The 110,127-nt window shown below is 39.9% G+C and overlaps 4 protein-coding genes across 5 annotated transcripts; all 4 read right to left on the bottom strand.

Moving 5' to 3' along the window:
- Positions 1–4,744: 4,744 nt before the first annotated feature.
- Positions 4,745–10,131, bottom strand: TAAR2 (trace amine associated receptor 2). Its single transcript, XM_058173521.1, has 2 exons — positions 9,217–10,131; positions 4,745–5,326 (listed from the first exon to the last, which is right to left on the bottom strand). Exons 1-2 carry the CDS (start codon positions 10,129–10,131, stop codon positions 5,123–5,125), a joined length of 1,119 nt encoding a protein of 372 aa, XP_058029504.1. The 3' UTR covers positions 4,745–5,122.
- Positions 10,132–25,892: 15,761 nt separating this feature from the next.
- On the bottom strand, positions 25,893–27,251 carry TAAR1 (trace amine associated receptor 1). The gene has a single exon (XM_058171642.1). It carries the CDS (start codon positions 27,249–27,251, stop codon positions 26,211–26,213), a length of 1,041 nt encoding a protein of 346 aa, XP_058027625.1. The 3' UTR covers positions 25,893–26,210.
- On the bottom strand, positions 27,224–66,684 carry LOC131192455 (pantetheinase-like). Of its 2 annotated transcripts, XM_058171630.1 has the most exons (10): positions 66,453–66,684; positions 65,567–65,799; positions 65,032–65,162; positions 59,757–59,949; positions 57,368–57,659; positions 54,899–55,269; positions 51,311–51,481; positions 49,184–49,294; positions 28,465–28,604; positions 27,224–27,361 (listed from the first exon to the last, which is right to left on the bottom strand). In XM_058171630.1, exons 2-9 carry the CDS (start codon positions 65,786–65,788, stop codon positions 28,584–28,586), a joined length of 1,512 nt encoding a protein of 503 aa, XP_058027613.1. In that variant the 5' UTR covers positions 65,789–65,799; positions 66,453–66,684; the 3' UTR covers positions 27,224–27,361; positions 28,465–28,583. The 2 variants fall into 2 exon arrangements, with proteins under 2 accessions (XP_058027613.1, XP_058027604.1); XM_058171621.1 differs by lacking the exons at positions 27,224–27,361; positions 28,465–28,604 and having other exon boundaries at positions 45,142–49,294; positions 66,453–66,682.
- A 4,797-nt stretch (positions 66,685–71,481) lies between these two features.
- LOC131192449 (pantetheinase-like) lies at positions 71,482–99,018 on the bottom strand. Its single transcript, XM_058171609.1, has 7 exons — positions 98,748–99,018; positions 98,518–98,648; positions 82,950–83,142; positions 82,161–82,455; positions 77,596–77,969; positions 75,979–76,149; positions 71,482–73,354 (listed from the first exon to the last, which is right to left on the bottom strand). Exons 1-7 carry the CDS (start codon positions 98,958–98,960, stop codon positions 73,235–73,237), a joined length of 1,497 nt encoding a protein of 498 aa, XP_058027592.1. The 5' UTR covers positions 98,961–99,018; the 3' UTR covers positions 71,482–73,234.
- Positions 99,019–110,127: the final 11,109 nt, after the last annotated feature.

The raw sequence follows: 110,127 nt of genomic DNA, 5'->3' as shown, positions 1-110,127 counted from the left end.
CATGAGTGTGGGTCTGGTGTCATTCCTCGTGTTAATATATATTTTATATATATATATATGAATGAATGAAAAGGTTTGTATATTTGTCCCATTTCTGTGATTATTGAGTCAGTGAAATTTAAAGATGAATTCAGTTTTGCTAGCTAGATGAGAGAGCCTTGGTGGCACAGTGCTTACAATGCAGTGTTGCAGGCTAACTCCTGCCAGGAGTTCGACCTTGACCGGCTCAAGATTGACTCAGCCTTCCATCCTTTTGAGATGGGTAAAATGAGGACCTAGATTGTTGGGGGCAATATTCTGACATTGTAAACTGCTCAGAGAGTGCTGTAAAGCACTATGGAGCTATATATAAGTCTAAGTGCTATTGCTTTGGCAGTTGGAGGTTGTACACAAGTTTACCTATTCAGCTTTTGAGACAAGGTCTGAATAAAAGTAACTAAGGATTTCCCCCCTCCCCATTTAATTTGTAACAGAGCTTTGGAACAACTGGATGTATCAGTATTGAAGGGTTCTATCCAGTAAGAGAAAGAGAAGGGAGAATTTAGATGCATTTTGGGGATTCCTATACAAGGGAATACTGCAGGAGGCAATTGGAGAGGATTATCAGAGCTCCTTGTTATAAAATGAATTTGATATTCTTTTTATTTTTATAGAGGGTTATGTGACAATGTGCACAGGAATGCCAAATAAGGATTTGTTCAGAGTGGTTTGGTCAAATCTTTGGAGATGAAGGAACAGAGGCAGATGCTACAGGAGTTACAACTTGATTCCATATGAGGAATGTAAGGCAGGAGGGTATTTGTGGCAGATCTCAGAGAAGGTGGACTCACTCACTGTTACCTGAATTACTCCTGTATCTCTCAATCCAGCCCCAGATTAACAGCAGAAAGAGAAAGGAAATAGGATGTCTTTGTTTGTCCAGACCACCAAGTAAAATATTTTTGTTTTCCCAAAAATGAGACCCTGTCTTATATTTTTTTGAACCCTGAAATAAGTGCTTGGCCTTATTGCCATGAGCTCAAAAGCCCGATTGGGTTTATTAATCAGGGGGTGTCTTATTTTGAGGAAAACAGGGTACATTTTTGCCACCCTTCCCTATGAAATCTGTGACTGAAGAGCCCTTCACTAGCAAGTTACCCACCCTGAATGGTATATATTTCTGGGTATTCTAATGATTTCTACCATCCCCAGGTTTCCTACCTACAACTTTTTCTTTTCGTCTTCTCTTCCGCCAAGTATATATTTGCATGATTCTCTCTTCATTGTTCTCTTCCCAACCTTACCAAATTGCTTGCCAGGATGGGTGAGTGGGTGGAGGGCATCTGCTTTTTCCTTTCCTGTAGCTTAAACAAGATTTCTGGGAGGCTGCATAAATCCATCCATGCCCAATATCTTTGTTTCTCTAGTTGGACAAATAAGATATTTTTTAAAAACCGCACAAGAAAATGGAGATAGACAGAAGAGAGCGGCTCTGTTTTTCAGAAGAAATAAGTCATATTGAAATTAGAGCCTCTCTGAGCCAGCACATGGAATGCTGTGCACATATGTATGATTAGCACATGACTGCACATTTGCTAAATGATATTTTTTTTTGCTTAATCTTGTATTTTTTTTCCTGCATTGCTGGAAACTGGGCTCTTTTTCTAAATGAAAGATAATAATCAATTATAATATGAATGAAAAAACAAAGAGTTGTTAAAATAAATAGATTTTATCTATCTAAAATAAATAGATACATGTGTGGGGATGAGATCCTGGTCGTCTCCCTGATTAAAAGGATATTTTAAATATTTCTTCCTCTTTCTCTCCCTCTTTTTTCCCTTTCAAGCAAACTTTCCTTCATTTTCATCAAAAATATAAATAGAAACCCAGCTTGCAGGGAACAATTACAATGCAATTATTCTTTAGCTGATGTATTGATGTACTGTTTAATAATTAAACTTCTACTTTACAAAACAAATAAGCTGGGATAAAGAATTCTGCAATATAAATAGTGTCTATACCGATTTGGAAATGTGGAAAGGCGGAAATAAAGCCGAATAATGTGAATACACAATTGATAGGTATATTAGGAGACATCTGTTTTCAAATCAAACATCTTTTTAGTTTCAAGGCAGTTATAGGGTAAACAATATACGTTTGCATTAAAATGAGCTCAGTGTATTATTCAAATAAACCTAAAGGCTTTTTTTAAAATTACAACTACAACAAAAGAAAAAACGTGTGCTTTCTTGGCTTGGAATTGAAATATGTAAATAACATAGGGGAAAAAAACTTACCTTGTAGAATCCACTGCATTAATTTTCAAAGTCTGTCTTCATTGTGTATCTGAGGAATAGGAAATCAAGTAAGGCCTTATATAAGCAAGTTGGAATAATAGGCCTCTCTAGTGAATATTATATTGGAAGGTGTGGTCTCCAACATGTTCATTTAGCAGCAATGTGCACGCAAGTGCCTGGAGGACCAGCATATTCCTTGCTGTTTAACAAATGATAGCATAATCCTACAAAATAAGTATTGTAATGACTTGTTCCATTAAAGATTGGAGAGCTGCTACATAATAGAATAGAATAGAATAGAACAGAATAGAATAGAATAGAATAGAATAGAATTTTTTTATTGGCCATGTGTGATTGGACACACAAGGAATTTGTCTTGGGGCATAAGAGACAAATGGCGTATAAAATCTACCATAAAAGTGGCACCTACCTCTGAATTGTTCTGGACTGCAACTCCAAATTTCAACCAGCAAATGCTCAGTCTTACATATAGGAAAAAAGAACCCTAAAACTAAGTACATACTAGATGGACATTACCTTACAGACGACCCCCATCCCGTTAAAGACCTTGGAGTTTTCATGTCAAATGATCTAAGTGCCAAAGCCCACTGCAACTACATAGCAAAAAAAGCTCTAAGAGTTGTAAACCTAATTTTGCGTAACTTCTTTTCCAAAAACACCACACTACTAACCAGAGCATATAAAACATTTGCTAGACCAATTCTAGAATACAGCTCACCTGTTTGGAACCCTCACCACATCTCTGACATCAATACAATTGAACGTGTCCAGAAATATTTTACAAGAAGAGTTCTCCATTCCTCTGAAAACAACAAAATACCTTATCCCACCAGACTTGAAATCCTAGGCTTAGAAAACTTGGAACTCCGTCGCCTTCGACAAGACCTAAGTTTAACTCACAGAATCATCTATTGTAATGTCCTTCCTGTCAAAGACTACTTCAGCTTTAATTGCAATAATACAAGGGCAACCAATAGATTTAAACTTAATGTAAACCGCTTTAATCTAGATTGCAGAAAATATGACTTCTGCAACAGAATCATCAGTGCTTGGAATACTTTACCTGACTCTGTGGTCTCTTCCCATAATCCTAAAAGCTTTAACCAAAAACTTTCTACTATTGACCTCACCCCATTCCTAAGAGGACCATAAGGGGCGTGCATAAGCGCACAAACGTGCCTACCGTTCCTGTCCTATTGTTTTTCTTTTCTTCTTCCTATATATGTTTATATGTGTATATACTATATAATCTTTTTGTATGATGTTGTGACAAAATAAATAAATAAATAAAATAAAATAAATAAATAGTACCTCCTCATTATGATTGCTGTTTGTTAAGCCCAGTAGTTGCTGCCCAAAGTAGCTGCATCAGTTAGATGGATGACATCAAAATCCAATACATAAGTAAATTAGAGGTAGTAGGCTAATATTAGCAGTTGTTGGAATAAGACTAAAGAAACTTAAATAGACAAATATTTATTTATTGTTTTAAGTTTATATCCTCTCTTTCAAATGGGAACTCAAGGAGGTCCAGTATACACAATGGTCCTTCTTGTTTTTACCTAAAACAACAAACTGACATATGTTCTTCTGAGAGACAATGGCTGGCCCAAAGTCACCAATTGTGCTTCCATGTCTGAGGTGGACTAAAACCTGGGGTTTTCTTCTCCTAGTCCAACACATGAATCCTTATTCATTGTACAAATATATCTATCTTCTGCTAGTAGAATTCCCATTGGTTGGTAATCATCACAGTTTTATATTTTTTTTAAAGTCCAGTTTTTTATTTCTACATAAGTATTTTGAAGACGGTGTATTGTGCAGGCATTTTGTTTTACAAAAGGAAAAAATAACAGATATGCTGATAGTGATAATGATAACACATGTAACAATTATAGCAATATTTATAATTATATTAGCTTATTTATAATCATATTAATTATACTAACATACTTATAATTATAGACAACATTCATATTTTACTTACACATAACAATAATCTTTCTTCATCTATTTATTTATTTATTTATTTAATTAAACTTTTATACCGCCCTTCTCCCGAAGGACTCAGGGCGGTGTACAGCCTTCATTTAAAACAATTAATATACACACTAAAATAACAATTAAAAAACTTATTCAATAAAAGGCCGAAATTAAAACCGTCCAATTAACCGTATAAAATACCCAATAAAATTACAATTAAAAATTTAAAATTTAAAATTTAGAGTTTAAAAAATCAGGCCAGTCCTGCTTGGATAAATAAATAAGTTTTCAGTTCCCGGCGAAAGGTCCGAAGGTCAGGCAATTGGCGCAAACCGGGGGGAAGTTCGTTCCAGAGGGTAGGTGCTCCCACAGAGAAGGACCTTCCCCTGGGGGCCGCCAGACGACACTGTTTGGCGGACGGCACCCTGAGAAGACCCTCTCTGTGAGAGCGTACGGGTCGGTGGGAGGCATATGGAAACAGCAGGCGGTCCCGTAAGTACCCGGGCCCTAAGCCATGGAGCGCTTTGAAGGTGGTAACCAAAACCTTGAAGCGCACCCGGAAGACCACAGGTAGCCAGTGCAGACTGCGCAGGAGTGGTGTTACCTGGGAGCAACGTGGTGCTCCCTCAATCACCCGCGCAGCTGCATTCTGGACTAGCTGAAGTCTCCGAGTGCACTTCAGGGGTAGCCCCATGTAGAGAGCATTGCAATAATCCAGGCGAGAAGTGACGAGAGCATGAGTGACCGTGCATAAGGCATCCCGGTCAAGAAAGGGGCGCAACTGGCGGACCAGGCGAACCTGGTAAAAAGCTCTCCTGGAGACAGCCGTCAAGTGATCTTCAAACGACAGCCGTCCATCCAGGAGAACGCCCAAGTTGCGCACCCTTTCCGTTGGGGCCAGTGACTCGCCCCCAACAGTCAGCCGCGGTTGCAGCTGACTGTACTGGGATGCCGGCATCCACAGCCACTCCGTCTTGGATGGATTGAGTCTGAGTCTGTTTCTCCCCATCCAGACCCGTACGGCCTCCAAACAACGGGACAGCACTTCGACAGCTTCACTGGGGTGGCCTGGGGTGGAGAAGTACAGTTGGGTATCATCAGCGTACAGATGATAACTCACCCCAAAGCCACTGATGACCTCGCCCAATGGCTTCATGTAGAGGTTGAACAGGAGAGGCGAGAGAATCGACCCCTGCGGCAGCCCACAAGTGAGGCGCCTCGCGGCCGATCTCTGCCCCCCTGTCAACACCGTCTGCGACCGGTCGGAGAGGTAGGAGGAGAACCACTGATAAACGGTGCCTCCTACTCCCAACCCCTCCAACCGGCGCAGCAGGATACCATGGTCGATTGTATCAAAAGCCGATGAGAGATCCAACAGGACCAGGGCAGAGGAGCAACCCCTATCCCTGGCCCTCCAGAGGTCATCCACCAACGCGACCAAAGCTGTCTCCGTGCTATACCCGGGCCGGAAGCCGGACTGGAACAAGTCTAGATAGACAGCTTCATCCAGGTACTGAGGGAACTGCCGTGCCACCACACTCTCTACAACCTTCGCCACAAAGCGAAGGTTGGAGACTGGACGATAGTTACCCAAAATAGCTGGGTCCAGGGAAGGCTTCTTGAGGAGGGGTCTCACCACCGCCTCTTTCAAGGCGGCGGGAAAGATCCCCTCCAACAAAGAAGCATTTATAATACCCCGGAGCCAGCCTCGTGTCACCTCCTGAGTGGCCAGCACCAGCCAGGAGGGGCACGGGTCCAGTAAACATGTAGTGGCATGCAGCCTCCCCAGCAACCTGTCCACGTCCTCGAGAGCCACAGCATCAAACTCATCCCAAACAACATCAACAAGACGCGCCTCAGTCATCTCATCCGGATCATCGCAATCTTGGTCCAAGCTATCCTGGAGCTGAACTGTTTTATCGTATAGATAACCACTAAACTCCTCGGCACGTCCCTGTAAGGGGTCATCCCGTCCCCCCTGGTGAAGGAGGGAACGGGTCACCCGAAACAGGGCATCCGGGTGGTTATCTGCCGACGCAATGAGGGAGGAAGTGTAGGAACGCCTCGCCACCCTCAGTGCCACTAGATAGGTCTTTGAAAAAAGACCTAACTAGTGTCCGATCAGCTTCGGAACAGCTGGACCTCCAGACACTTCTACCTAACTTTAACCATTGATGAAACCTATTCTGCGTTGAATAGTACTCTGTATCACCTTTATTTTTTGTTTTCAATGTCAATCTATTCATCTCTACACAGTCCAATATTTTCTGGATTATGTTTTCATCTGGTGAGGTGTTCTCATTTTTCCAATATTGTGCAAATACCAATTCTCACTGCTGTCAATACATGTAGCATTAAGTATATAGTCCCTTAATCATAACTTTCTGGTATTATACCTAACAAAAATATTTTACATTCTTAATGGACGTCAATCAATATTATCACCACCTTATTTATTTATGTTTATGTTAAGAAGTGACATTTGCACCTTTGGAGGCACTTTTTAAAATTTTCTAAAAAAATAAAAGAAAAAATCAGTTTTAGAAGGTTAACATAATTGAAGTATCTATGGTTACATATTGTCATACATATATTGGAAATATCTAAAGTACATAAGGGGGATGCGGTGGCTTAGTGGGTAAGACGCTGAGCTTGTCAATCGAAAGGTTGGCAGTTCAGCAGTTCGAATCCCTAGTGCCACGTAATGGGGTTAGCTCCCATTACTTGTCCCAGCTTCTGCCAACCTAGCAGTTCGAAAGCACGTAAAAAATGCAAGTAGAAAAATAGGGACCACCTTTGGTGGGAAGGTAACAGCGTTCCCGCGCCTTTGGCATTGAGTCATGCTGGCCACATAACCACGGAGACATCTTTGGACAGCACTGGCTCTTCAGCTTTGAAATGGAGATGAGCATGGGAGTCGGGATCGACTAGCACGTATGTGCAAAGGGAACTTTTACCTTTACTTTTAAGGTACGTAAGTATTTAAAGTATTGTTGTGGTCCACCGGCGGCCTGCTCAGCTGTCTGCAGAATCAGGGCAGTGAGGAGGCTGGGGAGGAACATGGGCCAGTCCTGGAGTCTGGGGAAGACTCGGACAAGGGCTCTGCGTCGGAGGCAGACAGGAAGCCAGGGCTATCTGGGAGTTAAGTGCTGCCTTCGGAGCCTCCAGAGTCCAACATCAGTGAGGCAGAGGAACAGGGGGAGCCTGTTCCCAGTGCGCGCATGCGCAGAGCTGCCAGAAGGCAAGAACAGTTAAGACAAAAGGAACGACTCGGGAATAGGGCTTGGAGATGAGTGGCCCCTCCCATAAGACATAAAAAAGGAGAAAGGCACATGAGCCTTTGCAAGAAGCAACTTTGTTCATTCTGGTCAGTTTAAATTGTGAAGCTCTGTTTTGACTCTGTGCTCCGTGTGGCCTTGCAAAGCTAATTGCCAATTAGGTCTTTGGAAGCATGTCAAGGGAGATAAAGGTGGGTGCTTATCAGCCTTATCCGAAGGACTGTGGCAGACTTCTCTCGGACTCTTTACAAACTATTTGTGACTCATTATGGGCTGTGGATGAACATAATTCACAGGTGTTGAAATAAAAAGAGGGTTTTTGGGACTACTCTTGTGCTTTTTACTGTCTCAGGAAGCCTAGGTCAGAACAGATATTTAAATTTCTAAGATACTTAAAATAAGATGGTTTCTCAACAGATTCATGGTTGAGCTTCCTTGTTTTTCAATTGTTATTGTCATTAAGCATATTATATACACCTTAGCTCTTCATTTTAAGCATCCAGTAAGTTTGTGTGTGTAGCATTGCATTATGCCATGTAAAAGATTATTGAAGACTGAACCAGTTTACTTCACATTGCTGCAAATGACTCTATTACTATTAATTCTTGCTTGTTACGAAGAAACAAGTATAAACTCCTTTTATAATTCTTAAAATAAAAATTAAAAATACTGTTTTTAAAAGTTTGCAAAGATTTTGATTAACAAAGATTAAAGAATTTTTAAACAAAAGAGCATTGTTCCTTATTAATCATGTACACAAGTATGTTTTTAAATATTTTTGGCATATAGAGGGATTAAAATTTATGATTTTATTTCAGAACCTTGTGGGAAAATAGCCTCTTGTTAGAAATTACTGCTTCCAGTTTAAATAACATGGATTCTGGAAGTTTCCTGCATATCCTGCTGAAATGCATGTAAGACCGAAGTGTTCTTGATACTTATTTATGGAAGATAACTGGAAGGTGATTTGGAGGAGATTCTCATATCTGTTATCATAAATTCTCTTTGAAATGTCCCTTGCAACTTTTTATTCTGTTGCTGGGATGGAAGAAGTTGTCATCTGAAGGCTGACCCTCTTGTGAAACGTACACCATCTTTCAGGGAAAAATGTCATCTTCTTTTATGCCAGATATGGCCCACCTCATCATTTCACAAAAACTGCCCTTTTCAGTTTTCTCTTGATACTGTGGATCCAACCCATTAATATAAAGCCTCTAACACTACCAGCCTTAGAGAAAAGATACGATTTTTTTTAACAGACTTATATTTTAAACCAGTTATTAAATATAGGATTGCAGGACAGTGTGGATGAAATTGCATGTGTAGTATCTTCCTAATTTATATAGTTTCACTTCCAAGAGTATATATAGACTGTAGAATGTTCAGTGCTTCCTGAAGTACCAGCTGGACCATTGCCAAAGCTTCCTGCAAAAACACTTCTCACCACCATCACTTCTCTTTCATTGATGACACAACTCTGGCTTCTACCACATTTCTTCCATCCATATGACATTTAAGAAGCTGGGTCTTGGGTTTATAGACCGTTTTCTGTCCTTGCGCAAAGGCTACCATTTTAAGTTAAGAAACAAAACAAAACACTGATTGCCTTAGTTTGATGAATAAAATATTTATTTATTTATTCATTCATTCATTCATTTATTTTCAGGAAAAAGATTAGCAGTGGAGAAATGTTGGAATATCTTTCCTGAGAGGACGTATCTAAGTGCTTTTCGAAACCATGGGTAAAAAAAGCCATATATTAATGGGTTACAGCTGGAGTTGAAGTAACCAAGCCAATTGAGGCCATCAAACAGCACAGCGGGAGTTGAAAAATCTAAAAAAGGGTCAATTAAAATTGTGATAAGACATGGAAACCAACAGAAGAAGTAAACCCCTATCACAATACTTAAGGTCTTAGCAGCTTTTCTGTCTGTGCTTTTAGAAAGCTGGTTAGAATTTTTGTTGCCTGAACTTTTCATGATCCTCAGATGTTTTTTAGACACAGCAAAGATTTTTATATAAATTCCAATTATGACAGAGGCAGGAATGAAAAAACCAAATGAAAACAGAACAGTTCCCCAAAGTTTATTGAATATTATTGGACAAGAACTAGAACACGCAACCAAAATCTCATAAATATCAATGCCAGAAGCATATGCTTCAGAAAAACCCAACCCGAAAGCAAAAGAAGATGGCACTGACCAGCAAACGAGAATTAATTGCCTGATTCTAGGGACTGTAATTTTGTGTGAATAATGAAGGGGATAGCAGATGGCGTAGAATCGATCTACTGCAATTGAGCAAAGGTGAAAAATAGACACCAAGCAGAGCATCAAGTCAAAACTGTAGTGGATCTTGCAGAAGGTCATTCCAAAACGCCAACAGCGTTCCACTGATCTAACCATGCTGTAGGGCATAATGAAGAAGCCAAGGAGGAAATCGGTGATGGCCATGGAAAGGATGAGGAAGTTAGTTGGGGAATGCAGCTGTCTGAAATAGGTGATTGAGATGATGATAGCCATATTGCCGAAGACTGTGGTGATGATAATTCCACTTAGAGATAGATACATGGCCCCTTGGATACCTGCAGGCCATGGATTTTCAGGACAGGATTCATTTCCAAATTCAGAACAATCAATGACATGCTTGGAGGCATTAAGAAAAACCATAGTATTTTATCTGAAATTGAGACAAGTATTAGATGCAGAAATGTATAACTACTGCCTGTAGTTGCCACTTAACTGAATCCCCAGAATGTATCTTGTAATCATAGGAAGTTATTCATTCCTCCAAGAATCAAAATCTTTAACAATTTATTTATTTTAAACATTTATATAACCTTCTATCTTATACCAAACCCTGGACAGCTCAAAATCAAGAATTTATACAGAACAAATGGTAGAATCATAAAACGAATGGTCTAGGGTCTCCTGCTTAAGCAGTGGATTAGACTAGAAGACTTCCAAGGTTTCTCCCAACCCTATTATTCTATTTATTTCTATTTATATTATTTATTTTGTCACACAGTATATATAAGCATAAGCATGAAACAACTATACAACACATAAGCATATATATGAGTATGAGTATGTAATAACTATATTAATTGGATATAACGAAGGAAAACAATAGGACAGGAACGGTAGGCACGTTTTTGCTCTTATGCACGCCTCTTACAGACCGCTTAGGAATGGGGTGAGGTCAATAGTAGACAGTTTTTGGTTGAAGATTTGGGGATTTTGAGAAGAGACCACAGAGTCAGGTAGTGTGTTCCAAGCGTTAACAACTCTGTTACAGAAGTCATATTTTCTGCAATCAAGATTGGAGTGGTTAACATTAAGCTTAAATCTATTGTGTGCTCGTGTATTGTTGCAATTGAAGCTGAAGTAGTCTTCAACAGGAAGGACATTGCAATAGATGATTCTATGAGTTAAACTCAAGTCATGTTGAAGGCGGCGGAGTTCCAAATTTTCTAAACCCAGGATTTCAAGTCTGGTGGCATAAGGTATTTTGTTGTATTTGGAGGCGTGGAGAATTCTAAGCCAGGGGTGTCAAACTCATGGCGTTACATGATGCATTGAGATTTTTCCTTCTTCGCTAAACCAGGTGAAGCATGGCGAGCACATGATGCATCCGGCCCATGGGCTGGGAGTTTGACAGCCCTGTTCTAAGTGGAAGGCAGTAATCAAGTCTCTTCTATCACCGAAGACGCAGTATGATGTAGAGGTCACCTTGAAAAAAAAAATCCTGATCAAGGTAACCCTCCATACTCTCTATGAGTTCCTTCATCTAATAAAAAGTAACTTCCCTGTGCTTTAAGAAAAAAAAAATGTGCCACAAACTATATGATGATATTAAAATCAATAATAAAAATAATTTTCTACTATGACTAACTATAGCAGCAAATCTCATCATTTTCTATTTCTGATGTTTCTGAACAGGACTATGTAAAAGAAGTATGGCTCATTTTCTTTTCCTTATTGTAAAATAATTTAAATAATTTCCACTGGTAGGTTGAACTTAGCATAAAGCGCTATGTAAAGTAAGATAGCTGCTAATTTTCAGCCCCCTCTTACTTATTGCAGTTTTCTGTTATCCCCTTTCCATTCCAGAAGATCTCCAGGATTGTTTAAGGTAGGAAAGGATTAATGAAAAAGATGGATCATATTTCACCTATCCTTTTCTCTTTCAATACCCCTCCATACTAGCTCTAATTGACCCAGAAACTAGCTCTTTCTTATAACGACTTTTTTTTAGGATACCCACTTACTATTTCAGAGTAATATCCTAACTGAAAGAAAGGCCTTTATCTTAGCACCTCTGGCTGGAAAATACAAAGAGACACCATATTCATTACAAATATGTCCTTGTAACTCAGAACAGGTAGAAATTATTGAACAAGTGTTGCCAGTTTTATACAAAAAATCAAAATGCTCTAATTACCTGTTTTCCTGACCAACAAAACAAGATACAACAATTAACAGTATAAGCAGTTTCTACTTTCCTACAATAACTCTGAAACAACACAAAAGGTTGCCAGGGTTTACTTAGTGGCATGCAGAATCAGGCAAAGAATAATTAAGAGGAATTCAAGTTTTCTGAGAATGAATAGCTCAGAAATAGCTCAGGCTACACATTAACCAGTGGCTTCTCTTTTAATTTATTTCATGCTTTGGTGAGTACTGTATATGTCATGTCAATTATTATTTATATATTGTTCTCAGATTTCACAGGAGTCTGTAAGAGAAATTTATAATCCTTAGATTCATTCTGGATAATATTATTGTTTTATGTGTGTGAGAGAGAGAGAGAAAGAGAGAGAATGAGAATATTTATTTTCTATCGCTATTTCCAAGTTTATATTACACAGACTGCTAATTTTAATCTCTTTTTTGCTTTTTGCATAAACCTGAGTCAGTCCCTTAACCAGCCAGAATGCAGTAGGCTTTTCTTTCTACCTTCCTTTCTTTCAGGCCTTCTTCCTTTTTGTAGATACTGCCCTCTTCCAAAAAATGCTTCTGGATTCACATGGATAGGAGTTGTAATGCTCTTGTTTTGAAACATTCCAGATCAAATGTACAATTGGAATCAAATAAAAAAAAATCAGTCATAAGTCTCAGCAAGAATTTCATGATTGCACTGAACAGAACCTGCCACCACAGTGGTGCTGATCAGTTCCACAATATTTACTCCTGCTAAATATATTCTCAAATATTAGTAAGCTTCACAGAAATATATTACTAGAATCCACCCCACTGCTAGCAACACACAGTGCACTGCAGCTTCTTCCTTCTTTCATCTCTTACCTGAAGGCCGTTTGCATGGACTTACTGAAATTATCAATGTTCTGTTAGATATCCAGAAGATCTCATTCCTTTTCAAAAACAAATAGGGGTAAAATCATGATGTGCTTTTATAACACAGCAGCTCCCCAGAGACTATTGGACACAAGAAAAATTGCTCAGAATGTTAGGGAGAAGCGTTGAGGTTGATTGCTACCAATGAGACTGAAGCTCAACTCTCCTGGAGAAATTATTCCTTTCAACTCCACGATAATGTCAGCTATGAAACAGCATCTACCAGGTTTTGTGACCTACGCAAAACTTTTAGATAATAGTGCAATCAGAAAATGAGATTTCTTTCAGTCAAGCCTTTGTTAAAAATTTTCGCTGTGGGCCAAATGAGACTGTGTAAAGTTAAGTTTTAAATTATGTCAGTAGGAGAAGGAGAAGGGCAAGAATCAAAGTCAGTATATGGTAGGTGTAATGTATCTTTAAATATTTTGGCGGGAAACAAGCACGTTGCTGATTGGTTGAAGCCGCCGGTTAAACTGTATATAAGGAGAGGTTTTTCCCCAGCCCGGTTGCTGGGTTCACCATATAGTAAAGAGCTGTTGTCACTACCCTGGTCTCCTGCCTCGTTATTGCCCGAATTTAACACTGGCGACGAAGGTGGGATTTCGAGGTTAAGAGCACCAGGAGCAGGCTGAGCACGAAGAACCGAACCCAGCAAAGCTCAGGGCAGAATCGCAGCGATGGCCAGCTACACTCCGCCCGCGCGTTTGACCCATCCAGGGAGAAATGGGGGCGTACATGACCCGTTTGAGAGCTTCCTGGAGGCAAATGAGCTGCAAGGAGTTCAGACAACCGCAAAGGGCATATTTCCTGAGCCACTGCGGTCCGAGGTCATCGACATCGCGGAAGCCCTGGCAGAGCCAACGCCGGTACAATCGGTATCGTGGCAAACTCTGCAAAATCTATTGAAGAACCATTTCGCCAACACCGTCCAAATCGTCGGCGTTTTGAATTTGGAGGCGCAGACAGCAAGAGGCGAATCCATCAGCGATTACATGGCCGCCCTGAGGAAAGCCTCCAAAGACTGTGGGTACCGAGACTTGGATGAGGAGCTGTTAGAGCAACTCATCCGTGGGGTCAGAGACATGCGTTTGCGGGCGGCTGCTATCAAAAAGCAATCTAACGCTGGCAAGCGCTCTGGGCGAAGCCAGAGCTCATGAGATGTCCACCCAAGCGGCGGAAACCCTACAAAGCCACTCACGCCAGCGGTGCAAATCAACCCGGTGCACCAGAAGAAATCCAGACCGAATCAGGCGGCGAGGATGAGGAAGGAGTTTGCCTCACCGAGAGAAGGGGCAAAGAAGACCGGGATGAATCACGGAAGTTGCGGAGGGCAACACCAGCGTCAACGATGCAAGTTCAAGGGCGCTACATGTCGGTGCGAGAAGAAGGGCACCTGGCTCAAGTCTGTCGAGCACCCCAACCTTCCGCCGAAAATTCAAATCGACCAATCAGGCGCAGGATCGGCAAGGCGACCCGCGATTGGTCAAAACAAAAAGGCGCGAATTCAAATCAAGCGACCATTGTAATAGGCCGTGCAGCAACCCGTCGAGAAGAAAATCTTCACCAGACCGAAGATCGAAGGAGTGCCGTGCCGACTAGAAGTGGACACAGGGTCAGCGATCACAATCATGTCCTGGGACACTTTTGCAAAAGCTTTGCCGAAATCGCCAAACTGCAAACACAAGCGGCTACGAGTGCCACGACTACCAAGGGAATCGCATCCCTGTTCGAGGACCACCTCCGTCCGCGTCGATACGGACCACACAAGAAGACCCTGCCCATCACGATAGTCGAAGGGACCCTGCCAAGTCTGTTGGGACTAGACTGGTTCCGTGCATTGGGCATGGGAGTGACTGGCATCTACAGAAGTGACTGTAACCTAAAGACACACTCATGAGCGAGTTCGAAGATGTCTTCAAGGACTGCCTGGGCAAGTACAAGGGACCCCTATTTCCTTCAACTTAGACCCCAGGTAGCCCCATTAGGTTAAAGGCAAGGAGAGTCCTTTGCCCTTAAACCTAAGATTGACAAGGAGATAGACAAGCTCATAAATCAGGGATTCTGGTGCCAGTCGATCACGCAAAGTGGGAGGCAATCGTCACCCAGTGAAACCAGATGGGTCAGTTAGAATCTGCGCTGACTACAAGGCAACGTTAAACAAAGCCTTACAGAAAAGCGCTTACCGGTTCCGTGGTGCAACACTTGCTGCACTCGCTGGGGCAAGGGCAAGTCTTTGCAAAGTTAGACTTGGCTCAAGCCTATCAACAACTGCCCGTGAGCGCCAACACAGCGAAGCCCAAGCGATTGTGACTCACAGAGGTGCTTTCAAGTGTACCCGATTACAATTTGGGGTGAGTGTGGCACCTGGCTATTCAAAATTTAATGGGCGACTTCTGCAAGGGCTCCCAGGGTAGTCCCTATTTGATGATGTATTGATATCAGCGAAAATTTAGAAGAATTGGGGGCGTTTGAGAAAAGTTCTGGGCATTTTCGGTCAGCGGTCTAAAGGTTAAAGTGAACAAATGCCAGATAGGGGTAGAATCCGTAGAGTTCTTGGGCTACAGAATAGACAAGAAGGAATTCACCCACTGAAAGCAAGGTCAAGGCAATAAGAAAGGCTCCAGCGCCCAAAAACAAAACAGAGCTACAGGCATTCCTGGGGCTAGTGAATTTTCTGTGGTCTTTTTAAAAAACAAGGCAACCGTTGCTGAGCCGCTGCATAAGCTTCTGGGAAAGAATACTGTTTGGTCTTGGGGAAAGTCGGAAGCTAGGGCTTTGAGCAGTAAAAACCTACTCTCGGCGATAGCTTACTGATCCAGTATCATAGCTCATTGCCATTATTATTGGTTTGCGATGCCTCCCTTACGGGGTGGGGGCTGTGCTCAGCCACAGACTTCCAAATGGCACAGAAGCCCCAATAGCCTTCTACTCCAGAGCGATGTCCTCGACAGAGAGGAACTATAGCCAGTTGGATAAGGAAGCGCTAGCCATTGTGTCAGGGGTAAAAAGTTTCACGAATCGTTTTGGTAGAGACTTTGAAATTGTTACAGACCATAGACCTCTGTTAGGGATACTGGCTGGCGACCAACGCCTGTGGCACTTTCGCCACGATTGACCCGATGGACTATCTTCTTAGCCGCTTATTCCTACAAGCTGCAGCATCGACCGGAAAAGAGTTGGGGCATGCGGACGCCTTAAGCAGATGCCCACTACCAGGGGCGATCGAGACCCCACTCCGGGGCGCCCATCCTGCTAATTGACTCTCTGGACTCTGGCCCAGTCACGTCTAAGGAGGTGGCTCGGGCATCATACCGGGACATTATTTTGAGGACTGTACTCGGTTGGGTACAAGAGGGTGGCCCGCTGCGGGCGGCGTTTTAAAGAATTTGTAAAAGCGTGGGAACTTTCGGCTCAAGGGGTGCCTGCTATGGGGGATAGAGTGGTGATCCCAGAGAAATTGAGGAAAAGGTGTTGGATCTCCTCCACGAGGTCACCCAGGGATCGTTAGGATGAAGGGTCTAGCGAGAAGCTATGTGTGGTGGCCCTTAATGGACTCAGAAATTGCTGAAAGGGTAGGGAAATGCCAGGCCTGCCAGAGTCCAGACCTCTACCCCAACGGCCCCGGTTCGGGAATGGGAAAGACCCCAAGGGCCCTGGTCGAGAATCCACATTGATTTTGCGGCCCTTCCACGGCCAAACCTTCCTGGTAGTAGTCGATGCCTACTCCAAATGGCTGGAAATCATTCTCATGAGATCCATGACAGCCGAGGCCGTGATCTCAGTCCTCGGCACCTATTTGCAACACATGGGTTGCCCGACACACTGGTTTCCGATAACGCCCGCAATTCACGGCAACACAGTTTGAGGAATACTTGGCAGAAGAGGGCATCCGGCATGCCCTCTCGGCGCCTTTCCACCCTGCGACGAATGGCCTTGCAGGCGTTTCGTCCGAGCGCAAAGAGGCATTGTCAGACTCAAGCCAGGCGACTGGCAATCAAAATAGATATTTTCCTGGCCGTCCAACACAGAACCCCTGTGCCACCACCGGCAGAAGCCCTGCCGAATTACTAATGGGCGAAAACTCAGGTGCCCACTAGACCGTTTAAATCCCAACTATACACCAGAGGGTTACAAGGGGACTTGAAAAGACAAGAGGAATGGATATAGGCGACAGGGTATGGGCACACAACTATGGTGAGGGCCCGACCTGGGTAGCAGGAAAAATTCTAAACATAACAGGTCCCAAATCATACTTGGTAGAGTTAACGGATGGCCGAGTATGGAGGCGACATATAGACCAATTGAGGAAGCAGTTGGCGGACAACCCGAGTCAGGCGAAACAGGCCCTGACTATTCCATGTTTGAACCAACAGCTGACTCAAACCCGGAAAATCGCAGGACTTAACTGAATTCCGGAGGTCCAGCGGCGCCCACAGGTTCCTGTAGAAAACAGCAGGGGCGACTCGGCAAATAATCCAGGGCGGATGGCCTAGAGGAGGAGCTGAGAGGAGCAAACAGCCCCTCCGGTCAACTCAACCCGCTCCCAGAGACTGTACTGCGCAGGTCCGAAAGAGTCAGGAGGCGCCCAGTCTATTTACGTGATTACGTTGAAAAGTAATATGTAAATATAATGTAAATATAATGTAAATATAATGTAAATATAATGTAAATATAATGTAAATATAATGTAAATATAATGTAAATATAATGTAAATATAATGTAAATATAATGTAAATATAATGTAAATATAATGTAAATATAATGTAAATATAATGTAAATATAATGTAAATATAATGTAAATATAATGTAAATATAATGTAAATATAATGTAAATATAATGTAAATATAATGTAAATATAATGTAAATATAATGTAAATATAATGTAAATATAATGTAAATATAATGTAAATATAATGTAAATATAATGTAAATATAATGTAAATATAATGTAAATATAATGTAAATATAATGTAAATATAATGTAAATATAATGTAAATATAATGTAAATATAATGTAAATATAATGTAAATATAATGTAAATATAATGTAAATATAATGTAAATATAATGTAAATATAATGTAAATATAATGTAAATATAATGTAAATATAATGTAAATATAATGTAAATATAATGTAAATATAATGTAAATATAATGTAAATATAATGTAAATATAATGTAAATATAATGTAAATATAATGTAAATATAATGTAAATATAATGTAAATATAATGTAAATATAATGTAAATATAATGTAAATATAATGTAAATATAATGTAAATATAATGTAAATATAATGTAAATATAATGTAAATATAATGTAAATATAATGTAAATATAATGTAAATATAATGTAAATATAATGTAAATATAATGTAAATATAATGTAAATATAATGTAAATATAATGTAAATATAATGTAAATATAATGTAAATATAATGTAAATATAATGTAAATATAATGTAAATATAATGTAAATATAATGTAAATATAATGTAAATATAATGTAAATATAATGTAAATATAATGTAAATATAATGTAAATATAATGTAAATATAATGTAAATATAATGTAAATATAATGTAAATATAATGTAAATATAATGTAAATATAATGTAAATATAATGTAAATATAATGTAAATATAATGTAAATATAATGTAAATATAATGTAAATATAATGTAAATATAATGTAAATATAATGTAAATATAATGTAAATATAATGTAAATATAATGTAAATATATAGGTAAAGTGTTTTCTGGGAGGGAAGGAGTGTAATGTATCTTTAAATATTTTGGCGGGAAACAAGCACGTTGCTGATTGGTTGAAGCCGCCGGTTAAACTGTATATAAGGAGAGGTTTTTCCCCAGCCCGGTTGCTGGGTTCACCATATAGTAAAGAGCTGTTGTCACTACCCTGGTCTCCTGCCTCGTTATTGCCCGAATTTAACAGTAGGAGAGGTTGAATTTAGAGTCATAGAACTGGAAAAGGCCATTTAGGCCCCCTCAGTCAATTTGCCGATCCATACAGATGAAAGCAAGGAATTTGCTAATCAGTGCAGATGAAAGTAGCATCACTTTGTAACTTTTTAAAAGACAATCTTTTTTAAAAAAACCTTTTGTTTCAGCTTGGAAACTGCTTCTGGACTTTGTGCTTGAGGTGAGAAGAAAACGAAACTTCGATTTTGAGTTTTGCCAATTAGATAGGTTTGTTGTTATAGAAACAGTTAGTTTATATTATTATATAAAAGTAAAAAGTTGAAGTTTGATTTTATTATCTTATTATACTGCACCAAAAGGAGTTGGAGGTTAATATTTTTTCTTTCTTTTTCCTTCTTGCTGTATACTTTTCCTCTTTTCCTCTTATTTTCTCATTATTGGGGTTTTTTTGTACTTTGTATATATATTAAATCTTGATAAACTAATAAAAAAATTGAACAAGGCAATGACTAAAAGGAATTCAATCTTCTATCTGTTTGATTTATGGGGATATCAGTACAATTGCTGATATATAGCCAGTCCTGATAAAGACTTAAGGAGGTTCACAAACAAGGAAAATATAGAATTGGGCTGCCTTGGCAGATGGTCTGATGTTTTGATTATAACTAACATCAGACCCTCACCAAGGCAGCTCAACTCTCTGTGCATATAAAAGGGTCATCTGAATGGTAGTTTTTAAAGGTATAAAATAAAGCAAACTGGTGCTCAGAAAGCAAGGGTGTTCCATAATGTGGGACCACCAGTGAGAAAGTAGACTTCTGGCCCTTATTCTTCACTTTATAAAGAACGAGGACTCAAAGTTTGCATGAAGATGCTGAGTGAAATCACAAAGGAAGAAACCATCAGATTGCACCCCGTGTAATTCTTTATAGATGATAACCAGCACTTTGAATTGAACCTTGGCAGAGGATCTGATGTTAGTTATAATTTATTTGATTATAATTAATATCAGACCCTCTGCCAAGGAAGTCGAACTCTCTGTGCATATAAAATCAGAATGGTAGTTTTTAAAAGTATAAAAGAAAACAAAATGGAGTTCAAAAGCAAAGATAGCTCTATCTATCTATCTATCTATCTATCTATCTATCTATCTATCTATCCATCCATCCATCCATCCATCCATCCATCCACATATACATATTATTCATACTAAATCATATGATATATGAAAAGAAAGTGATAGTGAGTGAACAGCAATGATAATTCAGATTCAGTGCCCAGACACATCTCAAACATTTCACATTCTCTTCTGGTGCCATCCTAAGTAGAGAAGGAAACTTTGACTTCCTCTTATCTCTAGTTCTCATAGTGACAAATGTTTGTTTACATTCTTGGCATTCCTACTTTTCCTCTTCTCGTAAAGCTATCCTGTTAGGCTCTCTCAGTGATTTTATGAGCCTACAAATACTGCTACCGGACCAGTTAGCTCCATCCTAGGCTTTGCTATTTCAATTCTTTTTCTTAAATGAAGGACTCTGCATTTGTCTGTGCATTCCTTGTGCTATTTTCAGCTCATTGCTCTTTCGAATCAGCTCATTCAATCTCTTTCTCTCAGCTGAATCTACTTCACAAGAATATTATTGTGCAGATAAAGTAAATAGGGATCCTGGGTAGGTGACCTTGAACTCTGAAGAATATAAGACCGAATATAAAACTACCATAATAAACAACCCCTTTTGGAGCTCCAGGGATAAGCACAAAAGGCAGTTAACTTTTCTGTAGCAGCAATAGGGAACTGAATAAGACAAAACTTTTGCATTCTAATTCTTATAATCAAAGTGCTGTAGAGGTAGAGTTATTGAACTATCAGTAGGGGATCTACATTCACCCAGCTGTAGCCGTATAAACTTATGGGATAGTGCAGGAATAGAGTTGTTGCTGTGGGGAAAGTTGGAGGACAGACTGTTGTGTTCCAGTTTGACCTTCTGGAGGAAAGTGTTGTGGTCTGCCAGCAGCCTAAGGAACTGCCAACTGAGTCAGACAGTGATGAGGCTGAGGAAGAGTGTGGTCCAGTCCTGGAGGCTGGGGAAGGCCCGGATGAGGGCTCTGCATCGGAGGCTGAGGTGGGGCCGGGATCATCGGGGAGTGAGGTGCGGACTCCAGAGCCTCCAGAGATTGACAGTAGTGAGGCAGAGGAACAGGAGGAGCCTGTTCCTAATGCACGCATGAGAAGAGCTGCCAGAAGGCAAGAGCAGCTCAAGCAAAGAGGACAACTCAGGAGTAGGGCCAAGAGATGATTGGCCCCTCCCATAAGGCTTAAAAGACCAGCAACGGCATTTGTGCTCTTTGCTGGAAAACAACGTTGACAGCTTTGTCTTATTGCATTTATATCGGTGTCTTCTGAACATTTGCCAAGAAAGGCCTTTGGCAGTTTGCCTAATTAGACCAAGGTTGGTGATAGGACTGAGAAATTGTGTTGGGAGGAATTTGCTTTTAATTTAGTTGAACTACGCTGAGAATGAAGTAATTCTGAATAAAGTTTGTTTTTACACTGACTGAGTTTCCTACTACCTACTTGGGCCTGGGTCACAACAGAAAGTGAAATCAAATGATGGGCCATGATTTATATCCCAGTGCAAATTATCTATGGGAATCGGGTTGAACCAATGAGCTTGCTTTGAAATGAGAATGATGAAAAGGAGTGGAATTCTGCTTTTGGAAGATAAGAGCTGTTTTTTTAATGAGCATAACAGACACAACAAAGCAGGGCTATCCAATCTTGGCAACTTTAAGACTTGTAGACTTCAACTCCCAGAATTCCTCAGCCAGCTCTTCATTCTGGGAGTTGAAATCCACAAGTCTTAAAGTTGCCAAAGTTGGAGACTATTCTGGGAGTCTCCCAGGACACTTAAAAAAAAAAGGAAATGAAAGATTTAACTCTTTTCTTCCCATGCTGCATTCAACTCAGAAAGTATGGAATTTGGGGAACATTAATATCATGTCTACTTAGACCCTGGAAAAGTAGTCCATAGAGATGGAGAGCAAGCCATATAGCAGAATCAAGAAGAAAAGCTGAAGGAAAGACAAAAGCGACAGGGGAAAAACAAACAAACATATTTGCTGATAAACAGTGGAAGAATTATTGGGCTGAGTCCACAGGCACATGATCTCTAGATGGCTAGTGAGAATCCATCCTTATTGCTGTTGTCACTGCTCTCAATGACCTGTTCAAAAGTTTTCAGGAAAGTTAAGTATATGATGCCATCTAATGAAAACCCATTGGAAGCAGGTGAGGAATGCTCTTTGGGGACTGACCAATGAGTGTAGCAATTAGAGATGTTGTTAGCAAATGTCACAGGCTTAATAGGGCAAATGATGCTCTGAAGGCCAAAGTTTGCATCCTGGCAAACATGAGTATAGTGGGGTTGGACAAAAAAAAAAAAAGCAAAACATATTTCTCACGAGCTTCAGATTTGCTGTTCTGCTGGGTTTCAGTAGAAACCAGAGACCTCGTTAATGCATCTCTGTGATACTTCTGGGCTATAATAAGCGAGATCTACACAACAGAGGCAATTAAGGTGCTAATGAAGTTAAGTATTGCTGGACTTCTGCAAAATGTTGCTCTCCCAAATGAGGCCTTCTGTTTTGAAAACAGATGGCAAGAAGGTTCTCTGGGAATCTGCAGTGTTTGTCTCTAATCGGACACAAGAGGCCAAAGGTTTTTTTTTCCAAGTTCAAGTATACACTTAAGTGGTGGTAAGCTTTACATAAACTTTCTTTGGAAGGAATGTAATATATAATAAAGACATAAATATTCAATCCAAAATTCAGAGGACTGTTTTCAAAACTAATCAAGGAAACTTAAATTGAAGTGCTGCATGCATATCAGTGGGTGATTGTCTAATCCAAGAGAAATGGTTGCTTATCCTGAAGTCATGTTCCCAGTATCAACTACTGACACCAGGTCCTCATTTTCAGAATCCACTAATCCAAGCAGACATCCTGATAAACTAGATTAAAATGATGTCTCATTGCCTTCTTCCAATGTTGCGTCCATCAGTTTAAAAACTGCAAAACTAAGTGGCTTCCTGGAATCTCACTTGTTTAATCTTCAAAATGCTTAGCACCCATTTCCAGTTAAATTCGTTTCTTTGCAGAATAGAATACCCTCAAAAAACTCTTACTAAACCTTGCTGGAAAGATTACCACAATTACTTTGGTTTTTACCATGTGGTGGTTCAATATATTGCACATGATTGCAAAGTTTGTAAAGCTGGAGATAAACACCATGGTGATAATGGACAAACATTAATGTTTTTGTATAGAAACTGAGTCACATTGCAATTACATCTCTTTTCACTCCAAATTTTGAAATCCAAACTGATTGCTCAGCTTCATGTACAATCACTGATCAAATTATTACCGATATTTCATCTCCAGATTACAAACTCATGGATATTTATCCTCTGCCTATTCTTAGTATGATCCTGATGACTAGTAGCTTCAGGAATGGTTGTCAAATTAAATATTTGTCCTGTTTTGAGCCATAGTCTCTTATGCAAAGTTTTGAAGTTTTGTAGACCTTAATTGTGGAAAGTTTAATGAACAGTTGACTGTTCCAGGAACCTTTAAAATGAAACACAGAGATCACAAGGCCCAATCCCTTCAGATGTAGCAGCAGGATTGCATATTGTGAGGAAAGCAGCAAACCAGGTTGTGCTGTGTTTTCCTTGATCTGCTAATGGCAGTCAATTAGGCAGAAGTGAAGAGGGAGAAGAAACAGCACACTGGGGTGACATCATGACATTGATAAATGTTGCTACGTATTGCAAGAGCAAAAATAGACCCATAAGTGACATAATAGCTATATTTTATCTGTAATCATGTGTCACACTCAGTTTGCACAAAGGAAGCTGGATGCTGAATTCGTACTGAATTCATTCTGAAGATAGAGTAACAGAATAACAGTTGGGCGGGACCTTGGAGGTCTTCTAGTCACTTAAAGAAGAAAAAACAAAAGTACACGTAGAGACTGGGTGAAACCAGGCTTAATAGCAGTGACTGTGAGAGGGATCTTGGAGTCTTAGTGGACAATCAGCGAAATATGAGCCAGCAGTGTGCAGTGGCAGCTAAAAAAGGCAATGCAATCTTAAATTGCATTAACAGAGGGATACACTCAAGATCAAGTGAGGTACTAATACCACTCTATAAAGCCTTAGTAAGACCACACTTAGAGTACTGCATCCAGTTTTGCTCACCATACTATAAAAAAGATGTTGAGACTCTAGAAAAAGTCCAGAGAAGGGCAACTAGGATGATTAGTGGACTGGAAACTAAAACATATGAAAAACGGTTACAGGAACTGGGCATGGCTAGTCTAGTAAAGAGAAAGACCAGGGGAGACATGATAGCAGTGTTCCAATATTTGAGGGCCTGCCACAGAGAGGAGGGGGTCAAGCTATTTTCCAAGGGACCTGAAGGCCAGACAAGGAATAATGGATGGAAACTAACCAAGGAGAAATTCAACATAAAAATAAGGAGGAACTTTCTGACAGTGAGAACAATCAACCAAGGGAACAACTTGCATTCGGAAGTTGTGGGAGCTTCATCACTGGAGGCTTTCAGGACAAGATTTGACTGCCATTTGTCAGAAATGATGTAGGGTCTCCTGCTTGGGCAGGGTGGGTAGAGGGTGGACTAGATGACCTACAAGGTCCCTTCCAACTCTATTAATTTAATCCAGTGGTGGGATTCAAATAATTTAGCAACCGGTTCTCTGCCCTAATGATTTCTTCCAACAACCAGTTCACCAAACGGCTCAGAATATTAACAACCGGTTCTCCTGAAGTGCTGCGAACTGGCTGAATCCCACCACTGATTTAATCTAATCTAGCCCAACCCCCTGCACAAGCAGTAGACCCTCTTGTCACTGCTGCACTACAAGCAGATTGATTCCCTAGGATGGGGGGCAGTTTAATTTGCCCCCCATATTCCATTTCCACTGGCATTTCTCAACTGTTTATCATACCCTGCTTTTTGATGGGGAAAACAGAAGGAGCTTCACTGACTAAATAAGTGAGAGAAATGTAGCCTTTAACATGCCATTCAAAAGCAAAATGCAACATTCATTCTCCCTGGGAGGAGCATATAGCTATATAGTGGGTTCTCAGCTACAAGTACAATTAGTTCTCACATAGCATGTATCTATAGAACATGAATTCATTCATACACGACCGATAAATAGAGGAACGGTATTTATGTAGCATGAAGTGTATTTGTCTACGCATGACTTTCCTGAGTCTCAATTTTGTTTTTATAAGAAATGGGAAGTGAACGTTACCAGCGCTAGTCAACTGAACACTTACAACTTTCTTTGTCCATCCAAGTCACTTACTACATGTACACTACTTTATGGTATCTGTTGTGCCCCTCTCCCCATTGTTGATATCATTTCTTCCTAAGTGTACTGCCTTCCCACCAACTAAGTAAACTAAAGCGGGACAAAGAATGTATTTATTTATTTAGCATATGGCCATACCACAGAAGTATGTTTGTGTTGAAATCTCCAGTAGAGAAAGGGAGGAAAAAGCTTCCTCAGCTGAGGAAAACTTTGAAATTCTTGATTGTTTTGAAAGAAATGACGGAACGTGTGACATCAGGTATGCTGTTTACCTAAAGGAGGTGATATTATGGACCATCCGAAGATATCTTGGGACAATATTAGGATTATTTTAAAAAGTATGTAAACAAATATCTCTGGAGCACTCAGCTTAAAGGAATTGAAACAGCAAAGATAGATCAGCCACCAAAGTCTAATGTGGCACTTTTTTATCCCACCCTGGTCTCCTTGCAGTATGGAGGCCTTTCCTTCATAGTTCTATCTCAAAGTCCATGTTGTTGCTGGAAAGAAAATTAGCTGCACATATTATTTAGTTATTCTCATTTTTAATGTCTCATTTCTGTTAAACTTACAAGTTTACACTTTAAACTTACAAAGTTACACTAAATTCTCCTTTACCCTCACCTCTGAGGAGAAAGAAATATTGAGGAACTGTGTCTCCCTTTCAGTATGGTTTATTCAAAGGGTGAAATGCTACCGGTTCGGCCGAAATGGTAGCGATGGTGGCGGGTGGTTTGGAAAACCGGTAGCGACAGCAGCGTGAGGCTCCGCCCACCTGCCCGGTCATCATTACTTCCTGGTTTTAACAAGGAAGTAACCTGTTTTTTACTCTCTGCGCATGTGCAGAAGGGTTTGCGCATGCACAGAGGGTCTGCACATGCACATGATGCGTGGCGCATACACTTCTGAACTGGTAGGGAAGGTAAGTAGATTTCACCCCTGGTTTATTCCAAAAATAATTGAGTTCTGGATGAATCCTGCTGAAAAACCCTCCCCAATAAAATCAGCTTCAGGGCCCTTCGAAACCATAAATAAAAGTATGCATAAACAATTGGGTTCAGTGTTGAATTCAAATAACCAAACCAAACCATTGCATCAATAAGGAGAGGTGGGATTGTATAATTCATAAATGGGCTCAAGAGGGTGCAGAAGAAGAATGGGGACCAGCATATGAGGAAAACCCCAACCACTATACCTAATGTTTTTGCAGCTTTTCGTTCTCTGTTTTGGGAGATATGACGCTGTAGTTCAAACCTTATCTGTATTTGGCTCATAGCAGCTGTAATGGATCTGGCTTGCCTTTGGGCTATTATGTATATCTTCCCATAGACAACTAGCATGACAAACCCAGGGATGTAAAAGGAAAACATGGAGGCCACTACACCCGAAGTTTCATTGAAAAAGACGAAGCATCCTCCCACACAATAAATAAACTCGTGGAACTTTTCTTCTGCTCCCAATACGTTGAGTTTCAAAAAGACCAGTCCAAAAGCGAACAAGGCAGGAAATATCCAACTGATAAAAATCATGATTAATATGACAGAAGTGTTTATCTTAGTTTTGTATCGCAGCGGGTCACAGACTGCATAGTAACGGTCAATTGAGATAAAGGAAAGATGGAAAATGGAAGCCGTGCTCAGCATGATATCCACACTGGTGTGGATTTTGCAGAAGAACTCTCCAAAGTACCAGCAGTTCTCAACGGATCTTATCATGCTGTAAGGCATGACACAGAAGCCAAGAAGGAAATCCACCGTGGCCATTGAGAGTATAAGGAAATTTGTAGGCGTCTGGAGCTGCTTGAAATGTGATACGGAGATGATAACAGCCAGATTGCCAGCCACAGTAGCCAGGATCACACACAGCATGAAGATGTACATGGAAAATCGGATGCTCATTGACCAGCTGTTCTTTATGCAGGAGCCATTGATGGATTCACAGCACAACTGCATCCCTTCAAAAGGTTCAGATAAATGCAAGCCCATCTCAGGCGCAGTCCTATCGATATCACATGCGCAATCCTACGGATAATCTTCTTTTAGTTGCAAGAACCAGGAATTCCTTAGTCTTGTGTCTTCCTGCAGAGGAGTGTCATCTGTCAAGAAGGATAGGTAGGAAGGACAATATTAATATTTAGAGTTGAGATAAAATTCTTCTCCCACAAATTCAAAGCACATTAATCCTTATCCTATGGCGTGTGTATCATATCTGTGTGTGTGTGTGTTCAGGAAATTATATACATGTAGAAAAGGGCTAGTCCCTAGGCAGCCCCCTAGGTGGCTCAGTGGCTAAGACGCTGAGCTTGTCGATCAGAAAGGTCGACGGTTCGAATCCTTAGTATAGGTCTCCTGCGTGAGCAGGGGGTTGGACTAGATGACCTCCAAAGTCCCTCCCAACTCTGTTACTATTACTACCTAGTCCCCTCTCCGGTAATAACAGGGCATCTACTTATTTCCAAAACTTCTCCTGGATTGTCACTCTAATCTTTTGACTCACAAGACAGCAAATTAAGGGCAGAAAGAAATTCCCTGGTTTTGATTGGGCTTCTGGGATTATCAGAATGCCAAGTCAGAGAGAGAAAGGGAACAGGAAGCACTCCTATGGATAGATAAGGCATGATGTTAAGAAAAAAAAGGGGGGGAGGCTAATGATCATTTGCTTGTGACCATGACTTTACTGTAAAGAGGAGAAGCATTGTATTACACCACTGGCCAGTATTTATTGTACATTGTTTCAACTTTTTCATTAATAAAAAGGTAAAGGTTCCTCTCACACATATGTGCTAGTTGTTCCTGACTCTAGGGGGTGGTGCTCATCTCCGTTTCAAAGCCAAAGAGCCAGCGCTGTCCTAAGACATCTCTATGGTCATGTGGCTGGCATGACTCAACACCAAAGGTGCAGGGAATGCTGTTACCTTCCCACCAAAGGTGGTCCCTATTTTTCTACTTGCTTTTTTAAGTGCTTTTGAACTGCTAGGTTGGCAGAAGATGGGACAAGTAACGGGATCTTACCCTGTTACGTGGCACTAGGGATTCAAACTGCTGAACTGCCGACCTTTCGATCAACAAGCTCAGCGTCTTAGCCACTGAGCCACCGCAACCCTTACTATTTACTTACCTACTATACAGTATTTTCATCAATACGGTAGGACTAATCAGGCTTATTCAGCTATATCTACTCCAAAACCCGAATACTGACCTTCAGTTCTGCATAACAACCTGCTAGGGGATCCAGCGTCCTCTGTTGTGTATTTTCCAGCCCAATAGATTTAAGCAATTTCATATGCCGGACATCTTTGCTCAGACACAGTCAATGATTTATGGCCTGGTCCTGTATAACTAACAGACAAAACGGTAAAATAATGAGTCTTGAGACAATTGCAGCTTTATGAATGGCATCTTTCTTTCCTCTGGAAGCAATGCATTTTGATACTTTATTGCCCTGTTTTAACAGTAATCTTATTTTAGCAATTTGATATGCTGTGAACCTGAAATAAAAGCAAGCCCCTGAAATAGTTTTATGGCTTCTCAAAGGGAAAAGAACAACCCATTCCTCCTCCTCAACCCTCACAGTTTTAGAATCTACATAGGTTTGTCCCAGTGGTGGGTTTCAATTTTTTTTACTACCGGTTCTGTGGATGTGGCTTGGTGGGTGTGGCATAGCTTGGTGGGTGTGGTGTGGTGGGAGTGGCAGGGGAAGGATACTGTAAAATCTCCATTCCCACCCCACTCCAGGGGAAGGATACTGCAAAATCCCCATTACTTCCCGATCAGCTGAGACTCGGGAGGCAGAGAATACATGGGGGTGGGGCCAGTCAGAATTTTTACCACCAGTTCTCTGAACTACTCAAAATTTACTGGTCAGAACCTGCTGAAACCCATCTCTGGTTTGTCCTATTTATTGTAATGCAATGAATAGCTTTGTTGGAAGGTATTGATCTCATACTGTAAATCTGCTAGATTAATAGATTAACAGAATTGGAAGGAACCTTGTAGGTCATCTAGTCCAACCCGCTGCCCAAGCAGGAGACCCTACACCATTTGTTTACACCCTACCGCCCTGTTTATTTAACACCCAAGGATTTTATCAGACCTGGATATGATGTAGCTAGCCTTTATTAGTTTATTAATTGATTAGTCTTATGACCCTATCATGTAGCTAGCCATCTTCTAGGCCAGTGTTGGCAAACTTTTTCGGCACCGTGTGCCAAAACAAGAGTGCGCGCGGTGTGCTGGGAAGCTGAGCTTCCAGTTTCTGGTGTGCATATGAGCACCGGTCACCTGGTCGTCCGGTTCCTTGTGCACATCCATGTGCAAAGACCAGTTGGTGTGTGTGCATGTTCACACCGGAAACCAGAAGCTCCTGCACATGCAAAGTCCTGCACCAGAACCTGAAAGAGCAACAGGCGATAGCTGTTGTGCCTAGAAAGATGGCTTTACCTATCCTTATAATGTTTTTACTTTAAACAATTATCCTTTTTATAGTTATAAACTTGTTTAATTGATTAATCACTATTCAATCAAATTCCTAGTCAGGAATGCCTATAAGTATACACAGAATCCTTTAAACTCCAAGAATATGAGTGTTGATCTGAGTCCCTTGTAATAATTATTTTAGGAAATAGCACAAGCTCCTGGGACACAAATAATGGAGAGAAGGAATATTATTTTGCTGATAGAGAATTCTTTCTGTAATCCTGGCCCTGGAACTAAAACGTATTGTCCCCTCCATGGAAGCACAGTGTGGGTAACATTGAGAGCTTTTGTCTAAATAGGAGGATGTTTTTGTAAAGTAGATGAGAGCAGCAGAAAAGTCAGTGTTTTTCAGCAAATGGGATTGCTATGATTAAGGAGCCGGGATAGCCCAATGTTGGTGTTGCAGGATACTGTAATTCTGCCGACTGCTAGCAGTTCGATTCTCACCGGCTCAAGGTTGACTCAGCTTTCCATCCTTCCAAGGTTGATAAAATGAGGACCCAGATTGTTGGGGGCAATAAGCTGACTCTGTAAACTGCTTAGAGAGGGCTGCAAAGCACTATGAAATGGTGTATAAGTCTGCACTGGCTGCCTGTTGTCTTCCAGGTGCACTTCAAGGTGTTAGTTGCTACCTTTAAAGCGCTTCATGGCTTAGGACCGGGATACCTACGGGACCGTCTACTGCCAACGTCTATCTCCCAACGACCGGTGCGCTCTCACAGAGAGGGGCTCCTCAGGGTGCCGTCAGCCAAGCAATGTCGGCTGGCGGCCCCCAGGGGGAGGACCTTCTCTGTGGAGGCTCCTACCCTATGGAACGAGCTTCCCCCTGGACTCCGACAAATACCTGACCTTAGGACCTTCTGCCGCGAACTTAAAACCTACTTATTTCGTCTTGCTGGACTCGCTTAAATTTTAAATTATCAAATTGATTTTATGGGTTTTAAATTTTTTGTAAATTTTAGAGGGTAATATTTTATCTGTAAGTAGCCATATCAAATAGGTTTTTTTAAGGGTTGTTCTTAGTTTTGTATTGTTGTTTTTCCTGTATTTTATTCTTGGCTGTACACCACCCTGAGTCCTTCGGGAGAAGGGCGGTCTATAAATAAAAATATTCTATCCTATTCTATTCTAAGTGCTATTGCTGTGTTGCAATAAAGGAAGTAAAATAAAAGGCAAAAATTGTAGAGTACATTTTGCCAAGTAAAGGGAGAGATATAAGGTGAAGGAAAGATAGATTGGAATAAGGGAAAAAAGAGAAAGTAAGAAGATAATTGGTATATTTATTATGATTTTCTTTTTATTTATGGCTGGCCAGAAGGACATCAGGCAAGATCCACATTGGAAACTTAATCCAAAGCAAGAATGAACACTGGCACTTAGGTCACCATGACTAGGCAGTATTGTAATGGATTCAAAATTAAGAATGCAAATCACATCAAATACTAGCTGAGACTAGAATAAATATCTTTTCCTCAGTCTCGGCTCATATCCCTTCTTGCTCCACAGCATTTGCCCAGTAATGGATGATTGTGCTTTATATTGCTATATGTTCTAGAAAAACCCTCAATATTCAAAGTCTGGACAGCAGGAATTACACAGTATCATCAGACTCCAGGGGTTTTTTTGTTTTGTTTTGTTAGAATAGACTGCTTGCTTGGAACTCTCCAAGGTGCTGCTATCAGAATATTAGAATAACAGAGGTTGAAGGGACCTTAGAGGTCTTCTAGTCCAACCCCTGCTCAAGCAACCCTACACAATTTCAGACACAAGGCTGCCCAATCTCTTTAAAACCTCAAGTGTTGGAGCACCCACAACTTCTGGGTGGAGGAGGGGGGGCAAGTCGTTGCACTGATTGATTGCTCTCTCAGGAAATTTCTTCTTTCTTGATCCCGGGATATGGTATTTGAGGCTTTTGACTTAGCCTAAGATAAGAGTAAAGGAGTTCTCTTGGCTAAAACAATACCAGATGGTGACTTACTCTATAAATTCACCCAATTCTGGCTTGCCAGACCTAAACCAGTCAATTTCGAGAAGACTGAGATATAAGTTGATTTTGCAGGGGTAAAATTGAGATGAACTGGTGTTCTTTGGTAACCTAATGAAGATTATTGCTAAGGAAATGAGGGACAGAGCTGATAATTGGAAGTTTCATCTTATGCAAGTAGAAGCAACCTTCACTAACATCATTAACAAAAGTAAAAGTTTGCATTTTTTTTAGCAGAAACAAAGGCTAGGAAGAGAGTTAGTTTGGTCTAGCACAGGGGTGTCAAACTCAAGACCCAGGGGCCAGATCTGGCCTGTGAAGTGCTTAGATTTGGCTCATGGGGCTGCCCTGTAAACAGCAAAGGACTGCCCCATGGTGCCTTTGCCAGTGAAAATGGAGCCTCGGGAGGGCTGCGTGCGGCCCTCCTGAGCTCTGTTTCTGCTGGAAGAGAGTTGAAGGAGGCCATCGCAACTGAAAATAGAGCTCATGAGTGCCAAGGGCAGCAGTCCCAAACTCTATTTTCACTGGCAGAGGGTTGCAGGAGGCTGTCACAGCTGAAAACGGAGCTCCAGAGCCAGTTTTTTCTGTCAGAGTGCTTGGGCCACCACAGGAGCTCCCGACACAAGTGATGTCGAGCTGGCCATACCCCCCTGGCTATGCCCACCCCGACCCCCAAGGTCAAACAACACTCTGATGCAGCCTTCAATGAAATTCAGTTTGACACCCCTGATCTAGCACTTAAGGCATCAGGCTAAAAACTGGGAAACAGGAGTTCTAGTCCTATTTTAGGCATAAAGCAATCTGGGTGACATTGAGCCAGTTACAGTCACACTCTCTCTTTCTCTTAGCTCCATGAAGGAGACCATGGCAAACCATTTCTTTAAAAATTTGCCAAGGAAACTGCAGGAACTTCTCCAGACAGCTGCCAGGAATCAAAACTGACTTGGAGTCACACACAGAAAGAAGTTAGGGAACATGGAATACCATGCCATGCTATGGAATTCCAATCCTGGAGCTATCTTCTCGGCTTACAGGGGTGCCTTTTATTTTTTTCACAGTGGGTGTGCTGAGCTTGACAGTGGATGTCTTGAGTTTAGTAGCTTAATTGGCTTGACCATAATAAGTAAGGTATTTTGTGAATAGGCAGGTCCCCCTTTGACATGAACATCCTCCCAGGATCCTACATGTTACTATCTGAAAGGTTTTCTGTTTCTCATTTAAAAAGACCACATAAATATTTTTAAAAAAAAAAACCATATAGTAAAAATGCAAAAGATTAAAAAGCATGGTGGGTATCAAGATGTTCAGTGTCCCTTTTTGGTGAAGTTATTTCAGAACTGATTGATGAACTATTTTAAAAGGGGTTTAAAAGTTCTGAGGATTTAAAATGAGAACCTATCCAATTTTGCTGAAGACACTTCATTTTTTCTAAGACTGATTTCCGATGAAATGGCCATGGCAATTTGTTGGGGAAAGTATGAATGAAATAAATAAGAGAAAAGACTGATATAAAGAAGTTACTTCGAACCTTCATCATAGCAAACATAAACCAGTTTGGTGGCTCTTCACCCCCTTGTAATGTTACAGATATTTATCTCTTCATCCCAAATCCCATCTCTTATCCATAAACAAATCCATTAAAAATCATCTTTTCAGTTCTGATGTCAGTGGAGGGGGGGGTGTCCTTAAAGGGTTGCCAGAATTTTTTGTTTTAACCTTGATCAAATAAATCAACTTTAACTTTGTTTCACTTCTAACAAACTAAATCTTTAGTTCATTCAAATATAGCCATAAGGTTTGATTTCTTTCCCCTTCTTTCTTTTTTTTCTTTCTTATTCCAATGCATAGAATTCCTCAAGCCTCTTTGGTAAATCCAATAGGAAAAAAAAATTCATATTACTCTCTGCTCCCAGCTATTACTTAAGCCAGTTCAGAAAATCAGTCTGGATTGCAAGACTTCTACTCAGCCCAGAGTCTAGCCTTGATCCCTCTTCCCCTGCTTCTGGTCAGTCTTATCCATGCAAGGATGGTTCCTACACGAACTGCTTTTTCTTTTCTTTTTCTTTTTAGGAATTGTTTTTCCTTGCTTGCTAGTCCCTGTGCCTTTCCTTTTGTTCCCCAGATGTTTGCACTTACGGATACTTCCATATCCCCTTCCCATATTATACAACAAAGAACCTTTGTTTTCTTCTTTTCTTCCATTATGATGCCTTCACTACTCTGATGAATCAAAACAGATTGTTGTTTCGTTCCTACCTTCCTCTGTAGGTCCATGGAAATTTATGGTAAGGAAACAAACCAGGGGTGAAATGCTCCCGGTTCGGACTGGATCGCTGATCCGGTAGCGATGGTGGCAGGTGGTTTGAAGAACTGGTAGCAAAAATCCCTGTCCCCGCCACCACCACCACCCATGCCCACCCAATCGCCCAGTCATCCGCTTGGCTGCTTGCCACTTCTTTCCGGCTACCTCGCTTTTCCCGCCCAAATGGTAAGAATAGGTTGTAAAAAAAAAACTTTTAAAAGGTTAAAAAAAGGCTCTGATGATCACAGCTGAGCTGCGTGATCGTCAGAGCCTTTTTTTTTTACTTTTAAAAGCATGTTTTTACAACCTATTCGGCCGAATAGGTTGTTAAAAACGCTTTTAAAAGTAAAAAAAAAGATCGGGCGCCACAGCTGATCGCAACACCCCACCTCCACGCGCTGTTCTACTTACCCCATGCCTCCTTTTAGCATGCACTGTGCATGTGTGTATGCACCTTGCATTTGGTGCCTGGTGCGCACTGCACATGTGTAGTGCACGTTCGGCACGCAGCACGCATGCACAGCCAGTGAACCGGCAGTAAACTGGTTCCGATTTCACCACTGAAACAAATTTGATAGTCAGCTTTATAGAAACAAAGTAGCACTATTTCTACTTTGCTATTTAAATACGTTCTTTTAAAAGGACGAGGAAGGAAAGCTTTGCTGTGCTGTGAGCTGGAGATATGAAAGTTAGGAGAACATGCTTGGTCAACCTGGACAGAAACCCTGGGAGACGTAAGGGTTCATGAAGCATGTATGACTAGGGTTGAAGATGATTCATTGACTTAATGGGCCATCAGCTTCAAGATTATTAAAACAGCAACCACTGATCAGCAAAGAACATAGCAACCTGGCAGCCGAGGATAAAATTGTCGCTTAAGGCAATAACTAGCCACAGAGGGGAAGGGACAATGACAGGCACTGCAACAAATCAGATTTGGGTGGTATAATATCTAGGACAACTGTAGTTGAAAATTAAATCTGATATAAAATTCAACTCAAACATTCCCAAACTGCAACTTCATTCGTGGACTTGTACTGTAGTCAACATTTAGGTTTCTTTACATATGCAGCCTATATTTCAGTTTTAGAGGATATTTAAATCCAAACAGATTTTTCATTATGTGGGTTGAATTTATTGTAATTGACAATTAACTCAATTATTTAAAATTTGTTGGTCATAGTTCTTGATATTCCTTCTCAGCTTAGAACATTTGTGCGATTTTTAATATTTTTAAAGTAAATACTCAGTTATTTACAGCTAATTAATGGTATAGTGGAAAGCTATAACTTTTGGAACATTTAGGTATCCCTTATTTATTCATCTGCATTTTATTTTTTTAATCCCTTCTTTCAGTCTCTGTTTTGAATGGTTGTTTATACCTGACATGAGTTCCTGACCTCTGGCTTTGCCAATCTGAACAACCTAGTCAGAGGTGGGTTTCAGCAGGTTCTGACCAGTTCTGGAGAACTGATAGTGGAAATTTTGAGTAATTCAGAGAACTGGTAGTAAAAATTCTGACTGGCCCCAACCCAGTCTATTCTCTGCCTCCCAAATCCCAGCTGATTGGGAAGAAATGGGGATTTTGCAGTAACCTTTCCCTGGATTGGGGAGGGAATGGAGATTTTACAGTATCCTTCCCCTGGAGTGGGGAGGGAATGGAGATTTTACAGTATCCTTCTCCTGCCATGCCCACCAAACCACGCCCACAGAACCAGTAGTAAAAAAATTTGAAACCCACCACTGAGCCTAGTCATATAGATATAGAATGCAAAAGCATGAATTAATAAGACATAAAGATGTATGTTCTGGACAATACTAATAAAGTGAAGTATGGTGACATGTACTAATCATCACTGCAATTACAAAAATGGAGCCATTTTAAATAAATGAAGGTGTCATATGGATGAAACTGACACTGAGGTGATTAGTTAATCAAAGACCTGAACAGATCTGAAATAACTATTCCATATTTTCTCAGTTTCTATTCACCTTTTCTCCCAGAAATTATTTTATTAGTGAGAATGACAAATGTGTAAACATGTAGATATACTACTGTTTTTTCCTGAAAATAAGACCTAGCCTGATTTTCATATGTGCGTCCAATATAAGCTCTACCCCCAAAATAAACCCACCACTCTGTTGCACCTGATTGCATGAGGTGGGATGAGGCGCATAAGTAAAAAATCAAGGTAAGGTGGGAGGGAAGCCCTTTGATGGTGAAATGGAGGCCGGGGGTGCCGCGCAGCATCACATGATGTATTAGGACCTTTTTCCCCTTCGTTAAACTGGGCAGGGGCAGGACCAGCATGTGACGCATCCAGCCCATGGGCCGCGAGTTTGACACTCCTGCTCTAGATTATCCTGAGAGATTCTAGGGTGTGGCTACCCTGAACATCTTTCTCCCTCCCCCATCCAGCTCAGGACTATGCAGTCGCTTAATCGGGGCCTCTCTTTTGGGAAAATATGTTGCTAAAACTTTCCCATTGCTCCTACAGGTGCACATTCCATCATATATGAGTGCAGGATACTGCAACCAGGGATAAAGATTTAGATTGTCATGTGGTCATGCGACCAGAAGGAGCTGGCATCACGTTTTACAATGTTTTATGAACTATAAAGCACTCGTGTGGGCTCATTGTAATTTTGAATGGTTGTTAAGCAACCAATCCTAAATCTTGTAAAACTATTGTTGATCTAAATAACTATTTATTTATGTGCCAACTCAGGAAGCTCAAACTGCCCAAGGAGCTGCTGATTCAGTTCTACAGAGGAATTATTGAGTCTGTCATCTGCACCTCTATAACTGTCTGGTTTGGTTCTGCAACCCAACAAGAAAGACACAGACTTCAGAGGATAATTAGAACTGCAGAAAAAACAATTGCTACCAACCTGCCCTCCATTGAGGACCTGTATACTGCACAAATCAAAAAGAGGGCTGTGAAAATATTTACAGACCCCTCGCATCCTGGACATAAACTGTTTCAACTCCTACCCTCAAAAAGAAGCTATAGAGCACTGCACACCAGAACAACTAGACACAAGAACAGTTTCTTCCCGAACGCCATCACTCTGCTAAACAAATAATTCCTTCAACACTGTCAAACTATTTACTAAATCTGCACTACTATTAATCTTCTCATCGTTCCCATCACCCATCTCCTTCCACTTATGACTGTATGACTGTAACTTTGTTGCTTGTATCCTTACGATTTATATTGATATTGATTGTTTCCTGATTGCTTAATTGTAACCTATGACTATCATTAAGTGTTGTAAGTGTTGTACCTTGATGAAGGTATCTTTTCTTTTATGTACACTGAGAGCATATGCACCAAGACAAATTCCTTGTGTGTCCAATCACGCTTGGCCAATAAAAAATTCTATTCTATTCTATTCTATTCTATTCTATTCTATTCTATTCTATTCTATTCTATTCTATTCTATTCTATTCTATTCTATTCTATTATTTGTTATCTCTTCTAAGTTATGCTTCAGAAGTATAGACATTTATATGAAAGAGGGTTAATTTCAGATAAGGTTAATTCATTATTGTCACAAAATAGCTTGTACAGATAGTGCTTGACTTATGACCACAATTGATCCCACAATTTTTGTTGATAAGAGAGACATTTGTTGAGTTTTGCCCCATTTTATGACCCTTCTTGCCATAGTTGTTAAGTGAATCACTGCAGGTGATAAGTTAGTAACCTGGTTGTTAAGTGAATCTGGCTTCCCCATTGACTTTGCTTGTCAGAAGGTTGTGAAAGGTGATCACATGACCTTGGGACACAGTAATGGTCATAAGTATGATCCAATTGCCAAGCATCTGAATTTTGATCACATGATCATAGGGATGCTACAAAGACTGAAAGTGTGAAAAATGGTCGTAAGCAGGGGTGGAATTCAGCCGGTTCGGACCGGTTCGGGCAAACCAGATGTTAATTTTAATCTGGTTCGCCGAATCGGGAATTGCAAGGACTGGCTGACCCCGCCCACCCCACCCTGCCCCTCCCAGGAGTCGCCATGTGGCCCACTGTAAGAAAGAAATAGTAGGAGGTAGTAATTTGTGAGGTGAAAAGCCCAAAGAGGATGGGCTTTCTCACTGAACCTTGCTTTTTTGCAGATGAAAACAGGACCTAAGATTTCCTTGCTCATTACTGTTCTCAGCTAAGGCATATCCTGTTGCTATATTGCTACTTTCCCATTTTAAGATTAGCAAAGCTTTTCAGCCTCCATCTAAATATTTACATTAATTCTGAACTTTCCATAATTCATTTAGTGGTTTGCTGTACTGCCAAAATTCAGAAATGTTTAATTCTAGATATTTTTAAAACAATTATTTTCTCAGGATTTGATAAAATAAAGGAGGAAATAATCCCTATCGTTCTCTATCTAACTTTCATCTGCAAATGTTCAGCCTCCCCTCCCCCATCTTTATCTGGCTGATACAAGAGCCTCAATAGAAGCTTGTGCTAATTTGACTGGGGTGCACATGGTAGCAAAAAAACAAGCAAGTTTAAACACTTTTTTTTAAAAAAAATCTCCTTTATCAGCTATGGTTGGCAATAAATCATTAAGGGAAGGGATAAGAAAAAAAGAAGTTTCATCCAACTACCCACTTAAGTTGGCAGGCCACAATATTAAACAAGCTTTAGAATATCTTTGCCTACAAGTGGCATAGAAGGAGGCAAGGAAGTCAGCCAAATTAAGACAAATCTGGGCGGCCATAACAAATAACAATAACATGCTTTCAGCAAGACCAAATCAGAAAGTTCTTGCCTTTACAAGCAAGTGAAGTTGGTGAATTTACGCACCAGAGGTGGGTTTCAGCAGGTTCGGACCAGTTCTGGAGAACCGGTAGCAAAAATTCTGACTGCCCCCGCCCCCATCTATTCTCTGCCTCCCAAGTCCCAGCCGATGAGGAGGAAATGGAGATTTTACAGTATCCTTCCCCTGCCACGCCCACCAAGACACACCCACAGAACCCGTAGTAAAAAAATTTGAAACCCACCACTGTTACGCACCATAGAAAACCATGAATTGCTAAGTGACAAATATTTGGTTTTGTGTAGTACATTAGGCCATCAGATATTTGTAAGTCAGCTAGTGCCACAAATGGGAGTGCAACCTCTGCTTTTAACAGAATAACAGAGTTGGAAGGGACCTTGGAGGTCTTCTAGTTCAACCCCCTGATCATGCTGGAGACCCTATATAATTTCAGATAAATGGTTGTCCAATCTCTTCTTAAAAACCTTCAGTGTTGTAACACACACAAATGCAAGTCATCCCACTGATTAATTGTTCCAACTGTCAGGAATGCTCTCTATCCATTGCTTCTTGTCCTGTCTTGACTCTCTGTTCTTTGGGGCAGCCACTTAGATATTGGAACACTGCTATCATGTCATGAACCTTGATGAAGGTATCTTTTCTTTTATGTACACTGAGAGCATACGCACCAAGACAAATTCCTTGTGTGTCCAATCACACTTGGCCAATAAAATATTCTATTCTATTCTGTTCTAGTCTAGTCTAGTCTGCTATCATGTCACGTAGAGTTTAGGCAGTGTAACTAGTATTATGAGATAAACCCAGGAGCAAAATTCAGCACACACAGCCTTTAGATAATTAACAGTGATTTATATACAGCTATTTACAGACTTATACATGGTTAAATACCTCATCATACAGCTACTGACACAAGGAGCGTAAAGAGATACACAACGAGAGAGAACATGAAGAGAAGGGAGATGCCCTCTAATGGCTTTCCTTTATAGGCAGCTTCTGCCCAGCTTCTTAAAGTGGCAGTAACCCTGCTGCCTCATTCCCATTGCATCAGCTTACAGTTGCTTCTGCTTACAACTTTCCATCAGTGTACAGCTATTAAATCTACATACACTGACATGTCACCTCTTTCATGTCACTTCTTTTCATTAAAATAGACATACCCAATTCCTGCAATTGTTCTTCATGTTTCAGCCCCCAGTACTCTATCATCTTTGTTGCTCTTCTCTTAACTTTTGGTCCAATGGAGTGAGTCCTTCTCAGTGGTGAAATTCAAATCTTTTTACTACCGGTTCTGTGGGCATGGCTTGGTGGACGTGGTGTGGCTTGGTGGGCTTGGTTTGGTGGGCATGGCAGGGGAAGGATATTGCAAAATATCCATTCCCACCCCACTCTGGGGCCAGCCAGAGGTGGTATTTGCCGGTTCTCCAAACTACTCAAAATTTCCGCTACCGGTTCTCCAAACTACTCAAAATTTCCACTACCAGTTCTCTAGAACCTGTCAGAACCTGTTAGATTTTACCCCGGCTCCTTCCTAAATTGTTTTTTTGACCATTAAGTGGGCTCCTGTCACTTTTGTCTGATTGTTTCCTAGACAGCATCTCTTTTTCCCCTTTCTCCCAAGGTAGTCCATACTTTCCATTACATCTGCAGACCCATGTGTGCCAATTGTGTGACATAACCTTAGGTAGTTTTAGAAACAATATGCTACCTGGTGTGATTTGTCCATTTTACATTTATTTATTTTTGTAGAATCTGGCTGCTTTCTAAGCTTGATAGTTTGCTTTGGGTCTCTATATAGCAATGGGAAAATAGTGTAGAATTTCCAGCTAGCTAGCTAGAAGTATCATCTTCCCACTTTCTGGGTTCAAAGGATGTTCCCTCCCCCTTCCCCATTACATCCCCGTAGCCCCTTTTTTCTTGCCTTGCCTTCCTTTCTTTCACAAAACTTATTGCAAAGATAAAATAATTCATGCCTTCTCTGCCGCACTGACAGGAAATGGAAAACACACTTCTGAAGTATATACACTATTGCATGTCATAATTATTTTTAAGGCCTCCAGTAGTCAGAACCAAGCACATTGATGGTCAACATGACTAGAAAACAACAGGTAACAGGAACTGAAAGTCAGGCAAGCATCTGTGTAAAAATCTTTTCTCTCTACCAGAAAGACAAATCTTAACTCCTGTTTAATTAAACGTTATAGGTACATTATGAACAAAAGGAGCCACATGTCATCCACCTTGCGCAAGCATTGCAAAGGGAAGGAAATATAGCCCTTTTGTGTTTCCTTTCAAAATGGTTGATGTGTACCGAGAGTGATCCCGAATGGCCTAGTGTAGCTTGCGCTATTGAGCAAACAGGCCAGATAAAACAGGCCGGATCAGTTAATATGGAACTACTAGATGCTTGATTAACGTGCACGGTGTTTGCACATTACACAAATTATGAAAAGCTATTGATGAGCACTACTAATTACTCTCTCTATAGAAATGACAATCCTTCACTTTTTTTTGAAAAAAAAAAAGAATCCTTCTGCCTCTAGAATATGGCTGAGGTTTTAAAACAGATCCTGCAAGCTTATAGTGACCAGACGTCCCACTTTTGGCGGGACAGTCCCGCTTTTTAATAATTTGTCCCGCGTCCCACAGCAATTCCAAAAAGTCCCAATTTTTTTTTTGTTTCACTCCCATTCTGAAAATGGGAGGCGGCAACGCAAGAGGAGGAGGTGGAGAAGGGGGAGTGGCGGAGAAGGGGGCGCGAGAGGGAGGAGAGACGCCGCTTGACTTCACCTGAGAGGAAGAGAAGAGCCGAGAGGAGAGCTGAGGAGAGCCGAGCCTGCCTGGAAGAGCTGAGAGGAGAGCCGAGGCTGCCTGGAAGAGCGGAGAAGCAGCAGCCGCTCCTCCTCCTTCAGGCGGGTGGCAAGACTCAGCGCACATGCGCAGCTCCCCCCCACCCCGGTCAATGGTGTCCCGCTTTGCCATCACTGAAATCTGGTCACTTTATGCAAGCTGGTTTTTTTAAAAAAATCTTTGCATTTCTAAAGATCACATGAAATTGTGCCCAATGGTTAGTCATTTTACCCCCCAGCAGAATTAGCTAATTATTTCCTAGCTTTTATTCTCAAATAGCTGTTAAATAAAATCCTCATAAGAACAGACACTGTGCATCAGTGCTTGTAAGTCACTATTTTCAGTGCCATCATTAATTCAAACAATCACTAAACCAGTGGTGGGATTCAAATAATTTAACAACTGGTTCTCTGCTCTAATGACCAGCTGGGTGTGGCCATGGTGGGCATGTCCAGGGGTGTGTGACAGTCAGCACTCGGCCTCCTGCACCCCCATGGGAGCAAAAACGGGCCCTGGGGGGGACAGACCACCCCCTATGCCCTGTTTTGGGTCTAGGAGGCCTCTCTGAAGACTCCTGGGAGTGAAAATGGGCTGCGGGGGTGTGTACACCCCCACATACCTGGGAGCCAAAATGGGGTGCATGGGGATTCCTAGAAGGGGTGGAGAGAGGAGGGGTGGAGCCAGCCAGCAATTTGACTACCAGTTTTCCCAAACCAGCCTGAACCAGCTGAATCCTGCTACTGCACTAAACAAATAATTGTATGTTATGCACTATCTGTATACCTACTTTTCTTATTGGGGATTTAATAGTTTTTTGCAATTCTGTGATGAATTTTTTAAAATTAACTGATTAACTGGTGATTTTCATACTGTTTTATCATTTGTTTTTATTTTTAACAACATGCTCTAATTCCTGACAAACAGACAAGTTCTTGCTGATCGGGTTTGAAGTCCAACAAAGATTGTCAATTCCATGTGGAATTGATAGCCTATAAATATTCTAATCAATACGTATATGTACATTGTCTTGAACTACGTGGGATGGATTGATGAAATGTAACAAAGCAATTGCCTCTCTTATTTATACAAAATAACAGCACTGCCATTTTTTAAATGCTGATGTCAGCTTTGGAAGCTATATTTACACCAGAGGCTTCCACACTGCCACCTTCTTGCTTGGGAAAGTAGGAGGGGAGATTTAGTAGAGAGATTGTAGTTAGACATAATAGCATTCTTCTTTTAGGTCAGGGTCCTGGTGTTCCTGCATCTGGAGGAGGAGTGGTTGCAGTGGTGGCTCAAGTTGGGATGGATGGTGATTGGGCCATGTGATGGACTGATGGGTACAGCGAATGGATTTGGGATTTTGATTTATTGAAGGAAAACCTGGAACTCTCAGATTCGAGTTTTCCCAGATGTGCCAGTATGCCTACTCTAATAAATGGAAGTTTTGAGATGATGCTTGTCTCAGAGTGTTTGATTGGAGTTGGGTTGTTCTGGAACGCTGACAGCTGATGCACTTCATATCCTTCAAAGAATGCTCATTTATATTAACTTTGGCATGGGGAAGAGATGGGGCTTGTAAAGCTTGTGTGCATTATTGGAAAGCAAAAGGTTGGAGAAGAAAAATAATGAGAGAAATTCTATAAATATCTCTAGTACTGTAGTTTGAGTTTCATGGTTAGGAAAATCTGTTCCTTCTTCCTTCTTTATGGAAAGAAAGACCAATGAATAAAATATAACATTGTTTTTAGAAAAATGAATGAATGAATGAACGGACGAAAATGCTTAAATAATCACAGATAATTGGAAATGAACTACATAGAAATCCGTTAAAATTGAAGGGAGATAAAAAGAAAGAGCTGTGTGACAAAAATCCCCCTAGAAGATAATATGTTGATTTATTTCTCAGTTTAGAGGAGCTCTGCCATTCTACAAAAATGCACAATTTACTGAGTATGTACCAAAAACAAAAATACCAAAGGCAAAACAGTGGACTCAACCGCACAGAACAAGAGAGAATAAACTGAATGCATAATTACAAATGAGACCTATTACTGATTGCTTAGGATGGATGGTTCTGAAGCTAAAGTTCTCCACTTGCTCTCTTAGAATTTTGTTCCATCTTTCTGTAGATTTTTCTAGTAATTGGAGAATAGGACTTCTTTTCTTTTCCTAACCCCAGTATCCAACTTCTCTGAAATTCAATTACTTTTGGTTCTGAAAAGGGCAAACGTTTTATTTCCATTATGGGGAGGAGTTGAGATTATTTCCACAAGTCTGTGTGACAGCAAAACTGATCAGTGAAAATGTGTATTCAGATTTAGACATTGGCTGGCTGCTCTCTGACTGTCACTAAATTTGGGTATTGGGGCTGGCCTATCAATTACAGATACAGTGATTACAGGTTACCCTTATGATGCTGGGCCACAATAAGGTTTTGTGGTTTGGGGCTAGTAAGGATATGTGAATCCTAGTATTGTGATTTGTAAATATTATAACTGACTTCAATTTGAGGACTGGTAAGCTAGTGTAAAGGAGTGGAATTAGAAATCTTGCCTTATCAAGTATGACCTTCCAGAGCTTCAGCTTCAAGTAAAGTGTTTTCATCTTAATAAAATGTAATTTTAAAACAATTGAATGTTTGTGCCTTGTATACATGGAAATACTATACATAAAGTAGAACTCTCTCTTAAGGAATGGAAGCTTTTGAAATATTACCATTTTCATGGCAAATAAACAATAAAATACTTTAAAAAAAACCCTGGATTGAAAATGTATGTACAATAGTGGATTCCAACAATGTATTTAGCGCATTCCCCATCTCCCACAAATATTTTCTGTGCTATCCAACATGGCAAATTATATGTCTTTATATAACTTATATATCTATATTCATATCAATATTATGCCAACTTAGCAATAAATTTTGTTGTTGTTAATTGCAAAGTTGTGTCCGACCCATCATGACCCCATGGACAACGTTCCCCCAGGCCTTCCTGTTCTCTACCATCCTCTGGAGTCCATTTAAACTCATGCCTACTGCTTCAGTGACTCCATCCAGCCACCTCGTTCTCTGTCGTCCCCTTCTTCTTTTTCCCTTAATCGTTCCCAGCATTAGGCTCTTCTCCAGGGAGTCCTTCCTTCTCATTAGGTAGCCAAAGTATTTCAGTTTCATCTTCAGGATCTGGCCTTCTAAAGAGCAGACAGGGTTGATCTCCTCTAGGACTGACTTGTTTGTTCGCCTTGCAGTCCAAGGAAGCTATGAGCTATGCCATGCAGGGATACCCAAGACGGACAGGTCATAGCAGAGAGTTCTGACAAAACATAATCCACTGGAGAAGGAAATGGCAACCCACTCCAGTATTTTTGCCGTGAAAACCCCATGGACAGTACAATAAAAATTAGAGTAACATATTTCTGTTTTAACATTTTAATAAATATTAAAATAATTTATATTTCATCTTTACTCCCACAAATAAATTAAAACATTAGAGGCATCAGATTGGAAACTGAGAGAGTTTGATAGCCAGTTCTGCTTTAGGCATGAAGCCAGCTGGGTGATTTTGACCTAGTCTGTCTCTATTACACTTTGTCAATCAGTCAAGACAAATTCAAAGACACACACACAAAAATAATATTTTAAATGTTATTCCTAAATAGATTGAAAATAGAATATTTATAAATCTCCTCTTAAATTTAAACTCATCTTATTCTGGGCAGGCTATAAACCACTTCCTCATGCCAAGAGATTAATTATACTTTTCAGAGGTTTATAATTGTAGCCTTACTTTTGCTATCTTAGACATGTTTTTAATAGGTTTAAAATAAAAAATAATGATCCATCTGGCTCTGTCACTGCGCTGCTAATAAGCAAACTTTTTTGTTTAACACTTTTGTCCCATCCAAATCCCCAGATCAGAAATAAATCTTACCTCCAGAAAACAATTCTCATTAGCTAAGACAAGATCTTTCTTGAATGCCAATCCATCCAAAATAGCCCAAAATATCACTTATCAGCCATTCAACTTCAGTTAACTGAAGCCGAGTCCAACCAAGTCTGAATTTCATTTGCAGCCTGATGCAAAGTCTTAACTAACATGATGACGTCAGTATTAAGTATTCAGCAAGATAAGCTGATGATAAATCTTTCCAGGCGCAAGTTTGCTTGCAGGGTAGAGGACGTTAATGGGTTTCTTTTTTAAAAAAATAAATCAAATGTGTATCAAGAACATGAAAATAAATATGTCAAAGATAGGCTGATAGTTATTACCACTAAATTTGCATATCTTACACCTGAAAATACGTTTCTTATGCTGTGTATGAAATATTGAAATCTAATTTAATATTGAAATTTACTTACTTAAAATTGTCAGAGAGTTGATTGTTCCTGATTAAAACGAATCACAATGAAAATGTGCAGAATGATTTATTTCAGTTTGCCCCTGGACTGCAAAATTACAGAAGCATTTCAAGCATATTGATGATAATATTATACACTAACATAACTCTTAAATCACTATTGTATATCCACAGAATTTAATCTTCATCCTTCTGTTTATCATTAGGGCTTACAATTCTTAATATTTACCATATTTTTCTCACTATAAGATACACTTCCCCCCCAAAAAAAAATAGGTGGAAATATCCCCCTACTCGCCGGCCCCCACCCTTCAGCCATTTTTGGCCTTTACACATCCCGTTTTCGGCCTCTGAGTACCCCAATAGGCGTCACCATTGATCTCCGCCACCTGGAGCGGCCAAAAACCAGGAGGCCGAAAACAGGGCATGAGGAGGCCGAAAATGGAACATGCAGAGGTGACAATAAGTGGTGGCGGCAACAGCGGAGATGGGCGGTGGCAATTCTTGCAGCTTGGAACAGCTGATTGGCAATATTCCAGGAGGCCAATTCAACCACCAATCAGCTGCTCATGCTAAATCAGGCTGCGATAACATGCTGAAGCTGACTAGTTTTTTTGCTATTTGCTGCAAGGACACTAGCCAGATGAATACTGATAGATGCTGGGAGACAGAGGCAGATTTTTTTAAAAAAAGTTTCCTCCCCCAAAGCTATGTGCATCTTATGGTCTGGAGCATTTTATAGATTGAAAAATACAGTAGCTAATATTTCATTGGTAAATCGGGCAATGATTTTGCTCAACACCTGCATCGATGTTTCCAAAAATAGCCATTTTAAAAGCAGTTTGCAGACAGGGATTTACATATAACCAGTTTGTCTACTTTCATACAGTGCTGTAGCAGTTTTATGATTCAATTTTACAAACAGAAAAATGTACCCAGCAATTTCAGTCTACCAGTAGCATAGTATCAATCAGTAGAATGGATTCCTTTGAATCTGGAGATGGGTGTGGAAGAAAACCACTGTTGTAGGAAGGCAAGTCCCATTGCAATGAGATGTCCCCTTGTGTAGCAAGCTGTTTAATGCAATCATTAAGGTGCTACTCAGAAATAAGTTATTACATTTAACAATAGTTACACACATGAAAGAATACACTGAATTGCAATATCAAAAGCAATCAGTTGCCATTATATTTTATTCTGAACTTGGACATATTTCCAGGTTAATACAGAGTTAATTACCTTTTGCAATGCTAATATTTTTTGAATTTGCTTTGATTTGTCAGCTTATCAGTTAAAGGCTATTATGCATGGTTTTGAAAGCACTGCTTTTCTAAGGAACAGCACTGTAGACAGGTGCTTCTTGTTTATCCTGGCAACATCCGAAGGTTGCTATGCAGGCATACTGACAAAAAGAAAGGGATTTCTTATGGTCAGGAGAGGACTATAGCAAATTATTTTCATGTTTCAAAGCCAGGTATGCTTTCCACCAAGTTTCTTTAAGGAAGCATGCTAAACTGTGATAATGTTCATATTTAACCTTGACAGGGTTAGTGGATTTGTTAGCCTTTTAAGGTTTTAGCAGTGTTCAAGAAATTAGGTTTCCTGCCGCTTCTTCTTGCATAACAATTGTGTGTCTGTATGTGTGTATTCAATCCATTTTGAAACAATGTTGACTGTAACAAAATAACATTCTTCTATCAAATCGCAGAGGAAGGATTTCTTCGGTCCTCCCTATCTTGGCATCCTCCCAAAGGTGTTGGACTACAAGTACCATTATCCCTACGGCAGAATACTAGGGAAGATTGGTTTATAGCAATGTCCAGCCTATGATAGCTGGTTAAGGATCACTCAAGGCCAATATTTAAAATACAGGCAGACAAGGACAGCAACTTCAATCAGATCAATATCAGACTGGATTTCACAGTTCAGCTCCCCCAGTCACATCAATGATCTGTCTTAGCATATAAAATGGATACACCATTGATTTCCAAATCTAAGATTGTTACTTATCACTGACACTGTACACTGTAATGCGGAAGTAAAGCAACATGTCTAAGTTTCCCCATGTGATGAAATTTTTATTTATTAGTCAAGAATGACTCCCATTTTTCAAACAGGAAGCATCAATTTACATCTTCTAGATTCTCGAGGGATGCATACATGCACAAAATGTGTGCGCGTGCACACACACCACACACACACACACATACACAGAACCTCTGTAACTTGGGCCTGCGTCTAAAGAACAGTTCTCTAACGCTACAATAACATTTTTGCTTCTTTGCCATTTCCTGCTTTTTTTATTACCAAAAAAATTATTGGTAATTCAAATGCTAGAATATTTTTTCTTCCATTTCATTAGATTCTATGAATTAGTTTGCTCATAAGTAAAAGTATTTGTTTGCAGAATACATGCATTCTAACTTATCACTCTCCATTTTTGGTTGATCCTTCATTTTCTAAAAATCTCTCTCTTTCTCTCCTTCCCTCCCTCCCTTTCTCACTCCCTTTCTTTCTCTCGTTCTCTCTTTTGCTTAATCTGAAGTTTGCATGATCTCCTAGTTAACACTTATATTCTACTGGCATTTTTTTCTTCAGCATAGTTTTACCATACCTTTTCATTCATATTTAGTTTCCTTTTCTGCATAGCCATATTAATTATCATACAACAGAAAGTATTACTCATGTCAATTTAGAAATTCTTCTCAATGTCTGAGAACCCAATTGATTGCCTTAATTGAAATTACACATTTTTGATTCTTACAAACATAAAATTTCTCTCTTCTATTTTAAAAATATCTTATTTTTAAAATAGCCTCAAATAAAGAGCACCTGACAATGGGTGGGGTGAAGGCCACAGTCAACTATGTGAGGTTTGACTAGCATAGATTATAATTTTCAATCAAAAAGTTGGCATAATTCATATTACAATCTCAGACAGGCTCAATAATTCAACCCAGCTGGCTTCCTGGTTGAAAATTAACGACAAACAAAAGTGTTATAACAGTTTGAATTTTTTTCATTCTCGATTACAAAAAAACTGAAGTCTGGTTTTCTGGTTCCCTCTGATTAGAGGACTGATTCTTGCTAAATAATCCCCAGAACAGACTGAAACAGTAAAAGAATCAAGCAACTGATTTGATGAATAGTGGATTCAACCTTATTGTGACTGTGTGGAGGATCCTTCTCATACCATCTTCCAAAAAGTGTCACAGTTAAAACGGCCTGAGGTGTATCGTTCTGACTGACCAGTTGTCCATCTTTCAAAACCTAGGAATAAATGAAAGAATTTCAGTAATACAGTTAGCTAGATAAGCTATACATTTCTCCTATTTCCTGAGTTAAGGCATTTTAAAGTAGTAGATTAAGAGGAGACGTAGTTCTTATAACATGGTATAGAGAAGATCCCAGAGTGACAACTCTCATATTTGTATAAGATTGGGAAAGACTCCCAACTATGAGAGCCACTGCTAGTCAATGTAGATCAGGGATGTCAAACTTAAGACCCGTGGGCCATTTCCGGCCCATCGGGTGCTTAGATCCAGGGCCACCCTGGAAACAGCAAAGGACCAGCCTGTGGTGCCTCTGCCATGAAAAGAGAGCACGAGAGAGCCACGGCTGTGTTTTCAGCCGGGATGGCCTCCTGTAGCCCTCTGCTAGCAAGAATGAAACTTGGTGGGGGTGGTGGGCAGCAGCATGCAGGCCCCCCTGAGCTCCATTTTTGCTGGCAGAGGCCATCCCGGCTGAAAAAGGGGCCACGCCCACCTCGGCCTAGCCACCCTGGCCATGTCCACCCAGCACCCCAAAGTCAAACACAACCCTGATGTGGCCCTCAATGAAATTGAGTTTGACACCCCTGGTGTAGATAATACTGAACTGGATCAAGATGGAGAAATAGTCACAGGACCCCTCATCAGTAGACGTGTAAATTAGGGCTGCTGGGAGGTTTAATTAAGCAACTTGTACGGTCTGCAAGTTTCTCATTCCTGAATTCAGTAAATGCGGAGAAGCCACAGTTAGCAACAGGATTTTAAGCTCTGTTATGTGAAAAAAAAACAACAACCATAGGACAAACATCATCTGATGGATCTTATTTTGGCAACATTCAGGCAGCTTTTGAAGCCATGCAATGTGTTTAATACAAATTGCTTACTGACAACAAGACAGTTTAAAAGTTGAGTATGTAGAAAAAAGCATTCTACTCTATTATATATGACATAATCTAAAATCATAGATTACATTATACAGATGTAGGTAATCCTCAACTTACAACTGTAATTGTTGCTGGAATGTGACTGTGCCCAATTTTATGACCTTTTTGCAGCAGTCATTGAGTGAATCACCACAGACATTAAGCAATCTCCACATTTGTCAAGGGAATCCATTGTCCACAAGGGGTGGTTTTTGCTGGAAACCAGAAGTAAACACCAATTGCTAGCAAAAAAAAAATATTGGCAAATTGTGTGTCCCATATAACTATGGGACACACAAAGAGCTATAAATGCGGGGTGGTTGCCAAACACCCAAAATGAGATGATGTGATTGTGGAGGGCCCCCAGCCATTGGAACTTTGAATCTAAGTCAGAAGTAGCCCTGGGGAACTTCGAACGATTGCTAAATGACCAGTCATAAATCAAGGACTACCTGTATAACTAGTTATGTAATACTGTAAAACTATTACCTGCAAGGACTGCTATACTTCATACAAAAGATAAATAATTGTTACCTATCTTCTGCTGCATAGAAAATAACATCTTTTCTGTCTTTCCCATTTTAAACAGAGAAAAGACTTATGGAAGGATGGTGTTTTCCCTTCCTTCAACTCTCCCTCCCCCAATGTTCTCTGCTTCCTTCTCCCTTTCACTCCCCCATTTTCCCAATACTTTCATTTTCACTTGTATGTTAGGCTTTGATACATTTAATAAAATTATAATTTAAAATTTTTTTACCTTATGGAAAAAATGGATTGAATATACGCAAAATAGATATCAGATTAAGAGATATCAGATTGCCTTTGAATGATAGGATGTATTTATCTCTGATTTGTATAGGGGAAGTTAGGATTTGAAAAGAAGGGGAGGACTATAATTTGTGTTAGGGAAAATTTAGCGTATGATTGTTTTCATTTTGAACTATACCTTGTGTTTGCTCTGGGAAGTGGGGAGGGGAGGAGGGAGGAGAGTGTTTTGGAGGGAGGGGGGAGGGGATGGAGGGGGGGAGAGGGGGAGAAAAAGGGAGGTAAAAATTTTTGTAAAAACTTTTTCAAAAAAAATAAAAAAAACTTACCTGAAATATTCCAGGGGCCAAACGAATCCCACTGAGTAAAACCTCTGGGAAGACGTAGTTTGTGCCAAATGTGCCACTGAGAGAATAGAAGTCAAAATAGGATTCAGCAGTCTTGGTTGCCTGGCCACAGCTCTGAAGATCCGTACTTCCGCACTTCAGCAATGTGCAGATCTGGAAGGAGAAGAAGACCAAACAATACTTGAAGAAGTTCTCACTGTAGAGGACCCAAGTTGCTGCTATCAGAAAAGGAACTGCAAACCATTGTTTTAATTTCCTCTATAGCAAGGAACTTTTGTAGAACTCAAAAGTTGGTGGCTGGGGGAGAAGCCCTACTGATTGTGGATTCAGAAGTAGTAGATAAAGACAGCTTGGCATAAGAGGAGTTCCTGCTATCATGGTGACCAAGGACTTGCAGCTATATAAATCTCAGTTTTTAAAGGTAATCCTCAATTTACAGCCACAATTGAGCCCAAAATTTCTGCTTCTAAGTGAGACATTTGTTAAGTGAATTTTGTCCCCATGTTATGAAGCTTTCTTGCCACAGTTGTTAAGTGAATCACAACAGTTGGTAAGTTAGCAATCCGGTTGTTAAATGGATCTGATTTCCCAATTGACTTTGCTCATCAAAAGTTTGCAAAAATTGATAACGTGTCTTAGGACACAGCAACGGTCATACGTATGAACCACTTGCGTCTGATTTTTCGATCACATGATCATGGGGATGCTACAAAGGTACAACTGTGAAAATTGGCCATGGATCACTTTTTCCAGTGCTGTTGTGACTTTTAAAGGTCACTAAATGATCTGTTGTAAGTCGAGGACTACCTGTAGTTGCTGGATATGTACATTCTAGTTTCTCTCTCTGCAAGTGTTTTTCAAACTCGATACATTAAGTTATATGGACTTTGACTCCCAGAATTCCCCAGCAAGAATGCTGGCTGGGGAATTCTGAGAGTCAAAATCTATACATCTTAAGTTGCCAATTTGAAAACAAGCCACTCCAAGATTTTTTTTTTTTAAAAAATGCCAAACAGTCTGATGCTTTGTGTGCTACTCAGCCTCCTCAAAAGAGAATGGGGATTCAATTACCTGAGAAATGCCTTTGTAGGTAATTTTTTTTAAAAAAAGAAATCCTCATCCTTGAAAAGCAATTTGGCATTTGCATGCTGATTAAGCTTCTGCCATTTTTAAATTGCTTTTAAAAATAAAACTACGGTAAATTTCCCATAACTAAACCCAAACAGCAATAATAGAGTTAATCTGTTCTAAACATAATTAATACTAAATCATAGTAACTATGATATCTTCTTCTTCCTAGCGTATTCCTGCAGGTGCCGGGTTCGCTTTTCGAATCACTGAATGCTACTTTGCACGGTTTTGTCTGTGTGGCACAGGCCTGTGGCTTGCATATCTTTGTTGATGGTGTCTTGCCACCTCTGTTTGGGACAGCTGCGAGGGTGCTGGCCATAGACTTCTAATTGATAGGCGGTCTTGGCCATGGTGGAAGATGCTGCTCTCTGGATATGTCCATATAATAATAATAATAATAATAATAATAATAATAATAATAATAATAATAATAATAATAATAATAATAATAATAATAATAATAATAATAATAATAATAATAATAATAATATTTTAATTTTTATACCTCCCTTCTCCTGAAGGACTCAGGGCGGTGAACAGGCAAAATAAAAACAACAATCAAATACATACAGTAGAATAAAATATTAATTAAAAAACTTATTTAAATTAGCCCAATCTAAAAATACTTTTAAAATCCCAAAACCTAATTTAAAAATTTAAAACCCTAAAAACAACTAAAATTCTATGCCAGTCCCGCACGGATAAATAAATAGGTCTTAAGCTCGCGGCGAAAGGTCCGAAGGTCCAGAAGTTGGCGAAGTTCAGGGGGAAGCTCGTTCCGTAGGGTAAGGGCCCCCACAGAGAAGGCCCTTCCCCTGGGGGCTGCCAGCCGACATTGCTTGGCTGACGGCACCCTAAGGAGTCCCTCTCTGTGAGAGCGCACGGGAGCCAGCCTTCTCTCATCTTCTCCGTAATTGGTGCCATGCCAAAATGCTGTCAAATGGTGTAACTTGTGATGTGGTCAAGAAGGGAGGTGCCCGATATCTAACGGAACATTCACATTTCCATGGCATGGAGATAGCTTTCAGTCCCTGTTGTTGCTGCCCAGCATTCAGTGCCATACAGTGCAACAGGGCGGATGGTTGTCTTGTAAATTTGAGATGGGTTGGCATTTGTCTGTCTCATAACACACCAGTGAGTTCTCGCCAACGTATCCAGCTGCATTCACCCTTGATCGTATCTCGCCATAGATGTCGCCATTGCCTTGGATCCCAGATACCGAAAAATAGTAACTATGATATATAACCCTAAAATGCTAGTCAAACAACACAAGCAGCAGTAGCAGAGAAGTTAACAATGCTCTAAATAGCAAATGTGTTTCAGATCAATGTGTTTAAAGTAGCCAGGGAAATAAATATATCCCTGCCAGATGCCAAAAAAACAATGTCTCTCAGAGCTGTCTGGAGTTCAATAACATAGAAGGAAAGGGAAGTAAAGTGAGATTGTTGTTGTTAGTTGCGAAGTCGTGTCCGACCCATCGTGACCCACGGACAACGTTCCTCCAGGCCTTCCTGTCCTCTACCATCCTCTGGAGTCCATTTAAACTCATGCCTACTGCTTCAGTGGCTCCATCCAGCCACCTCGTTCTCTGTTGTCCCCTTCTTCTTTTGCCCTCAATCTTTCCCAGTGAGATAGTCAAAGCTAATTGAGAAAAGCTATTCCAGAGAGGAATACCATCACTAGAGCCATCATTGGAAAGGCCCATTCCTAGATATCGCATATTTATTTCATTACAAAATCCCAAATTTATGGTGGACCTTAGCCTGGGAGAAACAGCCTATCATCTCAAATACAACTTCTAATTCCATACATTTGGTAGGCTCCAGGGAGCCATCAGATGTCTTATACAGGTGGGCCAGCATTCTGTGCAAAACAAATGCTTAGGTCTGCTCCAATAGCATTGGAGCATTGGATGGGTCCTTGCCCTCTATCCAAATATTCACAGCTTATTGACTCCTTATCAATACTTCCAGTGATCGTTATCCAAACATATCCTTGCAATGTATTCTTGCATGATTAAGTATCAGTCAGCCACCGATAGTATCAATGAATATAAGGCTCATTAATTAGAATCCAGATAATTAAAGGATGGAACTAAATGTCACAGTAATTTACAGCATATTCTTATGCCAGTCAGTGTCAGCATCCTACAGGACATGGTAATCAAGTTTCCAGAACTCTGTGTGATGGAACATTTCCCTCCATCTTCGCAGGAGTAAGACATGTAGGACTTACTTTTCTTCCTGCTAATAGAGACTTTCATTCATCATATGCATGATGCAGCCACAAAGTGATTGAATATTTAAACTAGACAATTATTCCAAGCGACATAATGAAAATAAAGTGCTGAAGTTTATCTAGACAACCACCTGCAAATTTAGTGGGCATCTAGTCTTTCATCTTTCCGTCTAGCATTTCCCCCCATAAAGAAAAGAATACCTGTAAGTAATATTGTCCGTCTACCCTATGAAGACCATCGAACGCCCCTAGCACATAAAGTTCATCTTCTTTTTGTTCCATCATCCTGTAGCTTAAATGGCAGCAGAGACTTTTCTGGCACACTGTAAGATTGTCAGCTTCTTTTCCAAGGGTACATAAGGTGAAGCTATCATGGAAAATAAATCCGGAGAAAGTCTGGTTCTCAGGAAACCTTTCAACAGTTGTGGCATACGAGCTCCAGTTAACGGTAGGAAGAGGGGTGGGAAAACGAGAAGGATGGGAATAGATTTCTGCAACCAAAAGGTGGCCATTCATCAATTCTGCATCATAATGATAGGCTTCCGATCCGGATGGTGTGTAGATACCACTGCCTAAAAATGACAAGCATAAAAGCCATTTTTCCTATCATGTCTTTGCAAGACATACAGTATACATTATTTCTTCTACCCTCCCACCAAACATATTTAAGAAAAGACCACCACCCAAAAAACACACATATTTAACTCTGAAAAAAGACCAGAAAATGTATTCATAGACACAGGAATTCACCCCATTGGCCTTCTCTTTTCCTTTTTCTACTCTGATGAGCAAGAATAGAATAGGAAGACTATACCTTATGCTTTGGACTTCGCCAACTTCCGGACCTTCGAACCTTTTGCCGCGAGCTGAAGACATATTTATTCATCCGCGCAGGACTGGCATAGGATTTTAGATTTTATCTGGTTTTAATTTTAGTGGGTTTTATTGTTTTAAAGATATTTTAATCTGGGCCAAATTGAATAAGTATTTTAAATATTATTTTATTCTGTATTTATTTTGTTGTCTTGTTTTTATCTGGCTGTAAACCGCCCTGAATCCTTCGGGAGAAGGGGGGTATAAAACTTTGATTAAATAAATAAATAAATAAATAAATAAATAAATAAAGGCTCTCACAAACATTTAAAGAAAAATGGTATTTATGATCAGCGATGCAAAGAAACAAAGCAAAACTTGGCTATTACTGCAGGATCCTATCTGGGTCAGTCACTGGTTTTATATTCCAAGCTTTCGGACTCGTACTAGAGCCAATCCTCAAGGAACTCAGGGATCGACCTTGTAGATGACCCTCACTCTGTCAAGAACCTTGGAGTACTCATATCTAATGATCTAAGTGCCAAAGCCCACTGTAACAACATCACCAAAAAGGCATTAAGAGTTGTAAACCTAATCTTGTATAGCTGCTTTTCCGGTAATATTACATTACTAACCAGAACATATAAAACATTTTTTAGACCAATTCTTGAATACAGCTCATCTGTCTGGAACCCACACTGCATATCAGACATTAATACAATTGAACAAGTCCAGATATTTCACAAGAAGAGTCCTTCACTCCTCTGTTGCAACGAAATATCTTATGCCACCAGACTTGAAATTCTAGGCTTAGAAAACTTAGAACTACGCCGCCTTCGGCATAGCCCATAAAATTATCTGCTACAATGTCCTACCTGTTAATGACTACTTCAGTTTCAACCACAACAACTCACGAGCACACAATAGATACAAACTTAGGGTAAACCATTCCACACTCGATTGCAGAAAATATGAGTTCAGCAACAGAGTGGTCAATGCCTGGAATGCACTACCTGACTCTGTGGTTTCATCCCCAAACCCCCAAAATTTCTACCTAAGACTGTCTACTGTTGACCTCAGCCCATTTCTAAGAGGTCTGTAAGGGACGTGCATAAGAGCACCAGCATGCCTACCGTTCCTGTCCTAATGTTCTCTCTATTTGTATCCATTTTATGTATTCAATTCATGCTTTTATATATATTATCTAATACATACTTGACAAACAAAACAAACAAACAAACAAACTTCTCTCTAGCAGTGTGTGTGCTTTGAGTTGTTCTGTGTATGGTATTTAATGGTGCCTGTTGTATGTGGCTTTTTAGATGTTGATTGGGGGGGTTGATTGTGTATTAAGTTGTTGGCTATTTGTTTCTACTGCCAAGCCCTCATCTTCTAAGTACTTGTACTATATAAATAACAGACATGGAACAGCCCAAAGTACACACTCTGGTAGAGAGAAGTTCCCTGAGGATGGGCTCCAGTATGAATTCAAAAGCTCGGAAGACAAAACCGCTGGTCCCATTGACTGACCCATATTGGATCCTGCAACATTATCCTTGGTCACGTATATTCACCTTCATTCGTAGGCTATTACTGTTTACACACCTAATTAGAGATTATTTGAAGAGCACAATAAAGAAATAATAAGATTGTACTCTATATACTACATTGATGGCAATGCCTTTCCTACTCTCTGAATTTCTGTCTGCAGGGACCACACCAACACATCTTAATTTTGGCAAGCAGGCATTAAAGGATTTCTCAAAGAAAAGACTTCTCAACCAGATGGAGGTTCTCAACTGTCTGGTGAATAGAACCAAATAACAATCAAACCTTTTATCTCAACCAGTACAATACCTGTCATATTGAAGATGGTATTATGAGTATTAGATGCCAGAACATTGACACGCATGCCCATGGCCCAAGCTGAATGGAATTCAATAGCAGTTAAATGTGGGAGGACGTTCATCCAGGCTGTCGGGAAAAGGATGGTGTCCACAGAGAGCTGGGTTATGAGGGTTACAGCAGGATCATGGAAGAGAATATCAAAGCAAGTGAAGAGGCCAAATTTTCCAAAGGCAGTATCGAAGGTTGCAAGTTCAGGCTCTTTAGGGAAATCGAATTGATCCTCCATGTTAAACAGGTTAAACTGTTAAAAACATAAGACGTTTAGGAAACAGGTGAGGTGTTTTTCAGTAAACATATGAACAGCATAACACTGACTTAAAGCCATCTTGCAAGTCATTTTAACTGAAAGTGTAATGCAATTTTTAAAAAGAGGGGGGGGATCCCAAAACTTCTTTAAATTCTGATTGACTGGTTTCCCAGAACCAGTCTATTAATTTACCAGAATGTGTCTATAAATAATGTACTTTCAGCACCTATTAGAAGTAGAAGATCTTTATGTAACTGAGACACATTTATAGTGGTGTTGTGGTCCGCCAGCAGCCTATGGAGCTGGCAACGGAATCGGACAGCGATGAGGCTGAGGAATGTGGGCCAGTCCTGGAGGCTGGGGAAGGCCCGGATGAGGGCTCTGGATCAGAGGCTGAGGTGGGGCCAGGACCATCGGGGAGTGAGGTGAGGAGTCCAGAGCCTCCAGACCTTGATAATAGTGAGGCAGAGGAACAGGAGGAGCCTGTTCCTAATGCACTCATGAGAAGAGCTGCCAGAAGGCAAGAGCATCTCAAGCAAAGAGGATGAGTCGAGAGTATGGCCAAGAGATGATTGGCCCCTCCCATAAGGCTTAAACCAGACCAGCAATGGCATTTGGGCTTTGCTGGAAAACAACGTTGCTAGCTTTGTCTTCTTGCATTTATTTTTGTATCAGTGTCTTCTGAATGCTTGCCAAGAAAGGCCTTTGGCAGTTTGCCTAATTGGACCAAGGTTTGCGATAGGACTGAGGAATTTGTGTTGGGAGGAATTTGCTTTAATTTAGTTGAACTACGCTGAGAATGAAGTAATTCTCAGCTGTTCGAATAAAGTTTGTTTGTTTTTTCACTGACTGAGTTTCCTACTACCTACTTGGGCCTGGGTCACAACAAGTGCATTTTCACAGAGCTTGGTTCCAGTTGTGCTGGAAACAAATATCTTCTATTGTCTATTTTAAATATTTCATTTAGGGGTTGTTTTTGATTTCAAATTGAAATAATCTTGATTATATATGTTATATCATTGGGTACAACAAGATCTAGAGAAACTCTAAACAAATGGGGCTATTTGGTGGCTTCTGTTCTTTGTGATTGTGGTGACATGCAGACAACAATACATGTATATACCTGCCCTTTGTGTCCCAATCAGTGTACACTTAAAGATCTCATGGCAACTCAATTAATATTGCTAGTTTCTGGCAAAATATGTTTAATTTTTAAATTTGTACATATTTTAATTTTGTATTTTATGTTTTAAATTTTATGTTATGTTTTATTTTAATTATGATGCTTCTGACATGAATAAGCCAACAAACATCATTGGAGGAAAACATAATTATTACATATGTACATTTGATACTGAATTGAATTCCAAAACTAGGAAGTTGATATTATGAAGAACTCTGGCACTATTAAGACTGGGATTCAGCTAAATAATTAGTCTAGATACGTGGCAAAAAAATGCTCAGGTGCCAAAGAATGGATGTCAAAGACATGTGTTTCTTAGTCGATTTTGGAATATCTTTATATTGTAAAAATGAGAAGACAGAGCAATATTATTTCCACATTTTTAAAGTTAAGGTAGTTGATACTACTTATTTTTCTCTTTTTCCCTTTTAAGTTTATTTTTATCTTTTATTGTATTTTTACCTTTGTATTATTTTTATCTACATTACATTTCTGTAATAAAAAAGGAAACTAAAAAAAGGGGGAGGAAAGAATTAAAAGAATGAAGGAAAGAAAGAGAGAGAGAGAGAGAGAAAGAAAGAAGAAAGATAGAAAGATAAAAGAAAGAAAGAAAGAAAGAAAGAAAGAGAAAAGAAAAGAAAAGAAAGCTCTTGCCAAATTAGAACTACATTTTATCAGATGCCCAAAACTCTCTTCTACCCTATATATCTGTTATGCTAAATCTCGTTTGCTACGGGTAATTTGTTATCCCTCTGAAAACTTAAAAGTTGGAATACGCTCTAGTGAACATATTCAGCGCTGATGTTCAAAACAAAATTAACTTATAAAGTGATGTGCTTATGTTTTATGTAGAGTTCATAAAAAAATAAACAGTTCTTAAAAATAAAACGTGAAATTTGTTACCTTACCTTGTGGTATCGTGCCACCAGCTTTCCTTCTGAATCAAAGACAACATTTGTGTTGTACTGATAGCGGCCATCACGGGGGCACTTTGGGTCTATATAACGGCAATTCTTCTTATCACCCATATTGGCAACCACATAGATTGAATTGTTTCTGGCCAGACAGCTCAGTCTTTTTTGGACTGGAGTAGGTCCAAATCTAAATGTGAAGACCACAAAACTGAAGAATTAGTACAATTAAATTATGTTAATTTATCTCCATGTTGAAGATGTAATACAGAAAGAGACACCAAAACAGGCAATAAATCAGAAGCAAGGTTATTTCTTTTAAAATACAAAAGAGAAGAAAAAGAAAAGAAAAGAATCATGAAGGTTGGAGTAGGTGAGCTTTAGATGCCTTTCCTTCTAGCTGTTTGAAAATGATACAGGAAGATGTTTTTTTCACTGAAGAGGAAAAGATACGGGAAATAATTAGGTGCTCTCAATCAGGGGAACACTGGTTCACTGGGAAGAAGATGAAATGAATCTTTTTGGCGCTGGTTCCCTACTGAGAGATACTTTGAATTAATAATGGTATAATTTAGTAGGTTGTTTATAAATGTGCAACATGTAATTTATAAAGTTATTTGTTTGATATTGTGTGAATCCAGTAACTGTAATTTGTAAATCATAGCCTAAGCCAGGGGTCTCCAACCTTGGCAACTTTAAGCCTGGAGGACTTCAGCTGCTGGCTGGGGAATTCTGGGAGTTAAAGTCCTCCAGGCTTAAAGTTGCCAAGGTTGGAGACCCCTGGCCTAAGCCTTAGTATGCAGCCTTAGCCATCAAATTATGGTTTATTTAATAAAACACAGTTAAGCAATTAATAGACTAGTGTATATAATGTAACCACTCCAGATTGCTCCATTCCCATACTAGCTATTTTCAGCAATGAGACTTTAAACATACATAAGGGCAGAGATTAAACAAAACCAGTTAACTTACTTTATTTATGTAATTTATATATTCCCATCTAAACAACCATGATTCTAGATGGTAAACACACAAACACAAAAACACACATATACATACACACACACACACACATACATATACGCACACACATAGTGATTTGATTAATAAATCCAGGATTCCATGCCGTTGTTTTCCTTCTGTTATGACATGCTACCTTTTGGCACTTGGAGCCATCCCAGTATGTTGAGATAACTTCTAGAAGATTAAACTAATATGCCCATGCATAAACATGTACCTATAGAAGATAATATGAGCCAGCAGTGTGCAGAAGCTGCTAAAAAAGCCAACACAGTTCTGGACTGCATAAACAGAGGGATAAAATCAAGATCACGTGAAGTGTTAGTGCCACTTTATAATGCCTTGGTAAGGCCACACTTGGAATATTGCATCCAGTTTTGGTCTCCACAATGTAAAAAAGATGTTGAGACTTTAGAAAGAGTGCAGAGAAGAGCAACAAAGATGATTAGAGGACTGGAGGCTAAAACATATGAAGAACGGTTGCAGGAACTGGGTATGTCTAGTTTAATAAAAAGAAGGACTAGGGGAGACATGATAGCTGTGTTCCAATATCTCAGGGTTGCCACAAAGAAGAGGGAGTCGGGCTGTTCTCCAAAGCACCTGAGGGTAGAACAAGAAGCAATGGGTGGAAACTGATCAAAGAAAGAAGCAACTTAGAACTAAGGAGAAATTTCCTGACAGTTAGAACAATTAATAAGTGGAACGACTTGCCTGCAGAAGTTGTGAATGCTCCAACACTGGAAATTTTTAAGAAAATGTTGGATAACCATCTGACTGAGATGGTGTAGGGTTCCTGCCTAGGCAGGGGGTTGGACTAGAAGGCCTCCAAGGTCCCTTCCAACTCTGTTGTTATGTTATGTTATGTTATGACCAGGCTGAGCCTGAGGGAGGGGTCAAACGTATCATCAGGCAGAGTCCCTACATACTCACAAGAGATCTAAGTCCTGGTCAACTTGAAATTCTACTCTTAACTCTCGCTAATTTCCCTTGGCCGCTAGTAGTTCAGATTCTTATAGAGAGCTCAAGCTTACAAATAATCTTGATGACCATTTGAACATTCTGGATCTCTTGATTTTCCTGGCACTTGAGTGTACCCTCACGGGGTAAATAATGTTACACAAGGAATAGAAAAAGAATGAAAAATAGTAACTGAAGACTTAAAGGCAGGAGATGAGAAAAAAAGGACACACCATTTATTATGCTTCTGCATACCTTTTTACCGCTATCACCAACATCACATGCCTTTTGTTTCTTATATTTCTCACTTCCCTTTTTAAAAAAAATACAACTCCGTCCAACCTTGACTTTTTCATCTTCCCCTTCCCTTCAACCCAATTACTCTTCCTTTGTACTTTCAATGTATGGCCTATACTTCATTCATACTGGTGACTTATTTGTATTCAATCCAAATCTAGTCAGAGTCCATGCATTTTTTACAACTGTCAGTACACTTTCTACCAAATGTACATGACGTAAAATTTCCCCAGTTATTTCTCCACTTTCAATAAACAAGTAAATTAATGTATGTAATTTTTTCTTACAGTAATCAGGTTTAATAAAAACAACGTAGGCCAGAGAAATGCATGTTGCAGAACATTTTTTTTATACCTGGTCAACAGCATCAGGATTGTTTTGTGCAATGACCACTCATTTCTTCTATTTCCCCCTCCCCAGCAGCAAATTCATTTACAAATATATTTTACCTTGAAATAGCATTGCATCTACTCTGCATTATAGTTATAGTATTCATTGCTTCTGTATTCTGTTACTGAGGCATGATCAGAAACTACCCCTTTACCCCAGACTGGGGAAAAGGGGGTGAGTGTGGGAGACTGTTCAGAAATCAAGCAATCAGGAGACACCCCAGGAATGAATATGAGTAGGTCTTTGAAAGTGCAAGGTGCCATCTCTCTCCCTCCCTCTCTCTCTCTCTCTCTTGCAAACACTTGCAAATGTGTTCTATGCATTTCATAAGTAATTGGTGGCTTTTATAAGAGATGGCTATAATAAACACTTGATAATCAAAAATAATTTCATTCTGTTAAAAAGAATTTCTGGCTTTAAACAGATCTTTTCCCCCGTGGTTTTCTTTCGCTTTGCTTTTCTCTGTTAAATGTGATTCTGTCCTCCAGACTTCCTTGTTTGCCAAATTATGTCAGGTTGCCAAATGCTGCCTTTTTTGTGTATGTGCCAAAATGTGTATTTTGACCAAGGCATTGAGCCGGGGTGGAAAAAATGACAATACCTAGTTGCTAAATGAGGGGCAAAATACTGACAAAAATGCCTCATTTCTTAAAGTATCTGAAAGAGATGAGGATGGGTAACAAACTAGATGTATCTGGTTCTGCCAATGTGCAGCTTGCGCTTTTTATTTTTATTTTTATTTATTTATTTATTGTGCTCTTTTTATTTAATTTATTTTATTTTGTCAAGCATATATAAGATAACAGGTAGAAGTATAAACATAATTTGAATACATGAAAAGAGTAAGAGTAAAAAGGAATATTACGACAGGGACGGTAGGCACGCTGGTGCACTTATGCATGCCCCTTACAGACCTCTTAGGAATGGGATGAGATCAATGGTAGATAGTTTGAGGTTGAAGCTGTGAGGATTTGAGGCTATAACAATGGAGTAAGGTAGTGCACTCCAGGCATTGACCACTCTGTTACTGAAGTCATATTTTCTGCAATCGAGTTTGGAGTGGTTTACCTTGAGTTTATATCTACTGTTTGCTCATGTATTGTTGTATTGCAGCAAGTTTTGAGTGAAAAAAATTCTTTGAGAGTCATGGAAGCAGTTAATTGTCTTCAGCTACGCTTAAAATGTTGAGCATTCCTGTATGAGTAGATCTCGGATGATCCTGTTCGACACACTATCACCCACTAGGAACATAAGGAAAAGGGAACAGTGACCCTCTCTCCCCAGGGGTGAAATCCAGCAGGTTCTGACAGGTTCTGGAGAACTCGTAGCGGAAATTTTGAGTAGTTCGGAGAACCGGCAAATACCATCTCTGACTAGCCCCAGAGTGGGGTGAGAATGGAGATTTTGCAATATCCTTCCCCTGGAGTGGGGTGGGAATGGAGATTTTGCAATATCCTTCCTCCAGGAGGATATTGTGGGGAGGGAATGAGGATTTTGCAGTATCCTTCCCTTGGAGTGGGGTGGGAATGGAGATTTTGCAGTATTTTCCCCCTGCCACACCCACCAAGCCACGCCCACAGAACCAGTAGGGAAAAATTTTGAATTTAACCCCTGCCCCTCCCCATTTCCTCTTCTTTCACTTCTGAGCAGCTTAGCAAGCACAGTTAATGATTAGAAGAACACACTTAAAAATGGGAATGAATTACTGGGATGGATATACTTGGGCATAGCTTGGCGTGTCTTTTGACTCAAGATGGACTTCTGCTGATTACATGGTTGTATTTATATAGTTTCCTCATCATTGTGGAAGTGATTTATCATTTCCTGCTGAGAAATTTTATCCATTTCTCAGGCTTGCCTTCAACAGTGAGATATCCTGGTAGTTCCCATCCAAGTGCTTACTGTATTCATTTTGTTCCTTAGCTTTTGCAAGATCAGCTAAGCCTGGCTAGATGCTGGCTTACGTTCAAATTTGCATTCTGTTGCAAAACATTTTGGGAAATCTTGAGGCAGATATCATTTTCATCCTATTCCTTGAGTGGTTATAAAAACACAAGCAGAGATTTTGTGCCTGAGTGCTATGGAGAAAGTTCGCTATAAACTCAGGCCCTAATTATTGTATTGCTGACCATTATTTCATCTTAGATTAAATCCATCCCAGCCTATGTAGCTGACAGATATTGGCATATTCTCCTGATTTGTTTTTTTTTTTGTAATTTGTAATTATTTTATATACTGTTTTTAAAATAATATTATTCTTTTTAATTCTTAATTGATTAAATTGTATTCTGGAACCCCTCTCTGAGGGCAAGGGGTGGTTAAAAAGTGTGATAAACAAACAAGCAAGCAAGCAAGCAAGATATGGCCATGCTGGTCAGGGTGGATGGACACTGTAGCTCAACTTATCTGGATGATATATACAGATAATAGCAGGTGAGGTCTAATGGATGCCTAAATGGAATGCTACAATGGAAAGATCCTTCCTTTCTTCAAGACACATTGACTATGTCAGGGTGTACATTGTAATACTGAAACACAAACCTAAGAGAAGGCTACCACATTCAAGTGTCTTTAAACTGAGACTACACAAAAGCAAAGCACAAGTTACCTTTCAGGATCAGTACATGGAATCCAGTTGACCTGTGGATCTGGAATGTCCTCAAGGTAAGGATAAATGGTCTCTCTGGTGAAGTTAAATCCATAGATGCCATCTTCTGGAGTCACAATGATATGTGCTCCCTGTCAAAAGAAGTGAAGGTAAAGCTCCTTCCCTTGCAGGACAACCAGAGGTGGTATTCAGCAGGTTCTGACCAGTTCTGGAGAACCGGTAGTGGAAATTTTAAGTAGTTCGGAGAACCACTAAATACCACCTCTGACTGGCCCCACCCTCATCTATTCTTTGCCTCCCAAGTCCCAGCTGATTGGAAGGAAATGAGTATTTTGCAGTAACCTTCCCCTGGAATGGGGTGGAAATGAAGATTTTACAGTGACCTTCTCCTGCCACACCAACCAAGTCACACCCACCAAACCATGCCACAACCACCAAGCCATGCCCACAGAACCAGTAGTAAGAAAATTTGAATCCCACCACTGAGGACAACCATTTCACCAACAAATGCATATTAGCAAGTAGTACCCAGTACCTGCTTTGCTGCTTTTTGGATGGCATCTTCTAAGATGTCCATGTTTTGGTTCATCAGTTTTAAGGCCTCTTCAGGGGAAACAGGCTTCTCTGTTAATTCTGGCAGTATGACTGCATGTTCATATACTGCTGCGGTGTATTTGTCCAAGGCTAAAGACCTGAGGCCCCCCAGCAGTATAAAAATAAAAGCATGCTGTAAAGATGAAGAAGGGGCCATTGCCATGTGCTTATAGACTGGGGGAAGAGAAAACAAGATTGAAAAAGTAAATCAAGTGAAGGCAAAAGTGTTTGGAAAGAACATATATTTAATCAGATGACCTTTGATAAGCTCTTGAGTTTTGATAGGGTTTCTTGAAATCAATCAGTAATAGGCTGATGCACTTTGAACTTTTTATGCTTCCAACAATATTTCTGTGTTTTGACTCTAATTCAAAAAGAAACAAAACATTTGAATATCTATGGTTGGATTCCATCTGAGCAAGCAGACATATTGTTGTGCTCTTAGTCTTCTTTCTCTTTAAGAAAAAATGGAATATTGTACTATTTTTCTATAAATATTCCAATTCTAAACATATAAACTGAAATCTAGGTGCTCTAGATTAAAATGCAGTCCTCAATTTACACATGGTTGCTTAGTGACCAAAGTTACGACTGACCCTTCTCAAAAGCAATTTATGGCCCAATGTTGAAGTTATGATAGCCACACCTATCCCCGTTAGAGCCAAGTATAGTTTCCCAAAATTAATTCTATTGCCTCAGTTTGCCTCTTTCTTATCTGGGCAAGTGGGAACATTTCTAAAGAAATATTTACAATGGAATACTTTTTAAAGCAATTGTCTCAAACAACAAAACAAAAAGCGGATAACATTCAAACGTGTTCCACTCACCAGCTTTCTTTTGCAACTTCTGCTTCTTTTGCAATATCTCCTTCTACTTCCTCATTCTAGAAGGCCAGAGGTTGTCCAAAACAATGCCTGGATGAATGCCTGGAAGAGTAGTTACTTGTTTTTATTGGACCGTCTCTTGATTTTGCCTGAGTACAACTAATAGTTAACACATTACTTTCCTAATACTGTTAGGCACCTAATAACAAGCAGTTGTATGCTGATTAGACCTCTCAGATTTTTTTCTATTTCTTTGCAGGGAGTAACAAAGTTGCTTATAATTTCAATCTGGCATAGAAAGAGAGAACTGGGGAACTAGGAATACACTACCTGACTCTGTGGTTTCATCCCAAAACCTCCAAAATTTTAACCTAAGACTGTCTACTGTTGACCTCACCCCGTTCCTAAGAGGTCTATAAGGGACATGCATAAGTAGCTCTGTGGCTCAGGCTGTTAAGACAGTCTGTTATTAACACAGCTGCTTGCAATTACTGCAGGTTCTAGTCCCACCAGGCCCAAGGTTGACTCAGCCTTCCATCCTTAATAAGGTAGGTAAAATGAGGACCCAGATTGTTGGGGGCAATAAGTTGACTTTGTATATAAATATACAAATAGGATGAAGACTATTGCTAACATAGTGTAAGCCACCCTGAGTCTTCGGAGAAGGGTGGGATAAAAATGCAAAAAAAAAAAAAAGAGTACCAGTGTGCCTACCGTCCCTGTCCTAATGTTTCCTCTATTTGTATCTATTTTATGTATTCAATTCATGCTTATACTTACGTATATACATTACCTAATATGTTCTCAACAAATAATAAATAAATAAATAAGCTATATACATAAATATGTATTGTTGATGAATATAAGGAAGTGCCAGTTGCTAACTTAGAACAGAAAAGCAAATGATAGACTGTATTTTAAAATCGCCCATCTGGAAACAGATTTCGTAGTAACTGACATTGGGAGATGTTTTAATTCATTTATTAAATTATTTATGAGCCACGTTGGCACAGAGGTTAGAGTGCAGTGTAATGTATCTGACTTTTGGAGGGAACTTTTGGAGGGAAAATACTCGTTAAGGATTGGCTGGTGCCTCAGCCAGAATAATATTGTCGGTTTTCGAAGGCAATTTTCTTTTAGCTTCTCCTAGGGTTCAGTTGCTGGGTTCACACCATACAATAAAGAGTTATTGTTACACAAGACCTGTCTCCTGCCTCCTCAATCGCCCAATACAACATGCAGTACTTCAGGCTACTTCTGCTGACAGACTGCAATTTGGCAGTTCAAATCTCACCAATTCAAAGTTGACTCAGCCTTCCATCCTTCCAAGGCTGATAAAATGAGGACCCAGTTTGTTGGGGGCAATGTGCTGACTCTGTAAACCACTTAGAGAGGGCTGTAAAAGCACTGTAAAGTGGTACAGTAAGTCTAAGTGCTATTGCTACTATGGGAAAAAGTGATTAACTTTTTTGAAAGCTATTTAAGAACTGATGTTGGTTTGAGAATTCACCGCCGATACTCAAACCAACATCAGTTCTTAAATAGCTTTCAATGCAATAATGATTTACGTACAGCAAGTAAAATATTGACTCTTCTTGTGATGATGGTTGGTGCTATGAATGGACTAAGGAGGAGGAGAATGAGTCGCACACCAAAGGACCCATGTCTGGGATGCTTCAATTGGTTACAGCAGCAAAACAGATTTTTACAATGGCGATCTTGGGATCAGTGGAATCTATACAGTGATAGGATGTCATATATTTTTAAGCATCCTTGAGCCTAACAATCCAAGCTCACAAGTGCTTCAGTTCATTGGCTCCTAAACACTTGAGGGATGTTCCTGGCAATAAGCACCAGGAAGGATTTACATATAAATGGCATTTACATTATAAAAGCCCCAAGATTTCTCAACATATAACTTTATTTTATTTATTTATTTATTTATTTATTCATTTATTTATTTATTTATTTATTTATTTATTTATTTATTTATTTATTTATTTTGTCACAACAATATATGTAAGTATCATACAAAAAGATTATATAGTATATAAACATATATGAGTAAATATTAGGAGATATAAACATATATATATATATATATATAGGAAGAAGAAAAGAAAAACAATAGGACAGGAATGGTAGGCACGTTTGTGCGCTTATGCACGCCCCTGTACCAGTTAGCATAAAAATAAAAGTATAATCACTTTCAATGAGAGGATAAATCAGCATTCAACTACTAGATGCCTAAGGAAGACAATGTGTTAAATGTAAGTTCAACTCACACAAAATCCAGTAGACAAACAATTGGATGCAATGGTTAAGATCCTGGACTAGAAACTAGACCCCACCTTGGGTACAAAGCCATCTAGATCACATTGGGTCAATCATTCTCCCTCAGCCCCAGAAAGAAGGCAATAACAAGCCACTTCTGAAATTTTACCAGGAAAGTTAAAGGGATTAGGCCAGGCAGTTGCCAGGAATCAACAATGACTTCAAGGCACAATAATAACAATAACAACAACAACAACAATAAAAGCAACAATAATAAAAAAATAATACATAATATATAATACATAAAATAGCAATTTAAATACATAAAATACAATTTAATACATAAAATAGCAATAGGATAGCCCTAATTCCCAGGTTGGTCACTTCATTTTTTTTTATTACCAGTTCTGTGGGTGTGGCTTGGTGGGCATGTGTGGCTTGGTGGGTGTGGCTTGGTGGGTGTGGCAGGGGAAGGATACTGCAAAATCTCTATTCCCATCCCACTCCAGGGGAAGGATACTGCAAAATCCCCATTCCCTCCCTACTCCTGGGGGAAGGATATTGCAAAATCTCCATTGCCAAACCACTCTGGGGCCAGCCAGAGATGGTATTTGCTGGTTCTCCGAACTACTCAAAATTTCCACTACCGGTCTCCAGAACCTGTCAGAACCAGTGGATTTCACCTGATATATACACACACATACACACATACCCCTTTCTTGCTTATAGCACAGTCATACTGCCTTGCCCATAATTCTTCTTTTAAGATTTACATATCACATTCTAGTAGTTTATAACAAACTGCCATTTTGGCCACAATATGTATGTCCAAGTAAGCCAGGGAGACTTGTTTAAGTAAATCAAGTGATTTATTTTAAGGGTGGAAAAGTGTTGTAAACGCAAAAAGAAAATTCAGAACATTTTATTCACTACACAGTGGTCTTTCGCCCCCCCTCAACTAATAGAACATAGAACGACTTAAAACAAATAGAAGTAAGTTGCCTATCAAGTCAATTAGCTTAAAAGAAAAATGGGGTTCAGAAACTTCACTGCTTATTTCTGTGGGAAGGATTAAGGCTCTGAATATAGGAAATGCCAATGCTTGTTTAAAAGAGCTAAGAGATAATCTAACATTGTTCAATATTCATTTGGTGCAATCATTCCATTGCACCAAATGAATATTGAACAATGGAACATGAGGAATTCAAACTTGTTCATTTGGTTTCAAGAAGAATAGAGTGTTTATGGCCTGAAATAAGGATGGGATTGTCTATACCTTCCTCTTCCATTATATCAGCGGTCACCAACCAGTGGTCTGTGGACCACTGGTGGTCCGTGAGAAAATTTTGGTGGTCCGCAGAAAAATTATTTGCATTTTTTATATTGCACTAAATACTTTTTATCTTTTTAAAAAATTCATATTAGTGGTCCACGGGATTTAAAATTAGGAATTTAGTAGTCCCTGAGGTCCGAAAGATTGGTGACCCCTGTATTATATGACAATGAAACTAAGGAAAGGGGAAATTTAATCAACAATTTTGACTTTTCCTGGGAAGATACTCTTTCCCCTTTACCAAAGGAAAAAAGATCAGTTGCCTGAACATTCGTCAGTGGCACAGTAATTAGCATATAGGATCTGCTCCCAACAACCTGAAGATGATATTTTGACTATAGCAGGGGTGAAATCCAGCAGATTCTGACAGGTTCTGGAGAACCAGTAGTGGAAATTTTGAGTGGTTCAAAGAAGCGGCAAATACAAGCTTTGGCTGGACCCAGAGTGGGGTGGGAATGGAGATTTTGCAGTATCCTTCCCCTGCCATGCCCACCACGTCACACCCACCAAGCTATGCCCACAGAACCAGTAGTAAAAAAAATTGGATTTCACCACTGGACTATAGGTAGTCTTTAATTTATGGTCACAGTTGGGATTAGAAATGTGGTCATAAATCATTATGGTTGTAAGCCAAGGCACCCATATGATTTTACAACATTTTTTTGCACCAGTCATTAAGCAAATTTGCCAAGGCACCCATATGATTTTACAACATTTTTTTGCACCAGTCATTAAGCAAATTTGTTGTCTTAAGTGTGAATCCATTCATTCAAATGGATTTGAATTGCAAATCATAGCCAGATGAACATAAAATGCCACAACCAGTTATATTATCCAAACACCCAATTTGCAATCACATGATTGGGGGTGGGGGGAAGCAATGTGACCATTTATGATGGCAGGGGTGTGATCTTTCTGTGGCATAAATACAAACAGTTTTTAAGCAATCAGTCATAAATTGAGGACTAACTGTATTGAAAAATACAACCGTTATTTACCGTATATACTCGAATATAAGCCGATCCGAGTATAAGCCGAGGTCCCCAATTTTACCCCAAAAAACTGGGGTAAACTGGGGACTCGAGTATAAGCCGAGGGAGGGAAATGAGGCAGCTACCGGTCAGGGAAACCCTCCCTCCCTCAGCCGAGAAGGCTGGCGGCTCCCCCGCCCCGCCCTCTCACTGCACCGGCAGGGCTTCCCCGCGCTAATGCAAAAGCCCGCCAAGTTTGCACCATCCGGTATAATGTGAAAAAAAGAAGAAAAAAAAAACTCGAGTATAAGCCGTATATACTCGAGTATAAGCCGAGGGGACGTTTTTCAGCACAAAAAACATGCTGAAAAACTCGGCTTATACTCGAGTATATACGGTAAGTTTTTTAATATTATATTTAAACACAGTTGTTCCTGGTTATAAAATATAACCAGATGCCTTCCAGAGCAATTATGCACAAATGCAGAAAACTACCAATCAACAGGGATATGATATGAATTTTGCCTTTGAAACCCAGGCACCTGAGTTGGTGTGGGGCTGGAAAGAACCTAGCCCCTGAATTTGAGACAGAAACACTCAATACCTTTGCAAAGTGATTTTTTGCTCCCCTCACCACTGACAATAAGAACCACAAATATTTTGGGGAAAGTGAAAAGCATTTTATTAAAGGGGTTCAAGATTTTATATAGGGCAGAGAAACAAATGATACATACATTTAATATATATGAGTCAGAAAGATAAATAAGACTTTGATTAGTTATGAGAAAAAAACAAAACTCCTAAACAGTGGCTTGGCGGACCAGTGGGGGTGAAGGAATGTTTCCGTGTGAGCTGCAGGCATGCATGTGAACATACTCAACTTAATTTGTGCAAGTAGGGGTCGCGTGCACCCACCGCTTGTGCAAATGGAGCTTTGAGTGCAAGCACGCACACCCACCACTTGCACAAATGGAGCTGCACATGCACACCTGCTCACCCACCACTTGCTCGGTCCAGTTCCGAATGAAGCGTGGCCAGGTAGTGAGCCGCAGACAGGGGGTTGGGGACCCCCTACCCTAAAATATGTTGTATCTTCTCCTTTTCCAATCAGGCTTGTTTTGGGCTAAATTTTGTGCAATAAAATAAATGGTTTTGGTTTAAAGGGAAAACATGATTTCCTACACTTAAAAAGGAGTGTGAGAAACAGACTCACCAGTCAGAAATTTGACAGGCTCATAAAGTGAAGCAGCAAACAGTTTATTATAAAATATGTTCTTGCAAGAGCGGTTGACCAGCTATGTGGGTTACTCCCAGGAATAGATTTCATCAGCTTTTTATTCCCTCAACCCGAAGTACAAATCCCTCCCTTGCAGCCCCCTTGGACAAAGACTACAGAGACACAATCTTCTCAAAATGCCTCTTCCCCTCTTCATGAACTTCTCCATGTTTTATCTGTCTCCTCACCTTTTGCCCAGTTACCTTTTTTTTTTCTAGATTACCTTTCCCCTTTTTAAAATTGATTTCATAGCCTACAATTCGTATTTATTTACAATCTTAGCAGCATAAGCATAATAAATTGAGGAAAGCAGTTAATTTCTCTACATTCTCAAATGTACCAGGCTGTATGATTAAAACTGTTGGCTAGTCCGCTTGCACAAGCTGACTCACTTATCAGAATAACAGACTCTTCTTGTTTTCCGGTCATAACCTTTTTAGCTTTAATGTCCCAATGTCCTTTTGAACTATTAAACACATATCTCTCTCAAAAGTAGTTTTCTCTGCAAAAACAACCCTAGCCCCATCAGTTTCTTACAGGGGACATGGATGCCATGCTAAAATCCTAATATCACCTTTATTAAAATGCTAATAATGAGGTCTAAAATTCCAAGTAACACTATCCCTTCTTTTCCTGCTCCACAGATTTGTGGTAGAAAATGAAAAGATGGAAATTGTTATGAAAAGTACCCTGACTCATATAGACAAGGGATTCCCAGAAATTTTCAAGGGTGAAGAAAGTTCATTGCATTATTTGAAGTATTCATTTTGATCCTGTGCATGTCGGAATATTGATCATCTTTCACTTTGGCTTTAGCCAAACTGTTTAGCTACCAGAACTGTTAGAAAATAGACATAAATAGCCAGGGTTAATATTTTCAAACCACAGAATTTTGACCACATGAAAGGAAAGTAAATCATGAAGGCCTGGTTCATGGTGTGGTGGAGGTAGGATGTGGAGAGTCTTTTTCATACCATCTTCCAAAAAGAGCCGCCACTAAAAATGGTTTTGACAGGCCTTTCTCACTTATCATCTGTCCATCAGGCAAGACCTGGAGGTAAAAAAAAGTATACATTTAAAAATCACATGTGAAAAACTTTTATTGGAGAAGGAATATGCTTGAGAGTTGCCTTATACCAGGGGTCTCCAACCTTGGCAACTTTAAGACACGTGGACTTCAACTCCCAGAATTCCTCAGCCAGCTTTTCTGGCTGAGGATTCCTGGGAGTTGAAGTCCACACGTTTTAAAGTTGCCAAGGTTGGAGACCCCTGCCTTATACAGACAGCTTAATCATTGAAAATTAAGCACAGCAGTTTCCAAACAGGATTTTTAACTTATTTTTTGCCTTATGAGGCTTACCAAGTGAGTTGCAAAACAATTCAGTTTCATCAATCTCTACTGTTGCCTATTCCAAATAAACATAACATCTGGCTACTCACTGACCTTGGAGGGGAAATGGCCTGATTTGTTTGGAGACCTCTATAATTCATAGTCCTGGTAATTTTGGGGCCAGACTTACAGGTGATATTTGGCAAAGATGTTTTGTCAAAAATTACAGTATAAGCACATAGTGGATAAGGGTTAGAACTCATTCAACTATGAAGGCAGACTTGAGGTACAGGGGTTTACTCTTTGATTCTCCGTATAGGCCTAAACTATAGCATGCACCCTAGATGGCAAGAGAAGTGTCTTCTAGCAGGACTGGGGCACGGTGGCTCAGGGGCTAACACATTGAGCTTGTCAATTGAAAGGTTGGCAGTTCAGCGGTTCGAACCCTTAGTGTTGTGTAATAGGGCAAGCTCCTGTTACTTGTACCAGCTTCTGCCAACCTAGCAGTTCGAAAACATGTAAAAATGCAAGTAGAAAAAATAGGGACCATCTTTGGTGGGAAGATAACAGCTTTCCATGCGCCTTCAGCATTTAGTCATGCCGGCCACATGACCACGGAGATGTCTTTGGATAGGCTGGCTCTTTGGCTTTGAAAGAGAGATGAGCACCACCTTCTAGAGTCGGATGACTAGCACATATGTGCGAGGGGAACCTTTATCTTTACCTTTATAGCATAGACCCTAGATGGCCCTAAGTGTCTTCTTAGCAGGACATGGTCAAACCTTCTCTTTATTATAAGCTTAGAAATTAAGAACATAGGGACTCAGTTTGTCTTTCGTGGCTGAATAATTTAGTATATAACCATAGAGAACAGGCACTGGAGGTCAATAGGCTAGTCCAGTCTAATGTAGCCTGCTTTGGGTGAAACCCTCAGCCCTTCCAGCAAAAGCTGTTCTTCACCCACCACTGTCATGTCCCCATTGGATCCCAGAGAAGGAGGAATTCAAACCGGGACCATCCAATAGGAATGGCACATCTCCCCTGGAATGTTTGGAGAGGCCAGGGGCTGAGGATGATTCTGTCCCAGACCCCTCAGGCATTGGGAGAAGTGGGTTGACCAGACAGGAGCTTCCTGCCTACACAGACATGGTGACGGGATGGGTGGGGTGGGGTGGGGAGAGGCAATGGTGATGAGAGGCAGCAGATCCCTCTGATGTGGAACAGCTACCTCCCCTACTTGATCTGAGGGTATAGAGAGTAGAGTGGAGGCAAACTCAAAGGAGGTCTGCAAGCTGCTCAGGAGAAGGTCTCCCTGCCCCTCCTCACAAGGAAGACTTGACTAGGGTTGACTTAAGCAGAGGTGGAGGGTGGGGGGAGATTGTCTTTATTGGGAACAATTGTTTGCTTTGGCATGCACTCCCCCAGTCTTTGAAAAACTCAGCCTTGACTCATGTTTCTGCCAGTGCCTTGCCTTGTGCTTTTGTTTTGTTGACTTGATTTGCCTTGTAGACCTTGGCGCTGTACCTTGTCCCATGAACGTGCAGCTCGTCTTTGGACTTTCTCTTTGCCTTTGTGAATTGGTTTTGTTGCTTGCTGGCTTTTGTTTGTAGCTGCCTTCAGGGAAGTTTGGGGTGGAGCCTTACCGGGCTGTTGTAGGGCTGTTTGTTGTGGAATTTAACAGAGGAATAAAGGACTCTATTGAAGTCTGCCACTGCCTAGACAATCTGGGACATAACAAACTATTGGTTTTCCAGTGGTTACTTGCTGGATATAATGAGTGCAAGTCTTCTTCACTGAGGGAAAATAGTATATTGGATGAATCACATGGCAAAGTCGTCAACTAATGATATTGCCAAGAAGCAATGGATGGAAACTAATCAAGGAGAGAAGCAACCTAGAACTAAGAAGAATTTCCTGACAGTTAGAACAATTAATCCGTGGAACAACTTGCCTCCAGAAGTTGTGGGTGCTCAGACACTGGAGGCTTTTAAGAAGAGATTGGACAACCATTTGTCCGAAATGGTATAGGGTTTCCTGCCTGAGCAGAGGGTTGGACTAGAAGACCTCCCAACTCTGTTTGTTCTGTTCTGTTCTATTCCATAGAAACTAGTGAAATTGCAGATATATTTTTTTTTAATTTGAAATTATATCCCGCCCTTCTCCGAAGACTCAGGGCGGCTTACATTGTGGAAGGCAATGGTCTCATCCTATTTGTATATAAGATATGCTTTTAACATAATCACAACACCATTCTTGTAACTGCGTATGTATTTTTCAAGTGGCTTATTTCTTAACCTAAAAATATCTCAAGAAGTCAATATGCATGTTGAAGTTGAGAAACTTACCTTAAATTCTCCAGGGGCCAGTTGGGTCCCACTGAGTAGCACTTCAGGAAACACATAGTTAGTGTTAAATGAGCCACTGAGGGAAAAGAAATTGAACCTGGTAACAGCAGTATCAACTCGCTGGCCACATGATTTCTGATTTGTGCCGTTACACTTCAGGATTGTGCAGATCTATAGTCAGAGAGGGGAAAAAGGCTTACATGGAATCGGGTCAACCAAAATGAAGAATAACAGCCCATGCTGTCCCTGATGTTATGTCATCTGGCCTGAGGCGCCCAGGGAACCAGAGATTTGCTTAAATGGTTCTATTGTTGAGGTGGTCATTTTTATCCTCTGTTTGCCAAAAGGGTTTTGTATTTGTTTTTTACATTATTTATTTCCCCCCCTCTCTCTCTCCCCCTCCCTCCCTCCCTCCTTCTCTCTCTCTCTCTCTCTCTCTCTCTCTCTCTCTGTGTGTGTGTGTGTGTGTGTGTGTATGTGAAGGGACATGTGTGTGTGAAGTGGCTAAGACGCTGAGTTTGTCGATCGAAAGGTTGGCAGTTCAGTGGTTTGAATCCCTAGTGCCGCATAACAGGGTGAGCTCCCATTACTTGTCCCAGCTTCTGCCAACCTAGCAGTTCGAAAGCACGTAAAAAATGCAAGTAGAAAAATAGGGATCATCTTTAGTGGGAAGGTAACAGCGTTCCTTGCGCCTTCGGTATATAGTCATGCCGGCCACATGACCATGGAGACGTCTTTGGACAGCGCTGGCTCTTTGGCTTTGAAACGGAGATGAGCACCGCCCCCTAGAGTCAGGAACAACTAGTGACGGGAACCTTTACCTTTCTCTGTGTGTGAGTGTGTGGGGGGTCATCTGATTGTTATATGCCATCAAGAGTCACTTTTGGCAGCTATACAAATTTGGTAAATAAATAAATATGGAGAAAAGATGGAAGAATTGTCTTTTTGTGTGTTGTTTGTGCGTATGTAGCCCTGAGGGCTTTGTCACGCTGAAAGTTTTTTTCCCCTTCAATTCATAGAAAGTAATTTATCATAGAAAGTTTTTCCCCCCTTCTATTCAGTAGAAAGTATTTTATTCAGGTCAGGCATACCCTGAGGCAATGAAGCAGATGTTCCAGGCATCCAATATTGACGCTGAATGTCAAAGCTATTTATATGCCATTTGGTTTTTGCTGACTTTCTAAATAGCCTGCTGCCTTCCACTGTGGTAAAAGATGCCGGTAAAAAGGGCAGTTTAACTGGAAATCTAACTGTTAATAAAATGCCTTAGTCCAGTGGTGAAATCCAATTTTTTTTTTACTACCGGTTCTCTGGGGGTGGCTTGGTGGGCGTGGTGTGGCTTGGTGGGCATGGCAGGGGAAGGATATTGCAAAATCCCCATTCCCACCCCACTCTGGAGTGGGGCGGTTCTCCAAACTACTCAAAATTTCCGCTACCAGTTCTCCGAACTACTCAAAATTTCCACTACTGGTTCTCCAGAACCTGTCAGAACCTGCTAGATTTCACCCCTGCCTTAGTCAGAACAATAATCTGGTCTAGTTCAGATATGGATCCCTGCTCTTCTCCCTTTCATACACGGAAGTCCCACAATCCATCATGCCTCATCGAGTCCTTTACCTGCAAATAATATTCTCCTTCAATCACATGAAGCCCATCAAAAACACCCAAAGCATAAACTTCATCCTCTTGCTTCTCTGCCATACTGTAGTTCAAATAACAGCACAGGTTCTTCTGGCAGACGGTATAGTTTCCTGCCTCTTGCGATAGTTCGGTAAAGGTGAAATTATCAAAATAGATAGGGTTGTGAAATACCGGGCTCTGTGGTGGGAAATGTTGAAGCCCTGATGCATACAAGCTCCAGTTGAAAGGTGGAGGGTAGGTGGGAGAAAGACAGGGACGTGCCTCAATTTCTGCGAGCAGGAGTTTGCCATTCTGGCTTTCCATATCAAAGTGATATGCCTTTGGCCCATTGGGTGTAAAAATGCCGCTCCCTGTGAAGACAAAAGAGATTGAAAGAGCTCTTCATTGTTCTACTGGCAGATCACAACTGTAATGGAATGCAGCTTGTCAGGTTCTTGCTAGAAACTGGCTATGAAAATTTTGCAGAACCTGAAACAAAGCCAGTGTCAGTTTTGGAAGGCAATTTTCTTTTTTGCTTCTTAACTGCCACATATTTTAGCTGGGGAAGTTGGGAGGGGGTTGTTGGAGTGATAAAAAGTTAGTCATAACAACATTCCGTATTCAAGGACATCCTGTGTCTGATGGAGACTGCCTGAAGATTGTATCCAATTGAGTGTGAAGAGTTGATTGGAAAATGTGATGAACTTGGGGTTTGGGGCAGGGCTGTGAAGTGTCAACTGAGTGTGGAAAACCTGGAAGCTTTCAGTTTTGGGTTTTCCCAGCTGTGCCAACATGACATCTCTAATAAATTGGAACTTTGAGGAACCTCAAGCCTCAGAGCTTTATTTCGGTGGGTGTTCCTTGGAACCCTGACAGCCAGATTCATCCCTGATGAGTGAATACAAGAGGCCTGGGTTTCGAACATGGATGATTCAAAATTCTAATCCTGATCAGTTCAGAACTCTGTTTCTTAAACAACTGTTCAGCTTCATCCTGCACATGAACTGCACACTCTTGGTGTCCCTCAGAGAAGGAATAGCAAAAGGAATACAGGTAGTCCTCACTTACTGACAGAAGATGGGGCCAGAAAGTCTATTGCTAAGGTGATGCAGTCATAAAGTGAAATGCCTCATGACTGTGCCAATCTACATCAGTTTATCAGTTCCAGCTGTGATCATTAAATGAAAGTTATGTGGTTGTTAGCAGGGGTGAAATCTACTTAACTTTCCAACCAGTTTGGCAGTGCACGTGTCACCTGCCCACATCGCATGCATGTGTAAACTCTTCTGCGCATGCACAGAGGGTAAAAACAGGTTACTTCCTGGACAAAACCAGGAAGTAACGACGACCAGGTAGGTGGGTGGAGCCTCGAGCTGCCAGCGCTACCGGTTCTCCAAACCACCAGCCATCGTCGCTACCGGATCAGCCGAACCGGGAGCATTTCACCCCTGGTTGTTAGGTGTGACCTCATGTGATCACTTGTGATCTCCTTCTGGCTTCCTCATTGACTTTGCTTTCAGGAACCCAGAAGGGAAAGTTGTAAATGGTGATCACATGACCACAGTTCCCTGCAACATTGTAATTGTTAGCCAGTTATCAAATATTTAAATTATGATCATGAAATTTTGGGGATGATGCAATGGCCACAAATTCGAAGACCAGTTGAATTTTTCACTTGTTTTCAGCACCATTCAGCATCAACTTCAAATGGTTGCTGAATGAGTGGTTGGTAAGTGAGGACTAATGAAATGCACCTAGTTTTCCCTTTGAAGAAAGCCACTTGTGAATCTCTCCCATGTATCCAAATGGATACAGGAAAGTCACAAGAACGATCTATGGAGCAATAATTCCAGATTCCAAGAAATTCATGTAGCCACAGATTTCAGGAAATAGTATTTTTATGTTAACTTCAAAGGTGATGCGATCTGGCATGGGATACATTTTTGTTTTTTGATTCTCCTGGAATAATTAAAAAAGGAAGTTTTTAAAGTTTTTAAAAAGTTATATTTTTTTGTCCATCTAATTTTTTGTTTCACAGCTTTAGCCAGTCCCTGAATTCATTTTTGTATAGCCCTTATAGCTACCTCTAACTGAGCCATTGAATTTTATCACTGTGGCTGATAAAAATCAGAAACAGTTTTTCTAGTGGTTCTATATTTTAGTATAGAAACAATACATAATGAACCTTAATAATAAATAACACTACCAGAAAAAGTCCTAGACTTATCCATGTTTGTGTGATGTCTCTTTTTATGTTTCTGCAATTGCCCTATCTAAAACAAATAATGAATTAAGAGTTGGAGGCAACAGGAGAGTGTTTCTCCCTGGATGACTGAATTACTTTAAGTAAACCATCTTGACATATTCATATCTAATTTATATTTGGTAGAGCAATTTTCAAATGCAATTATTTAACAATCAGGCAGAGTTTTATAAGACAGAATTTTATAAGACGGAATCCATCATCAACCAATACATTACCCTCCACCTAGAAACAAACAACCTACTCTCTAATAAACAATTTGGTTTCAGAAAAAAATTATCATGTAACTTACAACTTCTTCACTGCAAAAATATATGGACTACTAATCTTGATCAAAGCAAAACAATCGATGCAATTTACATAGACTTCTGTAAAGCTTTTGACTCAGTGGTACACGACAAACTTCTCCTCAAATTAAAATCCTACGGCATCTCCGGACCCCTCCACAATTGGATAACCACATTTCTGTCAAACAGACAACAAGTGGTCAAAATAGGCAGTGCCGTATCAAAACCTGTTCCTGTCAATAGTGGCGTTCCCCAGGGCAGTGTTCTTGGACCAACACTCTTCATATTATACATTAATGATCTCTGTGACCATATTAAAAGTAATTGTGTTCTCTTTGCTGACAATGTCAAACTATTTAACACTACCAACAATACAGCTACCCTTCAAAAAGACCTTGACTTTGTGTCAGAATGGTCTAAAACCTTGCAACTCCAAATCTCAACCAGCAAATGCTCTGTCTTACACATTGGAAAAAAGAATCTAAACACTAAATACAAACTCGACGGACATAATTTTATAGATGACCCCCACCCTGTCAAAGACCTTGGAGTCTACATATCCAATGACCTAAGTGCCAAAGCCCACTGCAACTACATCACAAAAAAGGCATTAAGAGTTGTAAACCTAATCTTATGTAGCTTCTTCTCCAGAAACACTATACTACTAACCAGAGCTTACAAAACATTTGCTAGACCAACTCTTGAATACAGCTCGCCTGTCTGGAACCCATACCACATTTTGGACATTAATACAATTGAGCGTGTCCAGAAATATTTTACAAGAAGAGTTCTCCACTCCTCTGAATACAACAAAATACCTTATGCCACCAGACTTGAAATCCTGGGTTTAGAAAACTTAGAACTCCGCCGCCTCTGACAGGACCTGTGTTTAATTCATAGAATCATCTATTGCAATGTCCTTCCTGTTGAAGACTACGTCAGCTTCAATCACAACAATACAAGAGCAAACAATAGATTTAAACTTAATGTTAACCACTCCAATCTTGATTGCAGAAAATATGACTTCAGTAACAGAGTTGTTAATGCTTAGAATACACTACCTGACTCTGTGGTCTCTTCTCAAAGCTTCAACCAAAAACTGTCTACTATTGACCTCACCCCTATCCTAAGAGGTCTATAAGGGGCATGCATAAGAGCACAAACGTGCCTACCGTCCTATCCTACTGTTACTTCATGCTTGTGCTTATGTATGATGTTATGACAAATAAAAAAAAATTTTAATCCATTTTCTTCCAGTTCCTTCCTCTCTGTGCTCTTCTGACTTTGTCCCCGTTGCACTGACTCACTTCTCTTTTTATTCTTTACATTCTGTCAACATGGTCTCTATAGTATTATGCTGAGTCACTTCCAAGTTATTATTTTCCCATTTCAATGTTCTGCTATATTTTATTTATTTAAAACATTTACACAGCCACCCATCTAATAACCAACTCCGCACGTCTCCCAATCAAAAGTTAAAACAGCATAATAGCCATATTAAAACTATAAAACTAAGCACATTAAAAACATTGAAAGCAATGAAAACCTGGCACCAAATTAAATATAATACACCATCTCTCATCATTAAAATAGCAATAGCAATAGCAGTTATACTTATATTCACAGTACTTTGCAGCCCTCTCTAAGTGGTTTTACAGAGTCAGCCTATTGCCCCCAACAATCAGGTCCCCATTTTACTGACCTTGGAATGGTCATCAGCAATAATAAATTTTGTTTTCCACTTTGTTTGCCTATACATTATATGCTTATTTTATACATGTTGATAAGCCTCAGTAAATCACAACAGTTGGACAGATTCCCATTACATGCTAAGCAATGAACTATGGTTCCAAAGCTTTAAAGCTGAGGGTACACAGCATGTCAAGTAAGACAAACAAACCACCTTATGATTTTCTGTGAGGTGTGAAGCCAGTCGTTAATATGTCCTCATTTATATGCATTACTCATATTAAGTTCTAATTTTAAACCAAGTACATAAAGATTGTAATTACCAGTAATGTCCAAACTGGGTTTGTGTATATTAGCTGCAAGGATATTCACACGCATCCCCATTGCCCAGGCTGAGTAATATTGAACAGCAGACAAAAGGGGTAGAGTATTTAACCAAGCAGTTGGAAAAAGGATGGTGTCCACCTTGAATTTTTCCACCAATGAGATGGCAGGTTCACGAAAGTTAAGCATATCAGCACAAGTGAAAACACCAAACTTCCCAAAGGAGGTGTTGAAGCTGACAAACTGTGGCTCCTTCGCAAAATTGAAGTGGATTTCTGAGGCAAAAAGGTTGTACTGTTTATAAAAAGGGAAGAGAGAAAGAGAGAGAGAGAGAGAGAGAGAGAGAGAGAGAGAGAGAGAGAGAAAATTTATATCATTAGAAGAAAAATATTCCCATAAAAACAGGGGTGAACACAAGTGGTCCTGATGTTTTTCTCATAGATATTTGTACTTTATTGCTTTCCTTTACAATGTTATAAAAGAAACTATCAGTGAAAAACCAAGTTATTGATAATAACTGGATTTTATGTTCTCAAAACAAAGAGGTTAACCACTGAATGTTTCATCCTTCAAGTAGCACTTGGAGCAATCCTTGCTCCATGAAGCTCTTATGGAAAAGTCAGGTGAGAGTATATGTTTCTTTTAATTCAAATACAGCAGCACTACTTTATATTTTGTACTTTGTTTGCACAGAGGACTGTCTGACTGATAGAGCTACCATGTTTAGATGGCAACTAATGGACATTACAACATTTGAAGCCTATATTAGTCACTCTAATAATAGTTACCTTGTGATAACGGGCCAGAAACTTTCCTTCTGAATCATAAACAACATTGGTATTGTACTGATAGCGACCATCCCTGGGACACTTAGGATCACTGGAGTTGCAAGGTTTCTTGTCGCCCATGTTGGCGACCACATAGATGCCATAATCCTTTGCCATGCAACTAAGCCTTTTCTGCACTGGGTTAAATCCAAACCTAAAATGGAAAGGAAGAATTGAATGAGAAAGGCAGTATCTAGGATCTAGAAATCGGGTAGATCGAGCCACAGTGCACAGATACTAACTTGGTAAAATGCATTCTTGCTGAGCTGGGATACGGAAGGAAGGAAGAAAGGGAGAAATTTAAATGCTGGTTGATTCAGAAGCAGCAGGTGGGAGAAGTCAGCAGGATAAATTATGAAAACAGCATCGTATCATCAATGGTGCACATTTTGCCCTTTTGCATCTTCATATTGTGTGCCTGGATCAAAGGGCTGGCGCTTGTGTCATGCAATTTTATTTATTTGTCAAGTATGTATTAGATAATATATATAGGCATGAATTGAATACATAAAATGAATACAATTGAAGGGAACACTGGGACAGGGACGGTAGGCACGCTGGTGCTCTTATGCACGCCCCTTACATACCTCTTAGGAATGGGGTGAGGTCAATAGTAGTAGTAGTCAACATACTAAAACTCTCATCATGATCTTTAACTGGGTGACACTTGACCTCTGGTCAGGTCACAGCTGACCAGAATTCTAGAGTTAACTAATATTATCACATCCCTGACAGTCCTAAGACAGAACTGGCTGTGTGACCTTACTATAAATATTCATCCAAACTGCTGAGATTCAGTTACTCATCTCAACTGAGGGCAACATTTTACTTAATATTATCACATCCCTGACAGTCCTAAGACAGAACTGGCTGTGTGACCTTACTATAAATATTCATCCAAACTGCTGAGATTCAGTTACTCATCTCAACTGAGGGCAACATTTTACTTAATATTATCACATCTCTGACAGTCCTAAGACAGAACTGGCTGTGTGACCTTACTATAAATATTCATCCAAACTGCTGAGATTCAGTTACTCATCTCAACTGAGGGCAACATTTTACTTAATATTATCAATAAAATATTTTCCCTGTAAATGATAAAATGGTGTCAAGCTGGTTGTTGTTATTGTTGTTGTTTTGTTTTTTGGAAGATTTAGTTTCACTGATGCCATATAGCTTGGATTGTAAAAGTGGTGTCCTGACGCTAATTTGTATCTGGAACTTTTCTTTTGAGCCAATTGATAACACAGCCACCATGCCTAGTGTGCCAATCAGCTGTTCCACGGTTAGGGGTTTGGCAGTGGTAATGAAGCCAGCAGAACTGGTTCTTAAACATTCAGCAGTACATCATTGCCTTTAAGTGACTGACTATGCAAAACAAGGAGTGTCTGCTGTTGTGTCCTTTCATTAATAAAGTGACTCAAATTCACTGAATTCTTGACTGTGCCTGGATCAAAGGGCTGGCGCTTGTGTCATGCAATTTTATTTATTTATTTATTTATTTATTTATTTATTTATTTATTTATTTATTTATTTATTTATTTATTTATTTATTTCATTTGTCAAGTATGTATTAGATAATATATATAGGTCTTTGGTTGTTCGGGTTTTCTCCCGTGTAAAATTGGAAGTGTCTTGGCGACGTTTTCAAGTCTCTTATAAAAAGTTTTATTTTACAATCTTATCAAATAATTCATCCAATGTACAGTTATATACAATTAGTCGGGCCTGCCCAGTCACCACCCCTTTTAACCTTCTTCCTCTTCTACCTTCTTTTACTTTCCAAACCTTCCTCTCCTTCTCTTATCTACCTCCTCTCCTCCACCCTACACTCTTCTCCTCTTCTACCCCTCTTCCTTCCTCTTCTCCTCTTTCCTACCTCCTACTCTCTCTTTTTTCCCTCCCCACTGTTCTAAAATGGCAACTGGTCAGACCCGACCCTACATTAATTATCTTCAATAATCCCTGTACATTAACCATCACTCCATCACTAACCTCAACCCCCCAATTCCCTTCCCCTTTACCCCCCACCCCCCACCCCGACTTCCCAGAACAAAATGCAGGGTATCAAAACTAACAATCATAATCTAAAATAATTCCTAAATTATAATCTCTAGTCTCTCCACGCTTATTCACACTCTCAATTCCCCTCTCCTTCAAAAATATATCTAATACAAATTATTTCCTAAATTTACTCATATGCTATTTGATATTTTTTTATCTGATACTTATTTTGAATATAATCAATCCACATTTTCCATTCTAAAATATATTTTTCTTGTGTATAGTCTTTCAAGTAAGCAGAGATTTTTGCCATTTCTGCCAGATTTGATACTTTAAGAGTCCATTCTTCAATTGTAGGTAATTCTTCTTTCTTCCAATATTGAGCAATCAAAAGTCTTGCGGCTGTTATTAAGTTCAGAATCAATTTAGTCTCTATAGCTGTACAATCCATAATTATTCCTAGTAAAAAGAACTGCGGGGTAAACTTAATCTTCTTTTTCAAAATATTCTGCATAATCCACCATACTTTAATCCAAAATGCTTTAACTTTTTTACAAGTCCACCATATATGATAATAAGTAGCATCTTCACAATCACATCTCCAGCATTTAGCCTGTACATTAGGATACATACATGACAATTTTTGGGGGTCTAAATGCCATCTATAAAACATCTTATAAAAATTTTCTCTCATATTTTGCGCTTGTGTAAATTTAACATTCCTCACCCAAATTCTTTCCCAAGTTTCCAACATTATTGGTTGCTGAAAATTTTGTGCCCACTTAATCATACAATCCTTAACCAAATCAGTCTCTGAATCTATTTCTACTAATACATTATACAACCTCTTAATATGCTGTTGACCTTGATCTCTCATTTGTTTTAACAAATTATCCTCAATTTGCTTAACACCTATTTTTTGATCTAATTTCCATCTAGCTTGTAGTTGTCCATATTGGAACCATGTATAATTTTTCCCTTCTTCCCCCATCTTTTCTCTAGATTTTAATTGTAATTCCCTTTTCCATACAAAGAAGTTCTTTATAAGTAACTACCTCCATCTTTTGATATATATTTATATTTTCTATCATGTGTCTCGGGTTTGCCCATATTGGAATCTTTCCATCTAATTTGTATTGATATTTCCTCCAAACCCTCAATAATGCATTTCTAATTATATTATTTTTAAATATTTTATCAACTTTCTTATCATATAATAAATAGGCATGCCACCCATATAACAAACCATAACCTTCTATATTCAGAACTCTTTCCTCAGTTAAATTAATCCAATCAGTAATTAATGATAAAACAACTGCTTCATAATACAATTTTAAATTAGGCATTTTAAGACCCCCCCTTTCCTTATATCCTGCATTACTTTTAATTTTATTCTTGGTTTTTGCCCATCCATACAAATTTACTAATCCCTTTTGCCATTCCTGTAATTTAATATCATTCTTAAACACCGTATCATTTGAAACAAAACAAAAACCTGGGCAAAACATTCATTTTATAGCCGCTATTCTTCCCAGCAAAGATAGTTGTAACTTCTTCCAACTCTCCATTTCTTTCCATACCTTCTGCCACAATACCTCATAATTATTTTTGTATAATTTAACATTTGAAGCTGTAATATATATTCCTAAATATTTAACCTTTTAACGATTTCAAAACCTGAAGTTCTTTCTAACTCTTCTTTTGTTGTATATTCATATTTTTAGTTATCATCTTTGTCTTTTGCTGATTCACCTTAAATCCAGATACTTTACCATACTGACCAATTATATCTTTTAAACCAGTTACTGAGTATATTGGTTGAGATACAGTAACAACCAGGTCATCTGCAAAAGCTCTTAATCTATAATCTTGATGTTTAACTCTAATTCCCTTTATTCGATCGAACCACGTATGTTATTCAGAAGAATTTCTAAAGTTAAAATAAAAGTAATGGGGACAAGGGACATCCCTGTCTCGTCCCTTTCTCAATTTTAAAAGTTTCTGTTAACCCACCATTTACTATTATTTGTGCTGTTTGCTTCTGATATATTGCTTTAATTGCACGAATAAAATAATCCCCAAATTGCATTTTTCTATTACTTTAAACAAAACTGCCAATCCAATCTATCAAAAGCTTTTTCAGCATCCAAAAAAAGGAATGCCGCTGATACTTGGTTGTTTCGTTCCAAATATTCAAGTAAATTTACGATTTGCCTCACATTATATCTCATCTGCCTACCCTTAATAAATCCTGACTGATCATTATGAATTATTTGATTCATCACTGGCATTAATCTATTAGCCAATATCTTGGTAAATATCTTGTAATCAGTATTTAAAAGTGATATAGGCCTATAATTCTCTGCTTTAATACCATCTCGATCTTCCTTCGGTATTAACGAAATAAAGGCTGTCCTCCATGAAGGGGGAACATCTCCTCCCATTTGAATTTTATTAAATAACTCTTTAAGTGGTTCAACCATCTCATTTTGTAAATTTTTATAATAAACAGCTGTTAAACCATCTGTTCCTGGTGCTTTACCGATTTTAAGTTGTTTGATTGCTAAGAAAATTTCCTCTGAAGTAATTAATTGATTCAATTCTTCTCTTTGATTTTCTGTAAGCTCACAAATATTTTGTTGTTGTAAATATCTTTCTATCTCTGTATCATCAACCATATCCCTAGAATATAACTTACTATAATACTCTAAAATGCTTTTTAATCAAGTTCTTTTGATAAACTTCCTTACCCCTATATTCTATTTTATCAATCGCTCGTGATTTTCTGTTTTTCCTTATTAAATAGGCAAGCCATCTTCCTGGCTTATTGGCATTATTAAACGTATTATGTTTTACATATTGTAAATTAATTGCTACTTGATCTGCCATCAACATATTAAACTGACCTCTCAATATATTTATTGATTCTTTTATTTTACTATTTCCTGGGCTATTTATCAATAATTGTTCTTTCTTTTTAATTTCCTCTTCCAGTTCCCTCTTCCTTTCTGCAATTTATTTTTGTATTTAATATTCATTTGTATAAGATTTCCTCTCATATAAGCCTTACTGGAGTCCCAAATCATCTCTATAGATGTCTCTTTTTTCATATTCATAATAAAAAATTCTTTCATTTGTTTTTTACATTCATTTACATTTTGTTCATATTTAAACAAATTCTCATTCAACCTCCATGATCTCCTAGCCTCCTTTTCCCGATCAAATTCAATCCAAACTGGACTATGATCAGATAAAGTTCTTGAACAAATCTTCGTCTTCTTCACTCTAGAATACAAGTCATTAGTAATCAAAATAAAATCAATCCTCGAAAATGATTGGTGCCTATCAGAAAAGAAGGTAAAATCCCTCTCTTCTGTATTATGTTCTCTCCAAATATCTCTTAATTCCAAGTCCTCCATCATATCAAAAAAAGCCTTTGGTAATTAAGATCTAATATGTGTTTCTTGTAAACAAGTAATATCATTTTTAAATTGTTTCAAATAGTGAAATACTTTCCTTCTCTTCTGCGGTGAATTCAAACCATTAACATTCCAAGATAATAGTTTAATTGCCATTATCGGCCAAAGGAAACTTTTGGAACACTAGCCGCAAATCACATTTTGCTTTAGGCCTTGCTCCTCCCACTGTTTCCGTTGTAGTGGTTGCCAGTTGTTGTTGTGCCTTCATCTCTTGTTCCTTGCGTTTAGCAGCAGCTCTTGTCAGCCTTTGTTCTTTTGAATCTGGACCCGTCATAGGTATTTCCAACACTTGTAATAAATCTTCTTCCATCGCAATCTGTTCTTGAACCTGCTTCACTTCTCTTTCCTTCACTTCAGTCTCCTTTCTTCTAGCATCCAGTGGAGAAAGACTTCCAACTTTAATGCCTCAACATAAAATTCTCTTGCTTTTCCAACTGTATTGAGACGATGTACTTTCCCTGCATAATATACTATTATACCAGTTGGAATATCCCATCTATATTCAATCTGACGTTTTTTAAGTTCATTCACCAGGAAGGCAAATTCCTTTCTAGCTCTTAACATTTTTGGTGGAATTTCCTTTAATATTAAAATATCCTGACCAGCAATCTGAATCTTCTCCCCTTATATGAGGCTTGCAAAATCTGATTTCTCACTGTTCTATTTGTAAAATAAATAACAACATCCCTTGGCAACTTTTTTTGCCTTGCTATCCAAGAATTCACACGATATATTTTATCAATTTGATAAGCCACATCTGCTGGACGAGCTGCTAATATCTCAGCAAATACTTCAGAAAAAATTTCCCTTAAATCCTCTTCTTTATTCTCTTTCAGACCACGAATTCTTAGAGCAAATTCCATATTTCTGTATTGTATCAAAACTATTTCATCCTCTGTCTTTTCCATTTTACTTTGAAATTCAGCCATTTTATTTTCTAATTTTAAATTACATTGCTTAATTACTTCAACCTCCTCTTCCAATAAAATCACATTCGTTGCCAAACTTTGTACTGCCATTACAAATCCTTCTTTAACTTCTTTATTTCCCACTTGAATTTCTGATATCTGCTCTTTCATTTCAGACATCTCATCAGTTATAACTTTAAATTTTCTTCTATAAAGCCTTTTAAGTTCTCTTGTAACGCCTCTAAATTCAATGTTCTAGTCTCTGCTGTATGAGCTGGAGAGGCACCAGCTGATAAAGTTCCAGAGCTCTTTGTTACAGTAGACTTTAATTGTTTGGCTGCCATCTTCTATAAAATTATTTATTTATTTATTTCCAACTTAATATTCACTTTAAATCTTCTTAACTCTGAAAAACACAGTCTTTTAAAGCAGTATTTAAAAATCTCCTAGATTCTATCAGCAGGCAGCAAAGAGTTAAAGCAGCAAGTAACATGCAAATTACCAACTGCAGAGGCACACGCTGAAAGTATCACTTTCGCTTTCCACTCGTTAACTTGTTAACAATTCGCCTCCATTTTCTTGCTGTTTTCAAGCTTGTTACAAAGTATCGGGAATCGGCTTGGCTACTTGCATAAAGTTCTCCCACTTTCGTTCTGTCCGGTATAATCCTTTATTGTCCAAAATAAATCTCGGCGTTTGGTCGTGGTGATTGGTTCCGCCAAAGCAGAAGAATCCTCGGATCTGGAGCACTTGGGTTACTGGAGGAACTTAACCCTTCAAACCCCTTTTTCTCAGGGGCTTTAGGAAATTATCACATCCCTGACAGTCCTAAGACAGAACTGGCTGTGTGACCTTACTATAAATATTCATCCAAACTGCTGAGATTCAGTTACTCATCTCAACTGAGGGCAACATTTTACTTAATATTATCAATAAAATATTTTCCCTGTAAATGATAAAATGGTGTCAAGCTGGTTGTTGTTGTTGTTGTTTTGTTTTTTGGAAGGTTTAGTTTCACTGATGCCATATAGCTTGGATTGTAAAACTGGTGTCCTGACGCTAATTTGTATCTGGAATTTTTCTTTTGAGCCAATTGATAACACAGCCACCATGCCTAATGTGCCAATCAGCTGTTCCACGGTTAGGGGGTTGGCAGTGGTAATGAAGCCAGCAGAACTGGTTCTTAAACATTCAGCAGCACATCATTGCCTTTAAGTGACTGACTATGCAAAACAAGGAGTGTCTGCTGTTGTGTCCTTTCATTAATAAAGTGACTCAAATTCACTGAATTCTTGACTGTGCCTGGATAGGGATTTGTTTTACCCTGCAAACTCTGTTGAGGCAGGTAGGGTGTTCTCTTGTGAACTCTAGTACCTCTGGCTCCTAGCTTCTTCAGGAGGCTGGGGAGGGAAAAGTAGCTGGATCTAGAACTGTGATGGCAAACCTATGGCACGTGTGCCAGAGGTGACACGCAGTGATCTCTCTGTGAGCGTGCAAGTCGTCGCCCCAGCTCAGCTCTGCTGCGCATGCGCGTGCACCTCCCACTGGCCAGCTGGTCTTTGGGTCTCTGCTACACATGTGCAGGGGGTGGGGTGCATGCATGGTGTGTTGCACGCACATACATGGGTGGTGGGGTGCATGTGCGGGGCCACAGGGGGATGGGGTGCACACAGGGGTGCACACGCATGTGTGGGGGGCAGGGGACATGAGGGGGTGCTGCGTGCGCAGGGCACATGCGAGGGATGTCACACACACATGCAGGGGTTGGGGTGCATGTGTGGGGCCGCATGTGGGGGCGCATTGCATTTTGAGGCTTTGGGCACTCGGTCCAGAAAAGATTAGCCATCACTGATCTAGAAGATAGGAATTAGGAGACAGGATCAAATTGCTAATTACCTTGAAGATGGCAGTGGATTGATCCCTGCTGAAGAGAATTTCCCTGGGTTCAGCTATACTTGATAATTACCGTCCTACCTCCACCCTACTTTTTTCTAGGAAAGGCTGCTGGGAAGGTGGTAGGGCTTGAATTACAGAGTGCCTTAAAGGGAATAAAATGTCTGAAATCCTTGCACGTCACAATTGAGACCAGGACATCAGATGGAGGGCTCAATTGTTTTGGTGGATGACATCTCTGGTGGATGACATTTTTCAAGACCTGGACTGGGAAAATATGTCCTTTCTAAACCAACTCCTGGTTTGTTTCTACCGAACATAAGATCCTTTTGAATTGTCTGCAAGAGTTAGGAGTAAAGAGTATTTTTCTATAATAATTCTGATCCGTTCTAAGTAGGTAAAAGCAGCTGGTTGGGTGGCAGGGAACAGAAGTCCGCTCAGTGAACCCAGCACTGCAGGGATCGTCCCTGTCACCCGTACTTTTAAACTTTTGCATAAAATTGTTGGAAGAGGCTACCCATTGCTTTTTATTTATTTATTTTTTTATTTTTCAAATTTATATACCGCCCTATCTCCCTAAGGACTCAGGGCGGTTCACAGGCAGTTAAAATACATATAAATACAAATTAAAAAACAACAATTAAAAAACTTATTCTATTGCCTAATTTAAAAACAATATAAATAATAAAAAACCCCTTAAAACCAATAACTTTAAAATCTAATCCAGTCCCGCGCAGATGAATAAGTGCGTTTTAAGCTCGCGACGAAAGGTTCGGAGGTCCGGAAGTTGACGAAGTCCTGGGGGGAGTTCGTTCCAGAGGGTGGGAGCCCCCACAGAGAAGGCCCTTCCCCTGGGTGTCGCCAGACGGCACTGCCTAGCTGACGGCACCCTGAGGAGTCCCTCTGTGGGAGCGCACGGGTCGGTGAGAGGTATTTGGTAGCAGTAGGCGGTCCCGTAAATAGCCCGGCCCTATGCCATGGAGCGCTTTAAAGATTGTCACCAACACCTTGAAGCGCACCCGGAAGGCCACAGGTAGCCAGTGCAGTCTGCGCAGGATAGGTGTAACACGGAGCCCGAGGCTCCCTCTACCACCGGCGCAGCCACGTTCTGGACCAACTGAAGCCTCCGGATGCCCCTCAAGGGGAGCCCCATGTAGAGAGCATTGCAGTAATCCAGGCGAGACGTCACGAGGGCGTGAGTGACCGTGCATAAGGCATCCCGGTCTAGAAAGGCGCACTGGCGCACCAGGCGAACCTGGTGAAAAGCTCTCCTGGAGCGGCCGTCAAATGGTCTTCAAAAGACAGCCGTTCATCCAGGAGAACGCCCAGATGCGCACCCTCTCCATCGGGGCCAATGACTCGCCCCAACAGTCAGCCGAGGACTCAGCTGACTGTACCGGGATGCCGGCATCCACAGCCACTCAGTCTTGGAGGATTGAGCTTGAGCCTGTTTCTCCCCATCCAGACCCGTCGGCCTCCAAACACCGGGACAGCACTTGATAGCTTCATTGGGGTGGCCCGTGTGAAAAGTACAGCTGGGTGTCATCAGCGACAGCTGGTACCTCACACCGAAGCCACTGATGATCTCACCCAGCGGCTTCATATAGATGTTGAACAGAAGGGGCGAGAGAATCGGCCCCTGCGGCACCCCACAAGGGAGGCGCCTCGGGGGCGGCCTCTGCCCCCCTGTCAACACCGGCTGCGACGGTCGGAGAGATAGGAGGAGAACCACCGATAAACGGTGCCTCCCACTCCCAATCCCCCAACCGCGCAGCAGGATCCCATGGTCGATGGTACCGAAACCCGCTGAGAGGTCTAATAGGACCAGGGCAGAGGAACAACCCCTATCCCTGGCCCTCCAGAGATCATCCACCAACGCGACCAAAGCCGTCTCCGTGCTGTAACCGGGCCGGAAACCGGACTGGAACGGGTCTAGATAGACAGTTTCATCCAGGTGCAGAGGAAACTGATATGCCACCATATTTCTACAACCTTCGCATGAGCGGGTTGGAGACGACGATAATTACCTAAGACAGCCGGGTCCAGGAGGGCTTCTTGAGGAGGGCCTCACCACCGCCTCTTTCAAGGCGGCCGGAAAGACTCCTCCAACAAGGAGGCACTCAGAATCGCCTGAGCCAGCCTCGTGTCACCTCCTGAGTGGCCAGCACCAGCCAGGAGGGCACGGGTCCAGTAAACACGTGGTGGCATTCAGCCTACCCAACAACCTGTCCATGTCCTCGGAGCCACAGGGTCAAACTCATCCCAACAAATGTCACCAAGACCACCCTCAGACGCCTCATCTGAATCGCCGCAATTTTGGTCTAGACCGTCTCGAGCTGAACGATTTTATCGATAGATAACCGTTAAACTCCTCAGCACGCCCCTGCAACGGGTCATCCCGCCTCCCCTGGTGAAGGAGGGAACGGGTCACCCAAAGGGCGGCTGGGCGGTTATCTGCCGACGCAATGAGGGAGGAGGCGAGCAACGCCGCTTCCTCAGTGCCACTAGGTAGGTCCTAGTATAGGACCCAACTAGTGTCCGATCAGCTTCTAAACGGCTAGACCTCCAGGAGCTCTCTAGGCGTCTTCTCCGGCGTTTCATCCCCTCAGCTCCTCGGAGAACCAAGGAGCCGGTTGGGATCTGCGCCGGGTCAGAGGTCGCAGAGGCACGACACGGTCTAAAGCCCCAGCCGCAGCCCGCTGCCAGGCTGCGGCTAGTTCCTCTGCCGTGCCGTGAGCCAGACCCTCAGGAAGTGGCCCAAGCTCCGTCCGGAACCTCTCCGGGTCCATCAGGCGCCTGGGACGGAACCAACGTTGTGGTTCCGCCTCCCGCGGTGTTGAGTGGCGGTCAGAAAGTCCAGGCGAAGGAGAGAGTGATCTGACCATGACAAAGGTTCTATGACTACATCTCTCAAATCCAGATCCTTCACCCACTGTCCAGAGATAAAAATAAGATCCAGAGTGCCACCCCCGATGTGAGTGCGGCCATCAACTACTTGTGTCAGGTCCAAGGCCGTCATGGAAGCTATGAACTCCCGAGCCACTGTCGATGACGAGCCGGCAGATGGCAAGTTAAAGTCCCCATGACTAAAAGTCTGGGGTCTCCACTGCCACCCCGGCAAGCACCTCCAGGAGCTCGGCAGGGCAGCTGTCACGCAGCAAGGAGCCAGGTACGTGACCAGCAAGCCCATCTGACACCTATGACCCCATCTCACAAAGAGGGATTCACACCCGCAATCTGAGGTACAGTGGTCTCCTCGGCTCTAGACTCTCTTTAATAGCAACCGCCACCCCCACCCCTACCCTGGGCCCTCGAGACAGACAGACAGACAGACAGACAGACAGACAGACAGACAGACAGACAGACAGACAGACAGACAGACAGACAGACAGACAGACAGACAGACAGACAGACAGACAGACAGACAGACAGACAGACAGACAGACAGACAGACAGACAGACAGACAGACAGACAGACAGACAGACAGACAGACAGACAGACAGACAGACAGACAGACAGACAGACAGACAGACAGACAGACAGACAGACAGACAGACAGACAGACAGACAGACAGACAGACAGACAGACAGACAGACAGACAGACAGACAGACAGACAGACAGACAGACAGACAGACAGACAGACAGACAGACAGACAGACAGACAGACAGACAGACAGACAGACAGACAGACAGACAGACAGACAGACAGACAGACAGACAGACAGACAGACAGATAGATAGATAGACGGAGAGACAGACAGACAGACAGACAGACAGACAGACAGACAGATAGATAGATAGATAGATAGAAAGAAAGACAGAGAGACAGAGAGACAGACAGACAGACAGACAGACAGACAGACAGACAGACAGACAGACAGACAGATACCCACCACTTCACTGAAGTGTAAGAAGAGAGAGGTGCTATAGATTGATTAGATTTTCAAGATTCTATTGTTATAGCCAGTCTCAGTTCAAGTATCCTGAACTTTCCTGTGGAGTTGATTTTATGGTCTAGTCTATCTAGTGGGGCTGACATTTCTGCTGATAATATCCACATGTTTCAACCCAGAGCCAGTTCAGAAGTCCAGTAGACTCTTGATCTGGTGTCTACAGGCTGGGTGGGATAGAACAGGTTGAAGGTGAATTCCACCAAGAGAGGAATATTGTTTGTTCAGAAAACCTTTTCCCATTGTATCTGCTTGGGCCATAATATTCCGACGGGGCAGCACTCCCCCAAAGGAAATTAACTTGATTTTTACAGAGCATTATGCTCTCAGATATACAAAAGTACAGTAAACTAAGGGATTTAAAATATGACTATATTACATGGGAAAAGCTATTGCCATGCTGACACCTACTGCCAGAAATCTGGGCAGACAAGTTTACGATTGCTTATCAATTCAGTCTTGTACAATATTTTTAGAACGCCATCATTCTCAACTTAAAGTAATAAAATCCACAAAATGTGTATGAACATTCTCTCTCAGAGACTTGTTTAATTATGGCAATATACTTCCCAAAGAAACCAGCTTTAATAAATTTAAATACAGAAAGATATTTTTTTTAATGAGAAATCAAATTTCACCGGAAATCACTTGCAAAACTCACATTTTAACAGCATTTCCTAATTGCATGTGCAATCTCACTCAAACAAAATTGATAATAATAATACATAATAAAATATTGTATATATGAGGTAAATAAAGTTGTGTGGCTATTCTTAATTACCCAACCAGGTCTCCATGCGCCTATAAGATCTGCTTTGGATTGAATCAGTGGTATAGAAAGTAATGAAAATAACCTTGAAGCTATACAGGAAGCTGTTGTTTAGGCAAAAGGGGATGATGAAATATTTTTCATCAAAATGCCCAGATGATATTTGGAAATGGTACAGACAGATACCCACCACTTCACTGGAGTGTAAGAAGAGAGAGGTGCTATAGATTGATTAGATTTTCAAGATTCTATTGTTATAGCCAGTCTCAGTTCAAGTATCTTAAGCTTTCCTGTGGAGTTGATTGTATGGTCTAGTCTACCTAGTGGGGCTGACGTCTCTGCTGATAATATCCACATGTTTCAACCCAGAGCCAGTTCAGAAGTCCAGTAGACTCTTGATCTGGTGTCTACAGGCTGGGTGGGATAGAACAGGTTGAAGGTGAATTCCACCAAGAGAGGAATATTGTTTGTTCAGAAAACCTTTTTGCATTGTATCTGCTTGGGCCATAATATTCCGACGGGGCAGCACTCCCCCAAAGGAAATTAACTTGATTTTTACAGAGCATTATGCTCTCAGATATACAAAAGTACAGTAAACTAAGGGATTTAAAATATGACTATATTACATGGGAAAAGCTATTGCCATGCTGCCACCTACCGCCAGAAATCTGGGCAGACAAGTTTACGATTGCTTATCAATTCAGTCTTGTACAATATTTTTAGAACGCCATCATTCTCAACTTAAAGTAATAAAATCCACAAAATGTGTATGAACATTCTCTCTCAGAGACTTGTTTAATTATGGCAATATACTTCCCAAAGAAACCAGCTTTAATAAATTTAAATACAGAAAGATATTTTTTTTAATGAGAAATCAAATTTCACCGGAAATCACTTGCAAAACTCACATTTTAACAGCATTTCCTAATTGCATGTGCAATCTCACTCAAACAAAATTGATAATAATAATACATAATAAAATATTGTATATATGAGGTAAATAAAGTTGTGTGGCTATTCTTAATTACCCAACCAGGTCTCCGTAACGCCTATAAGATCTGCTTTGGATTGAATCAGTGGTATAGAAAGTAATGAAGATAACCTTGAAGCTATATAGGAAGCTGTTGCTTAGGCAAAAGGGGATGATGAAATATTTTTCATCAAAATGCCCAGATGATATTTGGAAATGGTACAGACAGATACCCACCACTTCACTGAAGTGTAAGAAGAGAGAGGTGCTATAGATTGATTAGATTTTCAAGATTCTATTGTTATAGCCAGTCTCAGTTCAAGTATCCTGAACTTTCCTGTGGAGTTGATTTTATGGTCTAGTCTATCTAGTGGGGCTGACATTTCTGCTGATAATATCCACATGTTTCAACCCAGAGCCAGTTCAGAAGTCCAGTAGACTCTTGATCTGGTGTCTACAGGCTGGGTGGGATAGAACAGGTTGAAGGTGAATTCCACCAAGAGAGGAATATTGTTTGTTCAGAAAACCTTTTTGCATTGTATCTGCTTGGGCCATAATATTCCGACGGGGCAGCACTCCCCCAAAGGAAATTAACTTGATTTTTACAGAGCATTATGCTCTCAGATATACAAAAGTACAGTAAACTAAGGGATTTAAAATATGACTATATTACATGGGAAAAGCTATTGCCATGCTGCCACCTACCGCCAGAAATCTGGGCAGACAAGTTTACGATTGCTTATCAATTCAGTCTTGTACAATATTTTTAGAACGCCATCATTCTCAACTTAAAGTAATAAAATCCACAAAATGTGTATGAACATTCTCTCTCAGAGACTTGTTTAATTATGGCAATATACTTCCCAAAGAAACCAGCTTTAATACATTTAAATACAGAAAGATATTTTTTTTAATGAGAAATCAAATTTCACCGGAAATCACTTGCAAAACTCACATTTTAACAGCATTTCCTAATTGCATGTGCAATCTCACTCAAACAAAATTGATAATAATAATACATAATAAAATATTGTATATATGAGGTAAATAAAGTTGTGTGGCTATTCTTAATTACCCAACCAGGTATAATTCTGCCTTTACAGTACAGATACAAATTGGAATCACTGTTGTGCACATTACAAGAGCCTTAGAAAAACCGACTGTTATTTCACTATAAGAATGGAGAAGCATGCTTATAAGTAACTGAGACTCATTATACTACTTTGTGTACTGAGCTTATTTATTAAATTTATATGCTACTCATCAGAGGTGGGTTTCCAATATTTTTACCACCGGTTCGCCCCCTGTGTCTGCCTTCCACACATGCGCATGGACCTCTGCACATGTGCTTTGCTTGCTCGCACACCTTCTGTGCATGCACCCAGCCTCAAAAACATAGGACATTATAAAGCCAGGGTATGTGGGCGGCCACCCGCAATCTCTGCTACCGGTTCACCTGAACTGGTACGAACTGCCTGAATACCATCTCTGCTACCCATCACACTAGCCAAAGTGACTCTTCACTTTCTACTTAGATTTCATGAGATTACCTTTCTGGATCATTGCATGGAATCCAGTTTACTTCAGGATCTGGTATATCCTCAAGATAAGGATAAAGTGTTTCCCGAGTAAAGACCCACCCATAAATGCCATCTTCAGGGGTCACAATGATACGGGCTCCCTACAAAAAGAAAAGAAGAATAATGCTGGTTCAATTAAGAGATTCCACTGCTTCCAAGAACAAAGAAGATGGAACTTACTATCCCTGCATGTGTTTCACCTGTTCAGCAGCTGTTTTGATGGCTTCTTCTAAGATGTCTAGATTTCTGTTCATTAAATTCACGGCTTCTTCTGGAGAGACAAGTTTTGGGGTGGGTCCTGTAAGTATAACAGCATGCTCATAGACGGCAGCAAGGAATGTTTCCACAGCAGAGGCCCCAACAATAAGCCCAGTCAGGAAGACAACCCAATAGTGAGGCTGGAAGGCAGCCATGCTTACAGAGCCTAATTCTGGCTCAGACTGAAACCAAATGGAAGGTCTGTTTATCTTAAGAAGAAGGGAGGGATGGAGTTATTTGGTGAGTGACAATTTCCCTGTTACATCACCAGCTAATCTAGGAGAAGAGTATATTGCAAAACGCAGTGATTACCACATTACATTTTGTACCGGAACTTCCTGAAAGTAGAATTATCTTTATTAAGAAACACGTTAGAAGAGATTCAGTTCCTGAAATGAATTCAGTTTGCCCTAACCTGACACTGTAACTGGGAAATTTCCCATTCAGGTTTCAAGACACTTAGTAGAAAAAGTCAACCAATTACTTTGTATTCCACAATCAGATCAGAAGCATAACTTTTTCTAAAAAATTACCAGAGATAATAGGAAATGTCTGTTAAGCCAGTACATACTAGATTTCAGTAAATGGAGGGGCACTTAACATTCCCTTCTCACCAGAGTCAATTGTGTGTGTGTGTGTGTGTGTGTGTGTGTGTGTGTGTGCGCGTGTGTGGTGGTGGAAGTTGAGTCCCTTTAAGTTTAAACAACAGCAATTTTCCTTTTATCCAGCAGGGAAAAGGGAAACCTGTCATATTCGTAAAAACCTGGTCACTGCTGTTGATGCTTAATAGACAGATTTTCTCCAAACCTGCTTATGGGAAAAGCATATGGTCTTTTCCTCCCAACCACATGGCAAAGAAATGGCTATTTTGGGAATTAAAAACCATAAAGCCCTATTAGGAAACAAAACTCCTTAATAATGCTATGTTCTGGGATACCATTATACAATTCTCCTCACAGGCTGACCTTTGTTTGATTTGAAGGTGGCTACAATCTTTTCAATTTGCCAGCCTGGAAGGGGAGGACAAGGGAAATGTTACCAATAGATCAATAGTGGGTTCCACTTACCTTCGTTACCAGTTCAGAACTGTGAGCGTGGTCACTTCGCTCGTGTGTGGCACTTCTGTGTATGCACAGAGCGTCCGCGATGACATCCAGGCGGGTGGGTGGAGCCTCCCACCACTGCCATTACTGGTTCGTCCAAACTGGTGCGAACCGATAGAAACCTACCACTGCAATAGATGTCATATATTTAGGAAACCTCAGGTCTTACATATTAGAGGCTAATGAATAGCCTCACCATATATCCTAATTTGACTAAGATTTCCTCAGTTTGGTCCTCAAAGTTGAGCATCCCAGTTTATAATCTGTTCCCCCTTTTGCTAACATGATCCTTTTTGTGGTTTACTGCTCTATTTAAAGTGGACAACCATAGCTTATTCAGCAAATCATAATTAATAACCTTGACTTAGCATCATATATGTATGTTCAAGAAACTCACCGGATAAGAGACTAAAACAAATGCAACAATTGTTTTCAAGAACAAAATACAACAATTATCTTACAAGAAGAAAATAATTAAAAAAAAGAATAAAATAAAATAAAAAATCAACCCCCAGCTATGATGGGTACCATAAAGAAATAAATTCTGCTTGAAAGTTTGGCAAGTTTGGCAAACAATGATGACATTGTTTACAAAGTGCTCATGGTTCCAGGATCCAGCAGTTTTCAACATCTGATGACTTCCTGATTGCAGATCCTTTTCTGGTACACTTCCTGGTAGGCTTCAAATAGTCTTAATTTGTCCCCTTAAGGTATTTCCCCTCAATAAAGCCTTTTTTGGTTAAGGTTACAAAACCTGCTTTACAGCTACTTGGTGACATTCTAAGATTCTCACTCTCAGAAGCGTACACAACCACACAGAGAATGCTTTCAAAAAGATTCTTCTTTGATAAGTTATATAAAAGTTATCAATACCAATATTTCTTAAATTCTTAAAATTAAAACACATTCTTCTTCTTTCTATAATCTATCTGTTATCAAAGCCTTAAATCGCAAGTTTATTTTTTTTCCAGTTTTATGCAAAAAGTCCATAAGAAGCTTCCAGTCATCAATAAATGTAGGCCACATTGCATTCATGTTGAAAGCATTGATGTGCTTCTGGATTGAAAGGATTAGCTGGTGATATCACCACTGTCTAGTTTCATGTCCCCACCAGGAGCTGGAGTGAGGATGAGAGCTCACCCGTCCCCATGGCAGCGCTTGGTCTCAAACTCAAGCTTCCTAACCTTCAATAAATGTAGATAAAGTCTTTTCTTTTTTCAAAGAAATCAGTTTACCCTTTTCAACAAAATGTGTCAAATTTACCAACCAGTCCTCCATAATGGAGAATGTTGAATCTTTCCATTAAATCTTCAATTGAATATTGATCTTTAATATCCTTTGTATCAAAGTATGTATTTGAATCCAAAACTGTTGAGCTTTTTTACAAGTCAACAAAGCATGAAAATGTCCCATCAGGATGTTCACATTTCAAACATACTGTTGAAGTGCCTTTATACATTCTAGATCAGGAGGTGGGTCAAACTCGATTTCATTGAGGGCTGCATCAGGATTGTGTTTGACCTCGGGGGTGGGGGGTTGACATCAGCTTGACATCACTCATGTCAGGGGCCCCTGTGGTGGCCTGAGCGTTCTGCCAATGAAAATGGGTTCTCAAGCTCTGTTTTTGCCTGCGACAGCCTCCTGCAACCCTCTACTAGTGAAAATGGAGCTCAGGAGGCCACACATGGCCCTCCTGAGATCCATTTTCAGCTGGGACGGCCTCCTGAAACCCTCTGCCAGTAAAAATGGAGCTCAGGAGGGCCATGTCTGAGCTCCGTTTTTGGCTGGGCCAGCTTCCTGTAACCCTCTGCCAGGTAAAATGGAGCTTGAGAGCCCCGTTTTCACTGGCAGAGGCACTGTGGGCCAGTCCTTCACAGTTTTCAAGGTGGCTCTGTGGGCTAGATCTAAGCATGTTTAGATCTGCATTGAGTTTGACACCCATGTTCTAGATAATTTCTTTAGTGTCCTTACACTAACAACACATTATTATATAAAAAATATCTTTGAATCATAACACAATGTACATTTCAACTCTTTTAACCACATATTTCCCACTGAAATTTTCCCATCCCATCTTGATATCATAAACAAAATTATTAGCCCATTTCATCATATATTCTCTAACCAGTTTTTTCCTGTTTCAAATTTCAACAGAAGTTTATACATTTTCACAATTAATGTTCATCATCAATATGCAATTGTATTTCAAATTCTGTTTTATTTTGCTCCTTAAGTATTTTTAACCATTTTAAATCTTTCAGCTTACTGTGAGAAACAGTTTTTCATCATTATTATAACTATGAACGATTGCTAGATCAAGCCGCTAAACAAGGGCAACCTTGTATCTCGTCTTAAATATCCTGGCCTTCATTTCTCACTCCTCAAGTATCTCAGAACAGCTGTACACTAGCTTTGATTAAAGAAATTGTTTTCAAAACAGAAAATACTCATTTCAGTACAAAGTAGGCTGAGACAAAGTATCATTTACCCAGGGGTGAAATCAACTTACCTTCCTTACTGGTTCGGAAGTGCACATGCCGCATGCGCAGAAGATAAAAAACACATTAGTTCCTGATTAAAACCAGGAAGTAATGACACCCAGGCAGGTGGGCGGAGCTTTGATCCACCATCGCTACCAGATCGCTGAACTACCAGCCATGATCGCTACCAGATCATGTGATCTGGTCCGATACGGGAGCACTTCACCCCTGCATTTACCACAGCTCATGGAAGCACAGCACTCTACTTGCACTTGTCACTCTACTTGCACTGTTGTTGAAAAATCAGAAAATATACAAATAAACAAAATTATTTCCTACAATATTTATTACTTTTTATTGTAAACCAGTAGGCAAAGTTTTAAGGGATAGTACTACATTAGCACAATGCTCTTTGAAAAACATTAACAAAATAAACCCTCTGACATACAGGTAAGTAATCCAAGATTTTTAGTTCCTGGCCAAATACGCTAGTTGTGTGTCAGTGCCTGGTATCTAGCCTTAGATTGGGTAAGAGAGTGGGCATATAGCCCACTGGTTTTGATTCTGCTCTTCAATGTGCTAGAGAACAAATCTATTGACTCTTCTGTATGACAATGTGAATACGATAAAGCTGAAACTCTCCAGCTAATTGTTCCTCACAGGAATTTGTTTGCAGTTGCCTTTTTATTTTAATAACTCTACTCTGGAGTAGTTTGTCAGTATGACTCTGGACTGCAGCCGATGGTGGGATTCAGCCGGTTCTCTCCGATTTGTGCGATCTGGTAGCGGTGACTGCGGGAGGCTCCACCCACCCGCCCGGATGTAATGCACAAGTACAGCCTATGCGCAGAAGGCTGTGCACATGCACAGAGTGGTGTGTGCGCTCACATTTGCGAACCAGTAGGGAAGGTAAGTGAATCCCACCTCTGACTGCAGTGTCCAAAGAGTTTTCCAAGGGGGATCCATCTGAACAAGTCAGGGTAAAGTGTGGAGGTTACATCATGCAATCTGGCCTTTTATACCCCTGTTAATACACTCAAAATAGTATTTGTCTTTTTAGCAGCCAGAACATCCAGATCTTTTTTATAATACTACTAATCCTCCCATCCTTTAATCTTTGTTTTTCTCCCTTGATGTAGACTTGACATTTTTCTCTCTTAACTATCATCCAGTTTATTCTGGCCCACTATTCAAGCCTGTCTAGATGTTTTTAAACTTTCTTTTTTAAGCTATAGCTACTTCTCCTAATTTTATGTCATTTGCAAATTTGACAATCAACCCTTGACTCCTTTTATCCAGTTCATTAGTAAAAATGTTAAATGGCACAAGGTTCCTGAAAAGGAGCCCTGAGATGCTCCCCTCAATATTCTCCAATTTAATATGCAGCTGTTTAGAGACTTCATGGCAGAGTGGGTTTCAGCAGGTTCTGACCCGTTCTGGAGAACCAGTAGCGGAAATTTTGAGTAGTTCAGAGAACCGGTAGCGGAAATTCTGACTGGCCTCACCCCCATCTATTCTCTGCCTCCCGAGTCCCAGCTAATCGGGAGGAAATGGGACTTTTGCAGTAACCTTCCCCTGGAGTGGGGTGGGAATGGAGATTTTACAGTATGCTTCCCCTGCCATGCCCACCAAGCCACACTCACAGAACCGGTAATAAAATTTTTTGAAACCCACCACTGCTTCATGGGTATGGTCAGTTGGTCAATTATTTAAACTTCAACTTTATTTTTGTCATACAACTATATTCCATTAAGTAAGTGTTAACTATAGAAGCTTTATAATTATTATATAATACAATTCTAATATTATTGATCATTAATTATCATTATTATTGTTTATCAATTATCAAATATCAATTATCATTAGTCATTAATTAATTAGCACTGAATAGCTGAATATCCAATCATCCAATTAATTAATTATTAGCAACTCAATAGTTAAGTAAATTGACATTATTTACTGTTCTATGTTAATTGATTTATTATTGACATTAATTTGTTATCTGATTAATTACTTGCTAGTTACTATTTCATTATTGATATTGACTAATTAATTTTGTAAAATACTGACGGAACATTGACCATGCTAGGCAAAAACTCCAACAGATCTGCCAAACACCCTCAAACAAAAGTTATCACTACAAACAATGACCCAAATGACTCCAGAATATGCTATAAATGTAACGAATCTATAGATGAATGTGATGAATTCAAGAAATGCCGATTATGTACCAATTATGCCCACCACACCTGCCTGAAAATAAACAAATCGATAGCCAATTTCCTACAATCAGATCCTACATTTATCCATATATGTCCATCTTGTTTTCCAAAATTCGACTACTTAATTGCCATGTCTGATAGGGTCCATACCTTGGAAACAACTATAAAGACACAACAAACTATCATTGACTCCATTGAAGCAAGCTTAGAAACAAGAATACTAGCATGTTTTGAACCACGTTTCACATATTTTGAAAAAAAAATTACAGCACAAAAAAATGAAAACTCAGCAGATCAAAATCTTATCCCAATCCAACAAACATTACCTAAACCACAACCTAAACCACAAATATCTGCCAACCAACCAAACAACTTAGCCATACTCGTAAAAGATACCATTGAGAGAGAACAAAAACGTCAAAATGCTATATTATTTGGATTAGATAACACCAGTGAACCAGATATCACTAAGGTTCGTAACATCATTAAAAAATATAATACACCCACCATCTCCCCTGATGAAATAATCAAAGTCTCCAGAGATTGACCAGAATACAAAAACAGTGATGGCTCAGTGGTGCCTAGATTCTGTAGAGTCATCTGCATAAATGAGACCAGCAAACGAAAGTTTTTATGCTATAAATTCAATTGCCAGAACCAACCCTTACCACAGCAAACTTAGATCACAGCCTGATCTATCATTTCTGCAATGGATCCGCTCCCGCAAACTCCGCACAGAACTCAAACAACGGCAAGATGAAGGTGAATCCAACCTATACATTGACTACCATGCTGACTGCATAAAAAGAAAAACCTACAATCAATTGCCCAACATCCAACCCTCCATCACCCAAAACATCCAACCATCCGTCATACAGAACTTTCAACCAGCCGTCATCCAAAACTAGGTACGCATGCCCCTTATTTCTTCTATACCAGCCACAGCCAAACTTAAATGCAAACTGATAAATGCAAGAAGCATTGTAAACAAAATGCCTGAATTTCTCCTCTTGTTAAATACTGGTACATTCAACATTATATTTGTATGCGAAACATGGCTGAACTCATCCCTCCCTGACTCTATCATTTCAGACAGAGAATATCATGTTTTCTGGTCCGATTGTGAAACCCGCAGGGGAGGTGGAGTGGCTATCTTTTATAAAAAGTCACTAAATCTAAAAAATATTCAAGTTGCACATAAACTCGCTCTTCCAGAAACTATTGTCTGTGAACTGTCCTTTAACATCACACTTCGCTTCTTGTTATGCTACAGAGGCCCCGACTACGACATCGCATATGCGAACAAGTTAACCACACTGCTAACATAGGCTGCCTCTTGCCCTTATCCTCTCATCTTCCTGGGTGACCTCAACCTACCTCTTATTAATTGGAAAACAAATGTACAACTGAACTTATTCATACTACCCTGTACAATGCTGTTACAAATCTAGGTCTTGATCAACTAGTAACTAACAATACAAGACTCAGCAACTGCCTTGACCTCATCTTCTGCAACAACGCAAACTCAATTTATGGACTACAAATAAAAGAACCCTTTTCCAACAGTGACCACAGCATGATAGACTTTTGTCTCAATATACGCCCTTACAAAAATCTCCATAATAATGGTATACTAAACTACAATTTCAAAAAAGCCAACTGTGATCTTATAGACACCGACCTCTCATCTCTTGACTGGCAAATTCTATTCTCTAACTGTATCACTGCTGAAGACCACTATAGTGTTTTCCTACTTGAAGTCAATAGAGTCATTAAACTATATGTACCACAAACCACCACCAAAATCAAGAAAAACAAATTACCCATATCAATAAAAAAGCTCCAATCCAAAAAAAGATCCCTCTGGCGAAAAAAACAAAACTGGCTATGTAGCCAACTTTAAAAACCGCTACAAAAAATATATGTCACCAAATAAGGATTGAATGCACCAATTACCACATCAAACAAGAAGAAGACCTTCTGCACACAAAATCCAATCACTCTTTCTATAATTTTGTAAACAACAAATTTAAAGACTCGAGATCCATCCCACCACTAAAAGGATCTAACGGTAAAGAATACAATGATGAAACAGTTAAAGCAAACCTCTTTAACACATTCTTCAGCTCAGTCTTTTTTAACAGCAATGGCTCATGCCCAACATTTCCTAGTCGTACCAATAATGACTACAACGATCTAACACAAATAGATTTCACAGAAGATAATGTTGAAAAGGCACTTCGCAGACTGAAACCATCTCTATCTATTGGACCTGATGGACTATGTGCATAGTTCTTAAAAAAGCTTTCCACTGTTATAGCAGAACCCCTAAGCATAATCATTGAAAAATCTTTCAGGACCAGCTCCCTTCCCAAACTATGGTCACTAGCCATGGTCATCCCTGTCTTCAAAAAAGGAGACCCCAGCCTAGTTGAAAATTACAGACCAATTTCTTTATGCTGCGTCACCTGCAAAGTAATAGAATCAATCATCAACCAACCCATCACCCTCCACCTAGAAACAAACAACCTACTCTCTAATAAACAATTTGGTTTCAGAAAAAAATTATCCTGTAATTTACAACTTCTTCACTGCAAAAGATATGGACTACAAATCTTGATCAAGGCAAAACACTAGATGCAATTTACATAGACTTCTGTAAAGCTTTTGACTCAGTAGTACATGACAAACTTCTCCTAAAACCAAAATCCTACGGCATCTCTGGACCCCTCCGTAATTGGATAACTCAGTTCCTGTCAAAAAGGCAACAAGTGGTCAAAATAGGCAGTGCCCTATCAAATCCTGCTCCTGTTAATAGTGGTGTCCCCCAAGGCAGCATTCTAGGACCAACACTCTTCATATTATACATTAACAACCTCTGTGACCATATTATAAGTAATTGTGTTCTCTTCGCCGATGATGTTAAACTATTTAACACTACCAACAATGTGGCTACCCTTCAAAAAGACCTTGACTTTGTGTCGGAATGGTCAAAAAATTGGCAACTCCAAATCTCAACCAACAAATGCTCTGTTTTACACATTGGAAAAAAGAATCAGAACACTAAATACAAGCACACAATAGATTTAAACTTAAAGTGAACCACTCCAATCTTGATTGTAGAAAATATGACTTCAGTAACAGAGTTGTTAATGCCTGGAATGCACTACCTGACTCTGTGGTCTCTTCCCAAAATCCCCAAAGCTTTAACCAAAGACTATCTACTGTTGACCTCACCCCATTCCTAAGAGGTCTGTAAGGGGCATGCATAAGAGCACCAGCGTGCCTACCATTCCTGTCCTAATGTTCCCTTTGGTTGTATCCAATTTGTATGGTTATTTCATGCTTATACTTATATATATTGTTGTGTTTGACAAATAAATAAATAAATAAATAAATAAATAAATAAATAAATAAATAAATAAATAAATAAATAAATAGCTAGCTTCCAGAATTTCTCAGCCAGCCATGCTTGGGAACCCCTGATCTAGACCATTTTTTACTATGTTAATAATGAAAAGTTGATTGCAAATATATTGTGTTTGCAAATAGAACAATAAGATGCATCAATAAAAAGTTCAGTAGCAGCATAGCACATACTACAATACTATTTAACAAAGTGCAAAATTCTTTTTTTAAAAAAATAATTTTTATTGAGTATTTTACATTTTTAAAACCAAACACACAATAAAAGAAAACAACAAAAACAAAAACACATACACTTACATCAAATGTTAAACTACATTGACTTTGTCTTTACTCTTAACTTTTATCTTCCTGCTCCTGTTGTAAATGTTGTACCTTGATGAACGTATCTTTTCTTTTATGTACACTGAGAGCATATGCACCAAGACAAATTCCTTGTGTGTCCAATCACACTTGGCCAATAAAAAATTCTATTCTATTCTATTCTCTTTATTTTTAAATATTCATAATTAACCTGTTTGTAAGCAGAGTCATTATTTACATTTATATCCTGTGTATTAATATGATAGCAGTGTTCCAATATCTCAGGGGTTGCCACAAAGAAGAGGGAGTCAAACTATTCTCCAAAGCACCTGAGGGTAGAACAAGAAGCAATGGGTGGAAGCTAATCAAGGAGAGATGCAACTTAGAACTAAGGAGAAATTTCCTGACAGTTAGAACAATTAACCAGTGGAAGAATTTGCCTGCAGGAGTTGTGAATGCTCCAACACTGGAAATGTTTAAGAAAATATTGGAAAACCATTTGTCTGAAGTGGTGTAGGGTTTCCTGCCTGGGCAGGGGGTTGGATTAGAAGACCTCCAAGGTCCCTTCCAACTCGTTGTTGTTGTTGTTGTTGTTGTTATATCAAATTTCACTTTATATTCTTATTTCTTAATTTGATTTCTGTTTTCTAACCATGTATAAAACCTGTTCCACACTTTGTAATAATCCGAGTCACCTCTTTCTTTGATCTCCATCATTAATTTGTCCATTTTGGCGCACTCAAGGATTTTTTAAATTATTATTTCTTCTGATGATGTATTGGTCAATTTCCACATTTGCACTAGAGTGATTCTAGCCGCCATTAGAATATGCAATATAAAACAAAGTGCAAAATTCTTAGTATTGTCTAATCTATATATTAGCTGTTTTTACCTATACTTCAATAGATGTAAAATTGAATATCACAGTTTATGGAGAAACCACTGATAGCCACGAGGAAAATTTAGCCCCAATTTGGAGAAGAGATTCTTTTCTGACAATATCCAGACTGGGAAACCCAACTTGGGGAATAACACACCAATGGCAAAATTAACATTAAAAACCCAAAAGAGAAATTTGGTTGACTAAATGTAAGAAAGAACGGCTTTCCTATATTTTACATAATACAAGCAATAAGGCAAACTCAGCTACGGAATTAAAATATTTCATCTATATTTTGTTTACATGATATTTCATTCTGTGGGTGTGGCTTGGTGGGCATGGCAGGGGAAGGATACTGCAAAATCTACATTCCCACCCCACTCTGGGGCCAGCCAGAGGTGGTATTTGCTGGTTCTCTGAACAACTCAAAATTTCCGCTACTAGTTCTCCAGAACCTGTCAGAACCTGCTGATTTCACCCCTGTTATAGAGGCTATGAAAGCACGGCTGAACAAAATATTTGCTCTGAGAGAAACTACTAACTTCTGAGAGCTTTGTTTTTGCAAAATGGGACAATTTACTGCAGCCAATCCAGAGGCCATCTCATGATGGGACAACTTACTGCAGTCAACACACCACAGGACAACTCGCCATGGGACAATCCGTGCGGGTAACTCAATGCAATAAATATTATCCACCACCATTTCATCTCATTATTTCCATTGACCAAAAAATCTTTTCCTCTTTTCCTTCTGTGGCCATCTGGCCAGTGTGATTATACACCAAGGTGCACAGAACGCTATCACCTTCCCACTAAAGTGGTACCTATTTATTCATTTGTATTTGCATGCTTTTGAACTGTGAGGTTTGCAGGAGCTGGGTTAAGTAACAGGAGCTCACTCCATTGCA

The sequence above is a fragment of the Ahaetulla prasina genome, chromosome 1, assembly GCF_028640845.1.
Source record: "Ahaetulla prasina isolate Xishuangbanna chromosome 1, ASM2864084v1, whole genome shotgun sequence".
NCBI classification, from domain to species: domain Eukaryota; kingdom Metazoa; phylum Chordata; class Lepidosauria; order Squamata; family Colubridae; genus Ahaetulla; species Ahaetulla prasina.
The sequence above is the reverse complement of the archived record's forward strand: the minus strand, read 5'-3'. Positions and strand labels throughout refer to the sequence as shown.

What these genes read in the sequence shown, in the direction of transcription:
- LOC131192449 (XM_058171609.1), bottom strand. Translation starts at nt 98,960, where the DNA reads ATGGCTGCCTTCCAGCCTCACTATTGGGTTGTCTTCCTGACTGGGCTT. An exon ending in CCATGCAATGATCCAGAAAG is followed by an intron (nt 83,143 to 98,517) that starts GTAATCTCATGA and finishes TTTCCATTTTAG; the next exon opens with GTTTGGATTTAACCCAGTGC. An exon ending in ACCCAGTTTGGACATTACTG is followed by an intron (nt 77,970 to 82,160) that starts GTAATTACAATC and finishes TTGTCTTCACAG; the next exon opens with GGAGCGGCATTTTTACACCC.
- TAAR2 (XM_058173521.1), bottom strand. Translation starts at nt 10,131, where the DNA reads ATGTATCTATCTCTAAGTGGAATTATCATCACCACAGTCTTCGGCAAT. An exon ending in ATCTTTTTCCTGAAAATAAA is followed by an intron (nt 5,327 to 9,216) that starts TGAATGAATGAA and finishes AGCTGTCGAAGT; the next exon opens with GCTGTCCCGTTGTTTGGAGG.
- LOC131192455 (XM_058171621.1), bottom strand. Translation starts at nt 65,788, where the DNA reads ATGGCAATGGCCCCTTCTTCATCTTTACAGCATGCTTTTATTTTTATA. An exon ending in CCATGTACTGATCCTGAAAG is followed by an intron (nt 59,950 to 65,031) that starts GTAACTTGTGCT and finishes CTTCACATTTAG; the next exon opens with ATTTGGACCTACTCCAGTCC. An exon ending in TGGTGGCACGATACCACAAG is followed by an intron (nt 57,660 to 59,756) that starts GTAAGGTAACAA and finishes TGTTTTTAACAG; the next exon opens with TTTAACCTGTTTAACATGGA.
- TAAR1 (XM_058171642.1), bottom strand. Translation starts at nt 27,251, where the DNA reads ATGGGCTTGCATTTATCTGAACCTTTTGAAGGGATGCAGTTGTGCTGT.